The sequence below is a fragment of the Microcebus murinus genome, chromosome 5 (assembly GCF_040939455.1).
Source record: "Microcebus murinus isolate Inina chromosome 5, M.murinus_Inina_mat1.0, whole genome shotgun sequence".
NCBI classification, from domain to species: domain Eukaryota; kingdom Metazoa; phylum Chordata; class Mammalia; order Primates; family Cheirogaleidae; genus Microcebus; species Microcebus murinus.
The window spans coordinates 50320142-50464320 of NC_134108.1; the positions used below are offsets into that span (position 1 = coordinate 50320142).

The following is a 144179-nucleotide window of genomic DNA, read 5'->3' on the forward strand; positions in this document are numbered from 1 at the left end:
GTTTTTTTTGTTGTTGTTGTTGTTGTTATTTGTTTGTTTGTTTGGCAGGGGGGCTGCTACTCTTACCCCTGTACTCTGCTCAAGGCAAAACAGTTTGTGTGAGCAATGTTTCTTGGCTCTTTATCCTAAGTGGAACTGAAACTCAATGGATTGCTTTTTTTTGTTGTCAATTCTTTAAGTTTTTACTTGATAGAAAATTGCTCTGAAATTTGTTTAATAGGTTGAAGGAGAGAAAACAAGAAACCAGATAATTATAGAAACCATAAAAAAGAACCAGAACCAAAAATACAGTAGCTGAAATTAAGAACTCAATGGAAAGGTTTTATAGCAAATGAGACATAGTTGAAGAGATAATTAAGTATATATTAGAGAGGCCAGGCACAGTAGTAGCTCATGCCTGTAATCCTAGCTTATGCTTTGGGTGGGTGAGGTGGGAGGATTGCTTGAGGCCAGGAGTTTGAGACCAGCCTGAGCAAGGGCAAGACACTGTCTCTACAAAAAATAGAAAAATTAGCCAGGCATGGTGGTGCACCTATAGTCCTAGATACTTGAGAGGCTGAGGCAGGAGGATTGCCTGAGCCCAGGAGTTAGAGATTGCAGTGAGCTGTGGTGACACAACTACACTCTAGTCCAGGAAACAGGCCAAGACTGTGACTCAAAATAATAATAATAATAATAATAATATATTAGCTGAGAATGGTGGCATGTGCCTATAATCCCAGCTACTTGGAAGGCTGAGGCAGGAGGATCACTTGAGCCCAGGAGTTTAAGATCAGCCTGGGCAACATAGCAAGACACTGTCCCTCTGCCTCTTCCCCAAAGAACACATTAAAAGAACAGGAAACATGGGGAGAAAAAAGGTTGGAAATAGAGACAAGAGGGTAAGAGGTGTAGGGGACACAGTGAAAAGATTTCATATAAATGTATTTAGAGTCCCTGAAGCAAAGGAGAGAAAATGGAACAGGAGTAATTTTTAAAAGATAATAGTCAAAGATTTTCCAAAGCTGGTGAAAAACATAAAGTCACATATTAAGAAACTCAAGCAGATATTAAAAGAAACAAACCAACACAACCTAGGTACATGCATGTAAATGTTAGTAAATGATAACCAAAGTGAAATCTTATAAAGCAGCTAGGAAAAAAGGTGACATGACCATCGAAAGAGCAATAATTAGACTTATTGATGGTTTCACAAGAGCAATAATGAGAGTCAGAAGACAAGTGGAATATTTTCAGAGTGCTCACAGAAGGTAACTGGTAATCTAGAATTCTATGCCCAGCAAAAATGTTCTTCAAAATTAAAAGGGAAACAAAGGCATTTCTGGACAAAAAGCCTGAGAATTTATCACAAGCAGACCTGCATTAAAGGCAATACTAAAGACTTCTTCAAAAAAAAAAAAAAGGCCGGGCGCGGTGGCTCAAGCCTGTAATCCTAGCACTCTGGGAGGCCGAGGCGGGCGGATTGCTCGAGGTCAGGAGTTCGAAACCAGCCTGAGCAAGAGCAAGACCCCGTCTCTACTATAAATAGAAAGAAATTAATTGGCCAACTAATATATATATATATATATAAAATTAGCCGGGCATGGTGGCGCATGCCTGTAGTCCCAGCTACTCGGGAGGCTGAGGCAGAAGGATTGCTTGAGCCCAGGAGTTTGAGGTTGCTGTGAGCTAGGCTGACGCCACGGCACTCACTCTAGCCTGTGCAACAAAGTGAGACTCTGTCTCAAAAAAAAAAATAAAATAAAATAAAAAAAATAAAGACTTCTTCACATGGAAATAAAATGAACCCAGATGGAAACTCAGAGGTGCAAGAAGAGAAAATTAATGAAGAGTAAATATGAATAAATGAATATATGAATAAATCTAAATAAATATTGGCTGTATACAACAATAACGTTATGTGGGGTTAAAAATATATATACTTATATACACGGTATATATTGAATGAAAACACACAACAATGGCATAAAAATCAAGAGGTGGTTTGTTTTAGCATTACTGAAAGTTCAGCACTTGTCCTGAGGCTGCATCAGAAGAACAAGGACAAGTGGTTTGAAGAAAAGAGGAGTTTATTAATTTGCCAGCAAAGGAAGCAGGCAGACTCCTGTCTCAAAGTTCCAACGTCTTCTTCCTCCTGGGCAGAAGTACAGAGCTTTTAAAGGTTCTGATCAATCCCATCTTTGGCTAAGGAAATCTTAGTCCAGACAATTCCCTTGAGCTATCTCCTGTGGCAGAAAAGACACTCCTCTGCCCCTTCCAACAACTGGCCTGAGGCAGGAATGCAGGTCCTAGTTTTCCATAAGGAGTGGGGAATATTTTAAAGAGACATAAAACCTTTTTGCCATTTTTTTCAAGCTATTTCTTCTGTTACATTAGATTATTCCAGAGAAACAGAACCAAGAGAAGATACATATATACTCACACATATATGTGAATATGTGAGTCCTAGTATATATATGATAATATATAAGCCAATTTCTTATAATTAATATATATCAGGAGATATATATTTTTATATATTTATATGTTTAATATATGTCATAGGAACATATATGATCTATACATAATATATAACATATTCTATATATAACACAATCTATATAAATACATTATATAATCTGTATGTTATATATTTTACATATATAACATGTCCTCTATAACATTATACATATATATAGCATATATAACATACGTTTTTTTCAAGCTGACACCTTGATTTCGTGTAACATATAAATGTCTCCTATGACATACACATATATAAAACATATATATTATAAGAAATTGGCTCATGTGATTATAGAGCCTGAGAAGTCCCAACTTCTGCAGCTGGCAAGCTGGGGCCTCAGGAAAGCCATTGGTGTAGTTCCAATCCAGGGGCAGAAGACTGATATTCTAGCTCAGCAGTCAGGCAGGGGGAGTTCCCTCTTACTCAGCCTTTTTATTCTATTCAGCTCTTCAATTGGTTAGATGAGATCCACCCACATTGGGGAGGACAATCTGCTTTACTCAGTCGACTGATTCAAATGCTAATCTCATGCAGAAATACCTTCATAGACATACCCAGAATAATGTTGGACTAAATATCTGGGCACCCCTTGGCCCAATCATGTTGACACATAAAGTGAACCTTTACAGTATTCTTGGAGTTAAAATGTTTTAAGGTTGTTGCATTATTTGGGAGGAAGGTAAAAAAAATTCAGAACAAACAGGCCGGGCACGATGGCTCACGCCCATAATCCTAGCACTCTGGGAAACTGAGGCAGAAGGATTGCTTGAGCTCTCGAGTTCAAGACCAGCCTGAGCAAGAGTAGACCCCATTTCTATATTAAAAAAGAAATTCAGAACAAATATCATAGTAAGATGGTAGATTTAAATCCAAATATTAGTAAATAGGCTGGCCGGGGTGGCTCATGCCTATAATCCTAGCCCTCTGGGAGGCCGAGGTGGGCGGATTGCTTGAGGTCAGGAGTTCGAAACCCAGCCTGAGCAGAGCAAGACCCCGTCTCTACTATAAATAGAAAGAAATTAATTGGCCAACTAATATATATAGAAAAAAAAATTAGCGGGGCATGGTGGCGCATGCCTGTCGTCCCGGCTACTCGGGAGGCTGAGGCAGGAGGATCGCTTGAGTCCAGGAGATTGAGGTTGCTGTGAACTAGGCTGACGCCACGACACTCACTCTAGCCTGGGCAACAAAGTGAGACTCTGTCTCAAAAAAAAAAAAAACAGAAAAAAACAAATATTAGTAAATAGATTAAATATAAATAGAAAGAAAGAATGAAGAAAAAAGAGAAGAAAGGAGGGAAGGGAGTCCCAATTAATTTTACAAAGTCTTTTGAACCCATAGTTCAATGAACGGTTTTTGGAGTTAGAGTGATATTTGTTTGAGCAAAGATAACAAATTACATTCCTGCGGAGTGAGGTGGCTCACGCCTATAATCCTAGCACTTTGGGAAGCCAAGGTGGGAGGATTGTTTCGGCAGGAGGATCGCTTCAGCCCAGGAGTTTGAGGTTGCAGTGAGCTATCATGACATCACTGCACTCTAGCCTGGGTGACAGAGTGATACCATGTCTCAAAAAACAAAACAAATCCAAATTACATTGTATTATGCTGGAAGGTGTCTTTGTAGCACAGGTCTACATAAAAGGTTGTTTGAGACCTTGAAGAAAAGACCTTCAGCTGCCCATGAAAAGTATAAATGGTAAAACCATAACTATTTAGTGGAAAGTGAGAGGTCCTGCTTTACCATTCAGGAACCCTCTGTTTGAGGACTGAAGATTCCATGCTGGAGCCAGTGCTGAGTATCATGGGTTGCTGCCCTTGAAACTAGCATTTTAAGTCATATATAATACCTTTTCTGGGCAAGAGTCCCATCTGCTTAATCTCTGCTAAATGAGTGTTTATTAGATCTGACTGTTGATAAGTACCAAGTTAAATCGGACAGTTAGAAAAAATCAACATGATGCCCATAACTGGTTTAATTTATCTTTCCTCTTCAGTAATCCCACACATTACCTTCTTATTTGCTGTAATGAACATGCCATTCAGCTAAAATAAGATTAACTGCTTAAACCATGGCATTATAGGCAGAGAACTTTAATGCCGCTTTGTGTTTCATCGTAAGGGTTCGGCAGTTAAACGATATGGTGTTGTCATTTCTTCCTTTTGTAATCAAGATGGTTTCACTTAGGATTAGCACTCCCCAGCCGATTCTCCTGATGGAACATTTGAAGCAGCAAATTTATGTGTCTAGGTTACAGCCTGGCAGCAATAACAACCCTCCGAATCAAACCTGTTGGCCTCATCAGCACTCAAATTGCACTGCTCTTTGTGAAGCCCTCATCTGCTCTAATGGTGATGGAAATCTAGCCTGCCGTGCAGACTGTGGATGGAAAATTGAAAGGGAATTTGGGCATGCATCTGGAAAATATCACTGTGATACCCCAGGTGGGATCAGGATTCAGAAAATTAACCCAAGTTCCTCCACGTGAATGAACATTTGCCTGTTCTCTGCATCATGGTCAAATCCCACCTCATCAGTGGAGCTTTCTGGACTGTTCCAGCCCCACTCAGCTCTCTTTTCTTTGAACTCTAATTACAATTATGCTTTTCCCTACATTACTTCAGGGTGATTGTTTATGGGTTTATATGATTCGTGTCATTGTTCCATATGAGCTAATGCTGTCTCTTCAGTTACACTGCAAGCTCTCAGAAGTCAGGGACATCTCAGTTTACGTGCATGGTCCTGGGCCTAGAGGAAGGGCCCGTAGGAAGCTCCTTGACTGAGGGAATGTCCTCTGTGCCCTGTGACCTCTTACGAGTCTGCCTGGATAGTCGGAGTGGGGAAGCAGCTCCAACTGAGAGCAGACGCCCCTACCCTAGTCAGACCTTTTCTTCTATGGAGCATATTTCATTTTCGTGGTTCATCACATCTCGGACTGCAAAGCGAGTCAACAGGATGATCAACAGATCTGTCTGTCCACTTGTTGATTTATTCATTCAATAAATACTTATTAAGTACCTACTGTGTGCAAAGTCTTGTTTCTCAGGCTTCAGAACTGAGAAACTCCTCACTGACCATTTTGGCAGAAATAGGCGAAAGCCTAAAGGAGCTAGAAGAAAACTCATTGCTTCTCACACACCACCCTTTGAACCCAGGTTTGGACCAGGAGCAAACATCTAACATCTGCAGATCATCCCTTTCCCATGTGCTTATTCACCACTTCTTCCCTTTCCCACCCCTCCTCCTGTTTAAATGGCTGTGATAGATGGGACTGTTCCTTCCCTGCCTTCCTGGCGGGGATAATAGCAGGCTATTGAATTTTCCGGTGTGAAACTGGTTTGTTCAGGTCTCTGCTAGGCAGGCTGCACTTGCTGGCTTGGATGGGCTCCAGGTGTGCTCCTCTGGATGGGCTTAGTTTGAGTCAGGATTCCTTCAGTGGGTGGGAAAAGGGTGAGGAGAGAATGGGGAGATTAGGCTGGTTCTGCCCACTCTGCCTAGAGGATTATATTAACTACTGAGCAAAACAAGATTTGCCTTGAATTCCCCGAGTACTGGCTTTTAGTCATTGTCATGTCTTGCCTCCTCCAGGGAAAAGCCAGAGCCCCAACTGCCCAGGAGATGAGCCAAGGCTGGTTTGGGGACATTGGAGTGGCTGCCCTGCAGCTGGACTCCTTGGGAAACCTGAGGCCACTCTCTTGACGGCTGTGGATGCAATAGCAATGCTCCCTCATCCCTTGCTTCCTTCATTTTGTACTAGAAATAGGGACATACTGGAATAATATACTCTTAAGAGCCAGGAGGGAATACAAATCTTCCTTTATTCCAGGCCTCCTTATTTCTCATGTGTAGAAATTATGCCCTAGTCACAGAGGCTTACCTAAGCAGATGGTGCATTAGTAGCAGAGCCGGGACTGTGACCCAAGTCCCCTGCCTCCCAGGCTAGAGCTCTCTCATACGCCACGACATCTCCCACTATTCCCTTCTCCATCACTCTGTTCCCATACCTCTTTTCACTGCCTCTCAGCCTATTCCTTCTCCCTGGGCTGACTCACCTTACCATTCCTCTTAGAATTCCAAAAGCAAAAACTATCAATATAAGAAGGAAAACAAAAGAACAAAAATAAGCAAAACTAGTTTTCCAAACATTCTCCTAAACACTTTAGAGTTTGCTAATAAATATTTGTTAGATACAATCTGCTTAAGCATTCATTCCATTGAATTTTCTGTGTACTCATAGAAGTTTATTAAGTCTAACAGGAAGAACATGTTACTTAACTTTCTTTTTTTTTTAGTTCAGACTTGTTTTGATTATAAGTAACAGAAACCTGACTCAAACTAGCCTAAGCATAAAAGAAGATTTATTGGATCACATAACTGGGAAGTCCAGAAAGTGATCTAGCTTCCAGTTTGACTAGACTTAGCAACTTAAAGGAGGTTGCCATCTGCACCCTCCACCCACTTGTCTATGTTGGCTTCATTCTTTCCTGCTGCAGACAGATATTCTCCAGGTTGGGAAAAAAATAGCTGCTGGCAATCCCCATTCACATTCTTGCAAAAGCAAGGCTCCTTCTCCTCCAGCTCCAAGTGGAAAAGTCCTAGAAAAGGGCACTGATTGGCCTAGATGGGGGCACACTGGCATCCCTGGGTCAATTACCATGCTCAGGAGAATGAGGTCCTGTGATTGGCTGGGCTTGAGGTGCTATGCTTAGCTGGTCCTCCCTCGAACACACACACACACACACACACACACACACACCCTCTGGTCGGAGAGACAGTCCTGCAATTGGCAGCCTTATCAAAATCATATAGAGTGCAAAAAAGAAATTCTGAAAAGACAAAATTAACAAATTCCTACTTCAACATCCTCTCTGTCTCCCCTGAAAACAATCTACCTTTGAGTTCTTTAGAGAGGATCTCTGTCTGCAGCCTTTTTTTTCTTTTTTTGAGACAGAGTTTCACTTCATTGCCCAGGCTAGAGTGCCGTGGCGTCAGCCTAGCTCACAGCAACCTCAATCTCCTGGGCTCAAGCGATCCTCCTGCCTCAGCCTCCCGAGTAGCTGGGACTACAGACACACACCACCATGCCCAGCGTGAGCCACAGCACCCGGCCTTGTCTGCAGCCTTTCTACTCCCTCGTGTAGCTCACTTGTCGTCACCACTGACAGGGACCACTGCAGCATCTGCTCCCTGGTGTCACCCCGTTCTGTTCCTTTCCCACTCACCTCACACTCTACCACATTAATATTCTTAGACTACAACTCTCATCTTACTTGCTCGTCTATAAAAATATTTAGTGATGCTCCAATCCTTTCAATTATGGAGGTGGCCACAAGGCCACTGAATGGACTTGTCGGGCCACTGCCCTGGCTACAGCTGAACTCATGCCCTGGTGGTTAAAGGCAAACATCAGACCCTTGAACCAGGCTGTCTCCCTCTCTCAGATATAACATGCGTTCTGTAATTCCAGCTACCGTGAGGGTCTTATCTACTCAGATCTGTACCTGGACTGCGTGGCGTGTTCAGGGTGTGGCAAGAGTCTGAGACAGGGTACACCGATTGTTCACGTTTGAAAATTGTGCTCTGAGTAGAGTTCGAGGTGGGGCAGAGGGAGACAGTGCAACTGTCCAGTTTTCTTTTGATTTGACACCATACCACTTCTGAGAGGCTGAAAACCACTTAAAAAATGCCCTCTTCTGTTGAAATGACAGATTTTTTAAAAAGTCTCCTTGGCCTCTCTTTTTCCTATTAACCATGGTGAGGAAGAAGGAGGATGGTGGAAAGGAAGATGTCTCTGGCATAGCCTGCTAAGTTGCCCCCAATATTCACTGTACACTTCCTACATAGTTATGGAGTTTTAGCTGGACACACAACTTCTCAGAATAAAGGCCACATTTTCCAGCCTCCCTGTATTAATAGCCATCTGACTGGGTTGTGCCCCATGGGCTCGTGAGGAGGGCAACTTCTAGGATCTCTGTTTTAAGAGAGAACTAGTGTGGGTTCTTTGTCTTTCTCCCTTCCCTTCATCCCAGGGCTTGGAACATGGCTGTGATGGCTGGGGACACTTCTTGAAAGAAAGGACAAGGGCCGTGAATGCAGAGTAACAAGACGGAAGGAGCCTGGCCCTTGACCCCATGGAATCCCTTACCAGCCCTGGATTGCCCACTCAGATTTCACATAATAGAGAAATAAACTTCCATTTTATTTGTGCTACTATTAATTGGGGTTTTGGTCATTCACAGTTAAACCTAATACCAATTGACCCAATATATTTCAGATGGAGCAGATGAGAAGTAGAAGAATTCTGTCTTGCACCAAGGGATAAAGTAGTGTGTTATATGGCCCAGGATGCAGTGAGCGTGTGATAGGGTGTGAGAGGAGGGAAAGGTAGACATTGGTTTTGGGGGAGTTGGTAGGAGCAATTGCTACTTCCTAAAAGTGACCAAGGCCAAGGCTTTTGAACTCCATTCTTTGCTACTGGTCATTAATCTACCAGTGCAAATGCCTTGAACACACTCAACATCCATATTGGTGAGATAATAATGTTCTGTAATGATTTTGCATTTTAGCTTCACAAATAAGAAACACTGAACAATTAATAGAAAAATAAACATGCATTCTCAGAAAGTCTGAAATTGAGATATACTGAAAGATAAATAAAAAGAAGAGCTCCAGCCTATGGAGTCTTCTGTGTTGTCAGCACTGTGCTGTCCCAAGTGCTTGGCCAACACCTCATTAAATACTAATAATAATCAAATGGATTAGATATTATTTTTTAGCCCCATTTTCTGGATGAGAAAACTCGTGCTTGAGAGAAAGGTCAAGCATACCTAGCATCATACGATTAATAAGAATAGATCTGCATGACCTTGGGGTCATGTTCCTAAACAATACTCAAATTGAAGTTGAGAATAAAACATATCCTATTAACCTAAGATTTCTTTTAATAGCTCCTTTTGAAAATGAGTGTCGGTGTGTCTGTTAGATTCCTCCTAAAAAACAGAATTCACCCCAGATAATTCAATGAAAAGACTTTTAATAAAGGGGTTACCTGCGGAGATGAGAGCAGGGTTAAAGAAACGAAGACGGGATTTTTTTTTTTTTTTTTTTTTTTGAGACAGAGTCTCACTTTGTTGCCCAGGCTAGAGTGAGTGCCGTGGCGTCAGCCTAGCTCACAGCAACCTCAAACTCTTGGGCTCAAGCAATCCTCCTGCCTCAGCCTCCTGAGTAGCTGGGACTACAGGCATGCGCCACCATGCCCGGCTAATTTTTTTCTATATATATTAGTTGTCCAATTACTTTCTTTCTATTTTTAGTAGAGACAGGGTCTCACTCTTGCTCAGGCTGGTTTCAAACTCCTGACCTCAAGCAATCCGCCTGCCTTGGCCTCCCAGAGTGCTAGGATTACAGGCATGAGCCACTGTTCCCCGCAGAAAAAGGGTTTTTGAGGCACCCAGAGTCTGGCACCAGCAGGAAACTATGATTTCCCCTGGGGCTGAAGGGATAAGGGGAGGAAAAAGTGGTATTGGAGCCAGGTGAGATGGGGCAGCTGTAGGAGGGACAGTGTGGAGCCTTGCAGTTACCAGTAGAGGCTGGAGAAGGAAGCCTGACCCCTCTCTCCTCTTATCCTCTGATCTGAAGGGGTCGGGTCAGCACAGAGCAGGGCAGGGAAGGATGGGGAATGGATCTCGGAGGCAAGCGAAGGAAGTATAACCTGCACAGTCTCTGAGCCACAACAGGTCCGCAATCCAGCTATTGTTCAAACTTTTCTAGAAAATGGACTCTTTCGGACAATTCTCTGAGGGCAGGCTCTCCTCAGGAGCAAGGAGCTCTCAGTGCTCAGGGGCACTCATTTTCTTACCCTGCTCTGGGAGGCAGCCCTGCCTTCTGGAATCTTCAGGACCACATGGGCACTCATCCTGCAAGTCACTGTGCTTTTCTGGCCGATGTCACCTCTCCAGCCATCCCTTAGGCCTCAGCCTTTATTGCCATATATTCCTTCATGTTACAGGGAGGAGATGCATCTGTCAGAGTATAGAAGTGAGCAGACAATGATCAAATAAGCCTCTTCAAAGACTAGCGCATATTTCTTACTTGGGCCTATTGTAGTTCCTTATGTTTTGAAAATCAAGAAGCATTATACCAATAGGAATAAAAAATTTACTTTCAAACTTTGGTAGACACCTCTTAAAAGACAAGCTATGGGCCTGGCACGGTGGCTCACACCAGTAATCTCATCACTTTCAGAGGCCAAGGCAGGAAGATCGCTTGAGCCCAGGAGTTCAAGACCAGCCTGAGCAACATAGTGACACCTTGTTTCCACAAAAATTTTTTCAATATTAGCCAGGTGTGGTGGCGCATGCCTGTAGTCTCAGCAACCCAGGAGGCTGATGCAGGAGGATCGCTTGACCTCAGGAGTGGGCTGCAGTGAGCTATGATTACACCACTGTATTCCAGCCTAGGTGGCAGAGTGAGACCCTGTCTCAAAAAAAAAAAAAAAAAAGGCAAGCTTTGATGGGCCAAAGCCCATACCACTGCTATCGGTTATGTACATCTCATATTATCATATTATTCACAAATCTTTTGTTTAAAGGAAGAAAGAGTTGGCCGGCCGTGGTGGCTCATGTCTGTAATCCTAGCACTCTGGGAGGCCGAGGTGGAAGGATCTCTCAAGGTCAGGAGTTCCAGACCAGCCTGAGCAAGAGCGAGACCCCGTCTCTACTAAAAATAGAAATTAATTGGCCAACTAAAAGTATATAGAAAAAAATTAGCCGGCATGGTGGCACATGCTTGTAGTCCCAGCTGCTCAGGAGATTGAGGCAAGAAGGATCACTTGAGCCCAGGAGTTTGAGGTTGCTGTGAGCTAGGCTGACCCCATGGCACTCTAGCCTGTGCAACAGAGTGAGATTCTGTCTCAAAAAATAAATAAATAAATAAAGGGAGGAAGGAAGGAAGAGAAGTGGAGGGAATTTGGGAGAAAATATTTTTAATGAAACAAAGGATAAACAAACCAATAATGTATTGTTTTTCAACTTCATAAGAAGAAAAAATATTCCAACATTTGTAGATTCCTCTCAGAGAATATTTCACATGTATTAACAGTGAAAAAATGTGTATTGCAAGGAGAAGGAAAAAGTAAATTCTGATTGTATAAGCCTCTGGGAAGTGTGAGTGACACTGCCAACCTAGAATGCAATCTTGTTTTAATGAGAACAGGTCTAAAAAAACTTCAGCAGCCTATACAATCCAAGTCAAGGCTTTCATAAGCAGATATTGCCACCTTTGGGGACACTAAGAAATCAAATCAAATCTTTGGGCAAACTATAAAATGGTACTCTTAGGAAATATGAAAATAATGAGTCATTCTCCTTTTCAAATACATGGTGGTGAAATCATTGTATTTCTGTTTTTGTGGTTAAGGTTTATTCAGACATTTTTTAAAGTTATATTTTGGTAAAATTGTTTTTCTAACTTTATGTTCATTCAGAAAGCAGTTTTGTTATATTTTTCTGTTTGCCATGGTCACTGAAGGACTATTTTACATATTTAAAAAGGAACAATAAAAGTCCTGACTTCAACAGGCAAAAAAAACAAAACTTATTTCCATCTTATTTAGAAATATGTATTTTAGGTCTTTAAACTTTCCTTTTGGCTTTTGCCATGCCACATACAAAAAAATGAGGGCCGGGCATGGTGGCTCATGCCTGTAATCCCAACACTTTGGGAGGCCGAGGCAGGAGGATCGCTTGAGTCCAGGATTTTGAGACCAGCCTGAGCAACACAGCAAGACCCTGTGGTCTTTAAATATAGCTAGTGTGGTGGCAGGTGTCTGTAGTCCCAGATACTCGGGAATCTGATGCAGGAGGATTGTTTGAGTCCAGGAGTTGGAGGTTGCAGTGAGCTACTATGATACCACTGCACTCTAGCCCAGGCCACAGAGCAAGACCCTGTCTCTGAGAAAAAAAAAGAAAAAAGAAAAAGAAGAAAAGGAAAGGAAAGGAAAGGAAAGAAAAAATGAAGACCTCTGAAGAGAAAGGTGGTGACAATTATAGGGAATTTCTTTAACAAAAGAGTGCATCAGAGAAAGGTGTAATTAATCAACAAGTCAGCACTATTTCCCAAAAAAGGTTCTGCAGAATTCTAGCCTTAAGAGAAGCCCTCCCATACACACATTCTCTTGGAGAGTCATAATGTACCTATAATGTTAATATTAATGACTTTGAGAATTACAATAAAAAATCAGCTTTACATTTATTTTATTCACCTTTTTTTTTTCTCTCTCCCACAAAACCCTATTAATCCTCCATGTTAGTTATTAAGAAAAAATTAAAAACATGCTTTGGGGAATGTGGCCTTGAAGTTTCCTTCACTACAGTATAACACTTTGTAAAGATTTTTGTTGTCAGATTGTTTTGAAATTTCTAAGCCATGCCAGGAGGAGTCCGATTTCAAGAATGGTTCTTTAGGAGGCGGGAGGAGCAAGGCTTATCTTTAAACTGGACGACTTGCCCGTATGTCACATGACCAGCACCAGCAAGAATGATACCCCGGCCGCTTGTTTGTCCGAGTTCCTGAGAAGTTCCTGACCTTCTCTGCCTGCACTCTCCCCTTATCTCTCATTTTTGGCCTCACACAAATCCCTCGGGGAAAAACATTAAAACATGATGCATTTGATACTCCTCTGGGGTTGGCTCCTTTCCTCTGCTTGGATTCACATTTACCCCTTAAATTCTATCTCCTTTCAGACTCTCCAGAAGTAATCCAACCTGATCCAGTTCATCCTAAAGCCCTGGTGCTGGATGCTGTCCACTCATTCATTCATTGAAGAAATATCGCTGGTCCTCTAAGACGAGGCAGGCAGGGTTCCAGGCACCCGGCTGCGGCAGTGACCCAGACGGAAGTGGACCTGACCTCACAGAGCTTTGGATCTAATGACAGTGCCAGCGGGTGCTCTTGGGCCCAGGGCAAGACCCAGCCAGCGATTACTGATTATTAGCAATCAGAGAGAATGGAACTTAATTGTACATAGGCAATTATATTTTATCTAAAATTTTAAATTATATATCGTTTCTAATAGAGTGGTTATTGTTTCTTTGGCTGTTTTAATAAAGAATTCTAATTTTACACGAAAAGCAAAGTAGACTATAAAGGCATGATGATTTCCCTTTAGATGAACTGATATTATAGATAATATAAACCAAGTTTATTTGGTGGCTGCATAGTCTAATTTCAGTAAAATAAATGGAGATCGATAAAAATCTTCTTTGGGCCCAGTGGTATAACTTGAAACCTTTTAAATCCAAGTTAATGGTAGGTATTCATATATAGGAAGACCAAGAATTCATTATGGAGAACATTTTTTAGTATAAATTTTTTTGAACTGAGGATTATTGTTTTTTCAAGGTGCTCCTCGGTATGGCTTTGGGAGAAACTTCTGGGCTTGGATAATTTTGGAGAAGAGAAAGTTTCCTGAGAATCAGAGCTCAGAAAACCTAGCTCTGAACAGATAGTCTCTTTCTCACTCTCCTTGTGAATATTCAGTTCTACTAATTGCAGCTTCTCTCCTAACTCTCACTGATTTTAAAATGAATTGAGCTCTCTTCCCAGGAACAGAGACTGGCAGCCTTTTGGAAGCTCCGGCTATTGCCTCCCTCAAGAACAGGGGGCTTGGGGGCAGAGGGTGAGGTGTTGTTTTGGGGGGGGTTGTGGGGTGAGGAACCTTTTGGGTCAAGGTGTAGTCAGCAGCAACTGAGGGGAAAGTCTCCACCAAACCTCAGGTTCTCAGCACCAGAACAAATCTTTCAAAAAAAAAAAAAAAAGAAGAAGAAGAAAAAAGAAAAGAAAAAAAGACAGGGGAGGAATCCAGAAGAGAGAGGAGGTAGAAGAAGAAGTGACACTGGGTTTCTCCCAGGGTCTGTGCCCATCTCCATAAAAACGTGGTCATTATGCCTGACTGGCCTTCTCCATAGGCCATGGATGATCCCTGATTCAAAAACAACAACCCCTTTGAGATGAGTCTTTATCCTTAAAAAAAAAAAAAAAAACAAAACAAAAACAACAACAACAACAACAACCCCACTGCCTGTCAGTCCACCACTCTAGTTTTGTCCTTTTTGATTTTTGAGAGCTTTCTTCTTTAAAATGCTCATATTGCCTAGGAAGAGTTACAGCTTAATTTAGGAGTTACAGCGTATCAGACAATATGTCCACAACTGAATGCTTGATTTTCTGTCTCATTAAATGGGTATCTGTGCCTACTCAGTTGCTCAAACTAGAAACATACCCTTTCTCCTATGTGCTTTATGCAGTCCATCACCCCTTCTTGTCAGTTTTTCCTCCAACATACATCTGGAGTCCATTTACTTCTCTCTTTCCACCCTGCCACCATCCTCATCTGAGCCCATTTGTTCATCTGCGATGTCCTTCTATGAGCCCCCTCAGCACCCTCTACCTCCCACCGTTGCCATGTGCTGGCGTTGCTGTTTATTCGCCTGCCTCCTCCAACGCCAGCTCAGAGCCTGGTGTGTTGACTAGATGGATGAATCTGAATAAGACTCTGTTCTAAGCCTCCTCTGGACACAGGAGGTTGTGAATTCTATTTCATATGCTCAATAAGCATGTTCTTTTCCTAGATCTGGCCCCTGGACACTGAAAGAAAACCACAGATATATTTCTAAAATAATAACTTGGCCTGAAGTGAATCCAAATCAGTTTAGACAGTAAAAGATAAGACTTGATTTAGAACCAAAAAACTTTTCTAAGCTTCACCTATCAAAGTATCTTCATGGCGATCATCTGTTATTGAAATCCCAGATGATGAACACTGTGAAAGGTTTAAGAGAAGATTCTGGATCAATTAAACAAACAGGATGCTCTTAAATTAAGGTTATAGGGAATAGCCCATGCAGAGAATACAATTCCTTTTTTTTTTTTTTTTTTCTGAGACAGTCTTGCTCTGTCACCCTGGGTAGAGTGTAGTAGTGTCATCATAGCTCACGGCAGCTTCAAACTCCTGGACTCAAGTGATCCTCCTGCCTCAGCCTCCCAAGTAGCTGGGACTATAGGTGGATGTCACCACACCCAGCTAATTTTTCTATTTATAGTAGAGATGGGATCTTGCTCTTGCTCAAGCTAGTCTTACACTCCTGAGCTCAAGCAATCCTCCCACCTCAGCCTCCCAAAGTGCTAGGATTACAGGCCTAAGCCACCATGCCCGGCCTAAAATCTCTTTTCAACCTTTTTGGACTTCAGGGCCAGATTGTCCCCTTCACATTGGGATGACTTGGGGGCTAACCATGCAGTATCTAAATGATCCATCCTTTCATTTCTCATCCTTATTCTTCCAGCTCCCTGCCTTTCTCCAGTTTAGAGCCCATTTGTACTTCTACCCGCAGGACAAAAGATAAAAACCTCAGAAAGTTTATCTAGCTTTTCTGAAAAAGTTAACTGGGAGCAAGTAGACTTTACAATGTTGAGGACTGTCATTCTTTGAAACTTTCTTTGGTTTTTCTTAGATTCTGTCTCTTCTTGCCTCCCTCATCTTTCATTATATTTCCTTTATCTTTCCTTAGAAACACCTCCATGCTTTCTAGACTCATAGACTCATAGAGCTAGAAGGGACCCAAAAGACTCTACTATATGTGGCTTACTATCTCCTGAGGAAGAAATTGAGGCTCACAGAGATGAAATTACTTGCCCATGACTGTTCAAAACCAAGTCTTTTCACTCATGGCCCCAAATTCTTTCTCCTATGTAACATTTTCTGCTCCTCTAAGATAACAGTAAAAAGAAAGAAAACTCCAGTCAATGCAGAAAAAATTTTCTTTTATTTCTTTTATTGGAGAAAAACAATAGTAATACCACAACATGCATTTTTGCTTTCAGAATATCTTTCTTGAGTTAAAGAACTAAGGACATGTAACAGAATAAAAAAGAAATCCCAATTAAAGTAGGGAATAAACATACTTTCAATATCAGTGTAATCCTTAGATTCTGATTTGTTTCAGATTTGTTAACTAGTCAGTTGCCCAGTATTTCTCAAGTACAAAGTTCCAACAATGTCCTAATCACACTCACTGAGCAAGGGGGACCTTCAGCCCTCCATGAATTCAAGAGGCTTAGAACTCTCCTGTGGGCCTTACCTGCTTCTTTATTTTCATGGATTTGGTTGACTATTGTCCTTCTTCTACATGCTCAGATGTTTGAAAGGTATCCAGGTTTACACTTCTCATGGTCCAGATTGCCTTCTTGGTACCCTGCAGAAGGGACAGAGTGTACATACATGGAAAGTAGCCACCAAACATTCTGTGAGAGAACCCTAAGCACTTTGTGGTCAGCCTGAAGTCCTCACTGGGTTTCGCCCTCGCAGCCCTTGAGAACTGGTCCCGCCTGCTTCTCCCGGGCTCAACTCTTACTGCTCTCTCCTCCCTGCTGCAGCCCAGCCGTCTTCCGTTCTGTTCCTCACATTCCGCCTGCTGTTCCCTGCTTCAGGGATCTGCCTCTGCCCACCCCTCTCTTCCTTCTCCTCCCAGGGAAGCCTTTCTGAGGTACTTTACCTGAAGGGGGCGCCACTTTATCCACTCAGTCTCCAGATCATCCTCTTGTTTGTTTCCTTCGCAGCAGCTACTAGGAACTGAAATTATTGAGTTTAGTTTTTTATTGATACATAATATTTGTAGATATTTTGAAGGTACATGTGATGTTTTGTTACAGGGTATCCCTCACCTCGAGTATTTATCATTTCTATATGCTAGGAAAATTTCTCTTTTTTTCTCCCTTTTTTTATTTTTTTGAGACAGGATTTCCCTCTGTCACCCAGGCTAGAGTTCAATGGCGTCACCATAGCTCACTGCAACCTCCAACTCCTGGGCTCAAGTGATCCTCCTGCCTCAGCCTCCCAAGTACCTGAGACTACAGGCATGTGCCACCATGCCTCGCTAGTTTTTCTATTTTTTTGTAGAGATGGGGGTCTCACTATTTCCTAGGCTGGTTTCAAACTCCTGGCCTCAAGTGATCCACCTAAGTTGGCCTCCCAAAGTCCTGGGATTCCAGTCGTGAGCCACCACACCTGGGCTATTTTATCTTTTTTATAATAGCCATTTTTTTCTTCCAGATATTACTATACAGAAATTATGGTTTTATTCCTACTCATTGTTTTATAGTATTATAATTTTATACACCACATCTTCCAGTGAACTTCCTTTTTCTAAACTCTGGGCTGTGTGGACGGCTGCAGAAGCCAGGCGGGGAGGCTGGAGGTGGTAGGAAGGCACACCGTCACTCCTCCCCTTTCCTACACAGACAATCCAGCCAGTGGGAGGGCACTGCTGGAATAGTAGAGGTGCAAGGGGGGAAAACTTTGAATAGTAGTTATTACTCTGCTGAGGTCATAAAATTGACTTTCCATAGCCTGGCGTGGCGTCTCCTGCCTGTAGTCTCAGCTACTCAGGAGGCTGAGGCTGGAGGATCACTTGAGCCCAGGAGTTTGAGGTTGGAGTGAGCTATGATGGCACCACTGCACTGCACCCTGGGTAACAGAGCGAGACCCTACCTCAAAAAAAAAAAATTGACTTTCCTTAAAATCACTACTTTGGAGTATCAAGAAAATATCTTTTGACCTCTTGAGTCTGAAGTGGTTTTGTAGGTACGTGTGACCATTGACTCCAAAACTAAGGCTTTTGGAGGAGACAGGTCTGTTAGCTGCTGTTCTGTCTAAACATGTTGTTGTACAAGAAGTCATATGCCCACGGTGGGAAGGAGAGGCACAAGGAACCAGAGAAATAGTAGATGAGAACCAGGGGGAGATGCAGGAAGGACAGGAGAGAGGGAGAGCAGAAACCAGCCACATAGGGATTAAGGTCCTCTGCTTCCTTTTCCCTTTCACGAGCATGAATGATGGGGCTAGCGTGGGTTTCAAGTTCATCTGAGCTCTTCTTGGGAGCTGGCTGTGGCCTGAGGCCCAGGCTGACTCTCACAGGAGAGCTCGCAGTCACAGAGGCCGAAGTCGGACAGCAAGGCTCTGACTGACTCATGAGCCACTGGGTGATGGCAGCAACAGCTGACCCGTCATAAGACCTTAGGGGGAAAACCAATGGGAATGCTGTTTCAGAGCTTCCAGTGCCCAGCTAGCTCCCTGCTAGGTGCTTGGAAACAGATTGACTAACATAATAGAGTGATTTTGTAATCTGTCATAATACCATAAGCCACAGATCCACAGACTTTGACCCCTCGCAGGTATAATAAGCTCCTTTATTCAGCTGCACATGTTCTCCCTATGGGGAAGGAGGAAGGGGGCCCTTCTTCTAATTACACAACCTAAGCATATGTTTTGCTGGAGAACAAAGCATTATATTCATTAGCAACAGTCTTATAAGCCAGGTTCTTTTTACTAGCCAGTTAACTAATTGACAGTTAAGAATTTGTATTAATGACATACTGCAGCCTGGCATGGCTTAATCTGACAGTTTTATTAAATATGTAGGCAAACTCCGCAAGCCTGCATGACTGTCAGCCTTTATGTAGGAATACTGCTTAACAAGGATCTTAATTCGCTATAAAACAATGTCACTCTGGCAGAAAATTGTTCTCCCCAGTCGAAGTCCAGGAGGCAGCAGTTATTCACTTGGAGGATTTTTGTAGTTGTTCTTGTTATTCCCTTTGTAACACATCTGAACAAGGAAGTGATTTTGTCCATGTTTCCTTAAAATCTTACTAGCATAGTTCACTTGTTCTGGAGCAAGTTATTCAGGTGGTGGATTATCGTAACTCCTCCTTTCTGCTTTTCTGTGTCCCTCATTCTCTTTTTAAATTTTTATTTTATTTTATTTTATTTTATTTGAGACAGAGTTTCACTTTGTTGCTCAGGCTAGAGTGAGTGCTGTGGTGTCAGCCTAGCTCACAGCAATCTCAAACTCTTGGGCTCAAGTGATCCTCCTGCCTCAGCCTCCCGAGTAACTGGGACTACAGGCATGCACCATCATGCCCAGCTAATTTTTTCTACATATATATTAGTTGGCCAATTAATTTCCTTCTATTAATAGTAGAGACAGGGTCTCGCTCTTGCTCAGGCTGGTTTCGAACTCCTGAGCTTGAGCAATCCGCCCGCCTCGGCCTCCCAGAGTGCTAGGATTACAGGCGTGAGCCACCGTGCCCGGCCTATTTTATTTTTTAATTAAAAAAATTTTTTTAGAGACAGAAGTCTGGCTCTGTTGCCTAGGCTGGAGTGCAGTGGTGTTATCATAGCTCACTGCAGCCTCCAACTCCTGGACTCAAGGGATCCTCCCACCTCAGCCTTCCAGATCTCTGGGATTACAGGTGTGAGCCACCAAGCCCAGCTCTCAATTTCATTTTAGGGTGCATATAAAGAACCATTTCTAGGCCAGGAAAGGCGGCTTACGCACTCTAGGAGGCTGAGGCAAGAGGATTGCTTGAGGTCAGTAGTTCGAGACTAGCCTGAGCAAGAACAAGACCCTGTCTTTCCCAAAAATAGAAAAATTAGCCATGTACGGTGGCACATGCCTGTAGTCCCAGCTGCTTGGAAGGCTGAGGCAGGAGGATCCCTTGAGCCCAGGAGTTTGAGGTTATAGTGAGCTCTGATGATGCCACTGCACTATAGCCCAGGCAACAGAACAAGACTCTTGTCTCCAAAAAATAAAAATAAAAAATGAAAGAACTAGAAAGAACTGTTTCTCAGAGTACTAGCAACTCCATTGAAAGTGGTATGACATAGTAGAGAGGATGAAATTTAAAATCTATTCTGCCATGCATGATTTTTCCCAGTCTTTGCCTCTGAAATTCTACCCATTTTCTAGGACCCAGTTTAGACTCCGTGACATCTTCTCTAACTTCCCCCACAGATGAAAAACAAGTATCCTCCCACACCTACTGTCCTAGCACGTGTACCAAACTCACTCTCTACGTACCTGATCATAGCCCCAGTGTGTCCTATCCATGCTTCTATCCCTTTCTGCTATGACCCCCTTCCTATAGCAAATGCTCACTAAATATTTGCTGCGTCAAATTGAATTTATTCTTTATTGCCAGCTCTAAACCCAGTCTTTACACACTCTTTTGCGCTCTGTTCTGATGGAAAATAGCTCTAGAATGTAGCCTTTCTCTGGGCCAGGACCATTATTGCCTCCTGCTTGTCTCCCTGCTTCATCTTATTGAGGGGGACCTTTCTGAGACATCCATGTAGTCACCACACCCCTCTGCTTAAAAAGCTTCTCAGTTCTTCATTCATTCATTCATCCCCTCATTCATTCATTCCCCACATAGCCACATTGCACTCACTGTGTGCCATGCACTGTGTTGGGTGCTGGGAATTCAGCAGTGAACAAAACACTCAGATGTCCCCAGAGCTTGCAGAGCTGACATCCTAGGGCGGGAGACGCCGTGTTCAGTCAGTGCTGAGGAAAGGCTTCTGGGCGGAGGACGGCTGGGTGGTCGAGAGGGAAAGTGCGGGAGGGGGCACGTGGAAACCTGGGACAGAGAGGCGAGGAGAGGTCCTGTGGTGAGAAGGAGCAGCCGGCTGACTGGAACAGAGTGGAGCGAGAGGCGGGGGGTGGAGGCGGGGAGAACATGTCGGGCTTTGCGGGTGTTGTGAGGGCTTTGAAGTTTACAAGGGTTTCCAGCAGAGGAGTGTTTTGATCTAACTTCAGCTTTTAAAGATCACTTGGCTACTGCGTTGCGCAGAATGCTGGGGAAGGGTGGGGAAGGGCAGAAGTGGGGAGAGGTGTCAGACATTATCACAGTAATTCATGGAGAGATGACAGTCCTCTGCACGTGCAGGTGGTGAGGAGTGGCCGGGCTCCGCGTTCTTTGAAGGCAGAACAAGCAGGGCTTGCTTTCAGAATGGATGTGAGGTGAGGGCAGGACAATCAAGGATGACTGCAAGTTTTAAAATATTATTACTTATTTTGAGCAGCTGGAAGGCTGTCTTAGGATGAAGACTATGGGCTTTTCCTCCTAGGACTGTATTTGGTCCACTTTCCAGTGTGGCCACCTGCCTCTCCCTTTCTATGCCGGTGCTCCGTTCATACCCAGCTCCTCCGCGTTCCACACGCCTGTGCTTTTACGTGCTGCCTCTTTGCTTACAATCATTCCTCCCTCTCGATTACCTGGTGGTCGTCCGTCTACCAGGCAAACTCCTATTCTTCTTCCAAGACTTCTAAAGTGACACATCTTCTGTGAGGTCTGCTTTCTCTGACGCACACACTCACACACTCACATGCATACACACACACCGCATCTGTTTCTCATGACGTTTTATTTTTTTACTTTTTATTTATTTTTTGAGACAGAGTCTCGCTTTGTTGCCCAGGCTAGAGTGAGTGCCATGGCATCAGCCTGGCTCACAGCAACCTCAAACTCCTGGGCTCAAGCAATCCTGCTGCCTCAGCCTCCCGAGTAGCTGGGACTACAGGCATGCGCCACTATGCCCAGCTAATTTTTTCTATATATATTAGTTGGCCAATTGATTTCTTTCTGTTTATAGTAGAGACGGGGGTCTCACTCATGCTCAGGCTGGTTTCGAACTCCTGACCTTGAGCAATCCACTCGCCTTGGCCTCCCAGAGTGCTAGGATTACAGGCGTGAGCCGCGGCGCCTGGCCTCTCATGACATTTTATAAATGCCTCTCCTGCACTTAGCTCACTTGTTCGTTTAGGTGTCACGCATCTGGGGCACCCTGGAGAAAGCATGCTCCCTGAGGGCGAGACTCTGGCTTACTTAACACTCCAACCCTACCATAGTGAGTGGAACATGGGGGTCACTAAGTGTATATGGAACCGATGAATAGATGAGCATCACGGAGGGATATGTCTCTGCCCTAAATCCTATCCCCTGCCCCCAAATTTTGGTTTTAACCCCCTCTGTGACCACATAAGCACTCATGCTGCCTGGCATGGCATGTGATGAAGATGCTTGAGTGGATAAACACTGACTTGGTTTAGACACTCAGGAATACAATTTTACTTGCACCTCAAATATGTTTAGAGAGGAAAGAGAAGCAGCAATATGGCGGATGAGAAAAACCGCCAGCCAGAGTATCTCTGCAAAAAAGACAGATTTTGGAAGATTTTCTGTACAAGTTCAAGGAGTGGTCTCTACTCCACACCTATGGTAGAAATGAGAAACACCTGGCAGCCTAAAAAAAAATACATTAAAAAATATCAAATGGATCAGGAGCAGTGGCTCACACCTGTATTTGTAGGAGGAATGCTTGAGGCCAGAAGTTTGAGACCGGCCTGGGCAAAGTAGCAAGACCTTGTTTCTACAAAAAATTTAAAAATTAGTGGGGCATGGTGGTGTGCACCTGTAGTCCCAGCTCCTTGTGACTTGGGTGGCTGAGGCAGGATAGTTCCTTGACCCCAGGAGTTCGAGGTTACAGTGGGTAATGACTGCACCACTGTGCTCCAACCTGGGTGACACAGAGAGACCCTGTCTCTTAAAAAAAAAAATCAAATGGATTTAAGGCTGCTTTAACTATCCCCTAGGTCAGGATGCATTGTGAGGAATGGCAGCCACCGAGTTCACTATCAGGAAAGCTTTCTCAGAGGTCATAGAACAGAAAGGCACACGGACCAAATTTAATGGCTTGAATAACATTATTATTATTATTATTTTGAGGCAAGGTCCTCCTGGAGTTGATGACATCCCCTCTGATAGTCCTTCCTTCCTTCTCTTCTTTCAGTCTCTTTCTCATCCTGTGAGTTCTATATCCTAATTACCTCTTGAACCTGTCTGCATGTCTCCATCCACCGTTCAATGATCTGTCCCCTAGATGATGGCCACCAGTCTTCCAGATCCCCACCCTAACCACGCCCCGGCACAACACATTCCCCCACGACATAGCCAGAGAGAATCACGCCTGTCTCATGGCCTTTCCTGGCCTCTGGGGATGAAGTCCACAGTCCATGTTGCACACTAAAGGCCCGTCTTGGGGGAAGTCTGCTCCCACCCTGCTGGTCCCCAGAGCCTCTCCTGCAACCACCTTCTCTTTTCTCATGCCTCTGCTCATACCTTTTCACCTGGAGGCTTCTTGCCTGGACCATGTCCCCCAGTTCCTTTTTATTCAGTTAATAGTCGATTCTCCATTAAGTACCCAGCATAAACACTGCTTCCTCAGGGAAGACTTCCCTGCCCTCCGAGTCCCTCCCCACGACTCAGTTAGCTGCTGCTCCTGTTTTCCTGCTATGTGCTCTCACATTTCTCTGATTCCATTTGTCTTACATTATTGTAAATGCTTAACCGTCTTTCCTCATCCCACCCTCCGTGCCTGTTCCCCATCGTATCTGGCACCTAACCCAGTTCCTGGTTCTAAAACGAATGAATGAATATTTATTCCACATAATATATTCTATCTCTGCTCCTTCCATTCCAACCCCAGAGTCCTGTTCCAGGCCATGGTCCTCTCATACCTGTATTTCTGAGGCAGCCTCCATGCATGAGGGGCTCCTTGATCTAATCCACGCTGCTCCCTGCAGCAAGAACCATTGTCTTCAAGCATCATTTTGATCATATCACTCCCCTTCTTAGAAGCCTACAATAGCTCCAATAGCCTCTTGAATTAAATTAAAACTCCTAATCATGGGCTTCAAGGGTCCCTACCAATTAGTGGGCTCCCTTCCCCCACACCCCACTGCTGTCATCCTTTCACAGGCCCTTGAGCGTGGCTTCCCTGCCGCCCTGCAAATCTGCTCCATGTCCTAAGCCTGCCCCTGTGGCATTCCCTTCTCCTTTTTCAGCTTTCTCTCCTCTCTTTCTCTCTCCCAAATCATATCCTTTCCCCTCCTTTAAAAATGTTGCTCAAGAATCATCTCCTTCATGAATGCTCCCTAAATGGGCTCTATGTGGTTTTGTTCTATCATAACTGGTTTTCAAGTGTTTAGAATATATGTGCTTACATATGTGTTGTGAGTATCCCATGACCTGTGGCTTCTGCCAACTTATTTTTTGGTGCTGTCTGCTCTACTGGGGTCGAGCACCTCCAAGGACAAAGATGACATCTTTTCATCACTCGTGACTTCCTGTGATTCTCAGGTGCAACAGAGATGGAGAGAACTGAACGTGGGAATTTCTAAAGGAAAAGGTTCCCCAGACTAGACTTAGGGTCAGTCTGACCAGGTGCAGCCTCATCTGAGACATTGACAGTTTGTTCTTAGCATCCCCCTCGTGGGGCAATCTCAGTGTGCTTGTGAGGAAGAGGGACAAAAACACATATTTCTGAGTGCCCAGTGTCTGTGCTGGACACTGTGCGAGGAGTTTTAAGTATGACATTTCATTGATGCTGTCCAACAAGCTGATGAATCAGGAATTATCATTCCTGATTTAGAAGTACATTAGAAATCCAAGAGAATTTGTATAATCTGCCTTTGTCAGTGATACAGGTCCTTCTGGTTTCAAAAAACATTTTTCTATTCTCACGGTAGTGAAGACATGTTTCCAAACAGAATGCCCCAGGTCTAAACCAAAATCAGGACACCTAGGCCAGGCGAGATGGCTCATGCCTGTAATCCCAGCATTTAGGCTGAGGTGGAAGGATAGCTTAAGGCCAGGAGTTGGAGGCTAACCTGGGTCACATATCAAGACCCAATCTCTACAAAAAAAAAGGAAGAAGAAAAATGAGCCATGTGTGGTTGTAAGCACCTATAGTTCCAGCTACTTGGGAGGCTGAGGCAGGAGGATCGCTTGCGCCCAGGAATTCGAGGTTACAGTGAGCTATGAGCCCACCACTGTACTCCTGTCTGGGTAACAGAGTGAGACCCTGTCTCTTTAAAAAGAAAAATCAAGACACGTGCTCTGACCATGGTGCCTGTACCACTTTGAGTCTGAAGACAGCAGTTACTATGCCGGTACCACATGGCTCTGCTGACCCTGTTTGTTGTCTAGCCCTTGTGAGTTACGCTCTTCCCATAAATCATAAATGATTAATTTTAAAATTTTAGTTGAACATTTCTTTTTTTTTTTTTTTAGACAGAGTCTCACTCTGTTTCCCAGGCTAGAGTGAGTGCCGTAGCATCAGCCTAGCTCACAGCAACCTCAAACTCCTGGGCTCAAACAATTCTTCTGCCTCAGCCTCCCTAGTAGCTGGGACTACAGGCATGTGCCACCATGCCCGGCTAAGTTTTTCTATATATTATAAGTTGGCCAATTAATTTCTTTCTATTTTTAGTAGAGACGGGGTCTCGCTCTTGCTCAGGCTGGTTTCAAACTCCTGACCTTGAGCGATCCTCCCACCTTGACCTCCTGGAGTGCTAGGATTAAAGGTGTGAGCCACTGTGCCCACCCAAACATTTCTTTAAAAATTTGAGGAAAGGCTGGGCAAAGTGGCTCACGCCTGTAATCCTAGCACTCTGGGAGGCCGAGGTGAGCGGATCACTTGAGATCAGGAGTTCGAAACCAGCCTGAGCAAGAGCGAGACCCCGTCTCTACTATAAATGGAAAGAAATTAATTGGCCAACTAATATATATAGAAAAAGTTAGCTGGGCATGGTGGTGCATGCCTGTAGTCCCAGCTACTTGGGAGGCTGAGGCAGGAGGATTGCTTGAGCCCAAGAGTTTGAGGTTGCTGTGAGCTAAGCTGACACCATGGCACTCACTCTAGCTTGGGCACCAAAGTGAGACTCTGTCTCAAAAAAAAAAAAAAAAATTGAGGAAAGCCATAGAACCTCTCCTCAGAAAAGTACATGAACACATGAAATTTATGTACAATATCAAGGTGTTTGCAGATACTCCTTCCCTTACTTCTATCTGTGGGCTCCTCTAGTCCTGGGGTCTAGAGCCCCTGGTTTACAGAGAGAACATGTTCTCTCTATACCTTTCCTATTTACAGAAACCAGAATCCATTATGAATACATTTTTGAGGACTCAGAATCAATAATAGTTATGTACCTGTTTCAAATGATGGGCTGTGTCAGTCATGAGCTATTTAAAAATGCAAAGTCTAGCTTTAAAATGGAGACCTAAAAGGAAACCTAGGGATTGAAAAGAGGTTAGAGAAGGGGCTTTTGAGAAAATAAATTGAATGATCCTTTCTTCTGGTGGTACCCATTTCAATCTTTGGTCCTTTTGGTTGGTTGGTTTTAATCACAACACCTTTATTTCCAGATGTGCTTTCACTGTGGTTGTAGATAATACTCTTACTCTGTTTCAGCTTAAATTTGTAAAGCACTGTGCCAGAGACTGCTCTATGCATCTCCTAGCAGACAGTAAACTCATTTTCCTGGAAAAGTTAAGGAGAAAGGAAAAAAGAAAAACCTGGACTCTTTTGGGAGACAGTTCGAGGCAGAAGAGTGCCACCTCTCGGTGGAGAGATGGAAGGGGCTCCTTCTCAGGCCACTTTTTTTTTTTTTTTTTTTAGACAGAGTCTCACTCTGTTGCCCAGGCTAGAGTACCCTGTCGTCAGCCTAGCTCACAGCAACCTCAAACTCCTGGGCTCAAGCGATCCTTCTGCCTCAGCCTCCCAAGTAGCTGGGACTATAGGCATGCGCCACCATGCCTGGCTAAGTTTTTCTATATTTTTCGTTGGCCAATTAATTTCTTTCTATTTTTAGTAGAGCTGAGGTTTCACTCTCGCTCAGGCTGGTTTCGAACTCCTGACCTTGGGCCATCCTTCCCTCCTTGGCCTCCCATAGTGCTAGGATTACAGGTGAGCCACTGTGCCCCGCTCTCAGGCCGCTTTTAACCAGGACAGGAAAGGGACCAAGCATCCATGGCTTCAGAGAGGCTGTGATTCCTCTAAAGTTGTTTGCAAAATTTGAGGTTGTAAAAATGCATTTTTCTGAAAAAATGGTCTAGAGCTTTCGTTAGGTTCTCAAAGAGTTCTTTGGTCATGAAAGGTTAAGGTCCATAGGGTTGGACCTCTGTTTTCTCAAAGTGTTTGAGGTCAGAAGAATACTGGGGACCTTGTTTAAAACTCAGATTCCTGGGCCCCACACAAGATCTTCTGAATTAGATCTCGAAGGGTGTAGCCTGGGACTCTGAATTTTTAACAATTTCCCAGGTGATTTGGTGAAATTTCTGAATTAGCCAGGAGGTTTCAAATGTTCAACATCACCTGCTGGAATAAGATTGACAATTATAGTATAGGGAAGGGCATAAATTTACCCAAATAGGCCTGGGTCCAAATCTCAGTTCAGCTACTTGCTAACTGTGTAACTTTGGCAAATTTTGAATTTTGCTGATCCTTAATTCCTTCATCTGTAAATACAGGGCTAAATAATTTATCTGTCTTGAGATAATATTGCCTGATACATAATAGGAGTCCAAGAAATATTATTTATTATTCATAGCCTCTCTTAAACACTGAATATTCCCCAAACTCTCCAGGTCCAAGGTTTCTTTGTATTTTAAAGTGCTTTGTGAGGCTCTCCCCGTCCCTCATAAAGTTATTGTTAAACAAAACAAAACAGGTTAATTATTTTCTACATTGAATCACGAGCCACATATAATGGGGTTTTATTATGCCATCAAATATACCTGAACCATAAACTATGGACTGAAATTCTCTTTGTCTCAACCTAACAGAAAAATAAGCAATATTAGCTTTCTGCAAGCTCTACCACACAGCAAATTCCTCTGTAGGCTCAGAGCAATTGTAGCAAATAGAAAGCATAAACACCAGTATTTACAAACAAGGACAAAGTCTTCCATTACCCCATATGCTTAATAGTTATATTATTGGGAGTGTTTGATTTAATTGAACATCTACTCACTAGTATGTCTCCAGAAGCAAACAGCAAACAAAGAGAAAAGAAGAAATTCCTATTTTTGTAACATCAGTTGTAAAATCCTATGTTTGATATGAGCCCCCCATCCCACTCTCATCCACTCCCACTGAACAGTCGTGAGAAAATTCTTTCCTTCTGGTGATTTTGCCACTCTATTCTGCCACAACTCACAACTGTATGTTTTCTACTACTGAAAAGGCATTTACACGAATGTCCCTTTTTGCATACCAAAGAACATTTACCTTGGCTCAAGATGTAAGCAGAAAATCCAAAGGAAATACAATGCCTAAATAAAAACAGCAAACTCTACTACTTCATTTTCACATAGAGTAACCGAAGTTTCCATTTGATTACCTAAAGAATCTAAGAATTTGTTTCTGGTGACTTTTTTGAGGTTAGACATTTATTTGAGTCACTGGTGGAAGAAGATGTGTTTGGAGAATATGAAATTGTGATTCTGTGAAGAACTGGTATTTAAGAGGTAGAAGACAGGCCAGGCGTGGTGGCTTATGCCTGTAATCCTAGCACTCTGGGAGGCCGAGGTGGGAGGATTGCTCAAGGTCAGGAGTTCGAAACCAGCCTGAGCAAGAGCAAGACCCCGTCTCTACTATAAAAATAGAAAGAAATTAACTGGCCAACTAATATATATAGAAGAAATTAGCCAGCATGGTGGCGCATGCCTGTAGTACCAGCTACTTGGGAGGCTGAGGCAGCAGGATTGCTTGAGCCCAGGAGTTTGAGGTTGCTGGAGCTAGGCTGACACCACCGCACTCACTCTAGCCTGGGCAACAAAGTGAGACTCTTTAAAAAAAAAAAAAAAAAAAAAAAAAGAGGTAGAAGACAGTGGTATATGTTTACCTTAAATTTACTGTTTTTGTTGGGCAAGGTGGCTCAGGCCTGTAATCCTAGCACTTTGGGAGGCGGAGGTAGGAGGATTGCTTGAGCTCAGGATTTTGAGACTAGCCTGAGCAAGAGCGAGACCCCTATCTCTACCAAAAATAGAAAAATTTGCTGGGGCATGGTGGCACATGCCTGCAGTCCCAGCTACTAGGGAGGCTGAGGCAGGAGGATCACTTCAGCCCAGAAGTTTGAGGTTGCAGTTAGCTATGATGATACCACTATACTCTAGCCCAGGCAACAGAGCAAGAACCTGTCTCCAAAAACACTTGTATCATTTTTTAATCTATCATTTTTTAATCTAGTTAATCTATTTACCAAATCTTGAAGAGGATAATCTCAGATTCTGTATTCCTTGATTGCCATCTGCTGGTGGTCCTCCATACTAGAAAATAAAAGTTGCCAGTAAGACTGCAACAACCTGGTTACCACTTGATTTAAGTAGTTCTTGCAAGCACCCCAGAGAGAATATTTTTAATGCCCACGATGACACAAGAGAGTCAAAGACAAAGTGAAGGAGACACATTAGGTAATGATAACAATAGCAATTATAACGGCTAACTTCATTCACTCAACAAATATTTACTGAGCATGTACCATCATATAGATTCTGGGGATACAGAGATAAACAGGACAGATAAAAATCTCTGACATCATGGAGATTCTATTCCAATAAGGGAGACAGTAAGCAAATAAGTCAATATGCTCTCAGGTAGTGCTGAGTATTATTCAGAAAAATAAAGCAGGGCAGGAGACTAGAAAGTAATAGCAGAGCAAGGGCACTGTTTTATTAATAGATCAGGTAGGTCTGAAAAGGCCTTTAAAAGGAGACACATATGGACCTGAACAAATGAATTTTGTTAAGTATTTCTCTATGCAGGCCCTGAGCCAACAGTTTCACATGTAGCATATTATACAATCCTCTTAACAACCTGTAAGGGAGATACTACTATTGTCCCCACTTTCTTTTTTTTTGAGACAGTCTCACTCTGTTGCCCAGGCTAGAGTGCCATGGCATCAGCCTAGCTCACAGCAACCTCAGACTCCTGGGCTCAAGCAATCCTTCTGCCTCAGTCCCCAGAGTAGCTGGGACTACAGGCATGCGCCACCATGCCCGGCTAATTTTTTCTATATATTTTTAGTTGGCAAATTAATTTCTTTTTTTTTCTTTTTTTATTTTTATTTATTTATTTATTTATTTTTTTTATTTCAGCATATTTAATTTCTTTTTATTTTTAGTAGAGACAGGGTCTCGCTCTTGCTCAGGCTGGTTTTTCGAATTCCTGACCTTGAGTGATCCGCCAGCCTTGGCCTCCCAGAGTCTCCATTTTTCTGATGCAGGAATTGAAGAAGAGAGAGGTGGAGCTGGTATTCAAACCTAGGTGGTGTCCTTTTACATCACTTTATAACTTTTCAAAGCTCTTTCGTGTGAATGGGATAATATATGCAGAAATGCTTTGTGGATGATAAAGTACTATGCAAATGTAGTAATTATAATGATTTTAATGGAATCTGATTTGACCTTCATGGCATTCCTATAAGAGAGATAAGATGTGTCCTATCTTATCATACTGTAGACAAAACAGAAACTCATGCAAACTGTGAAGTGCAAAGTAAAGCGATTTGTCCAAGGTCACAAGGTTAGTTATTGGCATATTCAGAACTAGAACCTATGTTTCTAAGGAGCACTATTTTAAAGTTTTGCACTTTTATCTCTTGAGATGATAAATTATACTCAGTATTTTTCTTGCCAAGCTTATTTTCAAGTAGGTTAATCATTAGAGTCAAAAACAGTTTAGTGTTCATGAATAAGTCTTTGAATTCTCCTCCTTCTGTACCTTCTGTTCCACTCACTCCACAGGCGCCTTCCTTCTCCTCCCTATCTTTCCCCGTTCCCCAACACTGACTCACCTCACACTCCAGGAAATCGGGAGGAGCTGTCCAGGCTTCACATTCAAAGGCACTTGTTCTTATAAAAGAATGAGATCATTAGCTCTAAAGACAGAGAGTCAGGCTGCAGTTACTAGGAGAAATATAGATTTCTTAAGGTGACCAGACAGGATTTGAACATCACCCTTCAAGGTGATTAGATGTGCTTGATTTTAGATGCTCTAGGTTAGAGGCAACGAGCAACACCCCCAAATATAATACCCATTAAGAATAAATGGTAGCATTTATTCTTCTCCCCATCCATGGGACCAGAGCTTGGTCCATTTCTGGCCATTGAAGGCCAATGTCAGAGGTTGTGAGATTGTAAGATTTCAGAAAACCCCACAGTTGGGGTTTGGTTTAAGGATGGTGCTGGTTATGGGGCCCAAGGATACTTACTTTAAACCAAACCCATCCCAACCTCCATCCCCAGTCAAGCTTGGTGCTGCACTTCTTGCCTAAATTTTTGAGTAAATGACTGCTTAAACCTTCTGTAGGGATTGGAGGTTGTACCTAAAAACAAGGAGTTTCTCAGGAGAGACCAGTGAAAAAATATAAATAAATAAATAAATAATAAAAACAAGAAGTCCCCTTGGCAATTGGCACGGGACCCTCATGACTGACCAGCAAGGGTGACTTCTACAATGCTCCTCCCAGGAGAGCAGCTAGAGTTACCCCATGAGGGGCCGACAGCATGTTATATAAACATGGCAAAGTCATTTCAAAGGAAAAAAAAATCCAGCAATCAGTTTTCTCTTGAAATCCCCCGTGCCACTTCCTCCAGCCCTCATTCCTATTCCCAGCGGAGCAGTGTGGAGGCTGTGCCCCTCTCTCCCCCTGTCTGCTTCCCCTTCCAATCCCTGCAAACTGGCTGTCCCCATCCCAACTACTCCATTAAAATTGCTCTTGATAAAGTCATCCATCGGTGGCATCCATGCTCCAAAAGACTAATAGACCAGCATTTCCTGCAGATATTGGAGGGAGAATTCAAAGTCTTATTTATGAATACGAAACTGTTTTTAACTCTAATAATTAACAGACACATAAAGTGCATTTTGCCAGAACACTAGACTCTCATTATGCCAATTTTTTAAAAAACGAGGCTGTAGTCTATCAATGTGGGAAATGTCACCTGCCATACCTCATCTTAAAGATTACAGGCCTGTTAACCTGTCTAGGATTTGGGAGTGTACTTTAATCCCCTCTCTTCCTTTTTTTCTCTCTGCCTGATTCCAGTTTAGGATCCCTTCGTCTGACACCCACAGCAAGGGGTGGGTCGCAGCAGCTATACATGGTATGTATGATAGACAGCTCATTTATTTCTTAGGTTCACTCGCTGGAGATTGGAGTGTGTATCTGAAACACCCTGGGCTGCCCTCACACTCGAGCTGGAACTCATGTTCTGCAGGCACTGACAGCCAGAGCTCGAATGAACTTGAAATTAAATTTTTTTCCCCTTTTTAATCCTCCTTTCCCTGTCCATTACGTGAATGATATGTCATAGAATTTTCCTATAAAGTCATGATAATTCAGTCTGGTCTTCAAAGCCCTTTACACACTGGCTCCATCATTATCATCTTAATCCTATAACTGGGTGACTTTGCTGGGCCGGAACTGAGACGCAGATACTCCTGGAGACTGGAGCCTGGTGACTGTCTTTGTCTTGGAGCTACTTTTATTGGCTGATTTGTATCAGAACTGAGGAGCCCTCTAGACAAAATACTTGAACACCGTCCACAATTGGGGTTAAGACATACACAGACATGTCTGATTGACCGGGGGTCCCAGGTGGAAGCCAGTTTTCCAGAACAAATTGGTAAGAGGAATCTGGTACAGGGAGTAGAATAGTGAGCAGAAGCCAAAATGAACATCTCTGTCCTGGAGTCAGAATGCCTGGATTCAAACCTGCCTCTACTGCTTACTACCTGCATGACCCAGGCATATTCCTTAATCTCTCTAAACCTTCTTTTCCTTGTGTGGAAAATAGGTGCAGTTATAGTCCCTGCTTCACAGGGAAGTTTGAGGATGAAATGAGCTGAGCTGATGTAAGTAAAGTACTCAGCAGATGTTCATGTTATCAGCAAAAAGATTTTGTCATCAAGGAGTGGGTAGTGAGCAGAGTGGAGGTCTACACTGAAATTTCCACATCCTTTGTATGCTTTGGGGAGAAAATGCCTATGTGTGTGAGCTGAAGTTTCTGTGTCCTGTTGACATGCAAGAACCCTTTCTGTGGGCTTCTCTACCACCCCTCTAATTTACTCCCACTCCAACTTCAGAGAATATTGTACTGCCATCAGCCAATTCTAGACAAACAACATAGGTAACACTTGTGTATATTCATTTTGCAAGAGCAGTGACAGATTTTAACAATCAAGATGCAAAGACTCTAGGATTTAGGCAGTGGCAACAGTGTGGCGAGGGAAAGGGTCATGGGCTTTCTGGTTCTGTTATAGCCTGAGCCTACAGGGTTGTAACCTAGGCAGCCATGGCAGACAGCAATGAGAAAGTCCAATATGGGCAACCGAGAGAGCTCCTCCAGTTACTTACATAACTTCTGCATGCAGTTGGATTTCCCGCAGACTGTCAAACAGGGTTGGAAAGCCAGCAAGATCGAATGACAACAGTTGAAGCCCTAGACACCTGGGCTACATTTATATAGCAGCAGCGATCGTTTATGAAGGACCTCCTGTTGCCTGGCCCAGGCTGGGCACCTTTCATGTTAACTCATTTACTAAGGTACAGAACTTTATAAAGTATCATCACAAGTGGCTTTTTTAAAAAGCCACTTTGTAAAGTAGGAAAAGTTATTCCCATTTTACAGATGAAATAAGTCATTTGCCTAAGGTAGTAAGGAGTAGAGGCAGGTTTGGCTGTTAATCTGCTTTGGAAGCCCGTGGTCTTTTCCTCTGTGCCACTCTGCTTCTCCGCATCTTCCCCTCTCTCCTTGTGTTTCGATATTGTATTGTGCGCTCTGCAGTTTAGCTTTGACCATCGCACATGTATCTCATCAGTTTGGTCTAGTGTTCTTTCCATTTTATTTCCTCAAGTACTTTTATGCCATTTGATAGGTTTTTGTTTTGTTTTGTTTCACAGACAGAGTCTCTCTTTGTTGCCCAGGCTAGAGTGAGTGCCGTGGCATCAGCCTAGCTCACAACAACCTCAAACTTCTGGGCTCAAGCAATCCTGCTGCCTCAGCCTCCCAAGTAGCTGGGACTACAGGCATGCGCCACCATGCCCAGCTAATTTTTTCTATATTTATTAGTTGTCCAACTAATAAATGGACAACTCTTCATGTCTTTCTATTTATAGTAGAGACGGGTCTCGCTCTTGCTCAGGCTGGTTTCAAACTCCTGAAATCGAGCAATCTGCCCGCCTCAGCCTCCCAGAGTGCTAGCATTACAGGCGTGAGCCACCGCGCCTGGCCCATTTGATAGGTTTTATAGCATCCTGCCTACATCATGATTCCCTTCCATCTTAGCGTGTTTGCCACAGCTACAGACTCTTGCTGCTTTTATCTATTGACACTGGTTTGGGGAAGGATCCGCAGACTTGCTATTCAAAGTGTACTTCATGGTCCAGCCGCACAATCATCACCTGGAGCTTGTTGGAGAGACAAAAACCACAGAATCCACCCCTGACCTGAATCAGAATCCTCATTTTAATAAGATCCCAGCGGATTCATATACACATTAAAATTTAAGAGGCACTGGTCTATAGCTTTGAGCAGAATCTCTGAAGCCACCAAACTTAGGGGGTAGTTCCTGATCCCTTACAGAGCTTTCAAGAGCTGAGAAGCTGTTGGCCTTGTAGATCAAGAGCCCTCAAGATCACCTCATGAGATCTCCCCTGCGTCCCCAGCACTTAAGCCTCTGGTGCTTAAGCAGGATGTAGGTTGTCATGGTGATGGAAGGACGGTACATTGAGAAGAGACTGTGAAAGGTGCTTCAACATGAAGAGGGGCTTAATTTATATAAATGATTGTTCTGGTTCTAAAATTTGGATGCCAGTTGGAATCACCTGAGGGAGATTCTGATATAATTGGTAAGGAGTGGCTTAGATATTGGAAAATTTTAAGTTCCTCAAGTTACTTTTACATGTAGTAGTTTGAGGACCACTGAACCATTGTGAATACCTTCTCGATTCGGTTAATATAATTCTGGGGGCTGTGTTGTATTCAAAGATAGTTTTTTTTTGTTTTGTTTTTGAGAAAAAGTCTCGCTCTGTCACCCTGGGCTACAGTACAATGGCATCATCAAAGCTCACAGCAACCTCAGACTTCTGGGCTCAAGGGATCCTCCTGCATTAGCCTCCTGAATAGCTGTAACTACAGGTACTTGCCACTACAAGTACTGCCACTACAGGTACTGCCAGCTAATTTTAATTTTTTGTAGAGACAAGGTCTTGCTGTGTTGCTCAGGCTGGTTCTGGCCTCAAGCAATCCTCCTGGCTTGGCCTCCCAAAGTGCTGGAATTACAGGTATGAGCTACTGTGCTTGGCCTCAAAGATGGTTTAAAAAAGTATTTCCCATGCTCCTTTAATGCTAAGACTCACCTGAGATACTTGCTAAACCTACAACTACCAATCCTTCCCTCAACTCATTGCCTCCGAATCCCCACAGGCCTGGCATTTTAACCAGCCAGTTTTCTATTACTTTAAAGAAATTACTCCATTGCCTTCTGGCTTGCAGAGTTTCCAATGAGAGTTCTGCTGTAGGCCTGGCACGGTGGCTCACGCCTGTAATCCTAGCACTTTGGGAGGCCGAGGCCAGAGGATCACTCAAGGTCAGGAGTTTGAAACCAGCCTGAGCAAGAGTGAGACCCCGTCTCTACTAAAAAAATAGAAAGAAATTAATTGGCCAACTAAAAATATATAGGGAAAAAAATGAGCCAGGCATGATGGCACATGTCTGTAGTCCCAGCAACTGGGGAGGCTGAGGCAGAAGGATCGCCTGAGCCCAAGAGTTTGAGGTTGCTGTGAGCTAGGCTGATGCCACAGCACTCTCAGCTGGGCAACAGGGTGAGACTTTGTCTCAAAAAAAAAAAGACCAGCAGATTAGTATCTCTGAAACCTGCAGATGCCTTTGTCATCTTCCTGTTTCTGGAAGGGCATCTGATCTTCACCAATCAGGAACTAAATGGTTTTGAAAGAACAGAAAAAAATTTCAGCATCATTCTATAGCTTTCTGAAGGGAAATGTTTTCTTATCAAATGCTCAGGCTGGCTTTAATCTAGAGCCTAACATAGCTCTTGGCACATGGCCTCAATATTTAAGTAAATGAATGAACGAATGGGTACATAACTCTCAAACGGAGCACCAGTGTGGCTGGAGGAGGGAACCAGCAAGCTGGTGTCTGCCTGAAGTCCTTACTTTTGACCTGCATGTATACAAATCACATTCACCTATACCCAACCAGTACAATATACTTTGCTTCAGTGAATTTGACAGACCAACAGCTAAGTTAGGAATCGATTATTCACTGTGCAAAAGCATTATTTGATTTACAAAAATGATTCCCTAGAGCAGTGTGTTTCCCAGACCGGCAGCAACAGTATCACCAGGAAACTTGTTAGACTCAGAAACTCTAGGGGCGGGACCCAGCAATCTCCATTTCAACTAGCCTCTCAGGTGATTGTTATGCAACTGAAGTTTGAGAATTGCACAAGAGGAGTTCTTTTTTTTTTTTTTTTGAGACAGAGTCTCACTTTGTTGTCCAGGCTAGAGTGAGTGCCGTGGAGTCAGCCTAGCTCACAGCAACCTCAAACTCCTGGGCTCGAGTGATCCTTCTGCCTCAGCCTCCCGAGTAGCTGGGACTACAGGCATGTGCCACTATGCCCGGCTAATTTTTTTTATATATATATATCAGTTGGCCAATTAATTTCTTTCTGTTTATAGTAGAGACGGCGTCTCGCTCTTGCTCAGGCTGGTTTTGAACTCCTGACCTTGAGCAATCCGCCCGCCTCGGCCTCCCAAGAGCTAGGATTACAGGCGTGAGCCACAGCGCCCGGCCACAAGAGGAGTTCTTTCCATGAAAGGCTTTCCACCTGATAATACAAAGAATGTTCAAGAACACACAAAGGTGGCCTTATTTATATTTTATGATTGAGTACCCCCATGCACCTTCAGAAAGCTTCCAGACTGTAATTAAATATTTCTTTAATAAAGCATTTTATATATTAATATGTATAATTTATTTACATTTCATATAAATAAATATATAGAATAAGATGGAAAATATCACAGTACATTACACATGATTAGGGTTATTATACATTTTTTCAGTAATGTGCTGAACCATAATGTAAAATATATTTATTGTTATAAATAATGGTCAAACAAAAGTTTGAAAAGTACAGATTGTGTGGGACTGATGCATGGGGTGGCCCAAGGAAGGGAGGAAAGCCCCTTGAACTCATCAAGTGGGTTCCTGGCTTTGCACAGGAAAGAACTGGAGAGCGAGCAACTGGCTACAGGAAAGTTTTATTAAGACAGAAACAGAAAACAGATCCTATTCCACAGACAGAGGAGGGGTCCTTTTCTGAGCAGGAGGGGGACCCCTCAAGGGACAATGATAATTTTTTTTTTTTTTTTTTGAGACAGAGTCTCGCTTTGTTGCCCAGGCTAGAGTGAGTGCCGTGATGTCAGCCTAGCTCACAGCAACCTCTAACTCCTGGGCTCAAGCAATCCTGCTGCGTCAGCCTCCCAAATAGCTGGGACTACAGGCATGTGGCACCATGCCCGGCTCATTTTTTCTATATATATTAGTTGGCCAATTAATTTCTTTCTATTTATAGTAGAGACGGAGTCTCACTCTTGCTCAGGCTGGTTTTGAACTCCTGACCTCGAGCAATTTGCCCGCCTCGGCCTCCCAGTGATGTTTTTAAATGTTCAAAACCCCCGTTGGGAAATAGCCATACGTGACCAGCATTGTCTGAGGTCAGGCCATAAAGATTAATCATCATCTGCTGTCACACAAAGGTAAGCACAGTTTGTAAGGCATCTGGCTTAGTAATTCACCCCACCCTCGGGTGGTCCTGGGCCAGCACTTGCTGGCAACTTCCTTGTTTGAGGTAGTTAGGGTCTGGTATTAGTCAAAATGGCTGCATTTAGGCTCTCTTGATCTTCCATTTCTGCATTATCCCTACATTAGTACTAAGTTTGGTAGATGCTTTTCATTCATGACAAAAGAGAATGATATGTAAATAGACATACAGAAAGGCTAATTATAAGGGTCAAATCAGTAATCCTTCTGTGGGAGAACATTCCTTAGGTTCTCAAAAGGCTCTTAACTCTGTGGTCCTGATTCAAATTCAGACAGTGAACCTGAGTCTCAGGTTGGTTATTTTGTTTTGTTTTGTTTTGTTTTTCAGATAGGGTCTCACTCTGTTGCTCAGGCTAGAGTTCTGTGGCATCATCATAGCTCACTGCAGCCTCAAACTCTGGGGCTTAAGTGATCCTCTTGCCTACAGTCTCCCAAGTAGCTGGGACCACAGGCAAGTACCACCATGCCTGTCTAGTTTTTCTATTTTTGTGGAGATGGGGTTTTGCTCTTGTTCAGGCTGGTCTTGAAATCTTATCCTCAAAAGATCCTCTGCCTTGGCCTCCCAAAGTGCTAGGATTACAGGTGTGAGTCAGCCTGCTTCCCCTCTCAAGCGCCCCCCACCCCCCACCCCCCAGTATCTGGGTTTGGGTGAGAGGAAATATAGGCAGACCAGTAAGACATTTATGCTAGAATACTGGTATGTGTGTGATACCCTACTTAACAACTGTTAAGAGTAATTCACTTAGCATTTACCCACCAAAGAAATAGACAAAGATCACCCAAATGAGAACAAACAGATGCTATTTACCCAGAGCTTATTATAGCAAGGGATTCTGCCATCATCACTTGTGTTGGCAGAGACTCAGAGCCAGGCAGGGGAGTGTGGAAGCTTTAAAGTGGAAAAAAAGGGGAAGGCTTTAGGTATGCTCTGATTGTAGGTTGCTGGCATGGAGAAGTTGGAGGCAGGCTAACTAGAAGCAGGGCATCCTATGTGATTGGTTTATCAACTGTATTTGGCTGATTGATCCTGATTTAGAAGTGGGTCCAAAAAATTGTGAAACTGGTAGTCATTGACTGAGTCCTGACTTTCTAGGCAATTGCTGTTGAGGTTGTGGTTTGACTTCTTGGACTGGCTGTTGTAAGGGTTGTGGGTCAGAGTTTTATTGTCATATAATTCTGGCCATTGTCTCACTACCAATCAAAGCAAGGCAACAACTTAATCTGTAGGGCAAGTTTATTCATTTATTTAACTCTTGTGTTCCCTTGCCAACTTGTCCAGTGAATCAGAAATTACAATGAGGGCTGAATCTAGTCGATCTGTAGGTCAAAGTTTCCCTCTCCCATCTGATCAGTTAGCGCTGGGAGGGATGAATTCACCACATTAGTGTTACCAATGTGCTTTTGCTGGACTATATCAACAGAAAAAAATCCAAACTCTGTAAAATAATTTAAAAAGGTTTATTCTGAGCCAAATATGTGTCACCATGGCCCAGGAAGCCATGTTCAAGAAGGCTAGAGAAAGTGGTCTCACTGTGGTTGGGTTACAGTTTGGTTTTATACATTTGGGGAGATAGGAATTACATGTAAAGTCATAAATCAATACATAGAAGTTGTACAATAGTTTGACCCGAAAAGGCAGGACATCTTGAAGTGGGGGATTATATGTGTGGGGGATTATATGTTATAGGTGGGTTTAAAGATTATTTGATTTGTAATTGGTTAAAGAAATGAAGCTTTGTCTAAAGGCTTGGCTGTTCTAAGACAAGAAAGTCTGTTAATCAGAGACAAGCCACCGAACATAGACCAATATATACGGACATATACCCAGACTCAAATGATCTGTTAAGTAAATCCATGGTCTGCAGCTATGGTTTAACCTTTGTCTTACGTGACCTTAGGCTTGTTAATGATTTTGTATCTTATTGTTACAAAAAATAACTCCAAAAGGGACAGGGCATGACTAGGCATGTCCGATCTCCCTTCTCCTCATGGTCTGCAACTCAGCTTTAAGGTTTGTTTTTTTGCGGGGGGGGGGGTCCCCTTCGCCAAGAGGGGGTCCATTCAGTTGGCTGGGGGGGTGGGGGCTTAAGATTTTATTTTAGTTCACAACTGGAAATGGCCGTTGATGCTGAAATTTCTTGGCTGGTTACCAGACAGCTCTGTGGTGGGTACTCTGAGTTTGTGCTAGTCTGATGTTCAGTCCCAGCTGTCATGGATAATGTCCCATGAGAGCTGGGACATCAGCCATGAGAGCTGGGACTCTTGTCAGCTGGGACTAGAGCTACTCAGTTCCCTGAAGTCAGGGGGATATATTAATATTTATGTGGTTTACAATTACTTTCATGTATAGTCGTTACCGCTTCCAGGAACACTTGTTCCTGGAGTGTTTGCCCATGGATGCAAACTCATCCCGCTTTGTAATATGAAAAGGTGATACACCTTGATTCATGATATGAATATATATATATATATACATATTTAAATATTTATTTTATATTTAGAGATGAGGTCTCACTATGTTGCCCAAGCTGGTCTCGAACTCCTGGGTTCAAGTGATTCTCCCACTTTAGCCTCCTGAATGGCTGGGACTACAGGTGCATGGCACTGCCCTGGCCTTACAGTATGAATATATCCCATGGGGCCTGGCACCTGAAGTATGTAGTAAGTGGAGGAGAAACATTGAAACGTACAGAGTCAGAAACTACTATGTGGAAAATTCTTCTACTTATCAGATACTAAAATTGTAAGCAGAAGATTTAGTTCTCTCTTTCTCTCTTTTTTTTTAAGAGACAGCGTCTCACCATGTCACCCAGGCTGGAGTGCAGTGGTGCAATCATAGCTCCTGTGCTCAGGCAATCCTCTGGCCTCAGCCTCTGAGTATCTGGGACTACAGGGACATGCCAGCATGCCTGGCTAATTTTTAAATTTTTTGTAGAGATAGGGTCTTGCTATGTTGTCCAAGCTAGATTTGGTTCTCTTGATTGAGCTTTAATCAAAAAGGTAAATCTCTCTTGGTAGGAATGTACTCAACATGCACTGTATACAATAATAAAAGTCCTATTTTTTTACTTTTTTTAATCTTCTCATTGAGATAAAAAGTCCCATATTTAAAAAAAATAGATAGAAATCATGCAAAATATAATTTATCAGAATCCTTCTGTTTGTAGAACACAAACCTATAGCAGTTATAGTAATATTATCATAAATAAATGTTAACTTTTATACCAACGTTTATCATTGTAATTTTTTTTTTTTTTTTTTTTTTTTGAGACAGAGTCTCACTTTTGTTGCCCTGGGTAGAGTGAGTGCCGTGGCGTCAGCCTAGCTCACAGCAACCTCAAACTCCTCCTGGGCTCAAGCGATCCTCCTGCCTCAGCCTCCCAAGTAGCTGGGACTACAGGCATGCACCACCATGCCCGGCTAATTTTTTGTGTATATATTTTTAGTTGGTCAATTAATTTCTTTCTATTTTTAGTAGAGACGGGGTCTCGCTCAGGCTGGTTTCAAACTCCCGACCTCGAGCAATCCGCCCGCCTCGGCCTCCCAGAGTGCTAGGATTACAGGTGTGAGCCACCGCGCCCGGCCTTATCATTGTAATTTTATATTCTTTTTCTTAATGAGGGCCCCCAATTTATAAGCTTCAGGACTCAAAAATATTTGCTTTTAAAAAATGATTAAAACAAGATGAATGATGTTTTCCTTGAAATTTAAGGGTTTTTTTGAGACAGAGTTTCACTGTGTTGCCCTGGGTAGAGTGTAGTGGCATCATAGCTCACTGCAACCTCCAATGCTGGGCTAAAGCAATCCTCCTGCCTCAGCCTCCCAAGTGTCTTACTTTTGCTCAGGCTGGTCTTAAACTCATGAGCTCAAGTGATCCTCTCTCCTGGACCTCCCAGAGTCCTAGGATTATCCCTATTGAGATTTTTTTCCTTCTTACTCAAATATGTACCTTTGGAATTGCCCATAGTGAACTCTTCCATTTATATATCACTATTCTCCCAAGTTATATTTTGATCTGGGTAGAACATTTCATTAAGTGCTATTTTATGGCTTAATGTATGATGTCCATAATTATTTTTTTATTAAGCAATTTACATATGTAGGTATCTTAGTATGTGTGTACTGCTAAACCAAAATATCTGAGACTGGATAATTTGTAAAGAACAGAAATGTATTTCCCGGCTGGGCACGGTGGCTCATGCCTGTAATCCTAGCACTCTGGGAGGCCGAGATGGGCGGATTGCTCAAGGACAGGAGTTCGAAACCAGCCTGAGCAAGAGCGAGACCCCGTCTCTACTAAAAATAGAAAGAAATTAATTGACCAACTAAAAATATATATACAAAAAAATGCCAGGCATGTAGTCCCAGCTACTTGGGAGGCTGAGGCAGGAGGATTGATTGAGCCCAGGAGTTTGAGGTTGCTGTGAGCTAGGCTGATGCCACGGCACTCACTCTAGCCTGGGCAACAAAGTGAGATTCTGTCTCAAAAAAAAAAAAAAGAAAGAAAAAGAAAAAAGAAATGTATTTCCCACAGTTCTGGAGGCTGGGAAGTCCAAGATCAAGGCAGGTTCAGTGTCTGGTGAGAAGTATGGTCTCCACTTCTCAGATGGCACCTTATTGCTGCATCCTCCAGAGAAGAGGAACTCTGTGTCCTCACATGGCAGGAGGTAGAAGGGCAAGAAAGCCAGACACTGAACACTCAGAGTAGCCTCTTTCATAAGGGCTTCATCTCATTCATGTGGAGGAGCCTCACAGCCGGACACCTCTTAAAGGCCCCACTTCTTAATACTATAACATTGGCAATTAAGTTTTAGTACCGGAATTTTGGAGGAGACACATTCAAACCATCGCAGTTGGTAATGCATAAAATTAATTAATAAAGACATGACTGGAGTTCATTGCTGCATCTTGACAACTGGCTTTAGTACAATAAATTCTCTGCTTTGGAATCACAAAACTAGAAATAGAAAAAGAACAATATTAACAAGTCCAATATACTCATGAAAAGAAAGAAGTCAAAATACAACCTGTTCCCAACACTAAAGAAAAACCACAGCCCTCAATTCTTCTTTTAGAAATGCTTTCATGGATTCAGAGTTGACTTTAGTCTACTTTTACTGTCTTTCTAAATCAGACCTCCCTCTACATTCTCTCCTGATATGAGATTGTGGTTTTGTTGGGTTGGAGGGGCCTTAGTGGGTTAGGAAATGAAAGGATTGCAATGATCTAGTATGTTTTACCTAATGAAAGTTGCAACATGTATGTCATGATTTGAAATTTCAACTGGAATAATGTTGTGGAAGATTTTTGTAAATCATGTATTGTACAAATGTTTTGTTGATGTTAATGTTATTATTATGATGGTGACAACTTTTCATCACTATTAACAAAAAATAAAAAAGAATTGGTCAGAAGAGATTTAGCCTCTTAATGAAAAAAATTCTGATTCTAAAACACGGTCATGAGGGGTTTAACATTATAGATGAGTGGGTAAGTTTTGGCAATAAAGGTTATGGTCTACTGTAGCATGGGGGAAGGGGAAAAAAACTAGAAATAGTTTCATGTATTTATTTAATAATTCAGTTCCTTCCAGTTTCGTTGTAGCTGACACCATTAAGCAGATAATTCAATAATGTTGGTTATGGCTACACAAATGTACTCTGGTAAGTATAAATGTAAGTCAACACCAGTAGTAAAAGGGCACAGAGGATACAGTTTCAAATCTTTAATATGCTTTGGTAAAAAAATTTCATATTTTAGATTGGTCTGGGGTTTAGCAAATTAATGTAATTTGTTCAAATTGTTATTTCGTGGTTAAGTTTGGTTCAAACCACTCTTACGCATGACCTCAAAGCTGCAGCAGTGAAGAGATTACTCCTGCAGAAAGAAAGTCAAAAGGGGAATATTTATCATCAATAATTTATATTGCCACAAGGTTATAAAACCAATATATTAACTTTACACAAATGCTGAGTAAAACATAATTGGAGTAATAAAAAATAAAAACAGTTCAACATTATTAAAGCCTAGGAAGACTTAATAACAAATTCAACAGATCTAACATAAAAGGAACTTTAGGATCTTTCTCACTTCAGTTGAGCCAAGTTTGTAACTAATTTGTTTCTGCAGCAAGGCAAATTGTTCATTCTGGGTCTATCAGTATGGGGTGATCACAAAGCTTTGTTGACTTCACAGTCCAATCTTTCCTTCACTTCTCTGTTTTAGTTTTCCCTTCTGATGTAGTCTCTGGGAATTTTATAAAGTGAGGAGAAAAATGAAAACAATTGTTAGAAATTTCCTTTCAAATCGGGTAGATAGGACATTTGAAAAGGAAGAGAGAATACATGTGAATATAATCTATTATGAAGGAAAGCATTACTGATTATGATAAATACTCGTTTTAAAGACGTGAAATAAAAGAGTATAAGCGACCAGATTTCTCCTCCAACGATAGAAGGAATATTGAACCGCATTTAGTTAATAAAGTCTTAAAATGAGTATTTAAAAAATATAATTTTTAAAGAATATTGGAATATTTGGAATTTGCTTATTACATATTTTTTCCTTTGAAAAGCATTGTCACAAATATTCCCTTTAATCTCCCCAACCAGGGTAGGGTATCCTTTCGACCCACAGAAGGAGGGGCAATGGAGAGGCTGCGACAGGCCCCAGCCAAAGCTGCAGCGGGACCCGACTGTGGGGGGTTCGGAGAGGAGCTCGCAGGCTCCGCTGCCAGCCTGGCTGACACCGGCCTCTGGGATCCCGCAGCCCCGGGAGGCAGAGGCTCCCGAGAGCGCCTGCCCCCCTAGCCGTCCCTTTCCGAAGCGCAGGTTCCTGCCCACAGCCCGCGGAGAGAGTGCCGGCGACTCTAAGGAAATGCTAAGGTCTACGGCGATGTAGTGGACAAGGGCACCGGCTTTGTGGTGTCACAAAGTGGGTTTGAATCCCCAGACCTTGTCTTACTGCGTGTGACCTTGGGCAATTCCTCTGAGCCTCAATTTCCTCATCTGTGGAGAGGGCGTGCTTGGCTTTATGCCATGGGGTTTACTGACGATTAAGTGGTACAAAGCAATAGGTCTTAGCCTGCCGCCCGAGCCGTAGGAAATGCTAGCTCGCTGGTGGCTGTTGATACTAGCCGCTCTGGGATGGGGAGGGCGCCGTCTGTAGGGCTTGGTGTAAATCTGCATCTGCAAAATGGGCGCAGCGTGGATTGCAGTTGTTTAATAGCAAACACAGCTACAACAACCCCTTCCGCCGACTAAATGACACATGTTGCCAAAATGTGCTGGCTGGAGGAGCCGATCCAGAACCTAAGGAAACAGTATCAACCAGGGCAATTAACCGAGAGGGCAGGACAGGGCGGGGTAGGGATGGGAGAGACGGGGAGGCAAGGAAGCATCAGCTCTGCTCCGAATAGCTCGGACCCCAGTCGTAGCCAGGTGAACCACCCTCGCCCACTGGTCGGCGCCGAAGCCTCCGCTGGGACCCTGCTCGCAGGACCCGGCCGGGGTCGCCGGGGAGAAAGAGCCGAGGAGAAAGGGGGAAGGACCCTGGGATTAGGGGCGGGCCTACAGAAGCTCGGGGGCGGGGCTGCGGCTTGGGGGCGGGGACGGGGGCGGGGCCTCCCCGAGTTCCTCCGCTGCGCGCGCCACGTCTCCCTTAGCGAGCTGGTGGGGGACAGGCAGGGGGAAGGAAAAAACCGAGCGGGGCGGGAACTATTTCCTCTCGCGATAGCTGGCGACGGCAGCGGCGGCGGCGGCGGTGGCGGCGGCGGCGTGTCCGTGAGAGTAGCGTGGGGGCGGGGAGGAGAGGCGGCGGTGGCGGCGGCGGCGGCGGCGGCGTCCGAGCTACGCCACACAGGGTCTGGGCGTTGAGGGCCGGAGTGCAGAGCGGGGTCGTGGCGGCGGCGGCGAGGAAAGGGAGGAGGTGGAGGGGGTGCCATGGCCGGGCAGCAGTTCCAGTACGATGACAGTGGGAACACCTTCTTCTACTTCCTCACCTCCTTCGTGGGGCTCATCGTGATCCCGGCCACATACTACCTCTGGCCCCGAGACCAGAATGCCGGTGAGTCCAGCGGCGGCTGCCTGCGGAGCTGGGCAGGCCCCCGCCAGTGGCGCCGGGCCCTGCGGCTCCCGCCCGTCCCGGCCCGGCCCGGCCCGCGGTGACACTAACCGCGCGTCCAGGCCTCGCGTCCGGGCGTCCTCCGCTGGCGGGGCCCGGGCTCGGCGGCGTTTCCTTCCGTGCCTCTCCACCTCCTTTCATTGTCCTCCCCAGGAGTTTGGCTTCGCACCGCCTTCCCCATTGTTCTGGATGCTCTTTGCAGCCTCCTCTTGCCTCTTTTGTCTTCTCTGCCTCTGCTTTTATTGGGTGTTTTTCTTTATGGAGGGAGCGGGATGGGATGGGGAGGATGGGCATTGGGAGGTGAGAGAAGAGTTGGTAAAGGAAGAAACTGAACGTGCAGGCGCAACTCTAAACCCTCCTCCCCAATCCATGGTCCTCCAGCGCCCGGCCCTTGTTTCCCTGTTGCAGCTGTTACAGATGTTTTGGGCACCGTGTGCGCTGGGTGGCATGTTGAGGGCTCCAACTGAGCTCACCAGCCGCCCACCCCCGTCACTTCCTCCGGTTGCTTTTTCATTTGTTCACTCACTTGTGGGGGTTGGAAGCAATGCCTTTATTCCTCTTAGCAAAAATAGGCTTTTCTCTATTTCCTTTTCTTTGGAGTTTCCTGTTTATGGCGGAAAAAGTGCAAGTATGAAGGATTAAGTTTCCTTTAATTAACCTTGTAGGTAGCTGTGAGGTAGCTGGTACATTTGCTTTTAGTTCTAAGTCTTTTCACATTTCACAGCATCGGATTAGAACACAAAATAACATAGATTCTTTTCATATTTAATGTTTGGGTAATGCTTGGATTCCATTTGTTGCACTCTATTAGGACATATGGCAGGTGATATTCTTAAAGCTGATGAAATTGTGAGGGCCTAATGGGTTATTTTTAGTCGCGTTAACAGTAAGGAGTAGGTTTTGAGTATTAACATTTAGGGGAAAGTTTCTGTTTCTCAAGAGCTATGCTAACTTGCTTCACTATCTTCTCTTAAATTGGATATGGTAGTGGTCTAGGTTGTCCAGGTTATGCCCTCTACTTTGGGGAGATTGTTAACAGTGAAGCATTGAATCAGCTCAGAACTTGTTTTGCTTTTAGGATTCAATACCTTGTAACATTCTTGAGTTGGAATGGAACTATGATAAATTGCATTTAGGATAAATAGTAACAAAGATTCCATCATTTTGTAGATCTGACAATAAATTTAAAAATCCATTAGATGCAAAAATTTGCCCAAAGTTACCAGTCTTGTTTTCTCATTCAGTGGGTAGTTTATGAAATGTGGAGTTTGGACTGTTGTGCCTTATTTTCTAAGTGCATATAAATTATGTGAGTTCTTTAAACAGTGGTTATGTATAAGTTATAAAATCTTAGCACTGTAATGGTTTCTCTTATCTGCAAACCTAGGCCATTCTTCTGGTAATTGTATTTAGAATTAAAAGGGTCCACTTTCCAGTATAGTAGTTTATTTTCACTTATCACCCATTTGTGTGTGCAGTTGGTTGTATAGAAGACAATGGAGAATATATTTGCTTAGAATATGTGTTGAGAAGCTGCTGTGATTTCAGAAATTAGCCATCATTTTAATATACACTGGTGGAAATGTTTTTGAAATCTGAAAGTTATATTCGAGACCCCATCTCTACTATAAATAGAAAGAAATTAGTTGGCTAACTAATATATATAGAAAAAATTAGCCGGACATGGTGGCACATGCCTGTAGTCCCAGCTACTCGGGAGGCTGAGGCAGGAGGATTGCTTGAGCCCAGGAGTTTGAGGTTGCTGTGAGGTAGGCTGATGCCACGGCACTCACTCTAGCCTGGGCAACAAAGTGAGACTCTGTCTCAAAAATAAAATAAAATAAAATTCCTCTGACAGCTTGTACGTATGTCATACTGAGTTCCTTCAGCATATAGGTGGTTTTTGGAGAAGTGGTAATAGTTTAGTAGGAGGATATTAGTACTATTTCTGAGTCATGGACTTCAAATGTTATTTTAATTCTCTTAAAAATGCTATGAGATATTAATACTATTATCCCCATTTTACAATTGAAGAAACTGGGGGTTAGAGTATAAACAATAGTTAAAGGGTCCTATTTGTCTTATTCTCTTAGCTGTTTGCAAATTGGCTGAATAAGATGAATAATTTTTCAGACAATTACAGACAAAACCTGTGTTTAAAATGATAACATGGAGTTCAGAGTTCCTTCAAATAGTGATTCTCAATGCTGGCTACACATTAGAATCATTTGGGGAACTTTTAAAAACACTTGTATGTATCCCCAGATATTCTGATTTAATGGTATGGAGTGGGTGCTATGTATTGGTGTTTGAAAAGGACTCTCTATGATTCTAATTGTTGTCGTAGTTGAGAAGTGCTGCTTAGTGGTTCTTCCTTAAGAATGGTCTTTTGCTAGAGTTGTCATATTAGGAGGTGTGGTATGTTTTTGGTATGTGCTCTCTGCTAAAAACAAATTCAGAAAACTAATATCTTAGCCTTTTTGTTTTACAAAGCTAGGAAGCACTTAATGTGGAACAGTGCTGTAAAGTTCTGGTAGTGGAAAGCCAAATATTTTTGTCAAAACAACTTTAATACTATGGGCTTATAACCAATTTATCATAGTCATCTATTAATGGCTCTCAAAGTATTTACCACTGTGCTGTGATTAGAGCACTATGTATTTTGGAGATCCTTAATATTTTGAAATAATTGTGCATAATTACTGTAGTCCTACCCAACTTTGTTATTGCCCATAGTGCTGTAACCTTTTGTGTGCACTGCCCACTTTGTGCTTTCTTGGTGACCGTTAAAGTTGGCCTTGCCTGGGGCTTTTAAAATGACAAGTATTCTTAAGGCTTATATGTAATTTTGATCTGACCTTTATTCTTTTTTTTTTTTTTTTTTTGAGACAGAGTCTCACTTTGTTGCCCAGGCTAGAGTGAGTGCCATGGCGTCAGCCTAGCTCACAGCAACCTCAAACTCCTGGGCTCAACGATCCTCCTGCCTCAGCCTCCCAAGTAGCTGGGACTACAGGCATGCGCCACCATGCCCGGCTAACTTTTTCTATATATATTAGTTGGCCAATTAATTTCTTTCTATTTATAGTAGAGATGGGGTCTCGCTGTTGCTCAGAGTGCTTTCGAACTCCTGACCTCGAGCAATCCACCCGTCTCGGCCTCCCAGAGTGCTAGGATTACAGGCGTGAGCCACCTCGCCCGGGTTTTTCCAAGTTTTTGTTTGGTTTTTGACTCCTTGACATTTGGGACTTGACCTTCCTTTTTTATAAAACTAAATAATTTGACTCTACTCTTTGACCTTACTTTTTAAACGTTGTCTGGTTTTGGAACCTAGCTCTTTGCAGCTTACTGATTTTAGACAAGTTATTTAACTTTGTGTTTCAGTATACTCATCTGTAAAATAGAGATAGTAATCTGTTTCATAAAATTAAAGTTAGGATTAAACAATGAGCTATATGTAAAATGTTTAAAATAGTGTGGCACATCATGATGCCATTAGCTCCTACTGTTTTTGCTGGTTACATGGACTTTCTGGAACAATTTGATTTGGTGTGTAAGTATTCATTTTTTTTTCGTTGTTTGAAAGGATTGATGAACTTAAAAAAATTGCCTTTCTTTAATCTGCTTTGCTGCCTCTCAAACAGAACAGAACAAAAAGAAAAAACTAAACACACTAGAAATTCCTTCAGTTACAAATATTATAGAGCATTAACTTTGTGCTAGATGCTGCTTCTAAGTGATGGATCAGATTTTTCAGTGCTAGTAACTTTTTCTTATTAAGTTGCATATACCTAATGGAGAAAAGCACAAAGGAACTGATCAAAATTTCTTGTAATTCCATCACCCAAAGGTGATTATAACATTTTAGTGTATGCACCCCTGTGGGGATGATTTTAATGTAAGAATTTATACACGTTTCCCTTTGAGTACTGCTTTTACTATTTCCCGTAAGTGTTGATATCCTGTGTTTTCATTTTCATTCATCTTTGAGTATTTTCTAATTTGCCTCTGTGGTGGTTAATTTGCACAGTTTTGTGAATTTTACTTCTGTTACAACAGTTTTGCTTCTGTTAATTGATTTCTAATGTTATCTTGTGGTCAGAGAAGATACTTTGTACGATACCTATCTTTTTTTTTTTTTTTTTTTTGAGACAGAGTCTCGCTTTGTTTCCCAGGCTAGAGTGAGTGCCATGGCGTCAGCCTAGCTCACAGCAACCTCAAACTCCTGGGCTCAAGCAATCCTCCTGCCTCAGCCTCCCGAGTAGCTGGGATTACAGGCATGCGCCACCATGCCCGGCTAATTTTATATATATATTAGTTGGCCAATTAATTTCTTTCTATTTATAGTAGAGACGGGGTCTCGCTCTTGCTCAGGCTGGTTTCGAACTCCTGACCTCGAGCAATCCGCCCGCCTCAGCCTCCCAGAGTGCTAGGATTACAGGCGTGAGCCACCGCGCCCGGCTGATACCTATCTTTTAAAATACATTGTGACTTAATTTGTGGTCTAACATATGGTCTATTCTGGAAAATGTCCCATATGTACTTGAGAAGAATGTATGCTACTGTTGGGTAGAGTGTATGTCTGTTAGATCTAGTTGGTTTACTGTGTCAAGTCCTCTATTTCCTTTTATCATTGGTGGAGGGGTAATGTAGTCTTCAACTAATATTACAGTACTTTTTCTCCCTTCAGTTCTGTCAGTTTTTATATCATATATTTGGATGGTCATTAGGTACATAAATGTTTATAATTGTTATATCTTCTTGCTGTATTGAACTTTTTACTAATATGTAATGTTCTTTATTTCTTGTAACCTTTTTTGATTTGAAGTCTTATTTTGGCCCAGGTGAGGTGGCTCACACCTGTAATCCCAACACTTTGGAAGGCCTGGGTACGAGGATTGATTGAGGCCAGGAGTTTGAAATCAGCCTGAGCAAAAGCATATGGATACCCCTTCTCTACAAAAAATGAAACAATTAGCTGAGCATGGTGGCGCTTGCCGGTAGTCCTAGTTACTTGGGAGGCTGAGGTGGAAGTATCATGAGCCCAGGAGTTTGAGGTTACAGTGAGCTATGATAGTGCCACTGTACTCCAACCTGGGTGATGGTGAGACCCTGTCTCTTAAAAAAAAAAAAAAAAAAAAGGAAAAAACTGGCTGTTATCAGCTCTGTGTGGTATAAGCTCTGTGTTCAAAGGGGTATATCTTACGAATATTCAAACTTAGGGCATGTAGTCTTTGTAAGACTTTAGATCTTGAAGGGATATTAGAGATCTGAGAAAAGTTTGAATTGTTTTTTTAAAAAGGTCATTCCCTATGTGTTTTATCCTGACAGAGGGATATCAGACAAATAGCATATACGCACTTAAGAACTATACAGAGGAAACCAGCTGGGAACTTGGCAGTAGGAATTATTGCACAACATGTAGTTTTGTAGATGTGGTGACAAATGTTGGATTCGTAACTGCATTATGTAAAATTGCTTTTATTTAAAGGTCATGTTGCATACCTACTTGATCTTAGGAGAAGCTGAAAAACAAAGATAGGCTTATTTTCATTTTCTCAAATGTTTGTTCTCTTAATCATACTTTTTATTCAGACATAAAGAAGGTTTTTATGAATATATTCATATTGTGCTTGGATGTCCTTTTAAAAGTGTTTCCTATTATTACCAGACTTTATTGATGACAAATGTTATTACACTATTTCACTATCACATTGTTTCTTTGAAAGGCATTGTTGTTTATTATTTTTTTTTAAAGATGTTCTTTACATTTTGGAGTGGTGTTTGTGTTACTGTGGATGAAGAAATTTTCTTTAGATCTTTGCTTGTTTAGTTAGATCTAGTAGTTATTGATTTGAGTGTTCACTGTATCTGTGCTAGGAACAGCAGATGCTACAAAGATGAATGCAATATAAACATAGTCTTATTTTGATACCTTGTAACCTGGGTGGGGTTAAAAGTTTAAGATTAGACAAATGCATGAATTAGTATATACAGAGCTCAACAAAGAAAGTATAAGAGAAGTAAAAACAAGTGTTCGGTATGTTAGCTGGGTGAAGTATTTACATCTACTTGGGGATGATAGTGAAGATCGGTAGGTCAAAGGTTTGCACAGTAGGTGGATTTTGGCTAGACTTTTAGGGAAGATTTTAATGGGTGGATGGGGAAAAGGGGAAAAGAAGAAATAGCATGAGTATGGAGTATGTTTAAAGTACAAATCAGATCAGTTTGAACCAGGGTTCATAGAGTGGTAAAATGTGAGAAAAGGTCAAAAAGTAGATTTAGGTAATGGAGAACCTTGTATGCCTAGCTGAAGGGTTTATATGTGATTTTTTTTTCTTTTTTTTTTTGAGACAGAGTCTCACTTTGTTGCCCAGACTAGAGTGAGTGCCATGGTGTCAGCCTAGCTCACAGCAACCTCAAACTCCTGGGCTCAAGCAATCCTTCTGCCTCAGCCTCCCGAGCGGCTGGGACTACAGGCATGCGCCACCATGCCCAGCTAATTTTTCTATATATATTAGTTGTTCAATTAATTTCTTTCTATTTATAGTAGAGACGGGGTCTTGCTCTTGCTCAGGCTGGTTTCAAACTCCTGACCTCGAGCAATCCACCCGCTTTGGCCTCCCAGAGTGCTAGGATTACAGGAGTGAGCCACCACGCCTGGCCTATATTTGATTTTGTTGGCAGTATATTTGGACATTTTAGAACATATTTTTACAACTATACTATATGCAAGTTAATGTAACAAGCATCTTACAGAATGAAAAAGAACAGAGATTAAGAAACAGAGGCTGGCTACGGTGGCTCATTGTCTGTAATCCTAGCACTTTGGGAGGCCAAGGTGGGAGGATCGGTTGAGCCCAGGAGTTCAAGAAGAGCCTGGGCAACAGAGCTAAACCCTGTCTCTTAAAAAACAAAACAAAAGGCCGGGTGCAGTGGCTCACGCCTGTAATCCTAGCACTCTGGGAGGCCGAGGCGGGCGGATTGCTCAAGGTCAGGAGTTCAAAACCAGCTTGAGCGAGACCCCGTCTCTACCATAAAAATAGAAAGAAATTAATTGGCCAACTAATATATATAATATAAAAATCAGCCGGGCATGGTGGCTCATGCTTGTAGTCCCAGCTACGCGGGAGGCTGAGGCAGCAGGATCGCTTGAGCCCAGGAGTTTGAGGTTGCTGTGAGCTAGGCTGACACCACGGCACTCACTCTAGCCTAGGCAAGAAAGCGAGACTCTGTCTCAAAACAAAACAAAACAAAACAAAACAAAACAAAACAAAACTTATCCAGGCATGGTGGTATATGCCTATAGTCCCAGCTACTTGGGCAACTGAGGCAGGAGGATTGCTTGATCCCAGGAGTTTGAGGTTGCAGTGAGCTATGATATCACTGCACTCTAGCCCTGGCAACAGAGTGAGAAAAAAAAAAGGTATAATAGTAATACCTACATACATACTTCCAGGGTGGTTGGGAGTTCTAAATGAGATGATTTATACATTCAGCAAATATTTATTGAGCACCTTCTATTTGCCAGTCATTGTGTTATGCAGTGGAATATGGGGATGAACAATATAGATAGGATCACTTTTTCTTGAAGCTTACATTCTAGGGGGTGGGAGGGTAAGATTGACACACTACAGATAAATGAACAGAAATACCGTATAGTGATAAATGTTACGTAGAGAAGTAGAGTGTTCATGGAGGATCTTTCTGAGAAGGTGACTTCAAGTTGAGAGCTGGGTGTGGAGGGAGCCAGCCATTTAAATTTCTAAATTAGATGGGATAAGTCTATTTCAGGCTGGGGAAACAGTTGTGTACAAAATTTTTAAGGCAGCAAGAAAGAGTTTGGCATATTCCAGGAACACAGAAGAACAAAATGGCAGAGATGTGGCAGATGAGGAGGCTAGTTTGGGATGAAGTGAGAGAGAGGGAACTGGGACCCAGATCATGTCTGTGAGCAGGGGTAAGAACCTTGAGTTTCATTTAAGTGCAATAGGAAGCTATTGAAAGATTCAAAGCAGGGAATTGACAAGATCTGACTTAATATTCTCCCATTTCTTAATGAGATGAAAAAAGTTTTTTGGTCAGCTTGAATATATATCCTTTTAGGGATGAAGTCATACCTTATTAAAGTGTTTCATTTATGAATTTAGTTGAATATTTAAAAGTCACATACTATAAAGTACATTAAAATTTTATGCCCTTACATTTCAGGAAACAATTTCCACAATTTCTCATGTATTCTTTGTCATTACCAGAGCTCCTGTTGAATTATCTAACAGTTTTTCATATATGTTTCATTTGCATTTGTTTGGGATATAGCGCTTTTGGGTCTTTTTGGGTTTTTGGATTCTTCTTCTTCTTCTTCTTGTTTTTTTTTTTTTCAAAAGGCAGAGTCTTACTCCATTCCCTGGATAAAGTGCAGTGGCATTGTTATAGTTCACTGCAACCTCAAATTCCTGAGCTCACGCTATTTTCCTGCCTCAGTCTCCACAGTAGCTGGGGCCACAGGCTAGCCTGACTATAGGCACATGCCACCACTTGTGGCTAATTTTTCTATTTTTTGTAGAGATGGAGTCTTGCTCTTACTTAGGCTGGTCTCAAACTCCTGGCCTAAAGCAATCCTGCCACCTTGGCCTCCCAAAGTGCTAGGATTATAGGCATGAGCCACCATGCACAGCCTACTTTTGGGTTCTGAATATGAAACTACTACTGGAAATTTTCTTTCAAGCCACAAATGTAGGGTTGATATAGTTTGGATATTTGTCCCTTCCAATCTCGTGTTGAAATTTGATCCCCAACATTGGAGTTGGGGCCTGGCGTGAGGTGTTGGGTCATGGAGTTGGATCCCAACTGTCCTTGTAGTGAGTTCTCCCTCTCACAAAGAGCCCTTGTACCTGCCTCTCCTTTCTCACTCCCTGTCCATGTGACATGCTGGCTCCCCTTTGCCTTCCACCATGAGTGGAAGCTTCCTGAGGTCCTCATCAGAGGCAGATGCTGATGCCATGCTTCTTGTACAGCCTACAAAACCGTGAGCCAAATAAATCCCTTTTCTTTATAAATTACCCAGCCTCAGGTATTCTTTTATAGCAACACAGAATGGACTGAGACAAGCATTATATAACATTAGGTGTGTTTTTTTTTTTTTTTTTTTTTTGAGACAGAGTCTCACTTTGTTGCCCAGGCTAGAGTGAGTGCCGTGGCGTCAGCCTAGCTCACAGCAACCTCAAACTCCTGGGCTCGAGTGATCCTTTTGCCTCAGCCTCCCGGGTAGCTGGGACTACAGGCATGCGCCACCATGCCCGGCTAATTTTTTATATATATATCAGTTGGCCAATTAATTTCTTTCTATTTATAGTAGAGACGGGGTCTCGCTCTTGCTCAGGTTGGTTTTGAACTCCTGACCTTGAGCAATCCGCCCGCCTCGGCCTCCCAAGAGCTAGGATTACAGGCGTGAGCCACAGCGCCCGGCCTGTTTTTTGTTTTTAATTATTTATTATTTTGTTTCAAATTTTGCATTAAGCTTGAGCATTAGGTGTTTTGATTATCCTGTGGGTATATGTTTTTGATCTTTATAATGTAACTATTTGACTATTTTTATTTTTATTTATTTATTTATTTATTTTTTTTGGTGACACATTTCTTGGATATTTGACTATTTTTAAAGTGGTCTTCACAGAGGTTACTTACAGTGACAGCTAACACTTAGAATTTTGAAATATACCCATAGGGATAATTATGTAATACCTGTTCTTTTTTTTTTGCCTTCAGATGACCCTCTATGCTTGCAAAACTAGCATTAATTGGGATTGTTTGGGGATGAGTTTTCCAAGCTTTTCTTTTTTTTTTTTTGAGACAGAGTCTTACTTTGTTGCCCAGGCTAGAGTGAGTGCCATGGCGTCACAGCATCCTCAAACTCCTGGGCTCAAGGGATCCTACTGCCTCAGCCTCCCGAGTAGCTGGGACTACAGGCATGCGCCACCATGCCCGGCTAATTTTTTTTCTGTATATATTAGTTGTCCAATTAATTGCTTTCTATTTATAGTAGAGACGGGGTCTCGCTCTTGCTCAGGCTGGATTTGAACACCTGACCTGGAGCGATCCGCCCACCTGGGCCTCCCAGAGTGCTAGGATTACAGGCGTGAGCCACCGTGCTGGGCCTATTTATTTTTATTTCAGCATATTATGGGGGCACAAATGTTAAGATTATGTACATTGCCCTTGCCTCCCTCCTCCCTCAAGTCAGAGCTTCAAGTGTGTACATCCCCCAGACAGTGTGCATTGTACTCACTATATATGTAAATACCCATCCCCTTGGTTTGCACTTAGATTATCTGGGCATTGCTGAAGATTTTGAACTTCGGTGGTGATAGGGTGGTTCTGCTCTGATCCAGTTTTTTGTTTTTTTAGGTCAAGAACATTTTGAGTTTTCTGAATTTCCTTCTCCATTGTCAGAGTATGCATAGGTGTAAGATGAACCCAAGTTTCTGAAATTCTTGCAATTTAGATTATCTGTGATTGTGTGCACTGGGTGATGGTAAAGGTTAATAAGTTTTAGTAAAGCCTCTGTCCTGAATCTAAATGGTTCTCAACTGGCTTTGTGAATGACACATTTTGGCTAACTATTCAGATTCAAGGTAAGAGCTCAGCAGAACCTTTGTTTTCTCTTAATCTACTTTGTGATTAGGATGACTGGATGAGTTATATTTGGTGGTCTAGAGTGGTGATTATCAATCTTTTACTTTCAAATTATCATTCTCATGACTTTCCTATTTTAAAACATTCTGGGAAATGAACCACTATTATAGTAAAAATTGTTTTCCAATACATTTTTTTTTAGCTAATAAAAGAACAAAATTATTCTAATAATGAGTGAGCTAGTATTATCACCAGTGAGGTAATATATCTTGACTAGATCCAGAGAGACTTTGGGTAGCTAGAATATTGATTGATGCCTGTAAACTTTTTGGAATATTGAATATAATTTTTGATGCTTGTTAGTATTTCCTTGGATCCCTTAGGGATTTAGGAATAGTTTTAGGAATCACTGAATTTTGTAAAAGAAGAGGTACTTATTTTTCCTATAAGTATAGTGAAATAAATTATCTGTGTATCATTTAGCTTTATTAACTTTAGTAATTTATATTTCAAAATATGTTCTAAAATTTATTTCTGAGTTATTTTTATAACCCTCAAAATATAGAAATTGTTACATTTATTTTGACTGAAAAATGAAGTCAGACTTTTTTTGACAGAGTTTGATTTGGCCTAAAAACAAGGATTGCCTTTGCTATTTAGGTTGCATGGCATGTTTTTCCTGTAAATTGAAAGAGCTAATAAATGTGCAACTTTAGGTTTTGACAAAGTATACTTGAAGTAGAAAATAAAGCTATGTACCAAACATTGTGCCATATTGGCAGAAGTTTACTTTTTTTTTTTTGAGACAAAGTCTCGCTTTGTTGCCCAGGCTAGAGTGAGTGCCATGGCGTCAGCCTAGCTCACAGCAACCTCAAACTCCTGGGCTTAAGCAATCCTCCTGCCTCAGCCTCCTGAGTAGCTGGAACTACAGGCATGCGCCACCAGGCCTGGCTAATTTTTTCTATACATATTAGTTGTCCAATTAATTTCTTTCTATTTATAGTAGAGACAGGGTCTCGCTCTTGCTCAGGCTGGTTTTGAACTCCTGACCTTGAGCAATCTGACCACCTCGGCCTCTCAGAGTGCTAGGATTATAGGCGTTAGCCACCGTGCCCAGCCAGAAGTTTACTTTTTATTTTCAAAAATAAGCATTAGTATTTAAGAGTTTTTTTTATTCTTTTTGAACATTTGGGGTATTTATAATGTGCTTATATAAGTGAAGACAACAGATATTTTACTATTTAATAATTTATCAATCTATAATGTATTTTTGCCTTGATAACACAAAAAATGTAATGTTAGAAAATTTAGCATGTAAACCCTTATGGCTGTTAAACTTGAGTATGATAGATTTATTGATGTTCTTTGGTGACATGTACTAAAGCATTTAGAGGTTCAGTGTCTCCCCCCACCGCCTATTCTATTTCAACAGCTCCCGGTGGCTCTCTCTATATATAGGTGCAGTGTCTTGCTGTCTGTAGCTTACTTCTAAAGTAGTTCAGATAAAAATGAGGGGAAGGGGAAGAAAGAAATAGAATAAAGCCAAGAGTTGGTGAGTTTAGGTGAAGAGTATTTTATTATTTATTGTAATATTCTTTCAACTTTTCTGATGACTTGAACATTTTCAAAACACAAAATTGGGAAAAGCTTTATAGAGAATTTTTTTTTTTTTTTTTTTTTTGAGACAGAGTCTCACTTTGTTGCCCAGGCTAGAGTGAGTGCCGTGGCGTCAGCCTAGCTCACAGCAACCTCAAACTCCTGGCTCAAGCAATCCTCCTGCCTCAGCCTCCCAAGTAGCTGGGACTACAGGCATTCACCACCATGCCCAGCTAATTTTTTGTATATATATTAGTTGCCCAATTAATTTCTTTCTATTTATAGTAGAGACGGGGTCTCGCTCTTGCTCAGGCTGGTTTCGAACTCCTGACCTCGAGCAATCCGCCCGCCTCGGCCTCCCAGAGAGCTAGGATTACAGGCGTGAGCCACCGCGCCAGGCCAGTTACAGAGAATTTTACAAGTACTTTTAAGTATGTTTCAGTGTTACAAGAAATGACTTACAATAAAAATGTTACATTAGGATAAAATTATGTGGGGGAGGTACAATGAAGGGCTTTTTCATGAATTTTTGTAAATGAATGATTGTATGAAATTGCTATGGTTTTTAGATTTCATTGGATACATTTAAAAAGGGTGTACTCATTTTAAAATGTCAGGTTTATGACAGATGACATACTTTGTAATACTTTTAACTTAGGATGAAAAATTTTAGATGCCATATTAGAAACCTACAAGGGGGTATGTGATTTTTCTTTTGTGGCAAGCAGCTAAACATGTTTGAAAACTTCAGATCTGGCTAACATTCCTTCAACTCTCTGGGTTCTATTATATGGTGCTAAGAGTTCACTTAGTAATGCTATGGACTGGCTGATCATCCTAGCATGGACAAGTGTGACTGTTTTAGCAAAGGCAAAGTTTTATGTAGCACAACCTAACCCAAATCTGGATTATCCTGCAACTTTACTAAATAAAGTTCAACTGCTGACAGTGATCGTGATGTGTTGTTTTTTTCCTTTCTATATTTTCTTAATTTTTTGACAGGCAGAGTTACTACTATACAAATGAGGATGATATGTTTGTAATGTTTTATGACCTTAGAATTTCCTTTTTCTATAAATGTAGATAATTTCTTTAAATATGATATCATAAATTAATGATATCCCTAGCATAATTTTTAATAAGTTAAACTAGTAATTCTATAGACTAGAAGTTTATTAATGAACTTCTCTGTAGTTTTCTTTTTTTTTTTTTTTTTTTTTTGAGACAGAGTCTCGCTTTCTTGCCTAGGCTAGAGTGAGTGCCATGGCGTCAGCCTAGCTCACAGCAACCTCAAACTCCTGGGCTCAAGCAATCCTGCTGCCTCAGCCTCCCGAGTAGCTGGGACTACAGGCACGAGCCACCATGCCAGGCTGATTTTTATATTATATATATTAGTTGGCCAATTAATTTCTTTCTATTTTTATGGTAGAGACGGGGTCTCGCTCAGGCTGGTTTTGAACTCCTGACCTTGAGCAATCCGCCCGCCTCGGCCTCCCAGAGTGCTAGGATTACAGGCGTGAGCCACCGCGCCCGGCCTCTCTGTAGTTTTCTTAATGTCTTATTAAAAACTGTCTGCCAGGCCTGGTGGCTCATGCTTGTAATCCCCATACTTTGGGAGGCTGAGGTGGAAGGATTGCTTGACCTAGCAGTTTGAAACCAGCCTGGGCAACAGAGAAATCTCATCTCTACAAAAAAATAAAAATAAAAAACTCTGTGGAAGGACTCTACCTGTGATAGTTACTTTGACTTGACATCATTCATATAGAGATTTACAGTGTGTACGATGAATATTTAGTTGTGCTGGAAATCTAAATGCCACCATGTTAATGTACAAACCATACCCTATAGTAGTATTTATTGACTTAAATATAACCCTGAAAGGTTAAGATTTAATTTTTAGGTTGGAAGACTGTGGTTTTCAAGGTACATGTACACATTGTGTAATATTAGACTATGGGGGCTGAAAACCATGTGTACTTTTTCTTGACTGGGGACATTAGAATATCATACCTTTGAATAGATCAAACCATCTGGTTCATTAAGAGACTACAACATTATTCTTATAAAACCTCATCAAACATTTTCTTGATTTTATACTTGAAAATATAGACTATAAAGGCTTAATTTAAAACATGTTTAAAAATCACAAGTGGTATTTTCAAAAGTGTTCATAATTTAACCATGAAAATTAGTATTATTATTATTATTTTTTTGAGACAGAGTCTCACTTGTTGCCCAGGCTAGAGTGAGTGCCGTGGCATCAGCCTAGCTCACAGCAACCTCAAACTCCTGGGCTCAAGCGATCCTTCTGCCTCAGCTTCCTGAGTAGCTGGGACTACAGGTATGCGCCACCATGCCCGGCTAATTTTTTCTATATATATTAGTTGGCCAATAAATTTCTTTCTATTTATAGTAGAGACGAGGTCTTGCTCTTGCTCAGGCTGGTTTCGAACTCCTGACCTTGAGCAATCCGCCCATTCAGGTTTTGTCACTTATCTCAATGATGTCCTTTATAGCACAAGATCCATTTCAGAATCACATCACATTTAGTTGATGTGTTCCTTTAGTCTCCTTCAGTCTGAGGTTGCTTCTTCACTTTTCCTTTACTTTAAAAATTGCAGACCATTTATTTAGTAGAATAAACTTGAATTTGGGTTTTCTGTTTTTTTCTTATGATTAGATTCGGGTAATGTATCCTAAGCAGGAATTTCACAAAACTGATTCTGTGTTCTTTTCATTGCATTCTGTCATGTGATATCTGATTTCAGGTCATCTTCTTACTAGTGATATTCACCGATCATCACTTGGTTAAGGTAGTGACTGTCTTAGGTTTTCTGTATTTGTTTCCTATTGTGTAATAAGCTTAGTGGTTTAAAATAGCACAAATTTATTCTCTTAAAATTCTGGAGGCTGGAAGTCCAAAATCAGTTTCTTTGGGCTAAAGTCATAGTGTTGCTAGGAGTGGTTCATTCTGGAGGCTCTAGGGTAGAACCTGTTTCTTTACCTTTTCCAGCTTCTAGATATAGCCTGTATTCCTTACCTTGTGCCTCTCCCTCTTTTCAAAAAGGGCATCATTCCAGCCTCTGTTTCTGTTGTCACATTACTGTCTCTTTGACCCTTCTGCCTCCCTCTTATAAGTACTTCTGTGATTATATTGGTCCCACTAGGATAATTGCCCTATTTCAGGATCCTTAATTTGGTCATATCTATAAAGTCTCTTGCCATTTAAGATAATATATTTACAGGTTCCAGGTATTAGATTGTGGACGTCTTGGGACAACTATTCAGCTTATCCCACTGTAAAGTCATTGTTTACCCCTTTATAATTAATATTTTGTGGGAAGATAATTGGATCCCTGGTTCCTGTTAGTGGAGAGTGGTATTTAGAAGCCAAAGATCTGGGTGCTTGATGTGCACATTAATAGTGGGATTTTGCTGCTCCTGGGCCCACTAAGTAGACAGAGCTAAGGAAAATGTATGTGTAGATGTATCTATGTATATGGAGCTGCATCTATATTTTTATATTAAGAGACATTCATTCATGGTGATACCTTTGATTCCAATCCAATAGACCAGAAGAAAGTTTCGTTCTTTTCTATTTTTTTATATTTGTCACTTCTTTCTCTGACAGTGAAAAACTAACTCCAGGTATCCTTAATATTTTAACTTATTTGATCAGTCCTCCTGCATATTACCAGTCTCCTTTTCTGCTACCACCTCCTTCCCTACATGGATCCCTATCTATCACACCTGGTTATGATACCTCCTACCAGATAGCTCTCCTGTGTGGCTGCCTTCATCAAAGCATGGTGATAACAGGGTAGTTGGACTTCTTACATGGCAGCTTTGGAGCATTCTGTTATATGCCAAGTCCTTTTACTTATCTGACATCTCATTTAAGGACTGCAGTTTTGTAGACTTTTTAATATGCTGACAATTTTATATTTAGAATTAGCTAGCTGGACTCAGTTTAGATGATCTCAGTTTTCTTGGCAACATTCAAAACATCATAGTCAGGAGCCTGTCAAACATATGTCTTCTTTTCTCCATCATGCCTGATGAGGATGCTGATCTTACCCATGCCAATGTCATAGAGTTTCATAGCCTGTTTGGTCTGATGCTTGTTAGCCTTGACATCCACAAGTTAACACAATGTGTTGTTTTCTTCTTTGTGGCTGACTCAGTAATGGGGAAATTTGAGATGATGGCATAATGATAAGGCTTGTTTTTTCGTGGGAGCATTCTTCCTTGGATATTTGAGTTGCCTTCAGAGGTGGATGACATGCAGATATTTTTTGTGGTTGTGAATGCCTTTTGGCATTGCCTTTGTGGCCTTCAAAGTCTTTGCTTGGACTTTGAGATGGGCAGGGGCTTTCTACTTTGCTTTTGACATAATGTTTTTGAAAAGGTAGATTTTTACTTTAAAACTTAAAATTTTTTTTCCAACTTGGGAGAGTTATTCAAACCAAGTGATTGGGGTGAATTTAGTGAAACTACATATTATTTTGGCTTTGGTTTAATTTCTTTTTAATTGAACTGCACACTTTTACTGGGAACTAAAATAATAGCTTTTGTTACAACTTTTACATAAACCTGTCTTAAGTTCTTATGGGTTTGGGAGACTTTTCCCATTTAACACAAAATAATTAGAATTTGTGATACCGAATTTTACTTTCCAACTTCATTTTGACTGCAAGTCGATTTTATGTTAAAGCTCCAAATTCTATTACGTGTTTCCCTGAAAATAAGACCTACCCATAAAATAAGCGCTAGCAGGATTTCTAAGCATTTGCACAATATACACCCTACCCCAAAAATAAGACCTAGTGATGATGGGCGTGGCTATGCAGCGTTATCTGCACAACCTATGCATTTTGTTGCGAGGATAAAGAAGATGAGCAGTCCTTCTCACTTGCCCCATGAGAGCTCTATCCCAGCTACTATCCCAGAGGTGACTGGAAAGGTACGAGCAGCCACACCAACAAGGTCGGCTCCTCCATCAGGTCCCAGCCATCCTGTGTGTGCTGCAAGCTGAGGCTTTGATGGGAAAGTTGCCTCAGTGAAGTGAGGAGTGGGATGCTCTGCTTTAGGTATTGTGTGTCCCCAGGGGGAAGAAGGAAAGCTGTGGCTGCCATTTTACTCTGGGCACTCTGGGCCTCTCTCACACCCCCCAAACACCAGGGGATAGGGGAAAAGCTTCAGCAAGCAGTCTCCTACTGAGCCCAGAGAGAATAACACATCCCCTGAAAATAAGCCCTCGGGTGTCTTCTTGAGGAAAAATAAATATAAGACTTTGTCTTATTTTCGGGGAAACATGGTAGTTTTATATCTTAAATAGATAAGACCTAACTAAACTTTGTTGTTAGAAGATATTTTGATGGGCAATTATTTTTATGTTTGAAGAGTATCATTTCTGCTTAGCTTTCTTAATAATCATGTTTTAACTGTTTTATGCTTTTTGTTTCTTCTTCAGTGGAAGGGAAAGGGGGAAAGAATTTCTCAGAAATTACTGATCATATATGACTAAATGTTTTGGGTGCAAGTCAGTTTTTACATTTTCAATGAGTTAAGTCACATGAAAAATGAAGTTTTCCAGATAGGTGATTTGTTCTAAATGACAGAAAATTTAACCTATCTTGTAAAGTTTTTTAAAGGTTATTTGAATAGGCAGTACTTTCATGTTCCAATAAATTATTAGCATGGTATTGAAGGTTATTATGATATTAATGGGTTTTACCTTCACTGTGAAAAATGGTTTAATTTATCTTATTTTTCTTTTTTGACAGAGCAAATTCGATTAAAGAATATCAGAAAAGTATATGGAAGATGCATGTGGTATCGTTTACGGTTATTAAAACCCCAGCCAAATATTATTCCTACAGTAAAGTAAGTAATGAATTCCAATAAAAAACATATTTAGTGCTTATTCTTTGCAAGGTGTCATACAAAATGTGGGTAAAATGAGTAAGATGTGTGTCTGTAAAGAAATTGTAGCCTGTATGTAGTAGGAGTAAGATATAATTAGTAAATTTGAGAGCTGTCTGAAAAGTGGTTTAGAAGTTCAAAGGAAGGAGAGTATACTTCTGACTGGGGGAAGGAGGAGAGCAGTAAGTCAAATCTTGAAGTAAGACCTGTGTCAGAATTTGAATATTATCTTAATGAGTATTGGGGAATCTATAAAAGATTTCAAAAGTAGGGAAGTGACATGGTCAAGTTTGTAAAATTCATGGTGATACTTAAAGTTGATTGAACACTTACTGTGTACCAGGTTCTATGCTAAGAGTTTATGTGTTATCTAATTTAATTTTATATTAACTTCAAAGTATATGTTTGGGCTTTTTCTCAGATGAGGAAACTGAGGCTAAGAAAATGAGGTAACTTGACCAAGATCATGTAGCTAAAAGTAGTGGAATAGGAACCTAGTCACCCTTTGTATTGGCAGGCCCAACTGCTTAAACAGGCCATTAGTATGTTTAATTAGAGCAGGCAGGCCTGTTTGATTTTGTGAGGCTATGGAGCATGCTGGTTAAGAGGCTTTGGACCTTTACATGAAGCCATCAACTTAGAGGTAATAGATGAAACTGTGATAGGAGGTGAGAGAGTTGCCATTATTGGATAACTATATCTTGTGAATTACCTACATTTATCTATTGAATAGATAGGAAGAGAAGACCTAGCAAAGAAGATTAGTAAGAGTAGAACCAGTTATTTTTAAATCTTAGTTTAAGTGATGATAGTTTTCAGCATAGCTGTGTGATTTCAGGGGGTTTAAATAGTTTTTCTTTGTGAGGTTTGACTTTGCCTAGTTAGTTCCTTTGTATGGGGAGGGGAAGTTTACCTCTGGTATTAAGAGTTTTTATTGTTTTATGTTTTTGAGACAAAGTCTCACTCTCTTGCCCAGGCTAGAGTGCCATGGCATCAGCCTAGCTCACAACAACCTTAAATCCTGGACTCGAGGGATCCTCCTGCCTCAGCCTCCCGAGTAGCTGGGATTACAGGCATGCACCACCATTCCCAGCTAATCTTTATATATGTATATACTTTTTAGTTGTCCATCTAATTTCTTTCTATTTTTTTAGTAGAGATGAGGTCTTGCTCTTGCTTAGGCTGGTCTCAAACTCCTGAGCTCAAACAATCCACCTGCCTCGGCCTCCCAAAATGCTAGGATTACAGGTGTGAGCCACCTTGCCTGTCCAAGAGTTCTTTAATGATGTGAAAATATAGGCAAAGTCAGTCTTGATGAGAGTAGTTTTATATTTTCTGTTTTTTCTTTGTTGTTGGTTCTCATTTTAAATTAAATTTTCATGAAGCAGTGAGACAAATACAATCTGTTCTCCATATTCATGGGTTGTACGTAAGCATATTCAACCAACTGTGTCTCACAAATATTTTGGGGACAAAAACCAATACAATGATAAATAATATATATAAAAAATACAGTATAACAATTATTTGCATAGCATTTACATTGTTTTAGGTATTGTAAGTTATCTATAGATGATTTAAAGTATACAGGAGAATATGAGAAGGTTATGTGCAAATACTACACTATTTCCTATGGGGACTTAAGCATCTGCAGATTTTGGGTATCTGTGGGGTCCTGGAACCAATCTCCTGAGGGTACTGAGAAACAACTGTATTTTTGACCTCTGAGTCTTTGTTCTGGCTTTCTTCAACACTTTGTGCGTATCTAAACCTCAGTTTTCAAGAAAAATAAAAGCTTTGTGAAGTTCTTTTCAGTTATTAATAAAGTGATTTACTTAAAGTGCAGATTAAGGGATGTTTAAGTAAGGAAGATTAAGTAGATACTGGTAACAATTTAGATAAGGCCAGAAGCCATTAAAATTTTTTTGATACTTAATCCTGAAATGTTCTTTCAAAATAATCAGTTGGTTGGCTGGTCAGTTGGTCAGTTCTTATGTAATGCTTCCCTCTGACAGCATCCCTGAAATTAAGGTGTGTAATTTCTAGAAGTTGCTTCCAAAATGACATTTAAAATATGCTTAAAGAATAAATGCAAGACCTCACAAGTTAATTACTGAAGCTGTGTGCAGGGAAAATGCTTATTTTAGAGGAACCAAATATGCTTTTAAAAAATTGAGCACAGAGCATGATGTAGTCCATTCTGTTTTCACCTTTGCTTTGACTCTCAGAAAACTAGATCATAGTTTTATTGGTTGCGGTAATTTTCATTGGCCTGGGGATTTGGTCCTGATCCTTTCTTTCCTTCATTTCTTGGCTCAGAGAGTCAGGTGCTGCATGTAAAACATCTGATATAGGGTCTAGCATATCCTAGGTGTTTTGTTTTCTTTCCCTTGTTTGGTTTTAAATCTTGCTTTTGTAGTTTGCAGTTGTATTTTTATCTTTGTTTTGTGAGCTTTGTTAGTCTGTTGGGAGAGTCGGCAAAACAAAATGTGAAGGTATTAGAAACCTTGGGTTTGAGTTAAAAGTTCACAGTTTTAATTGTCTTTATTATTTATTCAACAAGTAGTTATTGTGTGCTTACTGTGTGTCAGATATCATGACTAGTTGCTGGATATACTGATTAACAAAATAGACATGGTTCGATGACTTGCAATCTTGGGGGATACTGGCAAGGAAACAGGTCATGATAATAGAATTATTAGTAAGGGCTGGGAGAGCAGTACCATGAAAAAGCAGGGTGAGATCTCCTAATTGGCCCAAGACAGAAAGCTTCCCTGAGTTAAGTGAGGTCTAAGGTGAGAGCTGAGATATGGGTAAGAACTTCTAATAACAGTGCGTAGCTCATGTGAATTGATTGTCTGCTATCTGTTAGGCATCTTCTAAATACTTTATATACCTAATCTCATTTAATTTTCACATCCACACTGAAAGTTGGAGGTGTAAAAGGTTAAGCAACTTGATGCCGTGCTTGGTGACCCACACCTGTAATACTAGCACTTTAGGAGGCCAAGGCAGGAGCATTGCTTGAGCTCAGGAGTTCAAGACCAGCCTGAGCAAAATAAAAAAAAAATTAATTGGGCTGGGTGTGGTGGCTCACGCCTGTAATCCTAGCAGTCTGGGAGGCCGAGGCGGGAGGATTGCTCAAGGTCAGGAGTTCAAAACCAGCCTGAGCAAGAGCAAGACCCCATCTCTACTAAAAATAGAAAAAAAATATCATTAATTGGCCAACTAAAAATATATAGAGAAAAAATTAGCTGGGCATGGTGGCGCATGCCTGTAGTCCCAGCTACTTGGGAGGCTGAGGCAGAAGAATTGCTTGAGCTCAGGAGTTTGAGGTTTCTGTGAGCTAGGCTGACGCCATGGCACTCTAGCCCAGGCAACAAAGGGAGACTTTGTCTCAAAAAAAAAAAAAAAAGCTGGATGAGGTGGCGTGCACCTGTAGTCCTATCTACTACTGGCTTGAGCCCAGGAGGTTAGCAGTGACCTATGATGATGCCGATGCACTCTAGCCTGGGCAACAGGGAGACTCTGCCTCTTAAAAAAAAAAGTTAAACAATATGCCAGGGTCTCTCAGTTAATAAATGGTAAAGCTGGGAGTTGAACTCATGTAGTTTTGTTCTGGAGCCTATCTTCTCAACTGCCTGTCACTAGATAGCCAGGCAAAAGTCGTGGCGTTTCCACGTAGGGATATGTCTCCTTTTTGGACATAGATGGGCACATAGATGTTATGGAAAGCAGCTTGAAGTTATATGCCCTTAACAAGGGTTAGAATTATTTTGGCCTAGTGGAAAGAAATTTGCTTGAATGTCAGCTGTGTTCAAGCTACTGTGGGGTTAGTCAAAACTGAATAAGATCTGTCCACATGCTCAAGGAACTTAGAATGAGTCAGAGGAGGAAAGTCATGATTTGTGCTTCTTTGTGGCTGCAACCATTCTCTCTTGTTGATAATCTTGGCAAGGGTTAAGGATTGGTTTATGGAGGATGGATTATTTAAGTGATGAATAGGGTTTGTATGGCAGAGATAAAGAACGGGGATTCTAGGTAGAAGGATCTAAGAGAGCAAAAAGCATGATGGTTGGAAAAACTTAGGAAACATTGGGAGATGAGATTTTCTTCTTTAAGAACAGGTCATTCCAATTTTGTTTGATTTGGCCTATGATTTATTTTATGTCTTTGTCTAACAGTTCCTGCTCAGTGTAACAAATTGTTATATAAAGGGTATAAAAAAAGTCATTCAACTTATCACCTAAAGCTAGCCATTATTAAGATGATTACTCTACATACTTTTTTTTTTTTTTTTTTTTTGCGATAGAGTCTCGCTTTGTTGCACAGGCTAGAGCTGAGTGCCGTAGCATCAGCCTAGCTCACAGCAACCTCAAACTCCTGGGCTCAAGCAATCCTCCTGCCTCAGCCTCCCGAGTAGCTGGGACTACAGGCATGCGCCGCCATGCCCGGCTAATTTTTTTCTATATATATTAGTTGGCCAATTAATTTCTTTATATTTATAGTAGAGACGGGGTCTCACTCTTGCTCAGGCTGGTTTCGAACTCCTGACCTTGAGCAATCCGCCCGCCTCGGCCTCCCAGAGTGCTAGGATTACAGGCTCACTTGAGCCACCACGCCTGGCCTCTACATACATTTTTATTCACAAAATTGGATTATGTTATATATGTACAGCTTTGAAAGCTGTTCTTCTTTTATAAACTTAGCAATACAAGGTAGGCAGTCATCCACAACAAATATTATTAGTGGCTAGAGAGTATTTAACTATATAGATGTACTATTAGTTTATTTGTCCATTAATCTGTTGATAGATATTTGTTTTTTTAAGGCTATTATTTACATCTCTGTAACCACTTTTTTATGCTTTATATACTTAATTCTAATTTATTTCCTTCTAAATTATTTGAAATGGAATGTATTGAAGAAAAAAGGGCATGTACTTCTTTAGGACTTTTAATACCGTATTGCCAGATACTCCTTCAGAGTGTGATGTGTATGAGAGTTCCTTTTTCTTTAGCCTCTCCAACACTGGTAATATCACCCTTTTATTTTTGTTAAACAGAACATATTGAAGAGAGAAGAAACTAGTTCATTTTCACATTATATGTCCTTTTATATCTTTTTTTTAAGCTATTACACTCATCTTTCTGTGTCTGTATTGGCTATAAAATCTTGCATTGTGTGGCTGCATCATGGTTTATTTAATTTAGTCCCCTAAAAATGGTTTATTTAATTAGTTCCTTATAATTTGACATTTAGGTTGTTTACAAAGTTGTATTATCAACAAGGTTATTTATTTATCTTTGCATAATTGACCAATTTTTTTCTTAGTTTATCTTATTAAAAGCGTAATCGCTAGGTCAAAGCAATTCTCTTTTATATTAAATGTTTACTGAATACTTTATATATTTTGATCAAATTTAATGGGTTGGATAAGTTAATAAGTTGAATTCACTCCTATATTTAAAATTATGCAGATAGCAATTGTGAGAAGATCTATTATGTGCAAGGCATTGTACTAGACTCTAAGGAATTCAGAGGTGAAGAAGACACTATCCTTGTAACAGGAGTTTACATTCAGTGATTGTAGAATTTGAGTTAATAGCATAGTGGTAAGGACCTACCCTAGATTATTTTATTCATTGATCTTGCCATAATATCTTTAAACTCTTAAAGGAAAACCATACAGTTGTATTTACTTATAATTCATTTATCTTTTTTTTTAAACAGGAAAATAGTTCTGCTTGCAGGATGGGCATTGTTCTTATTCCTTGCATACAAGGTTTCCAAAACAGACCGAGAATATCAAGAATACAATCCTTATGAAGTATTAAATTTGGATCCTGTAAGTAATATTTTTATATAATGCACATTAGTTTAATGATTCAATGAAAACATTATAGGTCCACATCCTAAAAAATGTTGTGATATGCCAAAAAAATCAGACTTTGGTCAGTTAAATTTTTTATTAAAATAAAGATACCTAATCCATTATCATTCTAATGTATTTGTTTTTAAGCTATAGCTGTTGATTGTCATATTACTAAGAATTGGGCTGGGTGCAATGGCTCATGCCTATAATCTCAGCAACTCGAGAGACTGAGGTGGGAAGATCACTTGAGTCCAGGAGTTCGAGACCAGCCTGGGCAATATAGTAAGACCTTGTCTCTTTAAAACAAAAAAAGAAAAGAAAAGAAAAAAATTCGCTGGGCATGGTGGTGTTTGCCTATAGTCCCAGCTATTTAGGAACCAGATGCAGGAGTATCATTTTAGAACTTGGGAGTTTGAGGCTGCAGCAAGCTATGATTGCACCATTGCACTCCAGCTTGGGTGACAGAGACTGCTTTCAAGGAAAAAAAAAGATAGTGTGTTGTATCTGTGTTGGGGGTTTATAAAGAACTAATGTCATTGTCACAGTAATTCAGATTAATTTCTGAGTTGTGCCCCTTAGGTGATCTGATTGAACTTGATTAATGGATCCTAATAGAAAATTAGTATATCAGTAGAATGTTAAAACTGAAATTAATAGTGGACATTTTCTAGGCTTTTTTTTTTTTAAATAAGAGAAAAAATGAGGCTTAGAAAATTTGTGTCTTGTGTGGGGTCCCCCGTTTGTCAGTAGCCAAGCTGAATCCAGTGCTCTTTCTATTCCCCACCCTCCCCAATCACTTTCTTTTACTTTGAGTCTCTGCTTAGTAGATGGCTTGATCCAGACATTCATGTGATACAAAGTAAGGAGAGTGTATATCAGCTAGTTTTCTGCTTTGTAGAAGAAAAGTTTGCATATTATGTGATTTTTCTTATTGCTATGGTCATGGTCATTGAGAGAGATTTTCTAAGATTAAAAAGGTAATAAAAAGCAGTATCAAAAAATTAATAGAAATGGAAAGAATCTCCTTGAACCTCTTCTGGTTCAAGGAGCTGCCTGATTAAAAAAAGAAATAGAAGTTGAGACTAATTAAGAAACATTTAAGATCAACTTACTAAATGTTTACTTAATAGTAGAATAGATAAGCAGCTAAAACCTTAAGTATTCCTTAGACAGTTAACCTTTGATTTGAGGGTTCTTTGAGCTAGACTTAATTTATTGTGATATTTTTTGATATTTAAATGTCTATTTTTTTTATTAGGTCATTAAATATGAAATGTCAGATTTTGAATCAGAAACTTAGTTTATTATATCTCAAATAAGAAGTAGTACAATTAATCAAAATATGCGCCTAAACTTTTGACACAGTTTTGCCATCTTAATGGTAGCTTGTTTATGCCAGCAGTGAAGAATCCTGGAGAGCAAGTGGCAATGAAAGTGCCAAAGGTGTTTTCTACAGCTTATTGAGAATTGAGTATTTTTCTTTTCCTTTCACTTCTTAGTGGTTCAAAGCCTGAAAGAAATGGTAGTCAGTTGATGCAAGGTCTGGTGAATACGATGGATGACAGAGAGTTTCCAAGTCCAGCTTCTGTAATTGAAGCAGAATTGTTTTTTGTGACGTGGTCTTGCAAGAGGATTGGTCTGTCTCTGTTGACTAATATCGGCTGCTTAATTGCAAGCATCCTCATCATTTCATCCAGTTGTTTGCAGTAGACATCTGCTGTAATCTATTGACCAGGTTTCGCGAAGCTGTAGTGGATAATACAACGCTGGATCACTAAACAGACACTGTTAGCTGTTTTTGATGAATATTTGGTTTTGGACTGTGTTTTGGCACTTCATCTTTATCCAACCATTGTGCTGAATGCTTGCGCTTGTCGTAAATAATCCATTTTCATCACACGTAGTAGAAATGGTTTGACTTTATGTCATGACAGCAAAAAAAGACAAACTTCAAGATGATTTCTCTTCTTATGGTCATTTCATTCATGCAGAACTCTATCCAGCTTCTTTACTTTGCTTGTTTGTTTCAAATGGTCCAATATTGTTGGGATAGTAACATCAAACCTTGCTGCTAATTCACGCTTAGGTTGAGATGGATTCCTTTCCACTACAGCTTTCAGCTCATCATTATCCACTGTGGTCTCAGATCACCCTTGTGGCTCATTTTCAAGATTAAAATCACTAGAATGGAACTTTTCAAACCTTTGACGTACTGTGTGTTCATTAGCCACATCCTTCCAAACACTTCGTTGATGTTTTGAGCTATCTTCTGCATTGGTTACACAATGGAACTCATATTAAAAAATAACACGAATTTCTGACTTATCCATGATTGCACAAAAATTGCTGTAAAAAATTTGAAAGATAATCACAAGCCAAAACATTCATTTGAAAGAATGAATATGTACCTTTACAATTAAACAAAAAAGCAAATAAAATATGTCAAAGTGAAATGTCAGATATCAACTGTCAAACTTAGTACTTAAGGAAATTGCACGTTCCATACTTAATAACCTAATATTTAAATGTGGCATTATGTGGTTTCACTTTCAAATCAGTGCCTAGTGTACTGCATGGCACATAGTAGGTGCTTAATAAAATAAATATATTGGACAATATAAGTGTATTTTTATAAAATACATGGGATGAAATTTATGGGACAAAATACAGGATGAAAACTTCATTTTCTCTTTCTTGGAATACTGGGAAGCTCATGTTTTAAGTTTAATGTAGAATCTATTTATTTCTTTACAGAATTGCACTTACTAATACAAAGCTTTCCTTTTAGGGGGCAACAGTAGCAGAAATTAAGAAACAGTATCGTTTGCTGTCACTTAAATATCATCCAGATAAAGGAGGTGATGAAGTCATGTTCATGAGGATAGCAAAAGCTTATGCAGCGTAAGTATCATAGGACCCATTACAGATTTTTAAGAGTGGTAAAGATGGTTTTCTATTTTAATAAAATAGTAAAATATAGTTGTCATACACTTAAACTGAACTCATATGGAACTGCCCAGCAGCTCTAAAGTGGCAATTTAATTAAACCTTCATTTTTAAGTAATGAAGAGTTGACACTTAGGGTAGTGCTTTTGCCATGTGAACTTGGCTAAATTAAGTAGTGAGTGGTAAGTTAATTGAGCTATTTTATTAGCATCCTGATTATAAGAACTTAGACCTTGTTTTTATTTATAGGTTTTTTTATTAGTTTTGATCTATTTTTCTTATTTTGCCTTATGGCTTATCTCATTTAAACTATTTAAAGACAAGTTTAATTTTTATTTTGAAGTTTTTCATTTTTGGTCTCTTTCTTTTTAGAATTTCTTTGTACTAGATTATTCCTAGTTACTATATTGTTAATTACTATACTTGTTGAGATACAGATTGTTAAGTTCTCCTTTTTTTTTTTCTTTTTTTGAGACAGAGTCTCGATTTGTTGCCCAAGCTAGAGTGAGTGCCATGGCGTCAACCTAGCTCACAGCAACCTCAGACTCCTGGGCTCAAGCAATCCTGCTGCCTCAGCCTCCCAAGTAGCTGGGACTACAGGGATGCGCCACCATACCCGGCTAATTTTTTCTATATATATTAGTTAGCCAGTTAATTTCTTTCTATTTATAGTAGAGACGGGGTCTTGCTCTTGCTCAGGCTGGTTTTGAACTCCTGACCTCGAGCAGTCCGCCCACCTTGGCCTCCCAGAGTGCTAGGATTACAGGCGTGAGCCACCGCGCCCGGCTGACAATTTTTAAAAATGAGACAACATTGAAGTTTGCTGCATCAATTGACTCTTCCTTTCACAAAAGATTTCTCTGCAGCATGCAGTACTGTTCGATAGCCTTTTACCCACAGTAGAATTTCTTTCGTAATTGAAGTCAATCCTCTCAAACCCTGTAACTGCTTTATCAACTAGTTTATGGACTATTCTAAATCCTTTGTTGCCCTTTCAACAATGTTCACAGCATCTTTGCCAGGAATAGATGCTATCTCAAGAAACCACTTTCTTTTTTCATCCACAAGAAGTAACTCATCATCTATTCAAGTTTGATCATGAGATTGCAGTAATTCAGTCCTATCTTCAGGCTCCACTTCTAATTCTAGTTCTCCTGCTGTTTCCACCACATCTGCAGGGCCTTCCTCCACTGCAGTTTTGAACCCCTCAAAGTCATCCATGAGAGTTGGAATCAACTTTTTCCAAACATCTGTTAATGTTGATTTTTTTTTTTTAAGAGACAGGGTCTCACTCCACCCCACAGCCAGGAGTGCAATGGCCCAGTCATAGCTCCCTGCAACCTCAACCATGTAGGTTCAAGGGATCTTTCTGTCTCAGCCTGCAGAGTAGCTGGGACTACAGGGACATGCCACTATGCTTGGCTAATTAAAAATTTTTTTTTGTAGAAACTAGGTCTTGCTATGTTGACTAGGCTGGTCTTGAACTCCCACCTTGGCCTCCCAAAGTTCTGGGGTAACAGGCATGAGCCACTGTGCCTGGCTTGATGTTGATATTTTGAACTCCTCCTATGAATCATGAGTATTCTTAGTCGTCTGAGTAAGAATTAAGAATTCTCATGAATCATGCGAAAAGTTCAAAATATCTCCTAGAATGGTGAATCCTTTCCAGAAGGTTTTGAATTTACTTTGTCCAAATCCACCAGAGGAATCACTGTCTATGGCACCTATAGCCTTACAAAATATGTTTCTTAAATAATATGACTTGAAAGTTGAAATTTTTTTTTGACACATGGACTGCAGAATGGATGTTGTATTACAGGCATTAAAGAAACATTAATCTCCTTGTACATCTCCATCAGATCTCTTGGGTGACCAGGTGCATTGTCAATAAGCAGTAATCTTTTGAAATTCTTTTTTTCTGAGCAGTAATTCTCAACAGTGGGCTTAAAATAGACAGTAAACCATGCTGTAAATAGATGTGCTGTCATCCAGGCTTTGTTGTTCCATTTATAGAGCACAGGCAGAAGATATTTAGCCTAATTCGTAAGTGCCCTAGGATTTCAGAATGGTAAATAAGTGTTGCCTTCAGCTGAAAGTCACCAGCTTCATTCACCCTAACAAGAGAGTTAGCCTTACCTTTGAAGCTTTAAAGCCGGACATTGACTTATCCTCTCTAGCTATGAAAGTCCTAGATGACATCTTCTTCCAATATAAGGCTGTTTCATCTACACTGAAGATCTGTTGTTTAGTGTTGCCACCTTTATCAGTCATCTTAGCCAGATCTGGATAACTTGTAGCTTCTTCAGCAGTACTTGGTGCTTCACCTTGTTCTTTTATGTTATGGAGGTGGCCTGTTTCCTTAAATATCATGAACCTACCCCTGCTAGCTTCAAACTTTTTTGCAGCTTCCTCACCTCACTCAGCTTTCATAGAATTGAAGCAAGTTAGGGTCAGGCTTTGACTTCAGGGAATGTTGTGCCTGGTTTGATCTCTTATCCTGACTGCTCAAACTTTGTCCATATTAGCAATAATGCAGATTTGCTTTCTTATCATTCATGTCTTCACTAGAATAGCACTTTTAATTAATTTCAAGAACTCTTCCTTTGCATTCACAGTTTGAGTAACTGGCTCTAGAGGACTAGCTTTTGGCTTGTCCTGGCTTTTGACATGCTTTCCTCGCAAAACTTAATAATTTCTTGCTTTTGATTGAAAAGTGAGAGATGTAGACTCTTCTTTTCACTTGAACACTTAGAAGTTGATTTTGTGTTATGATTCTGTAATAAAGCAATGCCATTAGGACTTCTGAAGGGTGCACTACATTTTCTGCATAGCAGGTAGACGTCCTCCAGATTGCTCTTTTTCAGTTATGTCTCCTTTCCCCCTTTTTCAATGTGTCTCCTTCAAGCATTTACTCTCTTTGCACAAATATTGGTGTGCCTTAATTGCTGTCTTCAGGTAATTTAAGAAGAGCAGGAGATTTCCAGAGGATGTCAGACAGCCAAGATTATTTAATTAGTAGCTTTAATTTTAGTGCTTTCGGTAAAATTTTTTTCTCCCTCAGTCTTTAGGTTGTTCTAACATTTTCAGGTTTATGATTTTGTACTCAGGTTGCTGGGAATCTGACTCTTTATGGTGTTTGGTTACTATTCTAAAATATGCAGAATAATAGTATAAGGCCTTTAGTTTTAACTCAGTTACATGATCAAGCTATAATATATTTTATTATTTTTTTGTGGCAGAGTCTCACTCTGTCACCCTGGGTAGAGTGCAGTGGCATCATCACAGCACACTGCAACCTCAAACTCCTGGGCTCAAGTAATCCTCCTGCCCGCCACTCAGGCTTCCAGAGTGCTAGGATTACAGGTGTGAGCCACCGTGCCTGGCCTATAGAATATTTTATATATTAAATGATGTAAATAGTTGTTGTCCTACAAGACCAATGAAAAAGTGAAATGATTTTGGGACCCAGAACTTTGAGATTTTGTAATTTACACAAGTATAACTAAATTAGACAAAGATGTGTATTTTACTAAATGTTAAGTTCTAAGTGATTGAATTGAAGCTTCTGTCTTATCAGTATCTCTAGCAGCCTCAGTATAACTAAAGCAACCTTTGGAATGCAGTTTTATAGGCTTTGTTCTATAATGCTTTTAGAATTTGCTTTGGTTATTTAGGAATTTTCTCTACCCTTAATTGCCTATTATAATACACCAGCTGGACCATTACTCTTTTTTCATCAGATTCTAACTTAGAGGAAAGAAAGTATGGTTATTTTTGAGGAATTAGACCATTGAATTCTCTGGTTCATCCATCTAGATACAGTTGAGATTTGGCTTTCAGGTGTAAAATCTGTCTTTAAGCTGCTTTATAGCACACGGGCAGCATAATTATTCCTTTAAAGATAATTTTTTTTTTTTTTTTGAGACAGAGTACTCACTCTGTTGCCCGGGCTAGAGTGCCGTGGTGTCATCCTACTCACAGCAACTTCAAACTCCTGGGCTCAAGGGATCCTCCTGCCTCAGCCTCCTGAGTAGCTGGGACTACAGGCATGTGCCACTATGCCTGGCTAATTTTTTTTTTTTTTTTTTTTTTTTTTTTGTGTAGAAACTAGATGAAGTAGAATAATTTTTTCTATATATTTTTAGTTGGCCAATTAATTTCTTTCTATTTTTAGGAAAGACAGGATCTCACTCTTGCTCAGGCTAGTTTTGAACTCCTGACTTTAAGCAATCCACCCTCCTCGGCCTCCCAGAGTGCTAGGATTACAGGCGTGAGCCACCGTGCCTGGCCAAGATATTTTAATTTTTATAAAAGCATGTGTTTTCATGTGATCCTACACATAAATATGTAATTTAACTCTATATAGCCAACTCATGGTCACTCACATATAATTTAGTGAAAGGATTCTCCAGATCAGAATTTATAATCTGGGGTCACTAAAATTTTATATAGAATTTATGTGTCTTTGTAGTATACATTTTTTCCAGGGCAAAGGGGATATAGATTTTGTTAGATTTTTAATAGGATCATAATCCTCTTCTCCCTTACTTCCCCAAAGTTAAGGGATATAATCATGTGTTTAGGAAACTACACTCAGTGAATTTTTAAAAATTCTATTTGTATCATTGATCTTGTTTAAGCTTATTATATATGAATTATACTGAAATCATATGGCTTTTAAGTATTTTAACTTTTAAGAATGGTATTACAGTGAAATACGAATAAGTAGCAAAAAATCATTTGCTTTCTTAAACTGACTCTAAAAACTGACTTTAAGAAAATTACTGACTTCTTTAATTTGATTGAGTATCCAATTATATGACAGGCATGTCATACAGCAATCATACAAGTCTATTTAATAAGTGAATTAATGTAATTGTAACCAGATGTGTGTAGATAGGTTGCAAAACCAGTGTTTTTATGATTTGAGCTGTGCCTTATTTTGCAAATTCTGGGAACATGTATAGAGAACAGAGCAGTTTGTTGGTGCTGCAATAATCACAAAGACGGGGACAGAGATAATTATTTTGGGGAAAAAGATCTGTTTAGAAGACAGAATATTGAGAGAAACAATAGCTAAAGCTCTGTGTTGGGTGAGCAATTGTACAGGTAAACCAGAGCAAATTTTTTTGAGAAACATCTCTCCTTTAATAGAAAAGAAATCTTAGCACCTTTGCTTACTAACTTGCAAACCTGTCTAGTAGTGTTTTTCATTGGCTCCTGTAGTTTTCTGTGACCTTATATTAAATGGTGTGAGTGGAGTTATAGTTAAATAAGGACTAAAGATACCAAGGCACTTGTTTTCATAAGTGACTAAATTGATAAGTTTAAGAACATTTTCCAGTCATTGAAAATCAATGAGTGTCCTTCTTGCTGTTTTATAAAGGTATTTCTATGTTGCCTGTCTCCATTTGGATTTTTGTTGAATAGAAACTACATTACCTATTGTTTTGGGAAATAGAAATATGGCTAAAATTAGATTTGAACCATAAGTAATCCTTTGCCAATTGGTCTCCAAGAATGCCTTTTTATATTATTGGTCATTTTCTTTGTGGGCCTGCCTTGTCTTAACTACATTGTAAAGTTTTTGAAGAAATTGAGAATTTCTTTTAATGCTTTTTAACATTTTCACCGGGACCTGGAATAAAACCATTCTAACTCTGCGCCTTGAGCCGTTGTCCAAGGCAGAGGTTACATTTATATTTAGGTGTATAAAAATATCACTCTGGCACTTTTATATTGCCTGGGTTGAGAAGCTGGAAATTATGATTTCAGTACAATGCAAAAGACCCTTTTTTATAGCAGTAGAGTTTCAGAGTTTTACAGGTAGTATTGGTTTGTTTCTTTGAGAAAGTAATGCCAGTGTTTTATAGGGAGCTACCATTATGTATTAAATTTATATGTTTTAAAAACATGTATTTATTGTTAATGTATAAACATGCTCTTTGAAGAAATTTTGGAAATTATGAGAGTATAAGGAAAATAATAAAAATCACCTATAATCCTCCCTGCCTTCTCAGAAAATTTAGTGGCCTTTAAAAGTTTCATCTGATTGAATTGGCGGAACTCGAGAATCCTGGGCCAACCAGGAATTGTATTAAGGGATAATAGTATTTTCAATTAATGTAGCATTCCTTGCTCCTCTCTCACACTTTTTTTGCGATTTCAGAGAGACTTTTCTTGATTCACTCAGTCAGTATCTTTTAAGAAATGAGTTGGTTGGTTAATGGAGTTTGTCTATATGAATACTTACTCTTCAGGTGTGGCTTTCTAATTTTGCAACTTTGTTCTTTTGATTCTAGTTTAACTGATGAAGAGTCTCGGAAAAATTGGGAAGAATTTGGAAATCCAGATGGGCCTCAAGGTGTGATAAATGATGATTTAAAAATATTGGTGATATGGTATATAGTATTCAAAAGTTAATTAGTCTAAAAGGAATAGTTTGATTTTTTTTTTAGCTTATGAATAGGAAACTGACAATCACAATGAGTTTAATTTAGCACCCATTAATTACATTTTACTTTATTTTTCTTTCTAAAGACTAGTTTGGGATATAGAAATTAGATTGATTCAGGGAAAAGAGTAATCACTATCATTAATCATTTCCAGTTAGCAGCTGATGAAAATTTGGTGCAAAAAAAAATCTGCTTTTCTTTACTGACTTCACACATTTTCCCGTATGTTCATATTTTCATAAACTCAGGACATACAAAAGAATTTAGGTTTTTTTGAAGAAGTAATTCATGTACTTAACATAGGGCTTTTTCCCCATCTGGAAAAATTTGAAGTTTTGGATATAAACCATATTCTTAACTTTTGTGTAATGGGGGCCCATTAATGTTATTCTAAAGTGTTTTTGGAAGTTGGCATTTTGGGATATAAATAAATAAAACTGGAAGTAGAGACTCTTGAGAAACTCTGATATTCTTTCTGTTTCAGCCACAAGCTTTGGAATTGCCCTGCCAGCTTGGATAGTTGACCAGAAAAACTCAATTTTGGTGAGTGCACTGAAGTTAGACACATAATGTATTTGATGATTTGTAATTTTTACATAATGATTTGTAATTTTTGTTTTATAATATGTGTCTTGATAATATAAAGAGAACCATTACAAAGAAAATGCTGGCATGCTATTTTTAATTTAACTATGTATTGTGAAAACTTTTTACATAACAGAGAAAAGAACTGGTGCCCATTATCAGGCTGCTGTGTTGGGGCAGTGTGTTCTAAATGTAGTTTTAAAACCTTAAAGTTGTGATGATTTTTGTTCTTGTTCTTGTTCTTGTTCTTGTTCTTGTTCTTGTTCTTGTTCTTGTTCTTGTTCTTGTTCTTGTTCTTCCTCCCCACCCCTCCCCTCCCCTCCCCTCCCCTCCCCTCCCCTCCCCTCCCCTCCCCTCTCCTCCCCCCCTTTCTTTTTTTTAATTTCAGCGTATTATGGGGGTACAAATGTTAAGGTTACGTATATTGCCCATACTCCCCCTCCCCCCTTGAGTCAGAGCTTCAAGTGTGACCATCCCCCAAACGGTGCACATCTCACTCATTGTGTTTGTATATACCCATCCCTCCTCTCCCGATTTCTTTTCTTTAGTAAGTAGTTTCAGATCGAATCCTACCTTTGGTTTCAGAAACTACTGGTTTTTATGGTATCTACATTTATTCTAAGGAGTACTCAAAATTAATTTATCCTTCCTTTCACCATTACCCAGGCTAAACTAATTTTAATGTATGATAAATTAAATTGTAAATAGTCCATATGGTACTTTAGGAGGCAGTAGGATATCAACTTCAATCAGTAATAGGTGTTGCAACCCCCTAAAACATCAAGAATCATCTTACTTTACAGTAACAGATAATTCGCTACTTCATCTTTTGACTTTCTTGAAAATAATTGTCTAGGAGCTATCTTTAAAGCAATAAAAACAAAATCCACACAGTCTGACTGTAATTTGTTTTGAAAGTGGCTATTAAATGTTATTTTATAGCAGATTAAAATTGGTTATCCTTAGGGATATATAGTTGCTGCATATAAACATATTTGTCATGCTTAGGGTTACTCCCGTGGGAATAATAGAGAAGAGATATTAGTAGTTACTACCAAATTTAGGATCAAGCAGTAGGAAAAAAAATCAATAGATAAAAATGATTAGCAAACAGAACATTATGCAGTGGCTCCTTGATATTTGGGCAAAGGAATCAGTTTAGCCAAGGGCTTCTTATCTCATTTATATCCAAGGCACTGAATACTTGCAGGTTGTGAATAAGTAAGTACCTGACTTGAAGGAAAATGTATTGCTGCTCTTGTCTATATTGTGTCAGTAAATAACAAATTACAAGGTAATTTATTATAGTGGATATGAGTATAGGCTCTAAAGCTGAACTGCCTTGGTTTAAATTTTGGCTTCACCACTTACTAGCTGTGTGACCTAGGACAAGCTGTGTAACCTATATGTACTTCAGGTTCCCTACCTACCAAAGGAAAGTAATGGTACCTTTCTCATAGAGTTTGAGAATAAGGATTAAATAAGATAATGCATGAAGAGTGCTTTTAATAGTGGCCTCCATTATAAGCCTCAAAGTAAATGTTCATGGATATTGTTATCATTTCCCTGATGAAGGCCATAATTTTTTCCTCTTCAATTCTAGGTCTTACTTGTATATGGGTTGGCATTTATGGTTATCCTTCCAGTTGTTGTGGTAAGTTCTACCTCTTCTGTTAACACTTTTTGGAAAAGGAATTCACATGTTTTGGAGTCTCCCTATAAAATTTTAATTTGTGTTAGAATATAATCCATTGATCCTTGAATTTACACCTTAAAATGTCTTCTAAAGGTAACTTGAGCATGTTAATGTATATTTCCTCCCAATCCAAAAGTGACACAAAACTGAGTTGATACAGATGTATTTAGAATTTAAGATGAAAGTCTTTCTACACCACCTCCCTCAATTCCATTTCTCTCAGATAATCACTGCTAAATTTGGTGTTGCATTTTTCAAATCTTTTTCTATGTATTTATGTACACACATTTTTTTTTTAACTTTAATGAGATTTTATTATATGTTCTTTGACTTTTCTGGCTTAAAACACTAGGGATACAACAAACAGAGCATCTTTACTTTAAAAAACAGCTTTATAAAGCACCATATTAATGGAGATACCATAAAGTGTATGATTTTTACCATTTTTTACTTTTGTGACTTTTTCTGCTCCTGGAGTTCCTCTGAGTCCCATAATGAGCCTAATAAGCAAGCTGTTTTGCCTTCTTTGTGAGATTGTCATGAAGATTCAGTTATATGAAATAATGTGAATGAAAATACCACATAAACTGTAAAATTACTCATACATTTATTTAGCAGATATTTATTAAAGACATGCTATGTGTCAGGAACCAGTTTATTGTTTATAACAATGGGTGGTTTTATTCCTGTTTTGTCAACAAATTTCTACCTGAAATATAGACATTTTAATCATATATATGCAATGACTTAGATTGGTATTTAGGCTTCAGACAATATCTAAATAAATCATTTGAAATATGTAACAAAGAAACATTTGTTCTAAAGCTCAGGTATTTTTATTGGCTCATAAATATTTAGAAGATTTGACCATAAACATATTTCTACATCAAAGTTAACATTTATTGTACTTTTCATGCTTCATTTCTTGGTTAATTTTATTTGTGTTTTAGGGTTCTTGGTGGTATCGCTCAATACGCTATAGTGGAGACCAGATTCTAATACGCACAACACAGATTTATACATACTTTGTTTATAAAACCCGAAATATGGATATGAAACGTAAGTGAATTTCAGTGATTGATATTAATCACATTACTTTCCTGGGTCTTACATAGAGTTGATATATATATTCTTTAACTATGGAGAAATCCCATTTTACAGTTTTATAGATAATTCATATAACTGATGCTGGAGAAAAATGCCAACACCTTAATCTGTACTCCCATTATTCCTACTTACTCAATTATATGTATATATCATCAGAATGGTTATGGTTGAGCTTTATGTTTGCAAATTTTGTAGTAATATTAGCTAACATATACTATTGTATGCCAAACACTTCTAGGGACTGTACTTATATTAACTTTATTTCATCTTTGTTATGCCTCTGTAAGTAAGTGCTGCTTTTTAAGTAAAACTTATAGATGAGGAAACAGAGGCACAGAAAAGTAACATGCCTGAGGCTACACAGTAAGTGACAGTTCCAGGATTGAACCCAGGCAATCTGGTTCCTGAGCCCTAAACCACTATGTTAATATTAAACCACTGTATTAATCATGATAAAAATACAGAGTTCTTAGGCCGGGCGCGGTGGCTCACGCCTGTAATCCTAGCTCTCTGGGAGGCCGAGGCGGGCGGATTGTTCCAGGTCAGGAGTTCGAAACCAGCCTGAGCAAGAGCGAGACCCCGTCTCTACTATAAATAGAAAAAAATTAATTGGCCAACTAATATATACAAAAAATTAGCTGGGCATGGTGGCGAATGCCTGTAGTCCCAGCTACTTGGGAGACTGAGGCAGGAGGATTGCTTGAGCCAGGAGTTTGAGGTTGCTGTGAGCTAGGCTGACGCCACGGCACTCACTCTAGCCTGGGCAACAAAGTGAGACTCTGTCTCAAAAAAAAAATAAAATAAAAAAAATAAAGAGTTCTTGGGTGTGCTGAAAGAAAACTGGAATATTTCATTCCCAGAATCCTATTTAAAAATTGCTTAAGAAAAAAAAAGTACAATTTTAAACATTTTCTTTGATCACATAAAACTAACTTTGTAAAGTTTATCTCTAGAATACATAGTGTTGCCTTTCAGAATGACTGCTCTGCAGAAAGCATAGACATTCCTCCGTCTCCCTCCTTTAAAAAAAAGAAATTGTAAGTTTTAAATTGTGCCTCACTGGAGAATGCATTTTTGTTCCAAAACTGAAATGGACTTTTCTGTATTTTGGATTTGGCAATTCTGTTAATTCTCTTGGTAATGAGAAAGAAACTCCTCAGGATCATTTTGACTGTGAACAGCTCTTATATTTCTGAGGAATGAGTGAATATTATTTCCCTTATGTGTACATATTACTTCCTTATGTAGGATTAAAATGTTAATGTAGAAACTGATTCACTTATGAAGTGTTTCATGTTTATAATGCTTTGATGTATTTTTGTCTCAGTGATCTCGATTAGTTTCATTTCTGAGAGTGGTACTTAGCCTTACACAGTTAATTCTGTCAGAAAATGTTGTTTAGTTGGTGGATTTGTTTACGTATCCTTGGTTAGGTTAGCTGTCTATCTTAGGAACAGTTGTTTTCATGAAAACATTTGAGGCTAGTAATAGTAACAGCTCACACATGTACTGAGCTTGCTGTGAGTCAGGTGCATGTGAAGAGACTGAGTGCAGAGAGAGAAGTGAAGAGGCCTGGTATGGTGACTCATGCCTATCATCTCAGTACATTGGGAGGCCAAGGTAGGAGGATTGCTTGAGACCAGTTCAAGACCAGCCTGGGCAACATGTGAGACTCCCATCTCTACAAAAAATAAAAACAAAAAAAGAAGTAAAGAATATTGTCTTAGGTCATTTAGCTAGAGCCCTTAAATACCAAGGTCTATGCACTCAACCTCTATACTGCCCTGCCTTTTGTGAGTACATTATGTATATTGTCTGCTGTATGATGCAATTAATAACTATAGTGCCAATCTTGAAAGAGCTTATACAGGGTAACAGGGAATATGGTAATAGATATATGTGGTTGCAAATCTTGTGTTCCAATTACGTGTATTTCCACAAAACCCTCCTGGGTTTCATAATAAAATTTTCTGGAAATTAATGTATTTTAGTTTACCCAAGGCTCTGAGAAGTCATGCAGTAAAGAAACCTTTAACTCTGTTTAACCCATTATTTACAGCCATACTTAACCATAGGGCCTTTTTTTTATACAATTATTAACATCACATGATATATTAATGCTCTATAGAATGTTTCTGTGGAACACATGCCTCAGTCTAGAAACAAATGCTATTTTAAGTGATTTTAATGCCTCCAGTTGCTTTTTTTTTTTTTTTGAGACAGAGTCTCCCTTTGTTACCCAGGCTAGAGTGAGTGCGGTGGCGTCAGCCTAGCTCACAGCAACCTCAAACTCCTGAGCTCAAGCAATCCTGCCTCAGCCTCCCGAGTAGCTGAGACTACAGGCATGCACCACCATGCCTGGCTAATTTTTTCTGTATATGTTAGTTGGCAAATTAATTTCTTTCTATTTATAGTAGAGACGGGGTCTCGCTCTTGCTCAGGCTGGTTTCGAACTCCTGACCTCGAGCAATCCGCCCACCTCGGCCTCCCAGAGTGCTAGGATTACAGGCGTGAGCCACTGTGCCCGGCCTCCAGTTGCTTTGGTTGCCTTTGGTGTATATTTCTATTCACTTGTGATAGGTATAAATAATATACTTTAAAAAGTGAGATGTTATTTATGGGAGAAATTAATATTCATCAGTAGTGGAGTTCAGATGATTTTTAGCATTGTGCATTATTAGAAAAGTGTTTCACCTTAAAATTAATGACGTATCTTAGAGAATAGTAATAGATAATAAGCAAATTTATTTATTTACCTTTGAATTTCTTTTGTTTTCTTAGGTCTCATTATGGTTTTGGCTGGAGCTTCTGAATTTGATCCTCAGTATAATAAAGATGCCACAAGCAGACCAACAGATAATATTCTAATACCACAGGTTAGGCCAATCTTCCAAATTCCTTGGTGAACAGTTAAGTATTAAAGTGAATGCTTTTTTAATATATATTTTTAAATAATTATTTTATTTACTCTAGCTAATCAGAGAAATTGGCAGCATTAATTTAAAGAAGAATGAGCCTCCACTTACCTGCCCATATAGCCTGAAGGCCAGAGTTCTTTTACTCTCTCATCTTGCTAGAATGAAAATTCCTGAGACCCTTGAAGAAGGTATTTGTGATTCTGATATCTACAAGGTTTTAATGGGACCAAAGCAACGGATTTAATTAGACCTCATGGTGCAGTGTTTTTGTCGCTGTTCTTTTTTGCTCAATCAAATAATTGCTCAAGGACCTTTTTAAAAGAAATCTATATGCCACATAATTACTGCACAAATAGTTTGAAGGTCTAAGTCAGATGTTTTGGCAAATGTTAAAATTTAGTGTTTCAAGGTGAGAGAATGCTCTATAAGAGAAATGTTCGGTTAATTGCAGGTTGTACAAAGTTCCTAAAGTTTTTTTAAAAATGATTTTGTAGGCCGGGCGCGATGGCTCAAGCCTGTAATCCTAGCTCTCTGGGAGGCCGAGGCGGGCGAATTGCTTGAGGTCAGGAGTTTGAGACCAGCCTGAGCAAGAGCGAGACCCCGTCTCTACTATAAATAGAAAGAAATTAATTGGCCAACTAATATAGAAAAAAAAAAAATTAGCCGGGCATGGTGGCACATGCCTGTAGTCCCAGCTACTTGGGAGGCTGAGGCAGGAGGATTGCTTGAGCCCAGGAGTTTGAGGTTGCTGTGAGCTAGGCTGACGCCACGGCACTCACTCTAGCCTGGGGAACAAAGTGAGACTCTGTCTCAAAAAAAAAAAAAAAAAAAATGATTTTGTAAGCTTTTGAGGAGAGAAAAACGGATTTCACATAAACCACCCCCTTCATTCACTAGTCCTCCTCCAAGAGTGGTTACCAGTAGTGTCTGTTTTATGTTTATTTAAAGCTCCATATGTACTTGAAGTCCCCTCTTCTGCTTAAAAGCAGTGGCTTGAGATGTCATCTCTTCACCTGCATTATTTCAATTGAAGTTTGAAAAGAAAGTGATCCTTAGGAAATAAATGTTCTTTCTAAATGAAATCTTACCATCCCCCACCTCCTTTAAGCCGATAATGCAATCAAATGCCTTTGAAAATAAGGCCACTTGATATTCAGTAATTGGTGGTAAGATAGGATGTTTATGAAGGAATGAAGGAGCACTATTTCAGCATTGTCATTGGAGTTGCTTTGAAATGTTAACTAGTGATTCTCTTGCCAATGTTCTGTACAATTCTGTAACCATCTCCATTTTTACCAGTTATCAAGAAACAAAGTTTTTTAGGTTGAGTATCAAACCCAGTGGATGGTCTTAATAGTTAACTGTTATTTGCAGTATAAATGAAAGAGCCTATCTCTGTTGTCCTCTTCCTCTTACTGTTGTGTATTTAGTTGATATTTATTTTTAATCTTAGTCTTTGGATTTATCTGTAGATATACCTATAGAAACTTAAGTGAACTAGAAGAACATTTTTAAAGTTTTGAAATATAGCAAAATGAAGATTGAATTTAAGATGAAGACCATTTTAAAAGAAAGATGGGAGTTGATTTATTAAGCCTGACACCATATATTAAAAATTTGCCTTTGAAACATCTAATAGGAACTAGGGTTTTCTCATTGATTTTTGAGACAGTGGTGCTGAGAAGAAACTCTTCCATTTAACCTGGAAAATTCTGAGATCATATGAAATATTTGTAGCACAACTTAAATTTAGTATTAGTTGTGGGCTACAGGTGATAAAGATGCTTTAACTATAAAATTAGAATGATTTGTTTCAGGTTTTTGGTTGTTTTGCAGATCAGCAATTTATGCTGAAAAAATGCCCTGCCCTACTTCAAGAAATGGTTAATGTAATCTGCCAACTAATAATAATGGCCCGGAGCCGTGAAGGTGAGGAGGAGACATAATTAATTACGTTGTACTTTTTCTTGCAAGCATGTGCAGATTACAATTCACAGTTTTAAGATTTATGGGTACTTACTGTAATTTTATCTACCAGTTCAATCAGCTCCCTAAATTTTGTTTGTGGATTTTCTCATTTATTTTCTTTATTTCCTATTATGTATAAGTCTTTATCACAGCTGTGTTTTTGAATTTAATTTTTTTATTATTTATTGTTTGCTTTGCAAAGACTTAAAATATCCTTTTTCTTCCTCTGAATATTTTTAGAGTTAGGTTATTCTGTTTTTTAACAGTGAGTATGAAATTATGTTGTAACTGATATAACAGTGATTCACCTGACATGGAATGTTTTTTTGTGTGAAAGGAAAAGAATCAGGATTTGTGGTCAGTAATGGAAAGAAAAACCCTTTAAAAAGGAGATAGTGGTTGTGGTTTGTTTGTTATGGGTGATGTCAGTTCTTGGCCATGGTGTCAGTATATTCTTGATACTGATAATGTCTTATAATTTACTGTTACTGGATGTGATGCAAAGCATTTTATTAAATCAATGATTGTTGCTGGATAAATTGGCATTTGACCAGGTTAGTACATTTTTAGTGTCTTATCTGGTAGCTTTTAAAGGAATATCACCATGATCTTAAAATTTTGAGGTGTTGAGGATATTAGTGTCAGTTTTGTTTTTGTAGTGATTTATATATACTCCTGAACACGTAAAAAGTGCAGCCCTGTTGTTTTATTTTCCTATTCTTTCTAAGAAAGGGAGTTTCGTGCTCCAACTTTGGCATCCCTAGAAAACTGCATGAAGCTTTCCCAGATGGCTGTTCAAGGACTTCAGCAATTTAAGTCTCCCCTCCTGCAGCTCCCTCACATTGAAGAGGATAATCTTAGAAGGGTTTCTAATCATAAAAAGGTAATTTTTTCCGACTTTAAAGTCAGTTTTCAGCAGTTTTTCATGTCATTTAAAGGTAACATGAGTAAAAAGTTTTCTAGACATGGTTACTGTGAATTTCTTAGATTTAGAATGTAGTTTCAAGTGGTTGTGCTAACATTTTCTTGATTAGGTAGCTGTTTTATAATACTTTACTACTGTAAATAATTTTACTATTTTGGGGGTTGGTGCATTTTGTAATAGCAATTAACTCTTTATTCCTGCCACGCACGTTTTATTCCTGGCTCATGGCTGTAATCCTAGCACTTTGGAAGGCCAAAGTTGGGAGGATCACTTGAGGCCAGGAGATCAAGACCCTTGTCTTCAACAAAAATAAGAAAAATTAGCCGAATGTGGTGGTGGGTGCCTGTAGTCCTAGTTACTCAGGTGGCTGAGGCAGGAGGATTGCTTGGAAGGGAGGCTTTCGCCCAGGAGTTCAAAGCTGCAGTGACCTATGATTGCACCATTGTGCTCCAGCCTGGGTGACAAAGCGAGACCCTGCTTCTAGAATAAAAACTCTTTGTTTCTTATGTTACCAAAAATAAATGTACCAAGTGGGGCATGATGGCTCTTAACCTTTAGTCCCAGCTGCTCAAGAGGCTGAAGTGGAAGGATTGCTTGAGCCCAGGTGTTTGAGGCTGTAGTATACTATGATCACCCCACTGCACTCCAGCCATGGTGACAGAACAAGACCCTGTCTCTTAAAATAAATGAACAAATGAGTGAAATAAAAATACTTTGTGTACTTTCTAGTCATTTCATTCTTAGGTTAAAGATTGGGCAATTTATTGGTTGAATATGAACAAAATATTAAGTATTCAAAAAATAAGTAGATCAAATAAAAGCAATCCTTATTTAGAAAATATCTATAGTAAAGACATGACAATGAATCTTAAGGTATAGTGAAAATAAGTATAAATGAAAAACTGGAGGAAATAAAAGAAACCGAGTAAAATAAATCTGGTAGGAGATTTTAAACATTATTTTGTATATAAAAGATGGGAGCAGAAGATAGACACTGGATTTAGTAGTATATTAAGGTAGAATTCATATATGTATATTAGAAATTAGTATCAGAGTTCTCTGTACTTTCAAGTAATCATGTTACCCTTATAAATTTGATCATATGTTAAGTCATAATTAAAAACATCAAAATCCGGAATTTCACATGCCTTGTGATCTAATCCCTGTCTGCAAAAGTAAAAATTAAATAACTAGAACCAAATACCTGGGAATTAAAGAATACTCTCCTAACTAACCATTTAGCCAAGGTGGATATTACTACAACAACAGCTATATTTTAAAAATAACAGAAACAAGAATATTGCATAGTAAAACCTTGAGGGTACAGCTGTACTTAGAGGTTTGTTCTTAGTACGTTTATTATTAAAAATTGAAAGTAAATTGAGGATAGCAATTGACAGTAGTTCTTGCTTGGGTCAAGATTCTGCACGAATGTTATTTTTTCCCTCTAACTTTATTTTTTCTAATTAAAAAATAAATTTATAATTAAAAAATCCTTATTTTAAATTTCCTTGAATGAAAAAGGTCAGGAAATGCTATATAGATTTATTGATTGATTGATTGAAATAGAGTCTTGCTCTGTTGTGTGGGCTAAAGTGCAATGGTCTTATCATAGCTCACTGCAACCTCAAACTCTTGGGCTCAAGTGATTTTCCTGCCCCAGCCTCCCGAGTAGTTGGGACTATGGGTGTGCACTACCACACCCAGCTAATTTTTCTATGTTTTGTAGAGACAGCATCTTGCTCTTGTACAGGCTTGTCTCAAACTCTGGCCTCAAGCAATCCTCCCACCTCAGCCTCCCAAAATGCTAGGATTACACATATGAGCCCACATGCCTGGCTATGTAGTTTTATTTTCTGCTTTGAAATGCATATAATCTTAACATTTTTCTAAAAGCTGCTAGACTTTGTTTTAGTTAGCATGCTAATAGTTTTCTTTTTATGAAAAGTTTTATGAGTTAGGGATTTACTTTCTTCATCCTTTTTTATCCAGTACAAAATTAAAACTATCCAGGATTTGGTGAGTTTAAAAGAATCAGATCGTCACAGTCTATTGCACTTCCTTGAAGATGAAAAATATGAAGAGGTTATGGCTGTCCTAGGGAGTTTTCCATATGTGACCATGGACATAAAATCACAGGGTAAGTGGGAGGTTTCCCTGTTGAACATTGCTTCCCTTTTGATAGATTTGTTCTCATTTATTTGACTCAAGATTCTCAAAACACTTTATTTAATAACATAATTACTTGGCAGAAATATAATTTAGCGGTCAGATTTACTGTGTTGGAAAATGATGTATACTTAATAGTTTTGAGAACACTGATAGAGCCGCCTTTTTAATAATCTTCATAATGAGATTAAATCTGAGGGTTCTCTGTTCTGTAGTTCAACTTTAAGGAATTTCTTAACTTTTGAAAGAAGGAAAGAGATTTCCAGGTATAATGAAAGACTGAGATATTTGAAATATATTATTAGTGTGAAAGAAATAGCTGTTTAGTTGTAAAAATTTTTAAAAGCCGACTTACATTAATTAAGCCTTGAAGATTACCATGTTTTATGCCACATTTCATATGTTTTTCTCACCTCTATATTTGCTTTGAGGGAAAAAAATAGATTTTTCTATCTACATAATTGCTCTGTTACTATTTTAATTTTAATAGCTGAGTAATAGTATCTTAGAATACTGACAATTAGAGATGATCTGCTTCATCACTTAACTTGTGGTGTTGATGATCTGAGCTTTAACATTTATTAAGTTACTGTTATTAGAACATTTTTGTAGGTACCAAGAGTACAGGGACATGTCAACACAATGATTTCTGTCTTTGTTTTTTTTTTGAGACAGAGTCTTAACTCTATTGTCTGGGCTAGAGTGCCGTGCCGTCAGCCTAGCTCACAGAAACCTCAAACTCCTGGGCTCAAGTGATCCTACTGCCTCAGCCTCGCGAGTAGCTGGGACTACAGGCATGCGCCACCATGCCTGGCTATTTTTTTCTATATATTTTTAGTTGGCCAATTAATTTCTTTCTATTTTTAGTAGAGATGGGGTCTCACTCTTGGTCAGGCTGGTTTCAAACTCCTGACCTTGAGCAATCCACCTGCCTTGGCCTCTCAGAGTGCTAGGATTACAGGCGTGAGCCCCCGTGCTGGGCCTAATTTCTGTCTTTGGAGAGAAGTAGTGGTAAGACAAAGCCTCTGCCTCACTGAATTTATATTCTAATAGAAATTAGGAAGAGGTAAATGGCTCCCAAAGATTGGGGTATTTCGTACAGCAAGGCAAACAATATAATCTGATTTGGATTTGGCTGGAGTGTAGGATACATATAGTGAAAACCTGGATCACTTTGGTGGGGAGTTGGGGTTTTCTTGTGGATTTGTGAGTTTTCAGATTTAAAAAGCAGTAATCCAAAAGCCACATTCAGAACTACACTGATTAAATCAGAAATTGCTCAAATAAAGATTTTGTTTGGAACTTAGAGATGCTCTTAGATATAATCAAGATTTGTAAAAAGTACATGCTTCTTAGAACAATGGTTAGAAGAGATTTTCTTATAGGAAGTAAGAGTATTCAGTCACACTGGGAAACATTACCATGTGTTCTCTTCTATAACGTCATTTTTTAAAAAATTTTAAAATACTGAGGGGGTATAAATGTTAATAACATCTTATATAGACAGTTTATTATTTTATGCTTTTACAGTGGTGCCTAAATATATAATGTAGGTGATATAGTTAATAAAGGAAGAGTACAGTAGAAGAATTATAGAAGCATGATACATTGCTGGAGATGTGGATCTTCCCTGCTTTGCTAGAGGCTGTATAGAATCTCCTGTAGGCCTTTTCTTCACTTTAAAGCATCAAACAGTAGGTAGATGTGGATATTGCTGTTATTTCCCTTGAAGTACTCATGCACACACAGCTCTGCAAAATGAAACATGTAGATGAATGTGTGGACCACATTTGATTTTTTTGTTGTTTTTTTGGTTTTTTTTTTTTTTTGGAGATTGGGTCTCCTTCTGTTGCCCACACTATAGTGCAGTGGCGTCATCATAGCTTACTGCAATTTCAAACTCCTGGGCTCACGTAAATGAGGCCCATAAGCATGTGCCACCATGCCTGGCTAATTTTTTAGTTTTTGTAGAGATGGAGTCTTTCTGTATTGCTCAAGCTGGTCTCGAACTCCTGGCTTCAAGTGATCCTTCTGTCTTAGCCTCCCAAAATGCTAGGATGCATGAGCCACTGTGCTCCACCCAGATTTGATTTTTGATAATTGAGAATCTAGGATGAAGACAGGATACCATACCCTTTGTTGATGTCCAGCTGTTGCACCTTACAGCCAGCAATGGAGATAGCAGTTATAGGTTGTTGTAGGCCATTTTTTTTCCAATTGGTGGTGTGTTATTAGAGGACAGAATGTGTACTAATGTTAATCAATGAAAAATAAACATAACAAACTTAGAAAAAACAGTAGACAAAAATATACAATGAAATCTCTTACAAATAAAATTTGCAGAAAATAATGAATTAATGCCCACAATTTTTTTTCTTTTGGTTTTGTTTTTTGAGACAGAGTCTTACTCTGTCCCCCAGGCAGAGTACAGTGGCATCAGCATAGCTCACTGCAACCTCAAACTCCTGGTCAAGCGATCTTCCTGACTCAGCCTCCCGAGTAGTTGGGACTACAGGCACACACTACTGTGGGTGGCTAATAGTGCCCACATTTGAATAGAAGATGTGTTTTATTTTTATTTATTTTGTTTTATTGATTTTAATTTTAGGGGATGTGTGTGGCAAGTGTGGTTTTAAAAATTAAATAATTACAAAACAATTTATTGTATGTAGTATTATTTATTACATAAAGTGCTTTTTAATGTAAAGGGAATATATTTAAGTTATTGCTTTAAAAAAGTAAGTAAAATAAATGGTTTAGAATACTCATTTTCATTATTTTATTCTGACAGTCAGGCATCGATCATACAAATAAAATCCTATGAATATAAGCTTTGAACAATCAGAGTAACAGAACCCTATTTTATAATACTGTGAGAGAGAACTGTGTTGTGGTAGTCCTGTTTTCAAAGACTTGGGCTTGAAACTTAGTGTGCTGATGCAGCTGTTATGTGAATTTGGGCATTTTACTTTATTTCTGAACCTCAGTTTCTTCTTTAAAGTGGAAATAATTATAATACTTTGTAGAGTTATTTTAAGGATTTAATGAATCAGTTGAAGGCATCTACTAGAGAGCCTTGTACAGAATAATCAATAAATTATTTTAAAATAAGTTTAAGATATAATATGCTCAAAATACTGAAGTACCAAATTGATTTGGGTAAGCTAAGTTTTGCTGTTTGCATTGATGTAGAATTTGATTTTTATTTTTTACTCTATTTTTTCCTTCCATGTTACAGTATTGGATGATGAAGATAGCAACAACATCACAGTAGGATCCTTAGTTACAGTGTTGGTTAAGCTGACAAGGCAAACAATGGCAGTAAGTAGTACATTTGTATTTTATGCTTTAAGAGTTGCATGTCAAGGTTTTTGTGTTTATTTTGCTCATTACGTTCTCAAAGTCAAAACTCTTCTAGTAACAAGATTTAGTTTTGCAACTTCTGTTAGCTGTTTTGAAATTTAAATTTTCACGAGACATTGTTTTCACATACCCTAAAAAAACCTGGGAATAGATCAATTGTGTGATAGTTTGTTAATTCCCTATAAAACATTATAATAATAAAGTGATACGGTTATAGTTCTTAAGCTGTAAAGTGCTATATAGAGGTTAATTATTGATTATTGAGGATTTTATCACCTATTCGTTTTTAGTCAATTCATTAGATAATTTACACCCTTTTCTTTTTCATTTTAAAGATTACAGTCTGAAAGTAACTTTTTTTTTTAATTTTTTGTATATATATTAGTTGGCCAATTAATTTCTTTCTATTTATAGTAGAGACGGGGTCTCGCTCTTGCTCAGGCTGGTTTCGAACTCCTGACCTCGAGCAATCCGCCCGCCTCGGCCTCCCAGAGAGCTAGGATTACAGGCGTGAGCCACCGCGCCGGGCTGAAAGTAACTTTTTTTCTGATAATGAGAAAAATTTATGCTGTCTGGGAAAAAATTAAGGCAATGCAGAAAAGTATACAAAGAAATTAAAATTATTACTTATTTACATTTTTTCCCAAGCCTGCTAGTAGAGTTGTAACTCATTGTTTTTAAGAGACTGTAGTATTTCAATTCAGAGTTGATTCAATAGTGATAGATTTTAGCCTATTCTTTTCTGGGGTTTTTGCATATGCAAGAAATATATGCTGCATTGAAATCCCATGTCTAAAATCGCTGGTAGGAAAAGCATATTTTGTAGTCAGATATATCAACTCAAAAGTGTTGGTTTTATGGTAGCAAGTGGCATGGAAGCATTTGCATCACGGATTCTGGATGAGATATGCCTCTTTGAAGAAGACAACAACAAACTAAAAATGGAGGTGGTGGGCCTTTCAGGATGTTGACCCCTAAATTAGACTATCTCTATTGTATAGAGCCTAATAATTATAATTCTTTTACTTGTTAGCTTTAATAATGCCAGAGAGTTCATTAAACACAGCCTACACCATTTGACATCTATAGATTCTTACTGGGTTCTTATTGGTATTCAAATCCTAAATTTACAGCCTTTGTACTGATGATAAATGGGTTATATGGTTGGTTGATATGTCTTTGGGATATGTGGGATATTTTGGTGATCCCCTTTTAATCACAGATCCAATGAGAGTTATCACTGACAATAATGAACAAACTAATGTTGGTCTTGTCAAAGCTTCAATATCAGAAAATGTGATATATTCAAATTCTCATAACATTAAAGTATTCGTGTTTGATTGCTATTAGAATAAAAGTGAGATTTTAAATTATGAAATATTTTTTACTTTATAATAAACTTAAATACCTTAAGTCATTGCATTTGTAAATTTAAGTAGACTGTACTTTTCAAAATACGTTCAAGACAGAAGTGAGATATTTCAAAAGGTAACTACCTGCACATATACATATTCATCACCTAGTAATTGTTAAATGTTTCTTCCCCCTTCCTCAATTGTAGCTAGTTTATAAAAAGCATACTTAAAATATAGTTTGAGAGATTGCTTTGTCTGAAAGATAAATATAGATTGACAGATTTTATGTTTTTTTCTTGCTACCCCTAGGAAGTATTTGAAAAGGAGCAGTCCATTTGTGCTGCAGAGGAACAGCCAGCAGAAGATGGGGTAAAAACTTGAGTTTTCTGAACCTATCTTTCCTGGTGAAAGAAATGTTTTATTTACTTCTCTGATTGACTTATTGCTGTGGGAGAATAATTCAGTTTATGGAAACATTCAAGTTAGCCATTTCCATCTAAAAATTACTATGACTTCCAAATGAATCTATTGCTATAACTTACTGAATGTCATGTGTGTTGTAATTTACAGCAGGGAGATACTAACAAGAACAGGGCAAAAGGAGGATGGCAACAGAAGAGTAAAGGACCCAAGAAAACTGCTAAATCCAAAAAAAAGAAACCTTTAAAAAAAAAACCTATACCTGTGCCGTTATCACAGTCAAAGCAACAGAAACAAAAGCAGGCAAATGGAGTTGTTGGGAGTGTAAGTTTCTTATTATCATTGTTGTGTAAGATACACACCTAAAATGTTCAAGTGTTATGTGTACACCTCGTAAGGTTTTACATAAGTATGCATTTGTGATACCCAGATCAAGGTAAAAAACATTACCAGCACCCTCGAAAGCTTCCTTGAGTATCGTCTCAGCCAGTGAGCCCAGTGCTCCATCCACCTTCCTATGTCCTCACTTGCCACTATTCTGACTATAATTATCATAGATTCGTTTTGACTATTTTTAAACTTCATATAAGTGCAGTTATTTTATGTATGTCTGCTTTTTGTCAACATTATTTCTGTGGCATTCCTCTGTATTATTTGTAGTAATAGTTCATTCTCTGTGTGTGTGTTATTCTATGAATATACCACAATTTATTCTGTGGTTGTTGATTGGACATTTGGGTTGTTTATAGTTTTTACCTGATGTGAATAAAAGTGCTGTGCTATATAATAAGTACATGGCATTTTTTAGACATTCATTTTCCAACTAGCAGTGGAATTCCTGGGTCATAAAATATGTGTATGTTTAACCCCTTAAAAGAGCCTGGTTTCCACAGTTGTACCATTTTATGTTCCTACCAGCAAAGTTTGAGAGTCTAGTTCTGCATCCTCACCAATACTCAGTTTTACTAGTCTTTTATTTTAGCCATTTAGTAACCCTTTGTGTGGTTTTTATTTCTATTTACCTGATGTGTAATGATGTTGAACAGCAAGCATCTTTTCTTAGGCTTACTGGCCATTTGGATAACCTCTTTTTCTGTTGGGTTGTTTGTTGTCTTACTGATTTGTAGGAGTCCTTTATATATTCTGGATATGAGTCTTTACATTTTTATTCTCTTAATGGTAGCTTTTGATGGTTCTTAATTTCAGTGAAGTCCATTTCATGAATCTTTTATTTTATGGTTAGTGCTTTTGTGTCCTGTTTAAAACATCTCTGTTTATCCCAAGGTTATGAAGTATTCTTCTGTTTTCTTCTAGAACCATTGTTATTTTACTTGTTATATTTAGCTTTATGATCTAAAATAAATTTTCATGAATGGTGCAGGGTAGGGGATATGGACCACTTATTCCAGTACCATTTCTTGAAAAATCATCCTTTGCTCACTGAGTTGTAATGAGCTAAGGATGATTTTTGTGCTTTGTTGTAAAACAGGTGACTATACTGTATCTGATGTGTAGGTCTGTTTATGGACTTTTTAGTTTATTTGATTATTTGTCTATTCTTGTGCCAATACCATACTGTCTTAATTATTGTAGCTTTGTGTTAAGTCTTAAAGTATGGTAGTGTAAGTGTTCTAACTCTTTATTTTACTAATTTAAAATTATCCTATTTTAGGTCCTTTGCATTTCCAGCTATATTTTTAGAATAAGCTTAACAATTTCCATCAGAAAAAGCTGCTGAAATTCAGATTGGTATTGCATTGAATCTATGGTTTGATATGGGGAGAATTGACATGTTAACAATACTGAGTCTTTTTGTTCATAATTGTGATTTATCTTCATTAATTTTGATGTTCCTTAATTTTTCTCAGTAGTGTTTTGTAATTTCCAGTGGTAGAGGTATGGCACATCTTTAGATTTATTGCTATGTATTTGATGCTTTCTGGTGTTGTAAATGGCATTAAACATTTTTTATTCTTCAGTGTTTGTTGCTGGTATATAGAAATACAGTAGCTTTCTAAATGTTGATCTTGTATCAAGTAGTCTTAATGAACTGACAATTCTAGCCATTTGTAGATACTTTGTAAATGTTTTCTCTGGGTACAATCTTATCATCTGTGAATGAAGACAATTTTACTTTTTTCTTTTTAATCTTTGTGCCCCTTCTTTTTCCCTTACTGTGTTGGCTAGAACTTCCAGTGTAATATTGATAAGGAGTGCTGATGGTAGATACCCTTGTTATCTTTTTGTTGTTAGGAAGAAAGCGAACAATATTTTACCACTAAGTATGATGTTAGCTGTAGGGTTTTTGTGGATATTCTTTATCAAGTTAAGGAAGTGTTCCCTTCTATTCCCAGTTTGCCGAGAATTTTTATCATGAGCATGAATTGAATTTTATTAACAGCTTTTCTGTATCTATGTAGATTGTTTTATTTTTCTCCTTTCTGTTAATGTGGTGAATTATATTGATTGTTTTAAAAATTTGAAACCATCCCTACTTTCCTAGAACAAATTTCATTTGGTCATAACATAATATCCTTTTTTGTGTTTCTATGGATTTGATAATATTTTGTTTGGATTCCCACTTCTATTTTTATAAGCAAATATTAGGTTGTCATTCTCCTTTTTTTTTGTAATATCCATGCCAGGTCTTTTATGGTAGCATTATTAACCAAGTTAGGAAGTGTTCTCTCTTTTTTTCTGGAAGAGTTTGTGTAAGTTTGGGTTTGTTTCTTCTTTGGAAGAATTCTCTAGGAGAACCATCTGGGCCTGGAGTTTTAAAAAGGGATTTAGTTGTAAAGTTTGTTTCTTTAACATACATTTTGCATTTTTCTTACTGATTTTAGTAAATTATATTTTTCAAGGAATTTGTCCATTTCATCTAAGTTATTAAATTTGTTGTCATAAAGTTATTTATAAAATCCTTTTATTTTTTAATGTCTGTTGGATCTAGTTATGTCTGTTTTATTCCTAATATTTGTAATTTATATTCTTCATTTTTTTCTTGTGCTCTCTTGTCTCAGGGTTTAATCAGTTTTATTAATCTTTTCAAAGAACCAACTTTTGGTTTTGAGTTTCTCTTTTGTTTATCTGCTTTCTTTTTTCTTGATTTCTGGTCTATTATTTACTTCTACTTTCTTTGCATTTAATTTGCTGTTCTTTTTCTTCTTGAAATGGACTAGTAAGCATTTTTCCTGGGATATTGTTTTTTTCTTACTGCTTTATACCTTGTCAGTTAACGAAAATGATCCTAAACTTCCAAAACAGTATTTTCCTATAAACTTCCTATTTCCCCTTCTCAAATAAAATATACTGTATAATTGATGCTTTTAAAAGCTGAGCCATCTTAGCCATTGTGGTAGTGTACTTTACAAATGGAAATAAATGTATTTATTTTACAAGCTATGAAGACTGAATAACTAATAATAGACAAATAAGCCAAATGTTAAAGTCTTCAGTCTAACTCCCACATCTTTAAATAAGAATGTTTATAATTTTCTAAAATTGTGTATGACTAGTGAAATTGTAATCTTGAGCCAGTTTAGTTATGCTGACAATAAGTTAGCTTCAAGGACTCAGATTGATATATACTCATTGAAATATTCAGAACTTTGGTGCTTGCTTTTTCGTTTTAGGACGCTGCAATAAAGGAAGATGAAGAAGAAGTTTCTGACAAAGGCAGTGACTCTGAAGAAGAAGAAACCAATAGAGATTCCCAAAGTGAAAAAGATGATGGTAGTGACAGAGAATCTGATAGAGAGCAAGATGAAAAACAAAACAAAGATGATGAAGCAGTAAGACTTATAGGCTTAAATATTTGGAATTATACCTTTGATGATTGTTTTGGGTTTTGTTGTTATTGTTCATATGTTTGCTTGCTTTTAAACAATATCCATGTATTTTATAATCTTGTTACTTTGTAAGAACATCTTTGAGGAATGGCAGTAAGGGTTATAAAGAAAAACTTTCTGATGAGGATTAGAAATCCTAATTTTCTTAAATCTTAAATTGTTAGGTAGTGTAGGACCTGGGTTTGACGTGAATTCACTTTGGGCTCTTTAGGAAATTTTCAGTGTATATAAGACATTTGAGTAAGGACTGGGCGAGTCTTTAATGAATTAATATGGTAAGGGTATAGAGTACAGAAAAATCTCATGGCATTAAGTTGCACATGATTTGTTGGGGGGGTTATGGAGAAGAATGGGGTCCTTGCAAATGAACTATAAACTGATCAGCTGATTTTTGTTTCTTAGTGTTGTTCTTTTTGACCAGGCAGTTGATCTAAAAGTAACCCTTGTGGTTTGGGAGAAAAAAAAGAGATTGCCTGAATGGCATCTGGGGCGAAAGGAGAGGCCAAAAAGAGAAAGAAGTAGAGGGCTGCAAAGGATAAAGGCATAAGGAAACAGGCTGGTCACAGGAGCTCATACTTGTAATCCCAACACTTTGGGAGTCCAGGAGTTCAAGGCCAGCCTAGGCAACATAGCAGGACCTCGTCTCTACAAAAAATCTTTTGAAAATTAGCTGAGCATGGTGGTGCATGCCTGTAGTTCCAGCTACTTGGGAGGATGGTTTGAGCTTGGGACTTTGAGGTTGCAATGAATTGTGATCGTGCCACTGCACTCCACTCTGGGCAACAGAGTGAGAACCTGTCTCTTTAAAAAGAAGAGCATAAGGAAATGATGTACCCATCTTTGGGAATGGTAGAAAACAAATATGGATGACTGTTTTTAGCCGTTACTGGGCCTTGACTGTTTTTGCACTTTGAGAATTTAATTAATTGCCAGAAAATTAAACTCTATCAAAGAAATTATTTCCCCAGCTTCTCTTCAAGGAAAAGTTGAAATATTCCTTTCTGAGTATATTAAGGGTCAGTAGAGGTGACCCTTAGGGTTTTGACAGCTAGCTTCTTCATACGACCAAAATTATATTCATCCAATTGACAAATAATTATTGATTATCTGTCAATCCCAAGTCTGTCTTAGATGAAAGAAATGCAAAGCTAAATGTGAAGTAGTCTCTGGTCTTGAATGATATGAAGACTAGTGGGGCAGGCAGATTTGTAAATAATCATTATAGTACATGCAAGATTATACACATCTTCTGTAAGGTGCATAAGGAAGGAGTGATCAACTCAGTTCTGAGGTAGAAGGAAATTTGTGGGAGGCTTTACTCAGGAGTTCATACTTTAGGCTGGCCCGGAGAGAATAATGAGTAGGCGGAGAATTAAACACACATTTAAACAGGGTTTTGGAGGAGTGAAATAGTTTGGTAAGTTCAGAGAAGCATAGATAGTTTGAAATGACTGGAATAGAAAGGGGAAAGAGGAAGGCAGTAACAGACTGGACAGGCAGGGCCAGGGTCAGAGGGTGAACGGCCATGTAGTTCATGTTGCAGGGGTGAGATTGATTTATAAAAAGAGGCATTGGAAATTTGAGCAGGAAGATATCAGAATTGTGGTACTGAACTTGTTCTAACCCTAAGTAATTAATTAGCATTGTCAGAAATAATAGCTGTATACTCCTCAAAATGATCAGAAACATACTAGATTTCAAATATTTTAATTTTTTCTTTCCTAGGAGTGGCAAGAATTACAACAAAGTATACAGAGAAAGGAGAGAGCTCTGTTGGAAACCAAATCAAAGATAACACATCCTGTGTATAGTCTTTACTTCCCCGAGGTGAGTTATACACAGTCTAGTGTTTTCCTAAGTCCAAACTTTTGTCTCTGGTGTGTACTAGCTCAAGCGTGATAAATACGGTCTATTCTTGAGAGGCCACATTTTTACTTTGTATTATTACATGTTATACATCTAGTGAATGTGTGGTTTCAAAGGAGGATTGTTAACTTCTTAAGGATTTCTGTGTTTTTTGTGTTTCCATCTTTTCTGTGCCCAGGTTACGAGTGTTGTGCTTAATAGTTATTTCTCATTAGCAGTTTAGACAGTCTTCATTAAACATACATTTATTTCACCTTTGACTGCTTGACTATATGAATCTCTCACCCCTGCCAAGTTTTAAATAGAATGAAAACATTCTTAAATTTTTCCTTGAGAGTTCTATATTGGTCACATGGGGCTACTAGACTTGCTTTGGCCCCAGTAATTGTGCCAGTCAGTGGGTGAGCCCATGGCTTTGGCACCAGCTGTGTTCTTGGCCCTGAACAAAGTTCAGTAAAAGCTGAGAGTGACTGAGCCCCAAATCCAGGACTTGTCATTACAATGCTATTTGCTCCCTTGTTCTTGTTTACTTCGTGGCTGTGGCCTGCTCAGCTTTTGGTCCTCTTGACAGCTTATGTTGTTTGTCTTTTAAATTACTTTGGGATCCCCTTGACATTTTGCGTTTGAGGATGATTCTGTCTGTGGAGCAGAGGTCAAGAACTGATTTCCCCCCAGTTCAGGGAAACTGTTCCACAGACTGCCTCACAGCTTTACTACAGAACCTTCTGCTCACCACTTGTATTTGGCAGGTGATTTCATGTATAAATCTGCTTTCTGCTTGAGAATGTCAATCCAGAGTTTCTGGGTACTGCTTAAGACAAATTCCTAAATAATTTGGCTCTCCCAGTAATAATGAGTGGCTCTGCACAGACTGTTGTTTTGACTTGGAGAGAAGTCTGTCCAGGATTCCATCTTCATGCACACGCTGATCTTCTGGCACGTCCTGAGCTTTAGCCATCTGTTAGGGGCATTTTGCCCATTGCTGAGGTAGTCTGCCAACACCAAGCATCCTGAAATCAAGCGAATAAATTCCACTCATTGATTGGTTTAAAAGTGCCATGGGAAGCTGTAAGCTGCATAATTTGTACCCATATAACAGACAGTTGCGTTTTAGATCATGCTTAGTTGATAAGTGAAACATTTGTTCACCCCCTTAGAACATTTTATCAGTGAAATGCCTTTTTCAGATTTAATCTGCATCTGCATGGTAAACATCTCAAAGTACCATTTATCAGATAAAATTTATTTATGCTCTTTCTAACATCTACTTGTCTACTTTCCCATGTACCTTACCTAAGTAACCCAACTACCGAACTACCCACTTAGTAATAACATATTATTGAAATCATTTATTATATTTAATATGTCAAGAATGGTTGGGAATCTCACACAACAGAAAAACAATTTTGCTTAAAGTGCAAACAACTCATAAAACATGTGTTTCACTTTTAACATGTTCATTAAAGAGTCTAAGCACAGGTGCAATGCCATTTATTGATATTCACTGGCTGTTTAATAAACTTGAGTGAATCTCATTTTAATTAAACAGTCTGGGGCAAGGGAGGGAAAGGCATTCTTTAAGTGGGGAAGTAAAGATATTACATACATGTAATGATGTTTCTAACAATTGTCAGAATCATTTAAATAAAAGAAGTGTTCTTGTACTTCATTTCCCTAATAATCATAACTGTCAGTTATTACACTCTATGTGCTAGGCATTCTGACATATATTTTATTTGTATTGTCTCGGTTTATATTCACAACATGGCCAGAGGTAGGCACTGATTGTTTAACAGAGAAGGAAAGTAAGATTTTAGGGAGGTGAAATAACTTAGATCTGTGTGGCTTTAAAACAGATATTGACTAACTACAGCCTGCAGGCCTAATCTGGCTCCCTGCCTGTTTTTGTAAGTGTGATTTTTTTGTACAGAAAGTTTTATTAGACCACAGCTGCGCCCATTCTTTTCATGTTGCGATGGCAGATTTAAGTAGGGTCAACAGAGACCCTACTATCTGGCCCCCAAAGCCCAGATATTAATACTGTACTTTGAGTCCATTATGTTTTTATATACGTTGTGTGTGGAAAACACAAAACATTATATATACAAATATGCCTGCTGTGGTAGACCTGACCCTTGGGGTAAGCAGAATTGAATTTTCTTGTTAGGTGCTGCTCACATCATCATGCAGTTGCGATTTATTTATTAGACTTATTAGTGTTGTGGCACTTTGTACTCTAAGGTATTTAAACAGAAGAGTTTTTAGTTGAACTTAGTGTGGTATTATTATATAATAAGCCATATTTTAATCTCATTATTAAAATAAAATAGTGTAGCAATTTTGGTTTAAAAACACAAATATTTTCTCAAAGAAACTTTTTTTTTTTTTTTTTTTTTTTTTCTTGAGACAGAGTCTCACTTTGTTGCCCGGGCTAGAGTGAGTGCCGTGGCGTCAGCCTAGCTCACAGCAACCTCAAACTCCTGGGCTCGAGTGATCCTTCTGCCTCAGCCTCCCGGGTAGCTGGGACTACAGGCATGTGCCACCATGCCCGGCTAATTTTTTATATATATATATCAGTTGGCCAATTAATTTCTTTCTATTTATAGTAGAGACGGGGTCTCGCTCAGGCTGGTTTTGAACTCCTGACCTTGAGCAATCCGCCCGCCTCGGCCTCCCAAGAGCTAGGATTACAGGCGTGAGCCACAGCGCCCGGCCTTCAAAGAAACTTTTAATGAAATTATTTTCTAACCATTTTGGGCAATTGAGAGTTTAGTGTTATTTTGGTTAAATGAATATTTAGAACATCCTAGAGTTTATTTTAAGCTGCAAAACATTTTTCTTTAAACTGTTTTAGAAAGATATCCTCCCTACCCAATTCTTAAATGATACTAAGCAGATGACTAAACAGTTACTGATGGGTGCTGTAATATAGCAGTGGTGGCTGAGTACACCGTGGGTTGGTGCTTTCAGACTGCTTGGTCTTCTAAATTTTTTTTTAAATAGTTTTCTGTCTCTTATTCTTTCATTTCTCTCTGCTGTTACTGTGTGCATTCTGGTGGTGGTTTCTTTACTTCTCTTTTCTATTCCTAATCTTTTTGGAGTTCAACTACAAATGCCAAGTTTATTAAGATCATGTGCAATGAAAGGTATAAACAGGCTCTTAGACTCTGAGATGATCTCTTAGAAGAGTATAAAGTATTTTAATGTATTGATTTTTTATTTGGCTGCCCAAGTCCTTTTCATTCCTACCTTGTGGCTTTTTCTTATTACTAGGCAAGATTACTAAGATTATTTGCAACATGTTATTTTAATAGTTTATGTTGTTTTCTTTTTTAGAATATATTTTGTCATTTAAGCTAAATCAGGGGTTTTTAATATGGAGGCTCATCAAAAGGAGCCATTAAAAACTCCTAAAATTGCATACAAAATTATTTTGGGGAACAGATGTGCAAATGGTTAGGAACAATTTATTTATTCAGTAAATAATTATAAAACACCTATTTTGTACCAGACGGACTCTCAGCGCTAGGGATGGAGCAGTGAACAAAACAAGGGTAGTATCTCTGAAATAAGATAGGCCAAAACTATATTTTTGTAGTTCTGATTATTTATACCCTTTTTTTTCTTTCTAGGAAAAACAAGAATGGTGGTGGCTTTATATTGCAGACAGGAAGGAGCAGACACTAATATCTATGCCATATCACGTGTGTACACTAAAAGATACCGAAGAGGTAATTATCCAGTAAACATTATTTCAATTTTTAACAGTGTACAGCATCTCACCATTATGTTGCTTATAAAATCTTTTTTTATAAAGCAGTTTATTATATTTGGCTTATTGTATTTGTTATGACACATTTTATAACTGTTTTGTGATGTTTGGGGGGGGTAAGCTCATTGGAAATTTATAAAGAATTGTTAAAGGTAGCCAGTTTAGTCTTTTAAAAACTGGTTCTTTGAGGCAGGGTAGCTCATGCCTGTAATCCCAGCACTCTGGAAAGCTGCTGAGGCAGAAGGATCACTTGAGGCCAGTTCAAGACCAGCTTGAGCAGTGTAGTGAGACCCTGTCTCGACTGTGCCCCCAAAAAACTTTTTCTGCACTTATTTGGGGGAATTTTCACTGTTACATGTCTTTTCCTCCTTCTCATCAGAATTAATAATATTTTATAAAAATTTATGATTTTTGTTTTTATTGGATTAATGCTAAGTATTCATACGTTTTGTCTTAAAAATAATCTAAGAATTGGTGATTTAGTTTTCTTTTTCAATTAAGAAAGGAATAGAACCTAGTGATTTAGTTTTTTTTTTTTTTTTTTTTTTTTGAGACAGAGTCTCGGTTTGTTGTCCAGGCTAGAGTGAGTGCCGTGGCGTCAGCCTCGCTCACAGCAACCTCAAACTCCTGGGCTTGAGTGATCCTTCTGCCTCAGCCTCCCGAGTAGCTGGGACTACAGGCATGCGCCACCATGCCCGGCTAATTTTTTATATATATATCAGTTGGCCAATTAATTTCTTTCTATTTATAGTAGAGACGGGGTCTCGCTCTTGCTCAGGCTGGTTTTGAACTCCTGACCTTGAGCAATCCGCCCGCCTCGGCCTCCCAAGAGCTAGGATTACAGGCGTGAGCCACCGCGCCCGGCCTTTTTTTTTTTTTTTTTTTTTTGAGACAGAGTCTCGCTTTGTTGCCCAGGCTAGAGTGAGTGCCATGGCGTCAGCCTAGCTCACAGCAACCTCAAACTCCTGGGCTCCAGTGATCCTTCTGCCTCAGCCTCCCGGGTAGCTGGGACTACAGGCATGCACCACCATGCCCGGCTAATTTTTTTTTTATATATATATCAGTTGGCCAATTAATTTCTTTCTATTTATAGTAGAGACGGGGTCTCGCTCTTGCTCAGGCTGGTTTTAAACTCCTGACCTTGAGCAATCCGCCCGCCTCGGCCTCCCAAGAGCTAGGATTACAGGCGTGAGCCACAGCGCCCGGCCTTAGTTTTTTTTTTTTTTTTTTTTTTTAATGTAGTTTTTGATCATTTGGTATTCACTGTTAATGACATCATTAGAATATATGATGAACATGTTTAACCCTTGGGTGAAATACTTTCTATTTTCTTGTTTTTCTTCTTGATTTTTTTTTGGGGGGGGACAGAAGAAAAAATGGAGGCTCATCAATAGGCTTTAAGGAGCCATTAAAACTCCTAAAATTGCATACAAAATTCTTTTGGGGAACAGATGTACAAATGGTTAGGAACAATTTATTCATTCAGTAAATAATTATAAAACACCTATTTTGTACCAGACGGATTCTCAGTGCTAGGTATGGAGCAATGAACAAAACAAGGGTAGTATCTCTGAAATAAGACAGGCCAAAACTATATTGCCCAGGCTAGAGTGCCGCGGCATCAGCCTAGCTCACAGCAACCTCAAACTCTTGGGTTCAAGCTATCCTGCCTCAGCCTCCGGAGTAGCTGGGACTACAGGCATGCGCCACCATGCTCGGCTAATTTTTTCTATATATATATATTTTTTAGTTGGCCAATTAATTTCTTTTTATTTTTAATAGAGGCAGGGTCTTGTTCTTGCTCAGGCTGGTTTTGAACTCCTGACCCTGAATGATCCGCCCACCTTGGCCTCCCAGAGTGCTAGGACTACAGGCACGAGCTATCGTGCCTGGTTCTTACTGATTTTTGTTTATATGTGTGTGTGTGTGTGTGTTGTCTTTTCTAGGAAGAAGGTTCTGTCTGCCTGAACTTGGTAGACAAGGGCAAGGCTTTTAAATTTCAAGATAGTTCTATGATGATTTTTTTTTTTTTAGTAAAATTTTTTTTTAACCTTTTTAACCAAGTGGTAAATGTGTGAAATAGTTTAATGATAAATTTATAGAGGTACAGTTCATGGGCCAGATGTACATTTGCAATTGTGATAGATATTGCTAGGTATTTATTTCTCCATAGAGAGAATGTCTAAGTATACCCATTTCCTCTTAGCATGTAAGACATTTTGGATGTCATTGGTAGTCAGAAAGATTAAAAAAGAAAAATATCCAGTAGAAGAGGAAAGTTAAAAAAAAAAAAAAAAGAAAAATAGCATATCGGTGTTATTTTTCTCCTCTGATCTTTTATTTTAATAAGTTTAAAACCTATAGAAAAGCTGCAGTATCATGCTGTATAATATCATGAAACCCCCATAGACCCTCACCTACATTTACTAATTGTTTACATTTTACCATATTTGTTTCATCTTTCTTGCTGTATGTGTACACACAAAACATACATATGTATGTGTATTTTTTTCTCCTGAACCATTTGAGGTTCTTACACGTATCATGATATGACATTCCTAAATTCTTTTTTTTTTTTGAGACATCTTTGTTGCCCAGGCTAGAACTCCTGCCATGGCGTCAGCCTAGCTCACAGCAACCTCAAACTCCTGGGCTCAAGTGATCCTTCTGCCTTAGCCTCCTGAGTAGCTGGGACTACAGGCATGTGCCACCATGCCTGGCTAATTTTTTCTATATATATATTAGTTGGCCAATTAATTTCTTTCTATTTATAGTAGAGACGAAGTCTTGCTCTTGCTCAGGCTGGTTTTGAACTCCTGACCTTGAGCAATCCACCCACCTCGGCCTCCCAGAGTGCTAGGATTACAGGAGTGAGCCACCGCACCCGGCCCTAAATTCTTTTTTTTTTTTTTTTTTTTTTTTTGGCGTCCTTACAAGAGGAAAGGCCGGCCCTAAATTCTTGATATGTATTTCCTAAGAACAAGGGCCTTCTCTTTTGTGAGCACGATACAATTATTATACTCAAGAAATTGAACATTGATGTGGCATTATTATCTAATACGTAGTCCATATCCAGATTTCTTCAGATTTTCCACTAATGTCTAGTATGGTTTTTTGCTTTATTTTAAAATTCAGGATCTAATCAAGGATTACATGTAGTATTTGGTTGTCATGCTTCTTTAGTCTAGAATACTTCCTTGTCCTTATTTATTTTGATCTTTCATGCCATTGACATTTTTCAAGAGTCCAGGTAAAGTGTTTTGCAGAATAATCACTTAATATGAATTTATCTCATTGGTTACTCAGTATTGTATTTATCTTAAATATTGTTGGCAAATATACTACGTTGGTGATGTACTTAGTACTTCTTAGTGTATTGTGTCAGGAGTACATTCTATCAGTTTGCCCTATATTGATGGTGTTAAGTAAGGTTGCTTATTTAGTTAAGGCTTTTCTCTCGTAAAGGCTTTTTTTTTTTTTTTTTTTGAGACAGTGTTTTACTCTGTTGCCGTGGTTAGAGTGCAGTGGCATCACCATAGCTCACAGCAACCTCAAACTTCTGGGCTCAAGCGGTCCTCTTATCTCAGCCTCCTGAGTAGCTGGGACTATAGGCGTGCACCACCATACCCAACTAATTTTTCTGTTTTTATTAATAGTAGAGACAGGCTCTCACTCTTGCTCAGGCTGGCCTTGAACTCCTGAGCTAAAGCAATCCTTCCGTCTCCGCGCTCCTAGAGTGCTAGGATTATGGCCACCCCACCCAGTCATGAAGGTATTTCTGACCCCCTTAATCTGTGAGGTGAAATTTGGGCCCTGTGTGAATGTCCTGTTTGCCATCAGTGTTCTACTCAATCATTTTAGCATACATCGATGATTCTTGTCTGAATCAACTTTTACTCTCTTCATTGTGTTCAGTGTAATTTTAATTTTCTATTTCAGTGTTTTTTTGTTTTGTTTTTTTTTTTTTTTTTTGAGACAGAGTCTCACTTTGTTGCCCAGGCTAGAGTGAGTGCCGTGGCGTCAGCCTGGCTCACAGCAACCTCAATCTCCGGGGCTCAGCGATCCTACTGCCTCAGCCTCCCAAGTAGCTGGGACTACAGGCATGCGCCACCATGCCCGGCTAATTTTTTGTATATATATTTTTTAGTTGGTCAATTAATTTATTTCTATTTTTGGTAGAGACGGGGTCTCGCTCAGGCTGGTTTCGAACTCCTGACCTTGAGCAATCCGCCCGCCTCGGCCTCCCAAAGTGCTAGGATTACAGGCGTGAGCCACCACGCCCGGCCTATTTCAGTGTTTTGAGTTGTATTTTTTTTGTGTGTGCCTGTAACCATTGTTCATTTTTGTTGGGTCTTTTAAATTGGTTCAAGATTTTTTGTTTTTGATGTTAAGGAATCAGTTCTTTGTGATATCTGTTGCAAATATTTCTGCCTAGTTTGTTTTATTACTATGGTTATTTTTACTAAGAAGAAATATAAATATCTATTTGTTTATTCATTTTCTTATTTTTTGTAGTATGATTTAGAAATTTTAATTTTAATTTTTTAATTGACAAATAATAGTACATATTCATGGGGTACATAGTGGTTTTTTTTTTTTTTTTTGAAACAGAGTCTCACTGTATTGCCCAGGCTAGAGTGCCATGGCTTCAGCCTAGCTTACAGCAACCTCAAATCCTGGGCTCAAACAACCCTTCTGTCTCAGCCTCCTGAGTAGCTGGGACTACAAGGCATGCGCCACCATGCCCGGCTAATTTTTTCTATATCTATTTTTAGTTGGCCAATTAGTTTCTTTCTACTTTTAGTAGAGACAAGGTTGTTGCTCAGGCTGGTTTCGAACTCCTGACCTTGAGTGGTCCGCCTGCCTCAGCCTCCCACATAGTGATGTTTTAATGCATATAATGTATAGTGATCAGTTTAGGGTAATTGGCATGTCCTTCTCAAACATTTATCATTTCTTTGTGTTGGAAATGTTCACTAGCTTCCTTTTAGCTATTTGAAATTATATATTATTAGTATTATTAACTAGAGTCATCCTACAGTTGTACAGATCACTAGAACTTATTCCTCCTATCAAGCTGTAATTTTGTTTCCTTTAATTACTCTTTCCCTATTCTCCGTACCCTTCCCAGCATGTAGTATCCTCTGTTCTACTTTTAACTTCTGTGAGATCAACTTTTTTCAGCTTCCACATATGAGTGGGAACATGCGGTGTTTAACTTTCTGTTCCTGGCTTATTTCACTTAACATAATGTCCTCCAGTTTGATCCATGTTGCCATGAATGACAGGATTTCATTCGTTTTTATGGCTGAATAGTATTCCGTTGTGTATATACATACACCACATTTTCTTTATCCATTCATCTGTTGTTGGACACCTAGGTTGATTCCATATCATGACGATTGTGAATAGTGCTGCCATAAACATGGGGGGTGCAGATGTCTCTTTGATATACTGATTTCTTTTTCTTTGGATAAATTCCCAGTAGTGGGATTGCTGGATCATATGGTAGTTCTATTTGTAGTTTTTGAGGAAGCTCCATACTGGTTGTGCTAGTTTACATTCCCACCCACAGTGTATAAGCATTCCCTTTTCTCTGGATCCTCATCAGCATTTGCTATTTTTTGTCTTTTTGATAATAACCATCCTAACTAGGGTAAGTCGATACCTCATTGTGGTTTTGATTTGTATTTCCCTGATGATTAGTGCTGTTGAGCATTTTTTTCATGTACTTGGTCATTTGTATGTCTTCTTTTCATAAATGTGTGTTCAGCTCGTTGGCCCATTTTTAAATTGTATTATTATTATTATTTTTTTTGATGTTGAAATGTTTGGATTACTTGTGTTTTCTGCATATTAATCCCATAGGATGAGTAAGTTTGCAAATATTTTCACCTGTTCTATAGGTTGTCTTTTCACTTTGTTGATTGTTTCCATTGCTGTACTGAAGCTTTTTAGCTTGACATAATCCCATTTGTTTACTTTTGCTCTTGTTCCCAGTGCTTTTGAGATCTTACTCATAAAGTCTCTTTCCAGCCCAGTATACTGAAGTGTTTCCCCTATGTTTTCTTCTTACAGTTTTGTAGTTTCAGGTCTTACATTTAGGTATTTGATCCATTTTGAGTTGGTTTTTGTATAGAGTGAGAAGTGGGAGTCATTTCATTCTTCTGCATATGTCCATCCTGTTCTCCCAGCACCATTTATTGAAGAGACTGTCCTTTCCCCAATGAGTGTTCTTGGCACCTTTGTCAAAAATCAGTTGGCTGTACATAGGTGGATTAATTTCTGGGTTCTCTATTCTGTTGTTTGTCTATGTGTCTTTCTTTATGCCAGTGTCATGCTGTTTGGGTTACTACAGCTTTGCAGTACATTTTGAGGTCTTATAGTATGATACTTAAAGGTTTATTCTTTCTGTTATGAATTGCTTTGACTATTTGGGATCTTTTGTGGTTCCAAAGAAATTTTAGGATTTTTTTTTTTCTGTGAAGAATGTCATACCAATGATAGGGATTTCATTGAATCTGTGTATTGTTTTGTATAGTATTGTAATATTAATTCTTCTGATCGATAAGCCTAGATTGTCTTTCCATTTGTTTATATCCTCTTCAGTTTCTTTCATCAGTGTTTTATAGTTTCCCTTATAGAAATCTTTTACCTATTTGGTTAAATTTTATTTTCCTTTTTAAAATTTTTTTTCTTTTTTTTAATGCCCAAATTTTGTCTCTTCTTGGTTAAATTTATTCCTAAGTATTTTTTATAGCTATTGTAAATGAGATTGCCTTCTTGGTTTCTTTTTCAGCTAGTTCATTGTGTATAGAAACACTACTGATTTTTACATATTAATTTTTTATCCTGCAACTTTACTGAATTCATTAATTGTAAGAGTTCTTTGGTAGAGACTAGGTTTTTTTTTTTTTTTTTTTTTTTTTTTTTTTTTGAGACAGAGTCTCACTTTGTTGTCCAGGCTAGAGTGAGTGCCGTGGCGTCAGCCTAGCTCACAGCAACCTCAATCTCCTGGGCTTGAGTGACCCTTCTGCCTCAGCCTCCCGAGTAGCTGGGACTACAGGCATGTGCCACCATGCCCAGCTAATTTTTTTTATATATATATCAGTTGGCCAATTAATTTCTTTCTATTTATAGTAGAGACGGGGTCTCGCTCTTGCTCAGGCTGGTTTTGAACTCCTGACCTCGAGCAATCCGCCCGCCTCGGCCTCCCAAGAGCTAGGATTACAGGCGTGAGCCACAGCGCCCGGCCTTTTTTTTTTTTTTTTGATTTTTAAAAACCAAAAGATTTATTGTGTGACTAATTATTGAAATTCTTAAGATAAACTGGATGTTGCAATAGCTGCCCTCTTGGGTTTCGGTGTTGTTCCTTCATGGAATCCATGCCTGAATCTGTGGTATACAATTTTTAGGTGCCTCATCCGACTGGTCCAGGTGGTATTGCATCATTTAGCCTTGGCACTCCAATTATACTTTCTCTTGCGCTTGGCAGGGTAGCCACATTTGCCACAGGTCGACTTTTGAAGGTGGTAGGCCTTAGAGCCATCGTGGCGGCACAACGTATGCGTCTTATTGTGAGGCTTACCAAACAATGACGTCCCCTTTGTCATCTCGCTTCTGTGGCCGAGACCAAAGAGACTGGAAAAGAAGGCACTTCTGCTGTCGAGGCTAGGTTTTTATATATATAAGATCATGTCACTTGCAAATGGGGACACTGACTTTCTACTTTATAATTTGGATGGCCTTTATTTCTTTGTCTTACCTAATTGCTCTGGCTTAGAGATATATATATTATAGTTTCTGGGTTTCTGTTATAGTTAAAAAGGCAACACTGAGATTAATTTTTTTAAAAGATCCCTTTTCCCATCATTTATTTATTTATTTACTTTTATTTATTTTTTTGAGACAGAGTCTCACTCTGTTGCCCTGGGCAGAATGTAGCGGTGACATCATAGCTCACTGCATTGTCAAACTCCTGGCTTCAAGGGATCCTCCTGTCTCAGCCTCTCAAGTACCTGGTACTACAGGTGCATGCTTCGACACCTGGCCAATTTTTTCTATTTTTAGTAGAGGTGGGATCTCACTCTTGTTCAGGCTGGTCTCAAACTCCTGAACTGAAATGATCCTCCTGCTTTGGCCTCCCAGAGTAATAAGATTACAGGTGTGAGCCACCGTGCCTGGACTTTTTTTTTTTTTAACTGGCATATTTTAATATATTATCTTGGCTACAAAATCTGGATTTTGGAGATTGAAGGCAGATCACCAGAACATCCAAAATGTCATTTAAAAAAAATTATTGTTTGTTCAAGTGAAATTGAAACTTCTAAGTGTTTGTTACTGTTTGTATTTAAAGTTTATGATTTGATGGGAAATAAGATATCCTTTTGACCTTTTAAGGCATTGCGTATTTATTCTGGAAGTAAGAAAATTTGGCAAGAATTATCTCCTTTCTAGTGAAGGTCTGTTATTTCAGCATTTCATTGATTTATACTTTTATACCCTACTTAATTTCTTCAGGTTATCAAGGTGATGGTCAACATAGACTTTGGTGTAGGTTTCAATATGCATTCTTGAATTGTGGAGATACAAATTAACTCCATCAATACTATATAATTTGATTTCCTTTTTGTGTAGTATATGTAATATATAACGTATTTCACATAATTGTTTTTGTTTTGTTTTGAGACAGAGTCTCACTGTGTTGCCTGGGCTGGAGTGCCGTGGTGTCAGCCTAGCTCACAGCAACCTCAAACTCCTGGGCTCAGGCAATCCTCCTGTCTCAGCCTCCCGAGTAGCTGGGACTACAGGCATTCGCCACCATGCCTGGCTAGTTTTTTCTGTATATTTTTAGTTGTCCAGCCAATTTCTTTCTATTTTTTAGTAGAGATGGGTTCTCACTGTTGCTCAGGCTGGTCTCAAATTCCTGAACTCAAACCATCTGCCCGCCTTGGCCTCCCCAGAGTGCTAGGATTATAGGTGTGAGCCACCACGCCCAGCCACACACAATTGTTTTTTGTTGTTGTTTGTTAGTACTTTTGTAACATTTGTTAGCACTTCCTATATCATCTGAGTAAATACCTGGCTATTAAATACTCCGGTCTAGGAATATTAGGCATGAGCTGTTGTTTCCTCCTGAAAATGTGGATTTTTAAGTACTGATTTTATTTTCTAGGTAGAACTGAAGTTTCCTGCACCAGGCAAGCCTGGAAATTATCAGTATACTGTGTTTCTGAGATCAGACTCTTATATGGGTTTGGATCAGATTAAACCATTAAAGGTAAGAATAGTGACTTTTCAACAAATAAAATTTTTCTGTTTAATTGCTTAATTTAAATTACTTTATTGATACATCTTAATGTGCTGTAATATGCCATAACTTTATAGGGCCTCAGCAAATGGGTTCTTGTTTTCTTTAGAAAAGCACAAATATTTTTACTGCACATTGTATCGGAGTGTTTATTAATTCCTGGAACTATTTTTATCGTCCTGTGTAGGATGATACACTTTCTGTAAATATCATTTGAAGCATATTCCCATCTTCGCTTATCATTTCACTTGAGCTTTTTATAAAAGACATTATTTTATATTAGAGAAATGGTTCTAAAGTATTGTTGCACTGTAAAGAGGAAAAGGAAGCCAATAAAGGTGGGCCTTTTTTTTCCATGAGAGTTTCATATTTTTTTCCATTGGCTATAGAATTTTACTTCATAAGTGTAGAGGTTGCAAAATATCTCTTTTTCCTTATTTCAGCAGAAGACTTCTATTAAGATATCACTCAGTGTCCTTGCTCAGAAATCACAATTATTAATCTTTTGTGCCAGAGAAATACATTAATAAATAGTATAACTTATATAAAATCAAAATATCAAAATGTATTTGAAATTTAACTACATTTACATGTTAGTAGATTTACTTATTTTTGGGATGAAGTATCTCTTCTAAATGAAATATGTTAAATTTAGAGTTGTATCTATAAAAATCTGTTTATAATTGCTGTGGTCAATGAAAACCATTTGTTTATCAGATATTTCTTCCATTATTCCTCCCAAAATTTCTGATGTCTGCATTTAATTCTTCTTTCTAGTTGGAAGTTCATGAGGCTAAGCCTGTGCCAGAAAATCACCCACAGTGGGACACAGCAATAGAGGGGGATGAAGACCAGGAGGACAGTGAGGGCTTTGAAGATAGCTTTGAGGAAGAAGAAGAGGAAGAGGAAGATGATGACTAAGCAGTACTATGAACGGACCACAGTGTTTGCACATCTTTGCAAAATTTTGCTGTTTTGGAAGTGTATAATAAATCAGAAACAGGACAGAACTGATATTGAGGGAGGTCTTAGTTTTTTTTCTCTAGAAATGGGTGTGTTATATTAACTAGGCAGGCAGTGGTGGTGCCGTGGTACAATCTGAAAAATGCTGAAGGCTTATTGAAGCCTTTCAAGTATGGGATGGTGCATTTATTTCATCTGCAAACGATAATAAATCCTTTGTTATTATAACTGTTCAGAAGTGTGGGCTGTGTATTATCTGATCAGTGTATGGTCCCGGTTAAAAGTAAAGGTACATGAAAATCTATAAATGAGCAACTTTTCTTTGTTCAGCTTTAGTTTCAGTAAACATTAATGTATGATAAATACTACAAATGTTTTAAGTAACATCTGCTCAAGTTTATAATCTCTTGATAAGCTCTATTACTCATTTATTGACATTTTGTAGTGATATAAGACTATTTATAACAGCTCCATTCATAGGTTTAAACATTTTATTTTTACCTCTATCTTGGTCATTAGTTGGCATTCTCTCACATTCCACATAATATAGAGGGCTACAATTTGAAATTTTCCTTTTCTTAATAGCCTAGAGTTATCAGATGGATTATAAAAATAGCTTTTAATGGCTTAAAACATTTTTAAGCCTCTGTCTTAGCAGATCAATGCAGGATCTAATTCTTTTCATAAGCTATTAGGTCTAAAAGTGATTGTGGGACCATATGTTCTCTGATATTGGTGGCTTATATTATTAAACCTTTTTTAAAAGGTTCACTCTAAAAGCTGAACTACATTCTTAGCTTTTAATCTACCTGACTCTATCAGAAGCCTTTTAAGGAAAGTAAGTATAACATACAAAGAAGGCTTTTTTGTATTCGTTTTGGACTCTTGTCAATAAAATAGAAGTTTGACTTATTTTATGTTTTCAATGTTGTGTGTCTTTTTACTTCCAGAGAAAGGATATAAATAGGGCAATCCGTTCTTTTATTTTTCTTTTAAAAATTTAATATTGTACATTACTGCTGAAGCAACTGCTGTTTCTGTATACTATAGAAAAATCCAGGAGTGAGAGGGATTTCCCCTCACATAGTACAGCTGGAAGGATAGTGCTTATAAACAGTAGAAATGTGTACATGATGAATCATTGAGATGAGGTGAATATTTTTATTACTAGATATGGAGGAAGCATAAGTCTGTAGTACTATAGGATAATTGTAATAATCCTCTATCAGAATCTTCATAGGCCAAAGTACTGTTGGAATACTAATTTGTGACCTTGTTTACTTAAAAGGTTGCTACTTTCAATGCAGAATTACCACTGGTATTTTGTTACTGCAATAGTTGGAAATAAAATTTGAAAATTACCAAAAACATGAATGGTTTTTTAGTTCTAAATTTAGGATGTAATATTTCCTATCAAATGGTCAAAGCAGTTTTTTCATTGGAACCTTGATCATCAGTTTAGTGAGACCTTCCCTTGGCAGGCAGGATGCTTTGCCCCTGAAGATTTGTTTTTTTACAAGTGAGAAGGGTGGGCTTACTTTTCAAATCAGGTTTTGCTGTGAATTGCCAGTGTGGGTTGAGGCAGCTATTGATCACCTAAATGTTGTGGCAGGGAGTGAGCCAGCTTGTTACGTCAAATGAAAGGAGAGGTTAGAGAAAATGTGTGCAGTGTAACATCAAGGAAAGTGAACAAACAAAACAATGTGTAGTATACACATTTCCTAGTTTTCTTGAAAGATACTTTTCAGGAAAAGTATTTCTTTTCTAGTGGCTATTTTGCTTTAAAGAGGCTGTACTAGTTCATTCAAACAACTGGCTTCTTTCTGGTTTTAAGACTCGAGAGGATGATATCACAACCTAGTAACTCACCACAGTGCTTAAAAAACAGCATCACCAGGCCAAGGTGGGCAGATTGCTCAAGGTCAGGAGTTCGAAACCAACCTGAGCAAGAGCGAGACCCCGTCTCTATTATAAAATAGAAAGAAATTAATTGGCCAACTAATATATATAGAAAAAATTAGCCAGGCATGGTGGCGCATGCCTGTAGTCCCAGCTACTCAGGAGGCTGAGGCAGTAGGCTCCCTTGAGCCCAGGAGATTGAGGTTGCTGTGAGCTAGGCTGACACCACGGCACTCACTCTAGCCTGGGCAACAAAGTGAGACTCTGTCTCAAAAAAAAAACAACCAAAAAAAACCAGCATCACTTCAACATTGGAAAATCCCACCAATCTGTTTTCCATTGCTCTTTGTGTGATGCGTATATACTTCCCAACTAAATAAAAGACGTTTTCCTCTAATGAGTACTTTAGGTAACCTCTTTCCATATTGCAAAAGTGAGAAAACTGAGCCTTCAGTTTATGGTTCTCATCTTTCCAGCAAGTTGCTGAACTCCACACCCCTTTCTTCTTCCTCTGGAATGAGATTAACAAATTACCCTAGTTTGTATTTAATCTAGTTAAACTCGAGTGAAGTTTCAGTTTTATTCCTATCAAGAAACAGTGACATTTTGTCAACACTGTGAGCATGTAGATGAAAACATACAGTTGTGTGTGTACAAGGCGAAATTGGTTACTTAATGAAAGTTACTTAAATTATTTAATATTTTTATCTAAATTGGTAAACGACCTATTAAAACAAATACAGCCTTCCATAAGGAGACTTAGTTGCCACAATTGGAAGTGTAGAGATTGTGGATTTTAACATAAAAATTGATTGAGGCCCTGAGGTGTTTTCCATGTGGATATCTCAATCTCAAGTTAGATGTTCATGTCCTTTAAAATTTTTCCAGTTTTTATAAATTTTTTAAATTAAGGAACACATTGAGGTTCTCTGTGTAGAACAATACCTTGTGCTGTGTTCTACTCCTCCCAGCTTGCACTGAGGGGCAGAGTAGGACGAGCCCGTCCGGCTGTGCTGGTCCACTTGGTGCGGGGAAGCTCAGGCTCTGATGCCAAACAACTGATGTGGAAGTGGGGAAGGGTATTGAGGAATGTAATGAGCCTCTCTGGACATGTTATTCATGACCATGTTTATTTAGTATTTGCTGCAGCCAGATACCATATACTGTAGTGTTTAGTAGAGATTATTTCAAGTGTAATTTAGCAGCTTACATAATTTTTGATGGGTGGTTCATCATTTATCACATACTTACTGAGTTTCTATGTGCCCAGCTCTGTGATTGGATACTGGGGCTATCAAAGGAAACGTTAATATTAAGAACTCGCTGATAGGCAGCTGTGTGGCAATTCTTTTTAATCCCTTTGCCTTGGCCATTGTTTGGAATGCCTTTTTTCTAAGTCTTTCCACTATAGGCAAAGGAATTACTTTTTTTAGGGTCTAGCTATTTAATTGTTGGCTTAAGAAAATATAGGCAAATACTCATCCTCTTTTTTTTTTTTTTTTTTTTTTTTGTGAGACAGAGTCTCACTTTGTTGCCCAGGCTAGAGTGCCGTGGCTTCAGCCTACCTCACAGCAACCTCAAACTCCTGGGCTCAAGCAATCCTGCTGCCTCAGCCTCCCAAATAGCTGGGACTACAGGCATGCGTCACCATGCCCAGCTAATTTTTTCTATATGTTTTTAGTTGGCCAATTAATTTCTTTCTATTTTTAGTAGAGACGGGGTCTCACTCTTGCTCAGGCTGGTCTCAAACTCCTGACCTTGAGTGATCCTCCCGCCTCGGCCTCCCAGAGTGCTAGGGTTACAGGCATGAGCCACTGCGCCTGGCCTCATCCTCTATTTTTAAATGTTTCTTTATAGCATTTCCCCCACCCCAAATATTCTGACTCCATGAAATCCCCAAGTCTGCCTTAAAGTGAAATAACTATTAGTGAACCATAACATGGTATTTGACCAACTGCATTGAGTGATTAGCCAAATATGCTTCAAGAAATGAGCACCAGGAGTTTTCATCCATTTAAACTTGATGCTAGGGCTATATTGCAAAACTTAAGGGAAAAAATGAGATCTTGTACATTTTTCTGTAACCTGAGCTAAAAACCCAAATAACCATCATTGGCATGCTTTAGGGCTGTTGGTTAGGTGGAAGTGTATACATCCCAGGGGTATGCAGATAATCCATTGAGAAAGTGTTAAAATGATTATTTGTATTTAATCTCATCCTTCTAAATTTCTATTTTTGTGTGTTTTATAATGTACATAATAATATTGTACAATTGTACACTTATATAATTTATAAATAAATAATACATTTATTGGTTCATTATATATATTTTTTCTGATTTGGGTGCATGATTGAAACATTTGGGCACCACTGCTTTGTGGCATTGATAGGGTGACATTGAAGCTAGCCTGAAGGGTTGGACCTTCGGCACTCACCATTGAGATCATAAATGTTGCTAGAGGTGAAGGGTTGGCGTTCATCTTGTCCAGCCCCGCTGTAGCCTACAAGAGCAAAGTGATGCTTTTCTGAGATGGAGCTGGAAGGTTTGGAGGTGGGTTGGAGGGTTCTCAGCAGCTGTTGTCTATGGAATTCAAGTAGCGCAGGTGAGATGGGGTGGAAGTGCTCGGGCTGACTACTGGGACTTGAGCAAAGGCTACAGCCTGCCCTTGGCCCTGGCAGGCAGTGGTTGCTACAAATTGAACGTGAGTGTGGGAAGGACTGTCCACTCTCTTCAGCACTAGGTTGTTCAGCATTAACCTGTCAGCTTGGGGACGCAGAGGGAGCTGTGTCCCTCTCCCCCGACGCTTAGACTTTAAAATCTGGGTAATGGTAGCAATGGATACCACTTAGGTGTGAACTGCTTCAGACTTTCTCTGTATTTTCCAGCCTGGTTCCGGTAGAGGGCGATAGGGCTATAATTTTCATTAAGGATGGTTTGTTTAGTTTGTGAGACTAAGAACCAAGATTAAAGAAATGCTTCATGATACATTTCTATCTGCACTTTCTAGGATTGCCTCTTTCCCCTTTAATCTTTTATATTCCCCCTAACCATTATTTTTCAATACTTTAAGTTTGCTTCTAGGTTTTCTGGGTGGAAACATTGTCCCTTTGCAACAAACTGCAGAAGACAATTCATATTTATTCACTGTGCTAGAATTGTATCAGATTGTTTATGTGGGCAATCTTGATACAGAAATTCTTTAAAAATTTAAATTTTTTTGCATGGTTAGTGTTAATTATGAAGGGTCTGAAATATATATATATATATATATATTTTTTTTTTTTTTTCTAGAGAAAGGGTCTCACTCTGTCCCCCAGGCTGTTGTGCAGTGGTGCAGTCATAGCTCACTGTAACCTCGAACTCTTGGGCTCAAGTGATCCTCCCATGTCAGCCTCGTGAGTAGCTGGGACTATAAGTATGCGCCACCATCCTTGGCTGCTGATAGATATATTGATAAAGTCTAAGGCATATGAATAAAGTTCAGTGAGAGACTAAGAATCCTGATCTTTAAACCAGGTCTGATATTTCCAAGGAGACATCCCGTAGTTTTACTGGGATAAGGATAGCCTCCCTCATGTCTGTGCGTTATTCTGCGTCTGGTTCTGCCTGATCAGTCCACTTGCTTTACAGTCACACCAAAGTTTCTGCAGCTTTTTTTTATTTCTTGATTGTCCACGACATTCTTGGGACTCTGATCACTGACTATGCTTTGTGTCACTTTCCAAATTCCTCCAAAACCTTACTGTTCCTCTTCTTGATGTGGAACCTATTAGAGAAGGGGGAGAGCCTGGAGATGTCCCCCCCCTCAAAAAAAAGGCGGCACGGCCCCCACAGCCAGCCCTGGCTCAGAGCTCTGCAGCCACTCTTTTTCCCACGATCCCAAGGAGATCTTGCCCCTCCTACCCACTCCAACTCACAAAACACTGATCTGGGTCTATTATCATGGAAATTATAAGGATTAATGTGATTATCAGCAAAGTGCTTTTGAGGAAGGGGGATGAAACTGTAGTGTTATGATCCACAGCATTATTTCATTATTCACGGAAAACCCCCACATCTTTCAAGTCTGCTGACTTAATGACAGGGTATCTCACTAAATGTCAAGAGTGACACTTCAGGAACAGCATGTTTCAGATGGAGTTTAAATTTGATAATACTGAAACTGAGTTTTGAGTAGAATTTTGAATGTTTCACTGTGTTTAAAGGAATACTTTTTAGAGTGAGAAAAAACAAAGCCTTCCTCCACCTCACTCAGTATGATTTCTGAAGTTTTCTTTGCACTTGGTACTAGGGTGCTTATAATTTGATTGAACCAAGTCCTCTCCCCTAACTCCTTCCGTATCCTAATGTACACGGAGCTGGGGTGTAGGGGTGGCAGCAGAACCCCTGGGGCTTCAGTCTTGGAGCTACCTCCACGGGGCTTATTGTGGGCAGTAAATGAAAGCGTGTGTGGAAGTGCTGTGTGTTTGTGGGGCGCCCTCTCTGCAGCTCTAATTCAAAGCAAATTGCATTTCCTGTGGCGCCCATAGGGGGTGGGACATGGATGTGAGGGAAGGATATAGAAGTGAGGACCCAGAGAAGAGAAGTGACTTGGCAGATGTGGTGAACTGGAGCTGGGACCCCGGCATCTTCCCTGACAGGTGCTGCGCCCCATTCCACAGCCCTCGTACCCTCGGAATCCATCTTCTCTTTTGAGAGGCCCGGAAGAAGCACATACCACACAGACACACACACCACACAGACACACACACCACACACACACACACCACACACCACACACACACCACACACACACACACCACACACACACACACCACACACACACACACCACACACACACACACCACACACACACACACCACACAGACACACACCACACAGACACACCACACACACACACACCACACACACACACACCACACAGACACACACCACACAGACACACCACACACACACACACCACACACACACACACCACACACACACACACCACACACACACACACCACACAGACACACACCACACAGACACACACACCACACACACACCACACACACACACACCACACACCACACACACCACACACACACACCACACAGACACACCACACACACACACACCACACACACACACCACATACACACACACACATACCACACACACACACCACACACACACACCACATACACACACACCACACACACACACATACCACACACACACACCACATACACACACACCACACACACACACATACCACACACACACCACCCACACACACCACACACACACACCACACAGACACACACACCACACACACACACCACACACACACACACCACACAGATACACCACACACACACACACCACACAGACACACATACCACACACACACCACACACACACACACACCACACAGACCCACACACACACCACACACACACACACCACATACACACACACCACACACACACACATACCACACACACACCACACAGACACACATACCACACACACACCACACACACACACACACCACACACACACACAGCCCTCATTAAACTGGAAACTGGCAGGATCAGGGAGTGTGGCCACCTACTGTATCATAGCCTACCACAGCTACTAAAATTCTCAGACAACGGGCCTGTCGTCACACTTGAGTCAGACCCTCTCCTCTGCCCAGATATGTGGGGTTCCAGGTTAGGTGAATCCATGTTAGCCAAGAGGATGAAGGCACCTTTAAGACCCTTCCTGATTTAAAGATCTGAGAGTGTTCCAGTTCTAGGTAATTGTCTTAAGAGAAGCGATAAATTCTTCCCCAACCTTGAACGTGACTCCCTGAGGTAGGGCGGGGCGTGAACCCCTGAGTGTCCAATCCTTGCTCGTAGGAAGCCAAGATGGTGGCGTAGACGCCCCGGCTGGCTTCCTCAGCGATTTGCTCTGTTCCTCTACTGAGGGAGGCCAGCAGCCTTCGCTTCCCCCTCTTAACCCAGGGCACGCTAAAGGAATGCAGCTTTCTTACCAGGGCAAGCGTTTGTTTCTTAGAGAATTTCTTTTATGGCACTTAACTATGTTTACATCAGGGCAGAGAACTGAGGACCAAAGCTGAGGGAAATGAGGACAACTGTTCTGTGAAGAACGGAGTTCTAGAAATGACTGTTGAGCTTAAAATCAGGTGCTCTAAAACTTCTTACAGATCCTTTTTGCTGCCATCCAGTTACTAAAATGCACCCCACCAATACAGCAGCATCAAATAAGATAAAAACACTTTGGAGCTTTGTTGGGCACTGTGTACAGGCTGCGTAAATTTCTTGCTTTTGCCTCTTTTCCTCACCAGCGTGGGAGCTCTGAAAATTGCTGAAGTCTAACTCACCGTATGGCACTTATTTATTGAACTGAAATTTGAGCAGGTATTCTGAAGGTAGAAGAATAAATATTGGAAGGTTAGATTCCTCACATTGCTGCCAATAAACCTCTCCCATTCAGTCTGATCATCTAATCTGTACTCACACGTGCATCCATCGTGGAGGAGTTGGTGGACAACGACCCCATCACGATTACTTCTTGGATTTCACCTCTGGAGAGAGAAGCTTGCTGGGAAGTGCTCCTGGGTTTCTGCTTCAAAGAGCAACTGGAGTGTTGCCCAGTGACCTGTCACTTCCTGCATGGGCTAGGCAACATAGCCCAGTGACCCAGCGGGCGTCATGGGATTTGTCCAGCCCGCTGTGTGCAAGTCACCCAACACCTCTAAAACTGAAAGCCCTCCCCTCCCCCCAGGAGCCACTCATCTCTGCTGCTGAGAAATGAGGGTGGAACCGAGTCAGGCAGGGTGGGGAGGCGATCGTGGTACAGTGAACACCTATGTCCGCGTTAGTGTGTAAACCATGGCAAACTGCAGGGTTGTTGGTGAAAGAACTGATGGTCTTTCTCTGATTTCTCTAAACCTAGAGAACCATTCACAGCTATCACTCTTGCTGTGAGCCCAGAGATTCACTCCAGCATGGCTCTAGATACCTGCTTATTGAAGAAAACTCAATCTGCAGTTACTCTTCTCTGGCCTTCTCATCTGGCCCATCTGCAGACCCCAGCTCATCAACGCACACACAGCATCCCAGTTTCTTCCTCCAAACTCTGCTTCTGAAACCAGTTCTTCAGGAATAAAGTAGTTTCTGCAGTGCATAGGCTGAGCATAGTGTCCCCAAACCGGATATCCCTTACTTGGAGGGCAAGGGAACAGTAATGGGAAGGAAGTCTCATATTAAAATGGCCATAGCTTGTATTTTTCCCTCAATACTTTGCAGAGCATGTTCAAACAAACACATCTTCTCATTTGTCCTTCCCAGAAGTTCTATGAAACAGAATGGGTGAGAAGTCACCATCATTCCAGAGATCAGGAAATGGTAACCCTGAGCACGCAGGGACACAGACAGGGAGACATGCTGCTTGTGCTAGAGCTCAGGCTGGAACGTGGGTCTCCCAAATGTCAACCCATGTGTCTTTCTTTGTGCCACACTGCTGCTACAACAGGAAGCTGCAGACGCTGAGGCTCCTCACAGGGCTCCAGGGGCCAGGATGTCTGGAGGGGCAGCGGACAAAGCCAATAGTAGACTTTTGTCTGTTGTTCTAGGTGCTTGGGATGAAAAAGAGCTAAACAGAAAAAAAGCAGGAAGATCCTTGCCACACATTCTAGAAGGGGGAGGAAGAGAATGACCAATAAACATAAAGACAAGTCATTTAAAGGTTATATTTGAAGGTGATAAACACTATGGAAAAGGGAAAGAGTAGAACAAGGTGGGAGATGGGGAAAGGTTTCAATTTTCAGGGTCTCATCTAGATGCTGACATTTGAGCCAAGGCTTGAAGAAGTTAAGATGTTAGCCATGTGGATCTTCGGGGGAAGAGTGTTCCAGACTGCAGGGTAAGCTAACACACAGCCTCTCAGACAGCAGTGGCCTGGCCTATGTGGAGAACAGAAGGAGGCTGGAGCAGAGTCAGTGAGGGGCAGCAGCGGGACATGGGCTCAGAGAGTGCACAACTTGCACCAAGCAGGGTGCGGAAGGACTTTGGCTTTGACTCTAAGTGGGAGCCACTGCAGGATTTTGAGCAGAGGAAAGATAGAGTCTTGCTTATGTCTTAAACAGATTCCTCTGGCTATTGTGTTCCAAAAAAGACTGAGGAGAGAGGGCCTGAAGCAGGAAGACCAGTTAGAAGGTTATCTCAGCAATCTCCCCCAGGATTTTCACATACGCCGCAAGGTTGCAGATGCTGTATCGCCACCCATTTCTCGCACGGAGGCTCTGACTGGGTGGCAGCTGTGGAGGTGGGGTGTAAGGTTTGCATTTGGGATGTGCCTATTTTGAAGGTAAATACAGCAGGATTTCCTAATGAACTGGATGTGTTGCTATGAGAGACAGAGAATAGGAAGGATGCTTCTAAGGTTTTGGGCCTGAACAACTGGAAGGAAAGTGCTGCCACCGCTGAGGAGGTAAAGGCAGGACTGGAGCAGGTTTGGGGGACAAGATCAGAGCTCTATCCTGGACTTGCTAGTTTGAGACTCTTCAAGTGGAAACGTTAGGTAGGCAGCTGGATGTTTGAGAATAAGGTCCGACTGGAAATACAAATTTGGGGATTAAATGGCATTTACACGCTGAATAAGATACCACAGAAATAAATGAGTGTAGAGAGGGCCGAGTCTGGGGAGGAAGAACATCACGAAGTTGGGGCAGGGAGGAGAAAATGGAAGAGGAGACTGAGAAGGAGCAGACAGTGAGGTATCAGGAAAACCAAGAGCATATGGTGCCCTGGAAGCCAGGCAAAGAAACCGTGTCCAGGAGAAGGGAGTGTCTCTATGCCAATTGCTGCTGAGAAGTCAAGTGAGACGAGGACTGGGAAAGGGCCACTGGATTTAACCAGGAGGAGGTGCTGTTGGCTGTCTATGACAGCAGTTTCAGTAGAGCAACTGGGAACAAAAACCACCCTTCAAGTGGAATTAAAGAGAATGGGAACTAATAAAGCCATATATAAAAAATACACCATGAATATAATGCTCAATGGTGACAGGCTGATAGTGTTTTTCTCTAAGACCAGGAACAAGGTAAGGATGTCCACGTTCACCGCTTGTGTTCAACATAGCCCTGGAAGTTCTAGCCAAAGCATTTAGGCAAGAAGAAGAAATAAGAGGCATCCAAGTTGGAAAGGAAAATGTAAAATTATCTCTGTGTGCAGATGATATGGCCTTAAATGCCATAAAGAAAACCCTAAAGATTCCACACACAAAAGGAAAAAACTGTTAGAAGTAATAAATGATTTCAGCAAAGAAGCAGGATACAAAGTCAGTACACACACACACAAAATCAGTTGTATTTCTATACACTAATGATGAATAACTGAAAAGGAAATTGTGAAACAATTATATTTACAATAGCATCAAAAAGAATAAAGTACTTAGGAGGTAGCTTAACCAAAAAGATGAAAGACTTGTTTAATGAAAACTATAAAACGTTGCTGGAAGAAATTAAAAAAGACATAAATGTAAACACATCCCATGTTCATGAATTGAAAGACTTAAGATTGTTAAAATGTCAATACTATCCAAAGTCATCTACAGATTCAATGAAATCTCTATCAAAATCCCAATGACATTTTTTGCAGGAATAGAAAAACCCATCTTAAAATTCATATGGAATTTTAAGGGACTCTGAATAGCCAAAACAATCTTGAAAAAGAAGAGCAAAGCTGGAGAACTCATACTTCCTGATTTCAAAACTTACTATAAAGCTAGGTAATCAAAACAGTGTGATACTGGCACAAAGACAGACATAGAGACTAATGGAATAGAATAGAGATCCCAGAAATAACCCTGCACACAGATGGTAAAATGACTTTTGACAAGGCTGCCAAGACCATTCAATGGGGAAAGAACAGCCTTTTTAACAAATGGTGGTGGGAAAACTGGATATTCACACGCAAAAGGATAAATTTGGACCTTTACCTAAGAACACATACAAAAAATAACTCAAAATGGATCAAAGATCTAAATGTAAGACCTAAAACGATAAAACTCTTAGAAGAAAACATTGGGCAAAAGCTTTTTGACATTGAGTTTGACAATGATGTCTTGGATATGACATAAAAGGCACAAGCAATGAAAGGATAGACTAATGGGACTTCATAAAAATTAAAATGTTTTGTGCATCAAAAGAAACTATCAACAGAGTAAAAAGACAACCCACAGGGCAGACGCAGTGGCTCACGCCTGTAATCCTAGCACTCTGGGAGGCCAAGGCAGGCGGATCACTCAAGGTCAGGAGTTTGAAACCAGCCTGAGCAAGAGTGAGACCCCGTGTCTACTAAAAATAGAAAGAAATTAATTGGCCAACTAAAAATATATAGAAAAAACTAACCGGGCTTGGTGGCGTATGCCTGTAGCCCCAGTTACTTGGGAGGCTGAGGCAGAAGGATTGCTTGAGTCCAGGAGTTTGAGGTTGCTGTGAGCTAGGCTGATGCCACAGCACTCTAGCCCAGACAACAGAGTGACACTCTGTCTCAAAAAAAAAAAGAGGCAACTCACAGAATGGGAGAAATTATTTGCAAATCATATATCTGATAAGGGATTAAATTATTTGCAAATCATATATCTGATAAGGGATTAAGAGTTTTAAGAACTTTTAAAACTCAACAAAAAAACCACCCCCCCATTCAAAAATAGGCAAAAGACTTGAATAGAAATTTCTCCAAAGAAGATATGCAAATGGCCAATAAGCTCATGAAAAGATCCTCAACATACCACTAATAATTATGGAATGCAAATTAAAACTACAATGAGATATCATCTCACACACAATAGGATAGCTACTGTCGGGGGAAAAAAACAGAAAATAACAAGTGTTGGCAAGGATGTGGAAAAATTAGAACCCTTGTGCCCCGTTAGTGGGAATGTAAAATGATGCAGCTATTATGGAAAACAATATGGTGGTTCCTCAAAAAGTTAAAAATAGAATTACCAGTATGATCCAGCAACTCTACTTCTGGGTATAAAGCCTAAAGAACTGAAATCAGGGTCTCAAAGAGATACTTGTACACTCATGGTCTTAGTAGCATTATTTCTCATAGCTAAAATGTGGAGTAACCCAAGTGTCTGTGGATGGATGAATGGATAAAAGAAAATATGATGTATGCATGCAAAAGAATCTTTTTTAATCTTAAAAAGGAAAGAAATTATGACACATGCCTCTGTGTTTTCACAGATGACCCTTGAGGACATTATGGTGAACATTGTGCACAGGGAAATAAGCCAGTCACAAAAAGACAAATACTATGTGATTGTACTTATACGAGGTACTCAGAGTAGTCAAATTCACAGAGACAGAGAGGTGGTGGTTGCTGCGGTGGGGAGGAGAAACAGGAAGTTAGTGTTGAATGTGTTTAGAGTTTCAGTTTTGCCAGATGAAAAGAGTTCTGGAAGTGGATGGTGATGGTGGTTGCACAACGTTATAAATGTATTTACGATCACTGGGCTGTACACTTAAATGTGGTTAAGATGGTAAATTTTATGTTATGGGCATTTTACCACAATTTTTAAAATTGGGGGAAAAATAATGGGAGTGAAACAGTGTGGTATTGGAACAAGAGCAGACAAAGAGGCCAATGACACAGAATGGGGATCCAGGAACGGCCCCACGTGGGTGGACAGAGTCCCACGCTGGATATACGCGACAGCTGGCACTGCAGGGCGGTGCGGGAGAGGAAGGCGGCTTCAAAATATGGTGCCGGGACAACAGGATATCCATTTTGGGGAAAAAAGCGACACATGGCCCCCATCTCACGCCTTACACAACAATTAACTCCAGGTGGCTTATAAATCTCAATTTAAAGGACAAAACGATAAAAAGCTTTTGGAATACAATATAGGAGAATGTATTCATAACCTTAGGGTAGGAAAGGACCTCTTACACAGGATACAAAGAGTATTTCTAAAAAGGAAAGGAATTCATAAATTGAATTACATCCAAATGAAGACCTTCTGTTCTTCAAAGACACAATAAAGAAATTAATTAGGCAAGTCACAGAGTGAGAGAAGATATTTGCCACACACGTAAGTGACAAAGGACTTGTCTCTGTACTAAACAAAAAGCTGCAAATTGGTGAGAAAAAGAAAAGACAGACAACTCAATAGGAAAATGGGCAGTAGACTTGCAAAAGGCTCTTCACATCGCAGATGGGCTTCTTCAGAAGCAACCCTGAAAAGGAGTTTGAGGTGCAAGATGTTTATTAGGAAGCAAGATGTTTACTGTGAACAAGGCGGGAGGAGGCAGGATTGAGCACAGAAAGGAGCTCAACTGCAGTGGAGCCCAGCAAAGCCTGGGCCAGCCTGGCAGGGGCTCAGGAGCGGGCATTGCCCTTAGCCTCTCCCTTGTCAGGTGGAAAGGGCTGTGCAGGCCGAGCATGGGCTCCCCCAGGAAGAGCACAACCTTGGACAAGGGGGTTCTCTGCAGGTAAGGCAGACCCTGACGCAGCTGCCAGCTGTCAGCTGACCACACTCCCCACAGCTGGGCTGCAAGTCCTTCCCTGAAGGAAGATCTGAGTGCCACAGCTTCATGTCCACTGCACCTCACCAGACAGGATATCCCAATGGCTAACAAATACATGAAAAGCTGTTCTAACTCTTTATCCATCAGGGACATGCAAATTAAAACCACAATGAGATATCACTTCAATCTCACCAGAATGGCTGAAGTTAAAAGAGATTGACCACATCAAGTGGTGTTGAGAATATGTAACAAATGGGAATCTCCTGGTGGGAGTGTAAATTAGTAGATCACTTTGTAAAATAGTTTGTCATTAGTTACTAAAGTTGAAACCACGCATAGGCGGAGACCTAGCAATTATACTTCTAGGCATTACTCAACAGAAATGTGTGCACATAAGCACCAATAGATACGTGCAAGAATGTTCACAGCAGCTCTCTTCATAAAAGGCCCAAAGTAGAAGCAACCCAAATGATTACCAGTAATAGAATGGATATACTTTTCTATGTTTATGCAAATGTTGTTGCAGGCAGCCTCCAAGATGGTCCCCAAAGATCCCTGTGCCCTGGCGCTCGCATCCTGTATGGTCCCCTCTCATGTGACCCGGGTTGGTCTGTGTGATCAGCTGTTCATGGGCAGCAGAGATGGTGTGCTGCCTCTGAGATTAGGTGATGTGGCATTGCAGCTTCCATCTTGGGAGTTCTCTGGCTCATGCTCTGCTCTTCGCTTATTTGCTCTAGGGGAATGCACGGCGTGAGCAGCCCTATGGACAGGCCCAGGAATGGAGGAACCAAAGAGTCCTGCTGCCGACAGCCATGGGAGTGAGTTTGAAAGAGGATCCTGCAGCCTTAGTTAAGTCTTTGGAGACTGTGGCTTCAACTGCAGGAGAGACGCTGAGCCAGAACACCCAGCTAAGCCACTCTCGGATTCCTGACTCTCAGAATGTGCGCGAAATAATAAATGTCAGTCTTAAGCTGCTAAGTTTTGGGGTAATTTATTATGCAGCAATGGATAAATAATGCAATAGGATTCTTTAAGGTAATAGAAGCAAACGAAATGCAGTGACACATGTCAACATAGGCGAGTTTTGCCAACACAATATTGAATGAAAGAAGCCGGCCACAGAAGACATCTTGCATTATTTCATTATCTAAAGTTCAAAAAACAGGTAAGATTTAAGTATAGTGTTTGAGGATGCTTGCCTACATGGCAAAACAAAATAAATCAAGGAAGATTGCCATAAAAGAAAGGACGGTGGTTGCCTTGGGGGCAGAGAGGGGTGGGGATCGAGAGGGCACAGGAAGGCTTCTGAGCTCTTGCCAACTTGCTGTTTCTTGATCCGGTTGGTGGTTGCAAAGGTATTTGTTTCAGAGACATCATCATGCTGTATGTTTCTGTTTTTACCCCTTTTCTCTATTGTGCTGTATGTCACAATGAAAAGACAAAGGATGGAGAGAACTTGGAGGGAAAGAACATATAGACCTTTTGGAATTTTGTTGCAAAAAGGACAAAACCAAAACTCCCAAAATAGTAGCTGGAAGGGAAGTGGGATCAAGATTTTTTTTTTTTTAAGATGAGAGAAACAACAGTAGGTTTTATGCAGAAGGAAATCATTTACTGGGGAGGAAAAACTGCTGAGACAGGACAGGGAGATTGCTGGAACCATGTCCTGGACTAGGTGAGGGGGTGGCCTGGGCAGAGCTGAGCCAAGACCCTGGGAGACCAGGTAGATGCTTTGGGGGACTCACAGCTGTGATTACTTTGTCTGTGAAGGCACTGACAGCGGTGTCTTCGGTGGAAACGGTCACTTTCTTCTTCCCTGCCCCAGGAAGCACTGGTTCCCTCAGGGACCCGTCGCCCCCACCCCTTCCCCAGGCAAGAGGCGGCGGGAGGGGTGAGCGGCGTCTCCCTCTGTGGCCACCAGGGGGCGCAAGGAGGCTGAGGAGGGCCGGGCCCGGGCTGGCCAGGGACGGGAACCTCGCTCCCTGCATGGAGCCCCGCGGCCGGGCCCGGCGGGCTGGAGCGCTCCTGCGGTCCCCCAGCGTCCCCGCCCCCGCAGCCACGTCCCGGGCCCCAGCCGCTCCGGAGTTCAGAGTGGCCTCGGCATCCTCCGAGCCAGCCCCAGCGTCGCGACCATCCCCTTAGCCCATCCCTGGGACGGAACGGCTTCCCCCGTGGACCGCTAGGCGCAGCTCTGGCCTCCCAAGGCGCTCCCCACTGACTCCAGGCCCTACCGCCCCCCGCACCCCCAGTGGGGCGTGGGGCAGCCACACTGGCCGCCCCAAAGGGGTGACTGAGTTAACTTTCAGGGCTGTGGCAAGCGGAGCCGTTAGCAGAACACCGTCACACAGCCCATCTGAGCTCAGCCCGGGACTGGCTTTTGGATAGGAAAGAGGGTTGCCAGGTTGAGCACACGCACACAAAGGATGCTCGGTAAAGTCCAAATTTCAGATAAACAACAAGTTAATTTTTAGTATAAGCATGTCCCAGGAAATATTTGGGGTATATTTATACTTTGAAAAATTATTCCTTGTTTTTCTGAAATTCAAATTTGACTGTCTGTATTTTTTCTGGCAACCTTAAGCCAGGAATAGATTTAGGTGGAGGCAGGAGGAGAAAGGTTGTAAGAGAAATAAAAGAATGTGGGACGCCCTCCCTATGAAAAGTACTTATTTCTGTTTGGTCTTTTGAACAGCCATCTATTTAATTCCATTTATTAAAAATTCATCTAGTTCTTTAAAAATCCTACTTCTCTCTGTTTTGTTTCAGGCAAATTCAAAAATTCAAGTACAACCTTGTGTTTTTTTTGTAAAGTCATCAGCTTTCTTAACAGATTTGTAAGGGAAGCAACTGGCCATTTAAATCAGGGCATTCAGCTAAGGCTGCTGCCCTTTTATGTCTATAGAACTTTTCTTCTGAGGAACCTAATATTTTTATCTTCATTTATTTTTATGGGCAGGGAGATTTACTTTTTGACTGGGGCCCAAGCTGAGTAGGAACTGCCCTATTGGGCAGAAATAAGGAAGTTTCCATTACATTTAGATTTGGCCAAGCGACTTGATCCTGCATAAGGATCCAAATCACTTATGATATTCCTGCTAGCACTGCTCGGCTGAGCTCATTCCCCTCACTCCACCGTGGCAGCGCATCAAAGACAGGACTGGCTCAGACACAGAAATGCCCCTCGTTGGGCCTCACCTGCCTGGGTCTTGGAGGAGAGGAGGCCACGTGTGTTAGTCTAGGGCTGCGTAACAGAGTACCACAGACTGGGGGACTTACACAACAGAAATTTATTGTCTCATAGTTCTCTGGAGGCTGGAAGTCTGAGATCAAGGTGTCAGGAAGCTTGTTTCCTACTAGGGGCCTATGAGGGAAGAATCTGTTCCAGGCCTTTCTCCTTGGCTCATGGATGGTCCTTTTCTGTGTTTCTTCTCATCTTCCCTCTATGCATGTCTGTCTCTGTGGCCAAATTTGTGCTTTTTATTAGCACAGTCATACTGGATTTGGGCCCACCCTAATGACTTCGTTTTAACTTGATTATCTCTGGAAAGAACCTATCTCTAATCAGGTTGCATTTTTTGTGGGTGGATGAAGTTCAACCCATAAGACCAAGGACATTCTCGTGAATGGAGCAGCAGTTCAGTGTTCAGGAGATGACTCTTCCAGGGAGTTCCATCAGCCCCTCAATAGGCTACCAAGCTGGGGCTTCGCCCAGGAAGCCTCTAGACCTGAGAAGCACTGGCTTCTGGGGTAGCCGGGTCTGCAGCCGGCCCTTGGCCACTGGCAGGAGTGGGGCTTTGCCCTCCACAGCGGGTCTGTCCATGCCAGGGATGCTCGCTCCAGGAGAGTCCTCCTCCCCCTAGAGCAGGAGCTTGCTCATCTCCCCTTACTGCAGGTGGTTCAAGACCTTGAGCAGAACATTCTGCATGGGTTTACCCAACACATTCAATTTGGCACCCAAATTGAATGGGGAGCCAGGCGTTGGTCCAGGAAAGAAAACAAGGCCAGGCATTTGGAAGATTTGAGGTAAAAATGCATAAAAAAGCCCTCTTCCCCACACAGTATCCTCTTACTCAGACGATGAAACTCTGATGCAACTTGGTGTTCTGTCACACACAATTGAAATCTGAAGATTTGAAAGCACACCCTCGCCTATTTCTTCCTAACGGTGGACAGTCACTGAAGAGTTTCAATCTCAGACTTGGGACACCATATCACCCTCATAAGATTTTAATACTCCAATTAGTAACAAGGAATCATGCAAGCAAGTAAGAAAAATCCCTGTTCCTCCACTGATGGGTTCACAAAGAAAAAAGAATCCAGTCAATCATGGGGAGTTTCCAGAGCGCCATCACCTTTCCAGTAGCCACTAGTCTCCGCCCACGGCTGGGGTCCTGCAGCGTCTCTGGGCTCCAGGCGATGCTAACTCGGTGCTAGGGCCACTGTGTCCTGCTGTATTAGGACAGATTTTTGACTTCCAAACCTAATTTCAGATGGTCATTTTTGCCAAAGTGATACTATGTCAGCGATAAGAGTTTTCAGTCTCCCTAAAACATAGTGAGTGTTGGGGTACAAGACTTGACATGTGGACAAATGGGAGGGGAACTTGACTGCAGCGAGGGACACCCCACTACCCCCGCTGTGACTGCCAGTGCAGTTTGGGGCTCTAGAGTAGTTGGTTGGGAAAGTAATTGGATCCTGTTCTTAAAAACAAAGCCATCTGGTAAAGTGAGGAAGCCTTGACCCGGCTGAGAGCCGCAGGAACTCTGGGGCTTAACGCCTTTCTGCACTGCACAGCTTTGAGCAAGTTTGGGGCTCGTGGCTGCTAATCAGTACCTGCAAACCATTTAAATCGCCAGCTTCTTGACACGCTGTGAGCACATTAGTAATTTTTTTCTCAGTGTTTTTAAGGTAGAAAGAGATTGAAGACTATTTTATTTAATCACTTCTGTACAGGGACACCAACCCCTTCTCCTGCTTTCCCTCCTTGGCCTTCTCCTCCCACGACATACACCCCATCGACGTATATCCCATCAGCGTTTCCTGCTGTCAATCTCTTTGTCTCCCTTCCTCCTCCTCACACACATTCCTGTCTGTTTCCCATCATTGAACTGCTTTGTGTCATGGTTTACATTTTATTTTATTTTATTTATTTATTTATTGTTTTGAGACAGAGTCTCACTTTGTTGCCCCGGCTAGAGTGAGTGCCCTGGCGTCAGCCTAGCTCACAGCAACCTCAAACTCCTGGGCTCAAGCGATCCTCCTGCCTCAGCCTCCCAAGTAGCTGGGACTACAGGCACGCGCCACCATGCCCGGCTAATTTTTTTTCTATATATATTAGTTGGCCAATTCATTTCTTTCTATTTTATAGTAGAGACAGGGTCTCGCTCTTGCTCAGAATGGTTTCGAACTCCTGACCTTGAGCAATCCGCCCGTCTCGGCCTCTCAGAGTGCTAGGATTACAGGCATGAGCCACCGCGCCCGGCCAATGTTTTATTTTTTGATTCTCCTCTGCCTACCACCTTGCATCTAGCTTTTCTTTAGCAAACACATACTCATTTCATTCTGTGTCCTTGACAATTTTACCTGCTCGCTTTGCCATCATTATTTTTTCTTTGTCTCTAAAAATTTTTCCCATTTGTTTTGCCCCCCCTCCCCCTTTCTCTTTCTCTCTCTGTCTCTCCCTCCCAGGGGTGGAGAGAGCAGGGTGCAGGGTTGCAGCCAGCCAACAGGTCATTCATGGCAGCCCTGGTGCTGAGCCTCCCCAACTCGCTATTAGTGTTCTCCCTAGTTCTTGTGGACACCAGTGTGCAGTAAAGCCCCTACCTACACCCTCTCACCAGTTTCTGGGCGTTTGGGTGGATTATCCCCACCTGGAAACTGCTCGGTCTCCTTCCCGGAGTTGAACGTGCCTCTGGATGCGCTGCTCTTTGGCAAGCCCCTCCGCAGGGCCTGTGGGTGCTAACACAGACGTCGCCAGCCACAGTGGGGTCAGCAGGCAAAGCAGGCAGGTTGACGAAGACCCTGCCAAGTGACAGAAGTGTACTTGTGCAGGGGAGTTGTTTTGAACAAGCCACTTCTCTGTACTTTGGAATATCTGGTGGTCAAAGGGCACTTTGCTGAAAGTTTTAAGATTGCTGAAAATAGTTTGCTCTAAGTTTGGTGAGGCCAATACTAGATTTGTTTTTTTAATTTGTTTTTAATGATGTTTCTGACCACCCTTTGGGACCCTTCCTCCTCCCCCGGGAAATGTAATATGCCCTTCTCTTTGGCTGCCTTCAGGATTTCCTCTGTATTCTATTTTCAGCAGTGTAGAAATGATATACCTGGTGTGATGTTTTTGTTTGTTCATTTATTTACTTTTGTTTTCTGCTTGATGTTTCTTCTTAGATCTATTAGGGTTTTGTATCTGTCATGATTTTCAGAAAATTCTTGGCCATCAGTTCCTCCAATATTTCTTTTGCTCATTCTCTCTTCTCCTTCTGGCATTCCAACTGCATACCTATTAGGCCATTTGATATTATCTCACTTTATTTTTTAATTTTTATTTTTGGAAACAGGGTCTCACTCTGTCACCCTGGCTGGAGTACAGTGGTGTGATCCTAGCTCATTACAGCCTTGAACTCCTGGGCTCAAGCAATCCTCCTGCCTCAGCCTCCTGAGTGGCTGGGACAACAGGCATGCGCCATCACACCCAGGTAATTAGAAAAAAAAAAATTTGTAGATATCATGTCTCACTATGTGGTCTTGATACCCAGGCTGGTCTTGAATTCCTGGCCTCAAGTAATCCTCCCACCTTGGCCTCCCAAAGTGCTGGGATTCCAGGCCTGAGCCACAATGCCTGGCTGATATTTTAATGTAAAAACATAGATACATTATGTAAAATGTATGTAAAAACATAGATACATTATGTAAAATGTATGTAAAAACATAGATACATTATGTATCTATGTGGATACATTATGTGGATACATTATGTATCCACTTTAATGTAAAAACATAGATACATTATGAGTAAAAGGATGAAAAATAAGCATGATGTGAACTCTAACCAAAAGAAAGCTGGGTGTTAATATCTGACAGAGTAGACTTCAGAAGAAGAAATATCATCAGGAATAGTGATGTTACATAATAATAAAGGAATTAATTTTCTCAGAAGGTATGACAATGCTAACTCTGTACATATCTAACATTAGTGATTAGAAAGACATGAAACAAAAACTGCTAGAACTGAAAGGAGAAACAAATACACATTTTCAGATGGAGACTTCAACATTCCTCTCTCAATGACTGAGGGAAAAAAATAGACAGAAAATCACCAAAGACCTAGCAGATCTGAATAATGTTATCAACTGACTTGACCTAATCGACCTTGTAGAATACTCAACAACAGCAGAATACACATTTTTTTCAACTGTGCATAGAATACTCACCAAGACAGGCTATATTCTGGACCATAAGGAAAACCTTTAGACGATTTCAAAAATGGAAATGTCACAAAGTATGTTCTTGGAGCATAATGGAATTAAACTAGAAATTAGTAAAGATATCTGGAAAATCCCCAAATATTTGGAAATTAAACAACATACTTTCATATAGCCCATGGGCTAAAAAGGAAGCCTCAAAACAAATGAAAAAATACTTTGAACAAAATAAAAACATAGTATATCTAATTTGTGAATTGCAACTAAAGCGGTGCTATAGAGGAAAATTTATGGCATTAAATGCTTACATTAGAAAGGAAGAAATGTCTCCAATCAATAATCTAAGCTTCTATGGTAAGAATCTAGAAAAAGAAGAGCAATTGGACCCAAAGCAAGCAGAAGGAAGGGAATAATAAAAAGCCTAAGTCAATGAAATTGAAACAAGAGAAGCCTTCCTACTTCTGCCAGGAGACTCCTAAGTCTCTATGTGAATCAGAGGCGCAAATAGAGAGGTGTGGAGGAGGAATTCATCCAATTACACAAGTCAGACTTGTGGGTGCTGGCTTTCTCCCACCTGGGATCTCTGTGAAAATGAGATGTTATAAGTGTTTTTACAAATATTAGATTCTATTTATATCATTTTAGAGCTATGACATGCTAGGTCTTGTTCCAAGTACTTTGAATGTATTGGTTCGTGTAATCCGTACGACTGATTTATTCTTACCCCTGTTTTACAGATGCAGGGACTGAAGGCTCGTGGAGGCTAAGTAATCTGCCAACAGTGACTCACCTACTTGTGTCAGAGTCAGGGTTTGGGTCGGGCAGTCTGGCTCAGAGCTCAGCTGTGCAGCAGTCAGTGTTTTTGCTGACAACCTGTGACGGTGGTGACAATGACGGAAGAAGCTGTGTTTGTTTCCCGATGCCAGCACAGTGTCTGGCATATAATAGCTCTGGAAAAGTGTTTGTTGGCTGATTTACAACTCGAGAATATTTTAGACTAAAAAGAGAAGGAATCTGGACCCATGAGAAAAGTATAGATGACCCCTCTACATTTTTAGCTATTTATAAATTACCGGTGTCCCTCAACACCAGTGGCCGTCCGTTTTGCATTGTACGATGCAGTATAATGAATGAGCGATGGGAGGGAGATGGTGTCTGAGAATTGAGCAGGTTAGTGGGGAGTGATGTTTCTCTGATGATATCACAAATGCCACAGAAAAGAGCAAAGAATTCAGTCTGTCAAATCTTCACATTCATTCTAATTCACTCTATGCGTCAACATTACTCCCACTCTGAGGGCCCGGGCTCCCTCCCCGTTGTTGCCTTTGGGTCTAAGTACCTTCGCCCCCAGGAAACTTTCCTGGCAGCTCTAATTTTAAGCACAGCCCCCTCCCACTCATCGCATTTCTGACACTCCCTGTCCGCCCGCCCCACTCACTTAATTTTTCTGCTTAGCACTCATCACCATGTAACACATAACTATTTACTTATTTATCTTTCTTATTGTCTCTCCCTGCAGCAGAAAGTGAACTTAATGAAGGTAGAGATTTTGGTCTGTTTGGTAAACTAACCATAAAACAGCGCCTGGCAGTCAGAAGGCACATTTGTTACATACTTGTTGAATAAATGAATGAAGATTCCTTGCTGTTACAGCCATGACAAGCTAGAACGATGCTCCACTCAGGAATCTGTGAGATTTTAATAGATATGCTAGATAGCTCAAAAAGTGTCATGTTTATTATGGAATTCCTGCCTATGATCCATGTGTGCCATGCATACGGCGGGTCACATTAATTATCCCAGACCAGGACCCAATAATAAAAACATGACACTGTCTCTGCTTTTGATGAACTTGAACTGTGAATCTAGGATGTTAGATGTTCACAAGTATTTAGTGAATTACTATTTCTCCATTTCGTTCATCATTTCACAAACACTTATGGAGGGCTTACTATGCGGCAGCCACTGTTCTAGGCACTGCACTGTTCACTGGATCTCCATTTATTATAGAAACGGCTGGACACAGTGGTGTGCACCTGTAGTTCCAGCTACTCCCCAGGCTGAGGTGGGAGGATTGCTTGAGCCCAGGAGTTTGAGACCAGCCTGGAGAACGTAGTGAGACTCTGTCCCTAAAAATCCCGTATGTATTTTTTCATACATGTATTTGTGTATAAGTACATATAAAAAAAGGAACACTCCAAGGAAAGTAATTCCAATAGCCAACTAAGGAGCCATGGTTAAGGATTTTCTAAAGAATATGTAATAATACAGAAATTTTTTATTATGAGTAAAAAAGCAGCCAAGTTAGGTTTAAATTTTTAAAAAATATGTTTATGATTTTTATTTCAATTTATGATTAAATCGTATTACATGTTTTTAAAAATAACAGCTTTTCTTAAGTTAAAAAAGTCATGTTTATAAGTCTTTGTGAGCTCCTCCAATCTCAGAGGTAGGAGATCAATGGTTTTCTTTTTTTCTACTTTTCTGTACTTCCAAATTTTTTAATGATCATGCTTAAAGATTTTCATTTAATGGTTTAAAAAATCCATGATGTATATGTCTATTTATCATTATAAAGAAAGAGATTAAAAACACAAATAATTGTATAAGATTTTCATCAAAAATCATTGTTCCCTGTTCTCCCATCTCCACCTTCTGATGGAAATCACCTTTTTAGCTGGTTCTCATATTTGCCTCTAAATTTCTAATTAGCCTCCATATACTGCTATTTACTGATTATTTCTTATTTTAGACATCTATTAACTTCCTCCTTTGGAAGATGAGAGTTTAGTTCTTTTTGTTTTTTTGACAGAGTCTCACTTTGTTGCCCAGGCTAGAGTGAGTGCCGTGGCTTCAGCCTAGCTCACAGCAACCTCAAACTCCTGGGCTCAAGCAATCTTCCTGCCTCAGCCTCCCAAGTAGCTGGGACTACAGGCATGTGCCACCATGCCCAGCTAATTTTTTCTATGTATATATATTAGTTGGCCAATTAATTTCTTTCTATTTATAGTAGAGATGGGGTCTTGCTCTTGCTTAGGCTGGTTTTGAACTCCTGACCTCGAGCAATCTGCCTGCCTCGGCCTCCCAGAGTGCTAGGATTACAGGCGTGAACCACCGCTCCCAGCCGAGAGTTTAGTTCTTTTTTTCTTTTTCTGAGACAGAGTCTCACTCTGTTGCCTGGGCTAGAGTGCTGTGGCGTCAGCCTAGCTCACAGCAACCTCAAACTCCTGGGCTCAAGCAATCCTGCTGCCTCAGCCTCCCAAGTAGCTGGGACTACAGGCATGTGCCACCATGCCTGGCTAATTTTTTCTATATATTTTTAGTTATCCAGCTAATTTCATTCTATTGTTTAGTAGAGATGGAGTCTCACTCTTGCTCAGGCTGGTCTTGAACTCCTAAGCTCAAACCATCCACCTGCCTTGGCCTCCCAGAGTGCTAGGATTACAAGTGTGAGCCACCGCGCCTGGCCAAGAGTTTGGTTCTTGAATATCTCATCCCACCTTTCCCCCCTCCATCTTCCCAATAAAATTACATCATAATTTTTAGTGAAATCAGTACTTAGTGATTATGTTGTTTTCAAAATGTGTATATATTTTTAGAATTGAGCCATATATTGCACTATGGTTATATTTACACTCCCTCTTTTGTTTGCTTGGTTTTCTAAGTATCTATCACAAATTGATCCCCCAGATCTCACTATAACTCTTTTATTATGTTCAAACATTTTTTTTTCCTTTGGGGATATACCTCAAGAATGGGCAACTCTAAAAGGTCGATTGCATATCTGTAATCCTGGACTCTCCCCTCTCCATGATTATGGAAGGAATCAATCACTCCTACTGACTGCCCCATGGTGGCAATGATTTATTTGTCCATCTTCAGCGGCTCCTGGACACTGGGGGAGGATTGAAGGGTGGGCCTGATGATGCACCTGTCCGATTCCTGTACTTGTCCTTGACGAGAGCCCCATCCAAACCTAGAGTCCTGTTTCCTCCCCCTGTCCCCGTGTTTGCTGCCTGGGGAGAAAGGGGGGTGAGTGGTCACCTCTGGGACGCTGGAGAGTCACAGGCTCTAGCCAGGTGGTGGTCAGCCCTGCCCTGTTACTTGTGGGGAGAAACTTAAGGAGGCTTCTGTTAGCCTCTTAATGATGGTAAGGTTATTCTGAGACACCTTGGGCTGTGATACCAATTGGAATAAGATTTAAGCCATCAGCTTGTCCTACCCGGAGAGCCAGCTGCAACTTGAGGGATGATCCAATCACAACCCTAGTAGGCAGAGTTCTGGCACTTCCAGGACAGTCAAGGCCACTGGTGGAGAGTTGATCTATACCCCAAAAATGCTACGGAAACTACCCTTCCTTAGAATTGGAGGAAGACCCCTCACTCCAGAATCTCTGAGGGATGGGCTATCATGGTGTCTCGTGTTAAACCAGGCAAGAGTTACTCATTAGGCTTCTGGGTAAACTTGGTAAACATCACCAATGAAGAGAAAATGGCCAGAAAGGAACTTGCCATTATGGGTGTAGGGAGACAAGAAAACCCAGAGCTCATGGGTGTGTCTGGAAGCAAGTTAGGCCCGCTGCCTTTCTAACATTTGGGGTTGGGGATCATAATAGAAACTGAGCACTCAGAACTCATGGCTGGCTTCCCGAACCCCTAAACTTCCACCAAGACATGCACCCCTATAAGGCTACTCCCTCATTCAGGATATACACATTGCATAAGCCCTCATGGAGGTAGAAGGGCACAGTTATTAGAACATCATGATGCTTCCTAGCGGTTCCAGACCATGGCCTCTCAATGTAGATCCCACAGAGTAGACTCTGGTAAAAAATGGTGGCCTGCTCTCAGTTCTACCTATTGTCATCATCATAGATCTTTGATGTCTTCCTGAGAGATGGTGGGGGCAGGACTAAGACTGGGAGTTAAGAACTCACGATAAAGCTCCAGAAGGGTATGGGTGTACAATTCCTGATGTATGAAGGGGCCAAGGGGCCATATGAGAGACTAGAAATATATTATTGTAAGAATGGAGGCTTTGAGAAATGGAGTACTCCAAAACCTCATGGCTTTAGATCATATCCCAGCTAAAACAAAGAAGGAGTATGTGACATTGTTGGGGATGCATGTGGCATATATATCCCAGACAACTTCCTAAATATATAGGATTTAGCAAGACACATACATGAGGAAATGGCTACATTTAAGCAGATTCTAAGTGAGACCTGGGATATGTGGTTCTGATTTTTCTCATTTTTGTTTTTGAGAAAGTGGGAGCTTATATAATATATTTTATGCATTGTTTTATATGAATTGGTTGTATTAGAATATTGACCAATAGATGTCATTTTCTATTTGAGGAGTTACCACACGAGTCTGGGAAATCTAAAGTTCTTAGTGGGAGAGACACCCCCATTCCTGGACAAAGGCTGACTCTGCGTGCTGTGGCCAGGGTGTTGCTTGGGACGCCCAGAGACAGTGAGGACGTCCCACGTTGTTGGTGAGTGGTGGGCCGGAAAGTCCCTAGGTCTTGTGATGTGGTGAGAGATTCAGTATCTGGAAATTGGACTTTAGGACTGGATGATGTGATAACTAGAGCAGAGTTGTTTTATTAGCTAAGATATGGCCTCTGGGTGGGTGAGAGTAAAGTTGTGAGAGTCAGAAGGCTTAGTGGCCCCCTGACCCGCAGGACTCACCCCTGTGCTGGCTCCTAAGCCCCTCGGTATGTCGCAGAGAGCTTCCCCTACTCAAGCACTTTCAAATGAGAGAGCAACAGGAGCCCAATTAACACACTTTTCCAAAACAGCCTGGTTTCTTAACAAATTTGTTTAAAGAAGTATATTCTGCTCTTCTAAAATACATCTTAAAGCATGAGAACAAAATTTACTGCCATCAAAATTTACTTTAGATTATTCCTGTCAGCAAAATGACAGACTAGGACACGCCAAGCCCTTGCTCTCCCAAGCAGACATCGAAATACGACCCAAAACTAGCTAAAATAAACTTGTAGGAGGGAGATGTCCAGGAGGGACATGAGTCTCACTTCTGTGGACCCTTAAGGGGTCCTGGGCTGCCACGTATCTCCTGTACTGATCCTCTAATTTCTTCTGTTTTCCTTCTTTTATCTTTTTTCTCTTTAAGTTCAGAAGTTTCCTTGACACTATCTTCTGCTCTTTTTATTACATTTTCCATTTCAGCTCTCATATTTTTAATTCTAAGAACTCTTTTTTTGTCTTTTAATGTCCTTTTTATATAGCAGTCCATTCTCATGTTATTGATGCAATATATTATATTTTGTCTTTCAGGATATTAGTCATAATTCTTTTTTTTTTGAGACAGAGTCTCACTTTGTTGCCCAGGCTAGAGTGAGTGCCATGGCGTCAGCCAAGCTCACACAACTCAAACTCCTGGGCTCAAG

General features: G+C 40.1%; 1 protein-coding gene and 1 pseudogene across 1 annotated transcript; one reads left to right on the top strand and one right to left on the bottom strand.

The window, feature by feature from the left end:
* Positions 1-45844: 45844 nt before the first annotated feature.
* Positions 45845-115962, top strand: SEC63 (SEC63 protein translocation regulator). Its single transcript, XM_012753190.3, has 21 exons — positions 45845-46160; positions 64232-64331; positions 70104-70218; positions 73034-73146; positions 79494-79555; positions 80131-80189; positions 81835-81885; positions 82878-82986; positions 85816-85910; positions 86008-86140; positions 87789-87881; positions 88649-88803; positions 90838-90985; positions 94253-94335; positions 96042-96101; positions 96303-96476; positions 99785-99943; positions 101726-101827; positions 105499-105597; positions 114814-114918; positions 115726-115962. The coding sequence occupies exons 1-21, from the start codon at positions 46037-46039 to the stop codon at positions 115867-115869; spliced, it is 2283 nt and encodes a 760-aa protein (XP_012608644.1). The 5' UTR covers positions 45845-46036; the 3' UTR covers positions 115870-115962.
* Positions 112958-113251, bottom strand: LOC109730797 (large ribosomal subunit protein eL37-like; annotated as a pseudogene).
* Positions 115963-144179: the final 28217 nt, after the last annotated feature.

Coding starts and splice junctions, on each gene's coding strand:
- SEC63 (XM_012753190.3), top strand. CDS start 46,037: ATGGCCGGGCAGCAGTTCCAGTACGATGACAGTGGGAACACCTTCTTC. Junction 81,886..82,877: donor TTATCCTTCCAGTTGTTGTG/GTAAGTTCTACC, acceptor TTTGTGTTTTAG/GGTTCTTGGTGGTATCGCTC. Junction 85,911..86,007: donor ATAATATTCTAATACCACAG/GTTAGGCCAATC, acceptor TATTTACTCTAG/CTAATCAGAGAAATTGGCAG.